The sequence below is a fragment of the Tetrao urogallus genome (assembly GCF_951394365.1).
Source record: "Tetrao urogallus genome assembly, chromosome: Z".
In the NCBI taxonomy this organism is placed as follows: Eukaryota; Metazoa; Chordata; class Aves; order Galliformes; family Phasianidae; genus Tetrao; species Tetrao urogallus.
In genome coordinates this window covers 18,491,341-18,634,303 of record NC_136816.1, presented here as the reverse complement: position 1 = coordinate 18,634,303, position 142,963 = coordinate 18,491,341, and the positions used below count along the sequence as shown (strand labels likewise).

Sequence of the window (142,963 nt, the reverse complement as noted above, 5' to 3'; positions counted from 1 at the left end):
GGTCAAATGGGACATGATTCCCTGATCCTAGGGTGAATCAGAACTCAAGTTGTAGATATGGCTGAAATCAAGCCAAATCAAGCTACGTTCAGAGCCTGACAAACGCTCAGGACTAGTGTGGTAAATCACTGTTTTAAAGCTCAGGGCCTGTTAAAAGTGTGGGTGAGCCCTGGTGCAGGTGTGAGGCAGAGGAGGGTTTGAGGGTCTCTAAGGCGTTAGCAGTGGGCTCTCCTCCTGGGAGACAAGTCAGAATTTTGTGTTTTACACTTCTCCTTTCTGCTGAAGAGCAGAATAAATATTGTACGTCTACAAAGATACAGCTGAGCTGCCCAAATAATCCTCTAATAAATTATGTAACAAGAAAATGAATTCAGTAGATCAGCTGTTTACACTGCACTATAACTGATCCCTAGCAAATAACATTCATTTAAGCATCTTTCCTGTTCTCATATTTGCTGAAATGGACTTTTCATCCCTCCAGGCATTGAGGATAAGGTAGCATGAGCTCTTCCTTCTCCTCTCCTTGCAACATCTGCAGAGTCACCAGGACTAGGTGCATACTGATGGCTGGTTAAACCACGGGGCTTTGCATAAGCCTGAGGGGCTGCATCTGTGCAGAGTGGTGCTGGAAGTGCAGAAATGCCTTTGTGCAGAACTGACACCTCTACTGCTGCTTTGGGCACACTCACATCTGGCACAGAGTTAGCTCAGCAACTTGCAGGGAGTACTGCTTGCAGCAGTGTGTTCCAGGACTTGCTGGTACTGCAGCAGAGGTGGGGCAGCGTGCAGAAGCTGGGTACCACTCGCCAAGTGGGCTCCCAGAGCCCTGAACCTGAGGCATGCATTGCAGATGCGCAGTGTGTGGCCCTGGTAGCCTGCACTCTGTTCACCTAGCCCTAGCTCCATTTGCCTGGCAGAGCTCAGAGCATTTGCTCCGGTGGCACCAGCACAGAGCAGATGTTGATGTTCTTGGAAAATTCGCTAGTATAATCTGTGACAACAGCAGCATTGGCACAGGAGCAACTAACCTTGCAAACACTGTTTCAGTAGGTCAGCACCAGGGAAGTGTCTCCAGAGATCAATGTGGTGGCAGCATGATCTTTTACTCGATGAGGCAAGAGCCTAAGTGGAATCAGATGCCTTCATCCAGCCCTCTGCAGGCAGCTGCCCTCCTGCTTCCGGTGCTTCCCTCTGTGCTTGACAGAGCAGAAGAATGAGTCCATTTTTGCTGAAGTCCTGAAAATCCTGGCTGAACACACTGGGGAGGGAGGTGATCAGCACCCCTGCTGCTCCTCCTCTCACAACAGCTGCAAGTGGATGACATCATTCTACACATGGCCATAAGCTGCACTTCTTGTGTTAAATTTTCTGCATGCTATTCTGCAAGATGCACCTCTGCCTCCTACAGTTAGGCAGTCTGGTCCCTTCTCTCCTGCTCCCCTGAGTGTGAGGGTTGCTCAGAGCCATCTGGCCACAGAGTAGCTTTGTGTATTGGTGTGGTGCTTGTTCAGCTACTAATATCACAGAGACCTTGGGTGATGTGTCCTGCAGGGTCTGGGCGGTGGGATCTGGCTGGCAGCATCTCCACTTGACATTTGCATACAGAATCATGTGTCTCCCCACACTCTCTGACTGCCCCTCAGAGTATACAGAGACTGAATTTGTTAACAGGATGGTTGAAACATACAGGGCATGTTGCCTGCTGCATTACCTATTACACTGCAAGGAGGGCTTTGGTGGCTGCAAAATAAGATAAACCAAGCAGACTTACATTGCTGTGAGTGGACAAATGAAGGGAGAGTAAGGTTTCTGCATAACAAAAACCAGGAGTATCAAGTATGATGCTAGATGGCTCATAAAATAATTAGCGTCTCCAAGTGTGCTCTCATTTCAGACAAAACTGAGAAACACAAGATGGACAGAAAATGATAGGTTCTTCGTCTGCAACAAAGCACTTTAACCGAACCAGATAAATCCAGATGTTTACTCCCACTCCAAAAGAAATGATCACCTATCCAGAAAGAAATATTGTGGGAGAAACCACAACAGAGATGCAAGAAAAAACTTCCCACAAGCAGTGATTACATGAAGGGGACTTCAGGCAGCTCTTGCTGCCCTAGTGGGGCTAACTGTATGAAAATAGGAATGTTTGAAGGCAACTTATAGAGGCACTCATGGCTGCTAACACTTCAGTTTTCATTTTGATCCACTTTGGTCTCCCCTCTCAGAAAATGCCTTTGACTTCAGGTTTCCTTTTGGTTTCCTGCACCTTCTGGCTAATGCAAGGAAAACTCAGTCTATCTTCTTTGTGTTTAAACTTTCCCGCTGAGTTTGACAAAGGTGAGTGTTTTTCTTCTTATCCAATTTTAGAGCTTCAGTTTGAAGTTTCACATGAGAGGAATGGTTTTCTATCATGGAAATGTTCAATACATTCAACCTAACCAGAGAACTTTGAGGAGCATCTCACACAGTGAAGGTCTCCCTGCCTCCCTGTATGTGTATTTGAAGCTGACATGGGACTACGCATTCATATGGAGGTGAAAAGCATACTTTCCCTCATATGCAGATGTGCCTACAGTAAAAAGTGGAGACTTAGGGCTATAACACTAGGAACCTGGAGGAAGTTGAGGCTGCTGCATCTCCGCTGCCTGCTCTGCTCCTCATGTTCCTGGCTGCAGTCAGTTACATGTGATGTGAACAAAATTTGTTTTATTTCTCTGCACAAGACTGCAGTGGTCAGGTGCGGAGATGCATGGCGGTTGTCCCTGTATGTATGATCACATACAATAGCACTCCTTTTTCAGGATCTTACTTTTTGCTGCCCTCATCCTCCCCTTTCCTAGCTTCATACACTCCCACATAAAGCAACTCACTCCTAACTCCTCCTTTTCCACTGATTGCAGTTCTGCTAACCCTATATGCACACTTAGTCTTTCTGATACTCTGACCCATACAGTCACTGTCCTCTCTGCTATTACTTACACTGTTCCAATTTTTCCACTCTGTAACTTTGGTTGTTGGGGAATCTTTTAACTGAAAAGGACTTGAAAAAGACTCAGCAGCTCCCAAGGAGGATGTTACACTACTTCCTTCCCATACCAGACATAAGACATGCTGCCTGCACATCTCTTGGCTAATGCTCAGTTTGGGCCTGACTATAACTCACTTCTCTGCAAAGCACTCAACCACCAGCATCAGCATTGGAGGTTGTGGCTCTGCAGGTCCCACCCTACTCAAAGCAAGAGCTGAGGTTCTCTGCCTCTTCAGAGAGGTTCAGCTGTGCACTGTTCCTCTAAGACTCACATCTCAATGCAACTCAGCTGAGGAGGAGGGCAGATAATCAACAGTGAAGCTGTTGGAGCTTCCCTTAAGGGAGCTGTTGGAGAGGGTCCAGAGGAGAGCCATGAAGATGATCAGGGGACTGGAGCACTTCCCTATGAAGACAGGCTGAGGGAGCTGGGCTTGTTCAGCCTGGAGAAAAGAAGGCTGTGGGGTGACCTCATTGCAGCCTTTCAGTACCTAAAGGGAGCCTGCAGAGGGGATGGGAATCAACTGTCTAAAAGGGTTGATAACTGCAGGACAAGGGGAAATTGTTTTAAGTTGAGGGAGGGAAGATTGAGGTTGGATATCAGGGGAAGTTCTTTACTGTGAGAATGGTGAGGTGCTGGAGCAAGCTGCCCAGACGGGTTGTGGATGCCCCGTCGCTAAGGGTGTTCAAGGCCAGATTGGATGTGGCCTTGGGCAGCCTGGTCTGGTATTAAATGTGGAGGTTGGTGGCCCTGCAAGTGGCAGGGGAGTTGGAGATTCATGATCCTTGAGGTCCCTTCCAACCCTGGCTATTCTGTGATCCTGTGAACCTGATACTACTGAGTGCTGCACAGCAGTATTTCTGAGATTCGCAGCCCTGCTCCTCCACCACTGGGAACTGGTTCCTGCTAGAAGGCTTTTCTTCAGGCTGGTGGAGCAAAAGCCCCAGGGAAAACCCAGAGCTTCCTCTTCCTCCCTGCTTGATGAGATGTGTTTGACAGACAGATTTGGATATCTTTGTAACAACCAGGCAACAGCAGGTTTTATTTTGGCCTACACAAGGCAGCATGTTTCTCACCACATGCCTAAAACACTGTTTGAATTACAGAACCATAAAATACCCTGAGTCCCACAGTGATTCTGATTTCAACTCCCAGTTCCACACAGGATTGCCCCAAATTCAAATCCTATGCTTGAGAGCATTGTCCACATGCTCCTTGAACTCCAGTGGGCTAAGGGCCATCATCATTGCATTAATCAGACACAGACAGCTTCTTCTCAGGAAAGGACTCTCTCTGCACCATAGAGGAGAAGAGCTGAACGATACAGACCAATCAGTCCTCCTGCAGAGACCCCACTGGGCAGCTTTTCCCTTGAGCACTGTAGACTATTCATGACCTGAAGATTTCTATGAGGGCCAGTGCACAGCTCACTAGTAGTCTAGTACTATGCTGCTAGCACAATAGCCCATAAGACAAAATTCCTTTTAGTTCCTACTCATTTTGTAGGAAAAGCCTAAAGCTGTTTGACAAGTCTTTAGGTCTGTTCTTGATCCTGGTATGTGGATTGGTCATGGGAGGCCTCAGGGAGCAGAGATGACACTTATGTTCAGTTGTTGCTAGCAGGCACTACAAGCCAAGCAGCCCCTAAAAACAATTCTATGAACTCACTAACTCCTCACCACCCCCTCACACCTGTCACCTAGTAGCTCACAAAATTTCCTTTCTGCTAGTGGGAATAAATGTGCTTTTTTCCCTCTCTTTTAAATAGGTTTCTAGGTGGAGTAAGTTGCATAGAAACCAAAATCCCAGTGGTTCTTGTACTGATTTTGATGTAACACAGCAACTTACACAACACACTGCCATCCCAGGTGCACCTGCATGGCATGTTGATCAGCAAGATGCTGGTGGGTGGGAGAAAGATGCAAAGGCTTTTGGTGCAGTACAGCTGGATAGAAATGCAAATGTGCCTTAAAATATGCCTTATTTGCTGGCTACCTGTAGCTATCATTACCATAGGAGTGCTTGAAATTTATTTTAAAAATTGATCTCAAGCATAACCAGGCCTTTCATACAAGCCCCTGTTATGATGAACAGAAGGGAGATAAATAACATCTGCAGAGGAGGGAATATTCACTGAATGCACCTTGGAATATGGGAACACAGTTCCCACTACTTTGGCAGCCCAAGTGCAACATCTCTGATGAACTGGACAATTTGCAAAGTTGTTTAGAATCATAGAATATCCTGAGCTGGAAGGAACCCACAAGGACCACCAAGTCAAACCCCTGGCTCTGCACAGTGCCACTCAAAACTAAAACCCTATGTCTGTGCTCTCTGAGCTCCAGTAGCTCAGGGCTGTGCCCACTGCCCTGTGCAGCCCGTTCCGTGCCCACTGCCCTGTGGTGCAGCCCCTTTCCCTGACCCCCAGCTGCCCTCCCGTGACGCAGCTCCATGCCGTCCCCTCGGCCCTGTCGCTGTCACACACAGCAGAGCTCAGCGCTGCCCTCCGCTCCCTGTGAGGAGCTGTAGCTGCCATGAGGGCTCCCCTCAGCTCCTCTGCCCTGCTCTGAGCACACCAAGGGATGTCAGCCGCTCTCCACTGTGCCCTCAGACCCTTCCCCACCATTATAGCTCTCCTTTGGACTCTCTAATAGCTTCATGTCCTTAAATAGTGGCACTCAAACCTGCACCCAGTGCACAAGGCGAGGCCACAGCACACAGAGCTTCCTTCGCCCAGCAGTGCTGGGTCTGCTGTACCCCAGGGTACAGTTGGCCCTCCTTGCTGCCAGGGCACACTGCCAGTTCAGGTTCAATTTGCCACCAACCAGAACGCCCTGATCCCTTTCTGCACGGCTGTTCTCCAACCCCTCGCCCCCCACACTGTACACAGAGGCAGGGCTGCCCCATCCCAGCTGCGCAGCCCAGCACTTGCTCTTCTTCACACAGATGGTGCCCACCCTTGAATTTGTCCGGATCTTGCTGCAAGGTCTTTCTACCCTCAAGAGAGTCAACGCTCCTCCCACTTTAGCATCATCCACAAATTTACTTCAAACAACTTCCAGATCTTTATTGGAATCAACAGTGAAAACACAGAAGAGAACGGGCCCTAAAATGGAGCCCTGTAGAACCTCACTGGGGGCAAGTAGGGCAACCCTCAGGCCATAGCCTTTATATACTTTATATACTTTATATATATTTATATATATATAAAATAGAAGTCAGTCATAATCTAAGACCTCACTATTGATGGTCATCACCATGACACACAGTTACTAATTCTAGGACACCTGCAGTTTGTTCCACAGGAACAGCGTATCTTCACTGGAAACGTAGAAAGGAGGGGATCAAGAAGATGTCAGCAAGCAACGCTCTTCCCCTGCACAGAATCGATAAGGTTGGAAAAGACCTCTGAGATCACCAAGGCCAACTACCAGAGAGAAACATGAGCTTTTATTGAATAAACCTTCTTGCTGCACATGCCTGGGGCTGTGTGCCATGGCCACAGCGACCTGATGGGGCCCATGGGAAGACGTGGCCAAGGCCCTGGTGACTGGTGAGAAACACTGATGCCAAGCACACCAGATGTGGGGAACGGAGTGGGCAGCGGCACCGGGAAAAGCCCAGAAACTTGTGAAACTTGTGCCGGCGCTGAAGCCCGTGCTGCAGGTGAGGACGGCTCATTGGGATGGCCCAGCCATGGACTGTGGCATCGCTGTGGGATGGGCAGGGACGTCCCCAAGAGAAGGTCGAATAAAGGTGACGCCCAGCAGCTTGGCCAAGGCACGCCTAGCGACGTCTCCAGGCAACGGACTGTGACTCCATAGCCCGCGGATGCTTCACCGTGGGCGCAGCGGCTCAGCCCGGCAGTTCGTGCCTGGCCTCCGACCGAGCGTGTGTGCGAGGACCGGAGTGTGGACAGCGCGAGCTTTGGTGCTGGAACGTGCCCTGGGTGCTGCTAGCGCAGCTCTCTGTGGCCGTCTCAGAGCCATTTGTTCTTTACCCCGAACCCTGCTGGGAGCAGGCAGACGGGACATCCCAGAAAGACGCGTGCAGCAGCTCAGGTAGGCGGCACGGGGACTGGCAGTGGGGGGGAGGAGGAGCGGGGCATCTTGAGGGAGCCTTCCCAGGCCGGTGTGTGACTAGTGTCTCTTGTCCTCTTCCAGCGTGACTGACACCTGCTGCTGTAGCGTCAGTGCTGCGGAGCGAGTTGCCATCTCCCGCTCCCCCTAGCCCACCACAACCGGTGGAAGCATGGAGGCAGCAGTAGACACCCGCTGCCCCGTGTGCCTGGACAACTGGGACAGCGCAGCGTACACCATGCCGTGCTGCCACCAGTTCTGCTTCCCCTGCATCCAGCGGTGGACGAGCACCAGGCCACAATGTCCGCTTTGCAAACGGGCTGTGGAGTCCATCATCCACGCCGTGCAAGCGGACAACGACTACGAGGAGCTGGTCCTCCGACCAGCTGCCGTGGCATCCATCGCCACACACGGCCCTGCAGGCCTCCGCGCAGCCCGGCCGTGGCCTGCAATGCCCAGGAGTCCCGTGGGTGGCCTCTCCTCTGCCACCTGGGCTGCCCTTTTCCGGGAGCACCCGGCCCTGCTGCAGCCCCTGCGCTCCTGGCTGCAGCGGAAACTGCGCCAAATCCTGGGCACTGAGGAGCCCCATGCAAACACGCTGGCCAACGCTGTCATCTCAGCCCTGCGCCACGTTGGCCTGGAGGAGGAGACCCTGAGAGAGAGGCTGGATCTCGAGCTGCAGGGCCAAACCAGGAGCTTCGTAAGGCAGTTCATCGCCTTCACTGTGCAGAGGTGCGGCAGGGAGGCTCACCGCTTGCTGGGCCTCAACGTCGCCCCTGCTGCTGGGGCACGGGAGGCCACTGCAGCACAGCCCAGAGCTGCCCCACAAGAAGAGGCTCCTGTCCCTGGCCCAGCACCCTCCTCCAGCCATCAGGAGCCAGGACAGGCTGCGACAGGGCCCTCCGGCACCAGCCTACCTCAGCGGCCCCGGCGAGCCCCAAAGAGGAAGGCCAGCGACTGCCAGGCCTCGGCATCACCGAAGAAGAGGCCACCCCGCCGGCAGGAATAGACCAGGGGCAGAGCTGACGACACCGGCGCCGGGCAGCAGCTGCGACGCACACCGGCCCCAACGGACCCTTGCCATCAGTGTCCAATTCCACCACGGAAATAAAGTAAAAAGAAAGACCGCAAAAATACGTGTTGGTGTTGCTAACAGCACAGGGCCTGTTGCTTCCCCGTCCTTGACGCTTTCTCTCCTTTCTCCTGCTGCCACGCCACTGCTGCCGCTGCTGCGTTCCAGACAGGAACCGCACGGGCTTCGGAGAGGGGAAGGGCAAATTTCTGCACCTACGGGGGGAACACCCCCAGAGCGCGCTACGGCTGGCGTCAGCCCAGGATGCCCTGGCAAATGGTGTCCGGGGCTGCACGGGGCCGGGTGCTACCGGCGCCTTGAAGGGTGCTTCTCCTGCCCCTCTGCTCAGCTCAGAGGAGGCCACAGCTGGAGCTCTGGGCCCTGAGCTGGGCTCCCCAGCGCAAGGGAGACCAGGTGGTGCTGTTCCATCTGCACGTCCGTAGCCCTGGGACTGCAAACTCTTTCTGTCCCACCTGCCCCGTGATAGCTGGGCTTGGTGGGATGTGGTGCATTTGGAGGGCTCGGTATGAGGAGCAGGGTTTGTCCCCAGCCTTGTGGAGGAGCCCGTCCTCCACCCACGTGGGACATGCCCTCCAGTGTCTGCACCACGAGCTGCGCACGGCCTCTACATTATTATGCGGGTGGCTTTTTTTTAATTAAAACGTGACACTTCCCCTGTGACACGTGCCTCCAGCAGCCCTGCCAGCTCCAATAGGGATGAAATTCGGGGCTTGACAGGAGAAGTGCTCCATGGGAGTCCCAGACGCCCACGTTCCAACCCTGTGACTGTTGGAAGCCTCTTTAAATATCACACGTTCTGTCCAATCAGCAGCGCCCGCTGGGATGGACTTCTCAATGTCCATGCCACCTTCTATACAGACACCAGATAGGTATTTCCATCAGTGTTTTTAATTTATCGTATATACGCACAGCTCCAGAGAGCAGAGCGGCAAACTTCATAAGGGCCCAGAACGTACTGAGCATTAGAAAACCTCATTTCCTAAGTACGATATCGGAGTGCAAGATAACACAATACTACGCAATACAGTTGGAATTGAAGCTAGTACATCCCATGAGGCGAGAGAGGGAGCGTCCAGAACCAAAGAAGGCCTTACTCTATCGCTGAAGGCGACACCGCTAGGGAGCACACACCCACCGCAGAGATGAGCTGCAAAAGAAAAGGGGCTGTCTCTTCCTTTCCGTCTGAGCGGAAAACAGGAAGGAAACAGTGAAGGTCTTCTGGGAGACGCAGTTCTTCTTCTCTCCTGAGAACCACGGACCCACAAATAGCAACAATCCATGGAACTGCACCACCAGCTCTCTACCTCCCAGTGCACTCTTCCCCCACCACGTAAATGAAAAAGTTTGGATGCTTTGTGCAAACACCTGGAACCTGTGACTTAAACAGAAAGCTGCATCAAGACAAGTATGGGCTGAGCTTTCAGAGTTACACCCCTAATCATTCACATAAGTAGGAGCTGCGAAGTGTACGTAACAACCCACGAACGGCTTCTTTGGAAGTCTTTCATCTGTGCTACTCTTGAGATTTACCGCAAGGCTTAATGCCGATTTGTGAGTAGAATGGGAACCCGCACTGCCTTGAAAAGAGAGTCTTTCTAACACAGACCTGTGGGTTACATCTTTTTCAGATTAGGTGTTCAAAACTGCATCGAAATCCCCGAGTGTTTTTCTGTTGTTCAGGTGACATGGATCCCAAATGTACAGTTCAAGTATGGTCAATCAAGTGCCATTAACAGATGACTGACAGGAAAGCGTGTGCCACGTATAGCAATTAAACCCTTCAATCCTGCTTGTAAGCAACACAAACTGAACAGTTTTCCCTTGCAACAACTGGTTTGTACCCTGAAAGGAAAGAGAGATATAAAACACACATAAAAACACTTAGTGAAGAAGTATGCTTTGTTGGTTGCCAGGCTTTCGATTTTTCCTTACAGTTTTGCCATGGCTTTATGATTTGTTGTCGGTATTCCACATCCCAACATCATGTAGCGCACTGGGAGTGAAAGGGTCAATGCTGCAGTTCCGTGGACGGTTGATAGTCCCGGTGTCCTGGTCTCAGGGGACAAGAATGAACTACAGCTCCTGGAAGACTTCACTGTTCTGTTTCCATTGTTTTGTTCAGAGGGAAAGACAGGACTGACTGGCAGTCAAGAGACTGTGCCTTTCTCTTTTCACCCGCTAACTCCGTGTGCTCCACTGCAACCCCAGCCACTTCAATACTGGTAGTCCATGTAGCCACAAAATTTGAGGAAAGAAAGCCAGAAAAGACACTGACATCTGTGCCAGCAATGGATCTCGTGCCCACACCATAAAGATCTGCTTCCCTTCCATCTCTCTCCCACTCTACAACCATGGCTATTGATCAGACCAGAGGTGGTAAACGAATGATTAGCTGTACCAAGGCAGGCTGGTCACAGGTCAATACGGAAGCTGACAATTTGATAGGCTTCTCTTGCAGAAACAGCCCAGTGGTACTTCCTCAATGCTCGTCTTCTTTTTGAGAATAATTCTTCTTCTGGAATACAAGCCTTTTCTAAGTCGGTCATAATCTAAGACCTCACTATTGATGGTCATCACCATGACACACAGTTACTAATTCTAGGACACCTGCAGTTTGTTCCACAGGAACAGCGTATCTTCACTGGAAACGTAGAAAGGAGGGGATCAAGAAGATGTCAGCAAGCAACGCTCTTCCCCTGCACAGAATCGATAAGGTTGGAAAAGACCTCTGAGATCACCAAGGCCAACTACCAGAGAGAAACATGAGCTTTTATTGAATAAACCTTCTTGCTGCACATGCCTGGGGCTGTGTGCCATGGCCACAGCGACCTGATGGGGCCCATGGGAAGACGTGGCCAAGGCCCTGGTGACTGGTGAGAAACACTGATGCCAAGCACACCAGATGTGGGGAACGGAGTGGGCAGCGGCACCGGGAAAAGCCCAGAAACTTGTGAAACTTGTGCCGGCGCTGAAGCCCGTGCTGCAGGTGAGGACGGCTCATTGGGATGGCCCAGCCATGGACTGTGGCATCGCTGTGGGATGGGCAGGGACGTCCCCAAGAGAAGGTCGAATAAAGGTGACGCCCAGCAGCTTGGCCAAGGCACGCCTAGCGACGTCTCCAGGCAACGGACTGTGACTCCATAGCCCGCGGATGCTTCACCGTGGGCGCAGCGGCTCAGCCCGGCAGTTCGTGCCTGGCCTCCGACCGAGCGTGTGTGCGAGGACCGGAGTGTGGACAGCGCGAGCTTTGGTGCTGGAACGTGCCCTGGGTGCTGCTAGCGCAGCTCTCTGTGGCCGTCTCAGAGCCATTTGTTCTTTACCCCGAACCCTGCTGGGAGCAGGCAGACGGGACATCCCAGAAAGACGCGTGCAGCAGCTCAGGTAGGCGGCACGGGGACTGGCAGTGGGGGGGAGGAGGAGCGGGGCATCTTGAGGGAGCCTTCCCAGGCCGGTGTGTGACTAGTGTCTCTTGTCCTCTTCCAGCGTGACTGACACCTGCTGCTGTAGCGTCAGTGCTGCGGAGCGAGTTGCCATCTCCCGCTCCCCCTAGCCCACCACAACCGGTGGAAGCATGGAGGCAGCAGTAGACACCCGCTGCCCCGTGTGCCTGGACAACTGGGACAGCGCAGCGTACACCATGCCGTGCTGCCACCAGTTCTGCTTCCCCTGCATCCAGCGGTGGACGAGCACCAGGCCACAATGTCCGCTTTGCAAACGGGCTGTGGAGTCCATCATCCACGCCGTGCAAGCGGACAACGACTACGAGGAGCTGGTCCTCCGACCAGCTGCCGTGGCATCCATCGCCACACACGGCCCTGCAGGCCTCCGCGCAGCCCGGCCGTGGCCTGCAATGCCCAGGAGTCCCGTGGGTGGCCTCTCCTCTGCCACCTGGGCTGCCCTTTTCCGGGAGCACCCGGCCCTGCTGCAGCCCCTGCGCTCCTGGCTGCAGCGGAAACTGCGCCAAATCCTGGGCACTGAGGAGCCCCATGCAAACACGCTGGCCAACGCTGTCATCTCAGCCCTGCGCCACGTTGGCCTGGAGGAGGAGACCCTGAGAGAGAGGCTGGATCTCGAGCTGCAGGGCCAAACCAGGAGCTTCGTAAGGCAGTTCATCGCCTTCACTGTGCAGAGGTGCGGCAGGGAGGCTCACCGCTTGCTGGGCCTCAACGTCGCCCCTGCTGCTGGGGCACGGGAGGCCACTGCAGCACAGCCCAGAGCTGCCCCACAAGAAGAGGCTCCTGTCCCTGGCCCAGCACCCTCCTCCAGCCATCAGGAGCCAGGACAGGCTGCGACAGGGCCCTCCGGCACCAGCCTACCTCAGCGGCCCCGGCGAGCCCCAAAGAGGAAGGCCAGCGACTGCCAGGCCTCGGCATCACCGAAGAAGAGGCCACCCCGCCGGCAGGAATAGACCAGGGGCAGAGCTGACGACACCGGCGCCGGGCAGCAGCTGCGACGCACACCGGCCCCAACGGACCCTTGCCATCAGTGTCCAATTCCACCACGGAAATAAAGTAAAAAGAAAGACCGCAAAAATACGTGTTGGTGTTGCTAACAGCACAGGGCCTGTTGCTTCCCCGTCCTTGACGCTTTCTCTCCTTTCTCCTGCTGCCACGCCACTGCTGCCGCTGCTGCGTTCCAGACAGGAACCGCACGGGCTTCGGAGAGGGGAAGGGCAAATTTCTGCACCTACGGGGGGAACACCCCCAGAGCGCGCTACGGCTGGCGTCAGCCCAGGATGCCCTGGCAAATGGTGTCCGGGGCTGCACGGGGCCGGGTGCTACCGGCGCCTTGAAGGGTGCTTCTCCTGCCCCTCTGCTCAGCTCAGAGGAGGCCACAGCTGGAGCTCTGGGCCCTGAGCTGGGCTCCCCAGCGCAAGGGAGACCAGGTGGTGCTGTTCCATCTGCACGTCCGTAGCCCTGGGACTGCAAACTCTTTCTGTCCCACCTGCCCCGTGATAGCTGGGCTTGGTGGGATGTGGTGCATTTGGAGGGCTCGGTATGAGGAGCAGGGTTTGTCCCCAGCCTTGTGGAGGAGCCCGTCCTCCACCCACGTGGGACATGCCCTCCAGTGTCTGCACCACGAGCTGCGCACGGCCTCTACATTATTATGCGGGTGGCTTTTTTTTAATTAAAACGTGACACTTCCCCTGTGACACGTGCCTCCAGCAGCCCTGCCAGCTCCAATAGGGATGAAATTCGGGGCTTGACAGGAGAAGTGCTCCATGGGAGTCCCAGACGCCCACGTTCCAACCCTGTGACTGTTGCCATCGAGCAGGCAGCGTCCCACGAGGGACTTCATCTGCCTTCTTTGCCTCAGTCTTTATCAGCAAGACTGACCATCAGGAACCCTCAGTCCCAGAGGCCCGTCTGAAGGGCCATAGAGAGGAAGAGAATCATGTTAAGGAACACTTGAGCAAACTGTACCGTGGGCTCTGATGGGATGTACTTACAAGTGCTCAAGAAGCTGCAGGATGTGACTGCAAGGCCATGCTAGATAACATTTGCTCACTGCAGCACCTGGAAGAAGTGTCCAAAGAAGAGAGGAAAGCAAATGTCATTGCCATCTTGAGCAAGGAGGACCTGGGGAACTACAGATTGTTCAGCCTCAGCTTGGTGCCTAGAAAGGTGATGCAGGATCTAATCTGGAAACAATTTCCCAACACAAAAAGACAAGAAAATCATCAAAGTAGTCAGCATAGATTCCCTGAGGGGAAATAATGCCTGACAGGCGTGGTAAGCTTCTACAGTGACACAATCAGCCTGACGGTCTGATGGTGGGCCAAGGGGAGAGAAGTGAATATTGTTTTCTTGGTCTTCTGAAAGGCTTTGACACTACCTTGCATAAGATCTTCCAACAGGAGCTGCTGGAGGGATGAGCTAGATAAGCAGACAGCAAGCAGAGTGAAAACTTACAGAATGGTTGGGTCCAGAGAATAGCAGTCAGCAGCACATAGACTAGCTGGAGGCTGCTGAGAGGCAGCATTGACCACAGGGGGTCAATACTGGGTCCAGTCCTGTTGAACATCTTCATTAATAATTTGGATGAATGTATAGAGTGAATTCAGTAAATGTGAAGATGACACAAAACAGGTAGATGGGCCCAATGTACTAGTGAGCCGTGCTGCCATCCAGAGGGATGTCATCAGACTGGAGAAATGTGCTGGCAAGTACCTCATGGAGTTCAGCAATGGGACACCCAGCTGGAAAGCAGCTCTGCAGGAAAGGGCCTGGGTGTTCCTAGTGGACACCAAGTTGAACAGGAGCCAGAAACATGCCTTTGATGCAAAGAAGACTAATGGCATTTTTTGCTACATTAGGCAAAGCAAGACCAGTAGGTAGAGAGGCAATCGTTTTCCTGAGTGCTTTGTAACCAAAGTTGCTTGGACACAGGTCTGGGCAGCCTGCTCTGGGTACCCCTGCCATCATCTCAAACATTCTGTGAGATTGTTATTGCTGTTTGCTCAATTCCCATTCACTTCGGGAAAAATTCCAAGAGCCAATACAAAAATAAAAAATACTTTCCATCCATCCTTTTCATCAGTCGTTATTGCTCTGCCGCATTTATTTTGACAGTTTAAAAACTGAAATGAAAACAGGATCTTTTACCACCATCAAGTTTAGAACAAATTGCTACAGAGCATGTTGGCAGTGATAGTGATACAGCTCTATCTAACTCCTCCATCTTGCAGGGATGCAACAAGGGAGGCTAAAGACCACTTGGAGTTGAAGCTGGCAAAGGAAATAAGGGATAATAAGATGTTTTTTTTTTAAGTATGTCAACATTAAGAGGAAGACTAGTGACAGTGTGGGTCCCCTCCTGAATAAGGGAGGGGGTAACAGGTAACAGCGGATGCTGAGACAGCGGAGGTGTTGAGCACCTTCTTTGCTTCGGCCATTACTTCTAAGACTGCCCCTCGGTACTCCTGGAGCCTTCAGAGAAGAGAGACAATCTGGGAAATGGAGAGCTTCCTTCTGGTTGAGGAGGGAGTGGTCCAGGAGCATCTGCGTGGGATCACTGTGCACAAATCCATGGGTCCTGATGGGGTGCATGCATGCATGTTGAGGGAGGGGGCAGAAGTGATTGCTGGACTGCTCTCTGTCATCTTTGACAGGTCTTGGAGAACAGGAGAGGTGCCTGAAGAGCATAGCCAATGTCACTCTGGTCTTCAAAAAGGGCAAGAAAGAGGACGTGGGAAACCACAGGCCAGTCAGTCTCACTTCTGTCCCTGGAAAGGTGATGGAACAACTTGTTCTGGATGCTGTCTCCGAGCGATTGGAAGAGAAGAAGGCTATCAGGAGTAGTCAGCATGGATTCATCAAGAGGAGATGGTGCTCGACCATCTCTGCAGCCTTCTCTGATGACATCAGTGGCTGGGTAGATGGGGGGAAAGCAGTGGATGTCATCAATCTTGACTTTAGCAAGGCTTTTGATACTGTCTCCCACAGCATCCTGATACTGAAGCAGAGAAACTGTGGGACAGATGAGTGGACAGTGAGGTGGGTTGAGAACTGGCTGGCTGGCCAAACTCAGAGGGTGGTGATCAGTGGTGCAGAGTCTGGTTGGAGACCTGTGACTAGCAGTGCTCCGCAGGGTTCAGTGCTGGACCTGGTCTTGTGCAAAATCCTCATTGACAACCTTGGCGAGGGGATAGTGTGCACCCTCAGCAAGTATGCCCACGATACAAAGCTGGGAGAAGTGGCCTGTAGGCCACAGAAGGCTGTACTATCATTCAGCAGGAGCTGGAGAGGCTGGAGAGCTGGGCAGTGAGAAACCAGATGAGGTTTAACAAGAGCAAGTGTAGAGTCTACAGAGATGCGAGATACAGCAGTTTCTCAGCAGATTCATACACACTGTCTTAAAGCAGTGCTCATATCCAGAACACAAATTCTCACATGTGACAGGTGACAGGTAAGGGCAAAAATAACATTTTTAAAGCGAAATTGCTTTAATAGATGTCATCTCATCACCAGCAGAACAGCTCTGAGCAAGGGAAGCCATATATACTTAAATAATAGCTTGTCCTCAACTTACAAAAAAAAATGTCTGCCTTATTGATGTAGGTGGAATATCTCCCCAAAATTGTTTCATTTAGCCCTGGGAGACCACTTACTCTCTGCATGTGTGATGCTCACTGATTGGAAACACAGGTCCTTATATCTGCTGGCAGGGAAGGCATGCTGGTCCTAGCAAGCGAGCTGCTGAGGGCACAGGTGGGCTCAGACATGGACTGCGAAAGGCCCGTAGCTCAGCCTCAGCAAGGATGCAGTGTGAAAAACTCTCCCCACAGACTGAGGGGGCTCTGACTGCAACTGTTTCAATGCACTGCATTGTGGGAGGAGCCCTGAGAAGTGGAGTTTGGAGAGGTATGTGCAGGAAAACCTAAGTCAGAAATAAGGATGCAGCAAAGCATTCTTAAAAGCAGGGCTCACTCCAGCAGCAAAGTTAGGATGTTGTATTCTGCTCCTTCTGCATAGGTAAGAGGGAAATAATTTGGTGCCTTTTGCTTCCCTCCAGACCCAGCAACATAACACCAGCTCTGTGGTTGAGGAAGGGACAGACAGTGTAGTGTTGTTCAAGCAAATTTCTCAGTTCCTGGTCTTTAGATGTCTTCCAGGTTTTAGCTCACTAGAAGGCAGGTGAAAGGAATTGAAATTAGAAATTACTTATGCAAAACAAACTGTAGTGTAGCAGTTGAATTTAAATGAACACGATATAGACATCAAACAAATAATATCATGTGATATAAATTATATAAAAATTACAGAAGGGAATAGTTTTATTGAACATTTGAAAGCCAGAAGATGTTAAAATACCACAGATGGGTAGTCAGGCATTGCACAAACTTCTGATGCAGCCTCATTTTGTCACTGTTTCTACGTGGTCTAGCCTGGTTCTACATCTTACAGTCAGTCTGAAGTACTGTACAATAAATCAAACACATAAAAAGCCTGCCTTACTTCCACAGCTTCTTGCTGAAGACCAAGTCCTCTGGTTCCTCTTCCCTCTTTGATCTGTGTTAGGCTGAAAGTCTTAACAGAATACTTACACTCTTTCAAAGAAATCAAAGGCCCTTAAAGGATTGTTTTCACTGCTTTTCCACTTCTTCTCGAAATTTCCTCCAGGACAAGAATAACCACTCTGTGTTGTATTTGCACATCAGATCAGCAAAGCTGGATGAACTCCAGGGTCTCCACATTCTGCTGAGCAGCCTACAAGCTTCCCCAGGGTTTCCTGGGCTGCAGTCAGGCTGTTCTTTTGCCTCCAGCAATGCGGGCTGGCCCGCAGTACTGCCAGGTGGTTTACTTCTGCACCATCCTTCGCTCCTGTGCCAGGTCTAAAATCACAACTGTTCTTCCAGGAGATCCCTGCTCCCACTCACATCAGCTGTGCTAGCCTGAAAAACAAACATACCCTGCAAGATGTTGGTACATTGTGCAAGAAGTAGACCCCATTTACTGCAGCTTCTCCCAGGTAAAAGAGTGCAGTATTTCTAAGAGAATCTGTCTTTCAGCAGATACTTACTTTTCTTTTCAGTAAGTGCAGGTACCTGTTTTAAAATATTTGGTTTAAGTGTAGGAACATTGATTCTTGGAGGCTTTGTAAAATAAAATGCTAAGTAAAGCAGTAAAAAGGAAATGTGTGAAAGTTTCTTCCTTGATTGTATGACGTGTTGTCTTTTGCTTGACTTCTCTTTCCTACAAACTTCAAATGAAAAGAATTATTTGCACTGAGAATACACAATAGACCTGCTGCTGACTACTGTTCTGCATCTAGAGGCATGCTGGTGTGGACTTCCTGCAGCAGTCTTGACTGTCAGTCAGACCCAACTCCAAGACTGGCTCCATGCAAATCAACTGAAACCTCCCACAGAACAAAGTTCTGCCCATTGTGAGCGGGAAAAACCAGTCTTGGTTAACTTTGTCTTTTTCTCATCCTATTCTACAACAGCAGTCCCCAGATGGCACTGTTTGGCCATTTTATAGGAGTCTTGTTTCTTTTTTTTTTTTTTCTTTCTAAGTTTATAGGCAGCATACAATCTGCTGTGTTCTTTCATATATAAGGAAGAGTTGCTTCCTAGGAACTAGGCCTTGTTGACTGACCTGATAATTTCTTGATGCTTTTGGAATCTCAGGACAGAAATGGTTCCATTCCTTTTCAATATCAATGTTTACTTATGTTCTGCCCTCCTCAAACCTCCTTTTCCCATAACAAAAAATCCCCTCTCTCACATTGAATGCTCCTCAGTTTTTGCAGGCAACAAGAAGCTAATAGCAAGAAGTAACTGTATCTGTACTAGTGGTATATTCTGGAGCATAATGCAGCCTGATATCTTTCTTTGTAATGTAATTTTCATACTTTTTCCCTCATCTAGTAAGGGAAGTGGTGAAGTTTGAATTGAAAGTCATGTTAAAGCAAAAAATGAGGAAGACGTTAATTGGTTTAGATTCTGAAGAATACCTGCTTCTAGAGCAGAGAAGGAAGAGGTGATGGGCACTGACTGTGATAGCATATTCAGTTGCCTTCTTATTAGTTATTTTGGCACAAGAATTAGAACTGGATTACTTGAAAAGATGAGAGTGATGATACAGCGTGAGTTTCAGTAACAAAGTGGCAAGATTATGCCCTTGAGAACCAGCAGCAGAAATCCTTGCAATCACGTGGAAGTGCATTAGAGATGATGCAGGAGTAACAGAAATGAGTGAGACCATGCCAATTACACGTGATCAGACTACTGGTGGGATACAGGTGAGAAGAAGCTTTTCATTTATGTCACAGCCATTTCCAGCAGAGAGAAAAGAATCATTTACTGAGCCCTCCTTCGAAACACGATGCGCAATGCAGGGTCACTTGTAGTGTCAGAAAGTGGCCCAGCATGACAAATCATGATCATGGCAGGTGCAGCATAATGTGCAGTGGCAGTGTCCTCCATAAAGGAATCCATGCAGAGGGAAGGAAAAACAGCTGGGAGTGAGATGAGCTAAGCTGGATGACATGCAGTGCTGGCACATGAACAAGAGATCACCAATATGCTGAGGGTGGAAATTGTTGCTTTTTAGCAACTGCAAGTCATCTTCAAATAGTTTAAGTAGCCCCAATAATGAGAAGTAATGTGACAAGTAATGTGCATGATGGGAAAGGGACAGTTTCAGTGATTGAGGGATTGCCCTTTCCGTATGCTATTCTGTGCTTGAAAAAAAAAGATGTAAGCTGCCATAAGCAGTTCTTTGTTGTGATGAGATTTAGAGTCAAATCAGACTGAAACAGTTGAATCAGCCTTGTTCTGTATGTTAAGGGATGTTTTGATCCTGTACAGCTCAACACTGGTCAAATTTTTGTGGGTAAGGGTTGGAGGGAGGCCAACAAAGCTGACATCCTGGTGAGTGTGTTATAGACCACACAGCAAGGACGAAGAGGCAGATGAAGCAGTCTACAAGCAGCTAGCAGAAGTCATGCAATCACTATCCCTTGTCCTGGTGGAAGACTTCAACTTACCTGACATCTGCTGCAAATGCAGTACAGCCCAGAGGAATTCTAGGAGGTGCCTGGACTGTGTGGAAGACAACTTCACTGGCACAGCTGGTAAGAGAGTCTACCAGTGAAAGTGCCCTGTTAGACCTGCTGTTTACAAACACAAAGGACTCATGAGAGATGTGGTAGTTGGAAGCAGTCTTAGGCATAGTGAAAATGATAGAGTTCTAGACTGATTCTTTGTGAAGGTGCTCAGCAATACCAATACTTTGGGCTTCCAGAGGGCAGACTTTTGGCTGTTTAGGACATTGGTTGGGAGAGTCCCTTGGGTTGCAACAGTCCCAAAAGGCAAAGGGGTCCAGAAAGGCTGGACATTCCTCAAGAAGGAACTCTCAAAGGCACAGGAGCAGGCTGTCCCTGTGTACCATAAGACGAGCTGGTGGGAAAGAACACCAACTTGGCTGAAAGGGGAATAAAAGGGAGTTCACCACCTTTGGATGAAGGAGCAGGCAACTAGGAAGAGTACAAGGATGTTGCTAGGATATGCAGAAGGAAAACTATACAGACAGAAACTCAGCTAGAACTTAATCTGTCTGCACTGCAAAAGATAAAAAAAATGCTTTTACAAATACATTAAGAGGAAAAGGAGGGTAAAGAATAATGCCTGTCCTTTATTGGATGTGGTGGGGAACACTACGATCAAGGAAAAGGCTGAGGTACTCAATGCCTTCTTTACTTCTATCTTTAAAAGTCAGATCAGTTATTTTCAGGGTTCCTCTTGAGCTGGAAAACAGGGATGGGCAGCAGAATAAAACCCCATAATTCAGGGTGAGACAATTAACAACATGCTACTCCACCTGGACTACCACAAGTCTGTGGGACTGGATGCATCCACCCAAGGGTACCGAGGAAGCTGGTAGAAGTGCTCAGCAGCACTTTCCATCATTTATCAGCACTGGTCAACTTGGGAAGTAACAGATGAGTGCAGATTTTTTAATGTGATTCCCATCTACAAGAAAGGTCAGAAGGAGGACCCAGGAACTATAGGCATGTCAGACTGAACTCAATGTAATGACTGAACATTAACCTGAACATCAAGTGATGACTGGAGTTAAATCCAGCTGCTGATCGGTCGTGATTGGTGCTCCACACGGGTGAGTACTGGGATCAGTCCTGTTTTAACATCCTTATTGATGATCTGGATGATCACAGAATCACAGAGTTGTAGGGGTTGGAAGAGACCTCCAGAGATCATCGAGTCCAACCCCCCTGCCAAAGCAGGTTCCCTACAGCAGGTCGCACAGGTAGGCATCCAGGCAGGTCTTGAACATCTCCAGAGAAGGAGACTCCACCACCTCCCTGGGCAGCCTGTTCCAGTGCTCCGTCACCTCACTGTAAAGAAGTTCTTGCACACATTTGTACGGAACTTCCTATGCTGCAGTTTCCAGCCGTTTCCCCTTGTCCTGTCTCCACTCACCACTGAAAAGAGCCCGGCCTCGCCATTCTGCCCCCCACACCTTAGATATTTGTAGACCTGGATCAGGTCCCCTCTCAGTCTTCCTTTCTCAAGGCTGAACAGACCCAGTTCACTCAGCCTTTCTTCATAGGAGAGATGCTCCAGGCCCTTCACCATCTTTGTGGCCCTCCGCTGGACTCTTTCCAAGAGATCCTTGTCTTTTTTGTACTGGGGAGCCCAGAACTGGACACAGTAGTCCAGATGAGGCCTTACCAGGGCAGAGCAGAGGGGGAGGATCACCTCCCTCGACCTGCTGGCCATGCTCTTTTTAATGCACCCCAGGATGCCATTGGCCCTCTTGGCCACAAGGGTACACTGCTGGCTCATGGCCAACCTGTTGTCCACCAGGACACCCAGGTCCCTCTCTGCAGAGCTCCTCTCCAGCAGCTCATCCCCCAACCTGTACCAGTGCATGCAATTATTCCTCCCCAGATGCAAGACTTGCTTCTCTTAAACCTCATCCGTTTTTTTTTTTGCCCAGCTCTCCAGCCTGTCCAGGTCTTGCTGAATGGCAACACAGCCTTCAGGCGTGTCAGCCAATCCTCCCAACTTCGTATCATCAGCAAACTTGCTGAGGGTGGCCACTATCCCCTCATCAAGGTCATTGATGAAGATGTTGAACAAGACCGGACCCAGCACCGACCCCTGAGGAACACCGCTGGTTACAGGTCTCCAACCAGACTCTGCACTGCCAACGACGACCCTCTGTGCTCTGCCAGTCAGCCAGTTCTCAACCCACCTCACTGTCCACTCATCTATCCCACACTTCCTCAGTTTTGTTATGAGGATGTCGCGGGGGACAGTATCAAATGCCTTGCTGAAATCAAGGTAGACTACATCCACTGCTCTCCCCCCATCCACCCAGCCAGAGACAACATCATAGAAGGCTACCAGGTTGGTCAAGCACGACCTCCCCCTGGTGAACCCATGCTGACTACTCTTGATAACCTCCTTTTCTTCCAGTTTTCTGGAGATGACATCCAGCACAAGCTGTTCCATCACCTTTCCAGGGACAGAGCTGAGGCTGTCTGGCCTATAACTGCCTGGGTCTTCCTTCTTGCCCTTTTTGAAGACCTGAGTGACAATGGCTATCCTCCAGTCTTCAGGCACCTCCCCCGTCCTCCAAGACCTCTCAAAGATGACAGAAAGCAGTTCAGCAATCACTTCTGCCAGCTCCCTCAGCACCCGTGGATGAATCCCATCGGGTCCCATGGATTTGTGAACATTGGTGTCGCCTAGGTGCTCTCAGACCACCTCTTCCCTGACTGAAGGGAGGTTTTCCATTCCCTAGACCCTCTCACTAACCTCCAGGGTCTCGGATTCCTGAGGGGGAGCTCTTTCACTGAAGACAGAAGCAAAGAAGGCATTCAGTATCTCTGCCTTCTCAGCATCCCCCATTACCAGAACACCTCCATCATTTAGCAGGGGAGCCACATTCTCCCTAGTCTTCCTTTTACTGTTAACGTACTTAAAAAAGCCTTTTATTATCCTTTATCCCCTTTGCCAGATTGAATTCCAGGCGGGCTTTAGCTTTCCTCGTCGCATCCCTGCAGGCCCTGACAACATTCCTGTATTCTTCCCAAGTAGTCAGACCCTTTTTCCACATTTCATGGGCCTTCTTCTTTCCTTTGAGTTTGTGCACGAGCTCCTTGCTCATCCACACAGGTCTCCTGCCACCCTTTCCCGATTTCTTCCTCACAGGGACACACCGATCCTGAGCTTGGAAGAAGAGCTGCTTAAATGCCCACCAGCTCTCACAGGCCCTCTTACCTTCCAACACCCTAGCCCATGGGATAGCTCCAAGTAGGTCCCGGAAGAGATCAAGGTTGGCTCTCCTAAAGTCCAGGGTAGCAATTCTACTTTGTGCTTTACTTCTTCCACTCAGGATCTTGAACTCCACCATCTCGTGGTCACTACAATCCAAGCTGCCCCCGATCTTTACTTCCCTGACAAGCCCTTCTCTATTAGTGAGAATAAGGTCCAGCAGTACCCCTCTCCTCGTCAATTCCTCAACCACCTGCATCAGGAAGTTGTCTTCAACACATTGCAGGAACTGCCTGGACCGCGCGTGCCTGGCCACATTGCTTTTCCAGCAAATATCTGGATAGTTGAAGTCCCCCACAAGCACCAGCGCCTGGGAACGTGACGCTGCTTCCAGTTGCTTGTGGAAGGCCTCATCAACCTCCTCTTCCTGATCAGAGGGACTGTAGCAGACTCCCACAACAGTGTCAGCCATACCAGCCCGCCCCTTGATTCTCACCCACAAGCTCTCCACTGCTACACTGCTCTCCCCCAGGTGGAGTTCAATACATTCTAGCTGCTCTCTCACATAAAGAGCAACTCCACCACCCCGCCTCGCTGGCCGATCTTTCCTAAAAAGCACATAGCCCTCCATGACAACATTCCAGTCATGCGAGCTGTCCCACCATGTCTCCGTGGTCGCAATGAGATCATAGCCATGTGACCGCACGCAGATCTCCAACTCTTCCTGTTTATTTCCCATACTGCGCGCATTGGTGTATAGACACTTCAGGGAAGCAGCATTCCCCTGCCACACTCCATCCCTTCAAACTCCACCCTCATCACCCCTCAAGTTCACTTTTGAACCTCGAACTACCCGCACAGCCTCAGCAGTCCTCATTTTGTCCCCTTCCCCCCTTCTTACCTAGTTTAAAGACCTTTCGATGAGGCCCGCCAGCTCCTGGGCTAGGATCCTTTTACCCCTTGCAGACAGGTGAGCTCCATCTGCAGCCATCATGCCAGGAGCCGAGTAAATTGCCCCATGGTCAAAAAAAACCAAAGTTCTCATGCCTGCACCAGCCTCTAAGCCATTTATTGATGAGGAGGGCTTTTTTGATCCTCTCAGTGTCCTTCCCCGCCACTGAAGGGATAGAAGAGAAGACCACCCGCACTCCCGCACCATCCAGTACCCTCCCCAGACCCTTGAAGTCATTCTTCGTAGTCCTTAGGCTTCTCTTGGCAGCATCATCACTGCCAACCTGAACTACCAATAAGGGGTAGTAGTCAGATGGGCGAATAAGCTCAGGTAGCTTTCTAGAGATGCCCACTACCGTGCCCTAGGGAGGCAACACACTTCCCTCTGGGTGGGGTCAGGTCGACATATCGGGCCCTCAGTTTCTTGTAGAAGGGAATCACCTACAACTATCACCCTCCTTTCGTTACCGGAAGAGGCGGTCTTAAAGCATGGAGCCGACCGCCTCTCCTTAGGCAATCTCGGAGGCTGTTCCACCACCTCATTCTCAGCCTCCTCACCCTCCAGTTCAAGGGTTTCAAACCAATTACTCAGAGACACCCGAGGAACCGAGGTAAGGTCGGGAAGGGCACTGCGTGCGTCGCTGAGGTGGGACCTGCTGCCATTCCTCCTCTCCTCTCAAGTCAGCTCTCTCAGTTTGACTACGGCAAGGGAGAGAGTCCACTACAGGCTGGGGGTTGCAATCTCTGCTCGTTTCTTGCAGAGAGTTACACCACCCGTCTGTCTCCCTCTCGTAGTCTCTAATGGATCTTAAACTCTCCACCTCCTCCCTAAGCTCCACCACAAGGCTGAGCAGCTCATCCACCTGCTCGCACCTCACGCAGGTGCCATCCCTCCCATCGTCCCCTGGCAGCAGCAGACTCAGGCACTCCCTGCAGCCAGAGACTTGAGCTGCCACAGTTCTGGGCAGTCCCTCCGTCTGGGTCGCCACAGTCTTCTTGGAGCAAGCCCGCCGTCTGCTAGAGACCATGTTTGATCTTATTTGATCTTACAGTCTCCGGGTCAGCGAGTGGCAGAGCGGTCACCTGAGCAAGGACAAGAACGCTGATGTGTTCTGTTAAAAGATCCACCTCCCACACCAGTTAGCAGTGGGCAGCAACACCCTTTTTTCACCAGGCATGTTAGGAGCTCCCTCCCACCCTCCCGGGGGCTGCTTATACCCTCACAGGGAAAGGGTCAAGGTTAATCACAGAGATAAGAGTGAGCGGTGCCTGCTCCACCCCTGCTGTCTCAGCAGCCCGCCCACCAGCTGCCAGCTGCTGCTACCCCCAGCACCGGCACTGTGCTTTTGCTGGTTCAAAACAGCCCTAAAAAGAGCTTTTAGATGGTCTTTCTTGCTTTCTCTTTCCTTGCTACCCTGCCCTGAAGCTGGTTTCTGCAGCAATGATGGAATTGAATGCACCAGTTGGGTGAAGTGCTGATCTGTTTGAGGGAATGAAGGCTACACAGCAATCTGGACAAGACTGGATCAATGGGCTGAGGCCTATTGCATGAAGTTCAAGAAGACCAAATGCTGGTCCTGCAATTTGGTCACAGCAACTCCATGCAACACTACAGGCTTGGGGCAGAGTGGATGGAAAACTTCACAGAGAAAAAGGGTCTGTGAGTGTTTGTCAACAGCTGGCTGAACATGAGACAGCTGTGTGCTCAGTTAGCCAAGAAGGCTAATGACATCCTGGCTTGTATCAGAAGCAGTGTCTCCAGCAGAACTAGAGGAGTGATCACCCCCTCACACTCAGCACTGATGAGGCTGCACCTTGAATACTGTATTCAGTTTTGGGCCCCTCAATGTAAGAAAGACATCGAGGCCCTGGAGTGTGTCCAGGTAAGGGCAACAAAGCTGGTGAAAGGTCTGGAGCAGAAGTCTTACAAGGAGCAGCTGAGGGAGCTGGGATTGTTCAGTCCTCTGGGAGAATAGAAGGCTCACAGGAGACCTCATCGCTCTATACAATTACCTGAAATGAGGTTGTGGTGAGCTGGGGGTCTTCCTCCATATAACTAGAGATAGGATGAGAAGGAATGGGTTCAGGTTGGGCCAGGGGAGGTTCAGTTAGTATATTAGGAAAATGTCTTCTTAGGAGTGACAGTGTATTGGAACAATCTGCCTAGGGAGATGGTGGAGTCAGTGTTCCTGGAGGAGCTCAGGATACTTGCAGTGGTGGAACTTAGGGTGTGGTGGGCAGGAGATGATGGGTTGACTGCTGGACTTGACTTAGAAGTTTTTTCCAACTTTTATAATTCTATGATTCTATGAATCAGATAGTTCTGGGGGGCTTAGTTTAATCATTACAACATGTAAAAAACACGCAAAAAAAAAAAAGAGTGTGGGTAAAGAGAAATATCTTGCCTCCTTGCAACAACAGCTATCTGGATGTGCTGACAAGTAAACTCACAGTTGTTTGCTGCAGTATTAAGTGGAGTGGGTAATGGAAGACTTCAGTTTCAATAGAAGGAAACACTCAGATGTCTGTCCTATTAGTAGAGGCTTTCAGGAAATGAAGAACAATTTTTATTAAGGACTGTATAGAAACTTCAACTTCCTTGACAATTCCCAATTCTTAGTTAGAGTAATTCTTGTGCTTATTGAAAAGTTTCAAAAGTAATTGAAATACACAATTGAAAATTGAAAACACAAATAGTGCTAGCTTTTTTTCTCTGATTTTTCTGATATCAAAAATGGAGAAATTGGTGACCTTAAAAAATCTTCTAAAAGCTCAGCCAATTTCCATGTTGCTGTGATCCAAGTCTAGTTCTCCAACTACAGGTGGAAAAAATTAGTCATTATGAATAGCTAAAATAAGAGAGAGATGTAGTTTAAATGTTGTTTCACTTGATGGCAATTCTAGAAGCTGACTTAGAAATGAAAGGAAAAAACTCTGACAAGGAAACTGTCAGTTTACAAAAGCAGGTAAGCTTAACAGCCTGCAATCGGATGTAAGGACTCTTTGACTGTTATCCTCTAGAAATAAGACACAGGTTCACAGCATCTGCATGTGTCCACATCAATTCACTTTAGTGTTTTAATCCACTTGTCTTGAGGAAACTGGTGGCTAGTAAAATGGAGAGAAGCTCATTAAGACTGGAAGCAGTAGGACAAACTTCTGTCTCATTAGACTTGGGAATTCATGAGACTCCATAAATATCTCACCTCTTACAGCAGAGAAAGCAAGAGCTCCAGATATCTTATTAATCTCATGTGGTTGCTGAGCCGCTTTCCATCATATCTGAAAAATCATGGCTGACTGGCGAAGTCCCCAGTGAGTGGGAAAAGGGAACATTACTCCCATTTTTAAGAAAGGGAGAAAAGAAGACCTGGGAAACTACAGGCAGGTGAGCCTCACCTCTGTGCCTGGGAAGATCACAAAGCAGATTCTCCTAGAAGATTTGTTAAGGCACATATGAGATAGAGAGGTGATCCGAGACTGCCAGCATGGCTTCATCAAGGGCAGATTGTGCCTGACCAATTCTCGTGGCCTTCTATGATGGAGTGATGGCTTCGGTGGACGGGGGAAAGGCAGTGGATGTCATCTACCTGGACTTGTGCAGGGCCTTTGACATGGTCACTCACCACATCCTTCTCTCTAAATCGGAGAGATGTGGATTTGAAGGATGGACTGTTTGATGGATTAAGAACTGGTTGGCTGGATGTGTTCAATGGTTCTGTGATATAAGCGATATCCCTCAGGGGTTGGTCTTGGGATCATTGCTCCTAAACATCTTCATCAATGACACAGATGATGGCATCAAGTGCAGCCTCAGCAAGTTTGCAGATGACACCAAGCTGAGCGGCACAGTCAAAACATTGCAGGGAAGGGAAGCCATCCAGAGGGACCTGGACAGGCTGGAGAAGTGGGCCCATGAAAACCTAATGAGGTTCAACAAAGACAAGTGCAGGGTGCTGCACTTGGGCTGGGGCAATCCCAGGTATTTATACAAAGTGGGAGAAGAACCCCTTGAGAGCAGCCCTGTGGAGAAGGACTTGGGGGTTCTGGTAGATGAGAAGCTGGACATGAGCCAGCAGTGTGCGCTTGCAGCCCCGGAGGCCAACTGTGTTCTGGGCTGCATTAAAAAAGGGTGGCCAGCAGGGAGAGGGAGGTGATTGTCCCCCTCTACTCGGCTCTTGTGAGGCCCCATCTGCAGTACTGTATTCAGGGCTGGGGCCCCCAATACAGGAAGGATGTGGAGCTCTTGGAGCAGGTCCAGAGGAGGGCACTAAGATGATCAGAGGGCTGGAGCACCTCTGCTATGAGGAAAGGCTGAGGGAACTGGGATTGTTTAGCTTGGAGACCTTCTCTTCTCCAACCTGTGGCCTTCCAGTACTTGAAGGGAGTGTATGAACAGGAGGGGCAATGGCTTTTTTACAAGAGTGGACAGTGATAGGGCAAGGGAGAATGGTTTTAAACTGAGACAGGAGAGATTTAGACTACATATTTGGAGGAAGTTTTTCCCACAGAGGGTGGTGGCACACTGGAACAGGTTGCCCAAAGAAGTTATGGATGCCCTGGAGGCATTCGAGGCCAGGCTGAATGTGATTCTGGGCAGCCTGGTCTGGTGGTTGGTGACCCTGCACATAGCAGGAGAGTTGAAACTAGGTGATCATTGTGGTCCTTTTCAACTCAGGGCATTCTGTGATTCTACGATTCTATGATTAAGTGAAACTGTAGAAAAATTGGATGGTTTCATTATTCTGCTTGGCAATTTACTATCTTCTTGGCAGGACAGTGATGGGGAGGTATGAATGGAGGGACAGAGGCTGGGGCACTCCTTACCCAGGCACCATATTCAGGAATATCTGCACTGATCAAAACCCAGCTCCCATATCTTGGTGCTAGATGGTCTGAATTTGCACATATTTGATTTGCTCCAATGTTCTCCTCCAGAAAAGAACTGGGTAACTCATATGAGGTGCTACTTGTATGAGTCTGTTTTGGAGGCTGGTTTCTATGAACCCACAACATGCCAGTCTCTCTGCAACCATCTGACACATGCCAAGTTACCTTGTTCAGCCTGTCTTCCTCTCAGGGCACCTGCTAGCCTTCAGCTTCACCCCATGGAAGACACACCACCCTGCCACGGCAGAGGCAAGCTGGGAATCATAGAATCATAGAATCACCAAGGTTGGAAGAGACCTCCAAGACTATCAAGATTAAATGTCCACTTTTATCAATATTTTACACTAAACCATGTCCTTCAGTACAGCATCTAAAAGTTTCTTGAACACAAGCAGCACTCACAGCAATGCCCTTGGGGTCTTGGCTGTGTTAGAGCATGGACAGGAGTAGGCCCAGGCCCAACACAATGCCTTTTGCTCACTGGCTGGTACATGGGCAACCATCTCTTCTTTACCAAGAAAGAAGCAGGGACGCTGGCCTGGCAGACTGCTAGCAAGATAACAACTTGTAGCTACAGGGTATTGGAAGAGATTTATCCTAGAAGTATAGTGCTTGCTGTCTTCTCTGAGAATGTATTGATGCCACAATACTCATTACATATCCTGACCTCTGACAGATGTGAGCAAGGACCCTTCTTTTGGCTTCTCCTTTGGTGACAGTTTGGCTATTCTGTGTCAGACTTGATAAACAAAGCACAGACAGGCAAAGAGCCTGCTCTGCTCATGTCTGCTAGCCTTCCTTACTTTAGTCATTTTAATCTAAATGGCTCAAACGTGTCTATGTGTTAAGATGAGTAGCTTTCTGATGCCAGCTTAGTTCAGCAAGCTACCTGCCAGCAGTGAAAAGCAATGCATAAAGACTTCCCTCCTGGAAATACGTATTTGTGGTAAGTGGTGTAAGAGAAGAGTCTTGCTTCTAAAACAAGATATGTTACATTACACGTTGGTATTTTTTAACATAAGGAGTGTGGTGTTTAACTGTTAATAAATATCCAGGCTTAAAGTTAATCAAAGGCAGTTACTAAACACCAGGCATCTGCAGCTGGTTTCCTTTTTAAACAAAGACATGGGCTCAGAGAGGGGAATTACATGGGGCAAAAAAAGACGAAAGAGAAAAAAAAAGGCTTAGGTTTTTTTTTGTTTGTTTGATTGTCTTTTAAACCTAGTAATGTTATTTCAGTTAATTCCTATTTCATGGAAGAATTTTATTATATTTAATACTTTAGATTTGTAATTGCCTATCAATTTTGGTCATTTTTTTTACTTTGGTACCACAGTAAAGAGGATTTCTGACTGTGAGGGATTTTCCCAGTAGGAAAAGGACAAAATAACTGAAAATTTCACCTAATCCTAGGCACATTAGACAAACAGTGAGTGTTGGAGGGTGTTAAAATCAACACCTGCACGCTGGAGATAAATACACTAGTGTCATGGAGAGTGTCTTACTGAGCTAGCAGGAGCAATGCTCTTCCCTGGGGGCAGTGGTGCAGTCCTCGGGTTCCCTGGAAATGATATGCAAGCAGTGTTGCTGTTTCTGCTTTGCCTGTGTTGTTCATATCATGCTCTGTTACTCCTACCTCTTAGTGGGGTCTCTTGCACCTACTAAGGCACTGGCTTACACCACAGAGGTTTTTTTTGGTGGGAGTATAAGCTTTTACTACAGAAAGCGGAGCAGGAAAGGATTGAGATTTAAGAAAGAAGCAGTAAAATGAGGGGACAAAATAGTCGAAGGAAGATGTTAATCAGTTTTCACACAAAAAGTGAAATTATGTCTTCAGCGCTTCTCTGATTTGGATCCTTCTGCCAGAGCCTGTCCTAAAGGTGAGATGTCTGGCATTACTCTGTAGCCAGAGGAGTCTGCTAATGTTTGGTTTTGGGGGGGCTCAGGCACTTATACCACCAGAATCATTCAAGTCACCCAAGAAGCCTTGGAAATTTCCTCAAGGGGCTTCTTCCTTTCCATTTCTGTTTTATGTGAAGTCCATTTACACTCAGTGGAAAACTAAAACTGACTCAGAGCACCCTGAGATCAGTTCTAACCAGCAGCACATGTGGGAATCAGGCAGAGCAATCCTATCTTGTGCTTGGATCTCTCAGAGGAACTCCCTTGTGGGAGCACAAATGCAATTCTAAGGTTGGGGCTTTCTTAGGCAGGGAGGACTGCTACTTATCTGTACAACCCTGTGTAGATAAAGAGGGATAGAAATACTGCTACTAAGCAATGTAAGCTTTGAGTGCAGGGCTCTGGGGGCAACTAATGAGCACCTTCTTTCTTCAATTAGTCCTTTCTCTGCAGCTTTACTTCCCCTTTGAAAGCAGATAATTTCATTTTGCAGTAGAGAGTAAGTCTGCAGCCTTGCAGAAATAAAACAGGCTTTGACTTCCTATAGCTTACCACCTCAGGGGTGTTCTGGAGTTATCTTCTTCGTTTGTGCTTTTTATGTGTGTGTGTGTAAAGATGGACAATCAATTACTCAGTACAATTAAAGCTATGAATTATTTTTGAATAATTATTTACTGTCCAATTCTCTTGTGTGTGCAGAAATTTTCCATTCCGTCTGATCTAAGAAACAAGGTTTAAAATGACATTGCTTCTGCATTGTCTTTCACCTCAGCATCTGCATACCTCTGGAGACTTTCTAGAGCACCAGCATGGAGGAGGAAGATTCACACTTCAGTGGACAGTCTTTGATAACTTCTTCTGATGTTTTGCCACAGCTTAAACCAGCAGAGACCTGACATACATTCAAATTGCCAGGTACTGACAAATAGAGAAATAAGATAGGAGAAAAAATTACTGTGTGTCCTTCTGGATTTCTAAGTGCATGGCAGCACTCTCACAGCATCAGCTCATCTTTAAAAATCCTGGGTCTTTATAGAGCTTCACTTAACTGAAACTTGACACTCATTCTGTACGTTAAAAAGGTGGATTTTATTTACACTGACCTCGTTTCTGGTCCTCCTATTTGCTCCCAATGCAGTATTGAATACATTAGGGACAAGATTAAGAATGATCACTCTGTTTAGAAAAAAAAAAAGGAGTGTTTGTTTAAACCACTGGCATGAGTAGCTGACACATCTGACCTTGTCAAGTTTGGTAAAAAGATACAGGTTTTACACAAATACACTTATAAGCACAGATACATACATACACATGTGGGATCCAGTTAAATTAAGGCCAGAGTGGGGGTACTCCTGAGGCAGTTCAAAGAACTGATAAACTGCAGATCTCCGGAAGTCGTTAACACAGCAGCAGGTGAAGAAATCTGAGATTAGTACTGCATGGGAATAATTCAGAATAATGCTACATTAGACAAGGGGAAAGAAGAAACTGTGTAAATTGTGGCTGTGTTTTGAAACTAGAATAAAATAAATAATTGGGCTTTATTGATTTTCCTTATGCAAAAGGTGATACACAGGAAGGGAAAGAATTAGCAGCAAAAGAAATAAGGAAATAGACATACTTCCATTGTCTATTTCAATTAGTCAGGACACTTCAGGAAAATTGAAGAACACAATGCTGTTCCTGTGCTTACAAGTTGGGGAGCACCCAAGCATTTTATCTATGGTTGCACAAGATGACCAACTGACACAGGATATAAACCAGTTATGCATGACAGAAGAGGTGATGCCCAAAGGTTTGTAATGAACAAACTTGAAATGCACAGCAGTGAATGTGAGTACATCAAACTACAATAGACTCATAACTCACAGACAATTACTCAGCCACACCTGAAGTCCTGTGCTGCACTCAGATTTCTTTCTAGATATTTTGTGACTGCAGTAGAACACAATAACAATGAACTTAAAAAGACGTTGCTGTAAGAGAAGACCAAAAGGTTCTAGGGAAAAAAGCGGTGAGATTTCAACATGCTTAGAGGTAGGTGCTGGTGATTGTAACATATGCCAGTTAGTGCATCCTTATCTGTGGAGAAAGGCCTTTGAATGAACAAACCGCATGTTGTATGAATGAACATACATCTTATGTAAGAATCAGAAGGTATGAACCACGGAAATATTCAGTGTTTGTGGAATTCCTGCTTTCCTCTTAAAAGGGAAAAAGCTGAAGTATTGCTAAGGAAATAAAAATAATGACATTTCTTAGCTGCTGCTCTGTGTTATAAACACAGCCTACATTGGTGTGCCTTTTATTTGCTAGAGAATTAACCTTTCTAATTTTCTGCTTGAACAGTCCCACTCGGGTTCAAGATTTAGAAGACAGCAGGAAATATTCACTGAAAGTAAAAAATACACCTTTTTTAGACATGCAAATAATGTGACTTTGGAAGTGAGATCTATAGACTCTTGATGCATACTTGAAGCATACACACACTAGCCTGGAGTAAAACCCATGTTTTGTTTTGCCCCTTCCTACTTGCTGAAAGCCTTGCAGATCCTCTCTAGATTTTCAATCTTTCTAGCAAAAACGTGCAGTACACAGAAACTCCACAGGCAGAGAAGCAGTAATATCTTTTTAAGTATTTAAGTATCTGTGGCTGCCCCTCTGAATCAAGGAGCACGGTGAGCGTACCATCAGCTCATCTTTGCACAACAGCTTCACTTCCAGTTCCAGAAAATTAACTTTTAGAGCTTTTTTTCCTTCTCATTTATCTTCCTTCATTTGCCATGATATGCTTCCCTCCCAATGGGTTTTGCTAGAAAACGATCCTACACGATGGTATTAAGACGACAAAAGAAAATTCCACTCGTCCAACGCATTCAAACTGACTTCAAAGTTCCCTTCCTGCTCTGCCTGATGCCTTTTGGTGCAGCTTAGTGCAAAATCTCCCTGCGATGCTCTAAACCACAGCTTTCAGACCAGCCCCGTCACAGCCAGAACACCGCACCGCCTCCCGGGCCCGCGGCGCGGAGGCTGCTGGGACATTCCGCCTTCTCCCGTGCGGGGCTCCACTTCCGGCTGGGGGCTGGAGAGCCGCTGGCTGCTGGCCAATAGGAGGGCCGGGCGGGCAGGTGCGGTAGCTGCTGATTGGCCGAAGGGGGGGCGAGGCGGAGGACGCCGGGAGCGGACGGGGCGCAGGCCGGAGAGCGGGCAGGATGCGGTTGCGGCTGCGCTCGGGGGCCTTGGCCGCCGGCTGCCTGTTGGCCGAGGCGCTGGGGGTCGCGCTGTTCCTCCGCGGCTTCTTCCCGCTGCCCGTCCGGTCCCTGCCGCGCGGGGAGGCACGCGCAGCGCCTCCCGCCGAGCCGGCCCCGCCCGGCCCAGGTAGGAGGCTGGGTTGGTCCGCGGTTTCACGGTGCTCTCCGGTGTGCGAGGGCTTCTGTGCTTTGCAGTGCCGTTCCGAGGCGCTGTCGTGTTTCAGAGCCTGCTTCCGAAGTAGCTTAGAACAGAGGTAGTTCTGTAGGTGTAGGGTTGGTCGCTGTCTGCAGTTTCTGCTTGCGAGGAGCCTTAATCATCGACTGTGGATGGTGATGGTGAACCCCTGACCTCCAGAGAACGGCTGCACTGAGCTGTGTTTCAGCCAGGCAAGGTGGCCGGTAGGGCATGTGTCTGCTGCTTGGTAGGACATCTGTCTGCTGGAGCAAGGTTGTGGCGGCCCTAATGAGACCCACTGCTTTTTGCCTCCTGTCATTGCTATTTCTGAGTTATACAAAGGCAGAGCCTTGGAACAGGCTCACTGACTTTGTAGAGGCAATGGTTGGAAGAGACGTTTGCCTAATTCAGATCGTGGCATCACAACATTAGTGAAGCAGAAGCGCTGTAAAGCTCTAATCTTACAGGCTTAAGCTGAGGCTGCTAAACTGCAGTTAAGTATTTAGCTGGAGATTACCAAAAGTGTCAGGGATGTCTGATAGGTTGTGCTATAGAGATCTCAATATCGGGTTTAAGTATGAGTGAAACTTTGTATTCCCATGTGAACGTTAGCAGTAGATGCTGGGGGGGGAAGAGGGACCAGACAATTGGGCTTTGAAAAGTCTGGTTTGACCTGGAGAGTATAAATGTGTGCAGACATCTCTACAAACTCTTAGGTTAAATTTAGATGTGTTTATAATCCTAGGAAAAAATACAGTGATGGGAATGGTTATTTCCTCTCTGGAGTTCTTGTGTTAGAGCTTGAGTGCAGAGTGATCTCTTGGTCTCACTAATAAGCACTTAAAGCCATTGCATTGCTTTCCTAACCTGTGTTAGACAATCATCGAATCAAAGAATGGCGTAGATTGAAAAGAATCTTAAAGATCCTTTAATTCTGATCCCCCTGCCATAGGCAGGGCTGCCCCCCACCAGACCAAGCTGCCCAAGGCCCTGCTCAACCTGGCCTTGAATGCCTGCCAGTTTTGAGCACTCACAGCTCCTCTAGGCAGCTGTGCCAGTGCTTCACTGCCCTCTGAGTAAAGAATTTCCTCCTAATGTGTAACCCAGATCTCCCCTCTTTTTGTTTAAAGTCACTCCCCCATATCCTATCCCCATCAGACCATGTAAAAAGTCCATCCCGCTCCTGCTTATAAGCTCTCTGTAAGTACCAGAAAGGCCACACTGAGGTCTCTACACAACCTTCTCTTCTCCATGCTAAACAATCTCAACTGCCTCAACCTCTCGTTATAAGACAGATGCCTTAGCATCAGCCTCATGGCCTCACCTGTACCTGCTCCAGCAACTCCATCAATGTAATTAGTGAAAGATGTTGAAGAGTGACAGACCCCTGGAAGACAACACCTCCTGTGATCAACCTACACGTGGACATAGAGCCGTTTACAACAACCATCTGACTGCAACCATCCAATTCTTTATCCACTGAATAGTTGTTCCTTCAAATCCATAGCTTTACAATACAGAGTTAACAATGTGATGGGGGAGTATGTAAAAGGCCTTATGCAGGTCTGAGTAAATTATGTCAGTTGTTTTTGTATTGTCCACTGATGCTGTCATTCCATTGTAGAAGGCCACTAGATTGGTCAGGTATGATCTGCCCTTGTTGAAGTGGTGTTGGGTGTCTCATAACCTCCTGGTCTCACGTGTGCCTTAACATCTCTCCCAAGAGGACCTGCTCCATGATCTTCCCAGGCACAGAGGTGAGGCTCGCCAGCCTGTATTTCCCCAGATCTTCCTTTCTCCCTTTCTTAAAAATGGGAGTGATGTTTCTCTTTTTCTAGTCACTGAGGGCTTCACCTGACAGTCATGGCTTTTCTATTAGGACGGTGAGTGACTTGGCAACTTCACTATGCACTTCTTTCAGTACTCTGAGATGCATGTCATCAGGCCCCATAGACTTGTTGCATTCAAGCTCATCAGGTTGTCACAGACTTGCTCTTTTCTTACAGTGGGAGGGATTTTGCTCCCTCAGTCTCTTCTTAGAGGCTCAGGCACGTGAGAGTAATGGGAAGCCTGTCTGCCAGTGAAGACTGAGGTTAAGAGCTAGTTGAGTACCTCAGCCTTTTCCATGTCTTGTTGAAATTTCTCCCTTCTCATTTATTGGAGAGGGGAGGTCTGTCTCTTCTGACCAATATACCTATAGAATCCTTTTGTTATTTTTCACATCCTTCCCCATGTTCATTTCCACTTGCACTTCGGCTTTCCTGATCTCATCTCTGCATGTCTGGATGGCCCTGATCTTTTCTTCTCAGGCCACCCATTCCAGCTTCCACTGTCTGTACATATCCTTTTTTATCTTCAATTTGACCAGCAGTCCTTGCTCAGCCATGCCAATTTCCTGCTTCCTCTGCCTTATTTTCTCTGCTGAGACATGGATAGCTCTTGTGCTGTTGGAAAGGTGTCCTCAAAGAACTGCCTGCTCTGTTCCATTCCTATGTCCCTAAGGAGAGTTTCCCAGCAGATCCCATCTGGTAATTCCTTAACCAGTCTGAGGCTTGTTTTCCTGAAGTTTAGAAGCCTGACTCTGATCTTTGCTAGCTCCTTATTCCTTGAAATCTGACTGCTTCCAGTCTTAATCTCTTTTTAAAAAGCTTGTGGTAGAACCTTCTGTTTTGTTCACTGCTTACAAACATTCCCTTTCACATAAAGTAACTTTTATAAAGAACTGTAGCAGACATAAATAAGCATGCCACATCCTAAGAGGTGCACATGGTATTCAGCAAGTTTTCCTTCCCTAGATAAGTGGGGGAAAGTCAATTGTGAGAGAAACTTAAAGGCACAGTGCATCCAGTTCTGCCTTCTTGTTTTTACCTATGTGAAATGCATGAATGCCAGAGCAAGCCTGCCAATTTAGTAATTCAAGTCATTCAGAAACGACATTTTATTTTTTGTCAAAGTGACTGGGATTTACTTTTTTGTTGTTGAAGTTTCCCTCTCTCCTCTGCTGTGCCCGTCTTTAATTTCTTTACCTGGAAAAATCAGTACCGCTAGTGAGTTCGTGAATGTCAATGTAGTGATGCTTAGGCATGCACCTAAAATACAGTTTCTGAGCTTATTTTTAAATTCTTAGACACAGAACTATCTGTGGTCTTCCCAGCTTATCAACCACTTAATCAGAAACGCATTTTACTCTAAAAGAACACGGAAGCTGTAACTTTATATAATGCATATTACTGATCAACTGCTGTGTTGTCTAGGAAGTCATCTGTGAATGGGATCCACTCTGCTTTTATCTCTGTACTCCTCCTTTGTCTCTTGGTAGAGACATGAGGCCTGTAGAGGTTTGGCCCAAGCCTTCTGCTGTAAAAAGGAAATGTTGCTGTATGACTAAGCTGAATGCAAACGAAGAAAAGAGGTGGGCTTGAAGGCGTGTCATGGGCCATTGCTGGAGGCATGGCTGTGCTGTGCTCTCTGAGCACAAACTAGTTTTTTCAGGGTATTCTGGAATTGGATTTTGGCCCAACAGCTGCTGTTACCTAACTATCCTAGCATGCAAACTTCAACTCAGAAGGATGTGTGTACAAATCTTTTCACTTCCAATGTCAATGAAGTTCTGTTTATTTCTTTGTTACTCCTGCTCTCTGATGGTGAGATTTGATTGAGAGGCACTGCTTGAATTATGTTCTGTTATGCAGGCCTGGATATTAGCACAGGTCAGTGCAGTATTTTTTTTCTTACAGTAACTGTAAATTGGATATATATAGTTCAGTCTAGTTAACTTAACCAGAGAAATTAGAAACTGTTCCTTTCTATCCCTTTGAACTTTCTGTTATGGAGTTTTTTCTCAATTCTTACCGTTTCTTATAGTGCATTGCATTCATTCTTTTATGTTTTTCTTCCTAACTACTGAATTTGTGTCATTCTTGTGGTGGATGACCTGAAAAGTCAACTTCCTCAAATTAGGTCTAATATTTGCCATTCTTTGCAACTTCTTGCTTTGGAATGTAAAGTTAATAAAATAACTTTGAGGCACACATTTCTGTGGTGCAGCTGTCCTTTAACTTATGTCTAGCAAATGTTAAAATTTTTGATGACTTAAAATACATTCTTGTTGTTGTACTTTAGGAATAGTTTCCAACTGGACCAAAATTCCACCACCACTTTTCAAAAAAGTTGTCATTGTCCTGATAGATGCTTTGAGAGATGATTTTGTCTTTGGATCCAAAGGTAAACAGTTCATGCCTTACACTACACAAGTTATTGAAAAAGGGACATCCTACAGTTTCATTGCTGAAGCAAAGCCACCCACTGTGACTATGCCTCGAATTAAGGTAAGTTTCCCTTTAGGGTTGCCTCATTGAAGAAAACTGGAAAGATTGGTTTGTTTCATTTGCTGAGAATTGGTGTAAAAAGGTTTTGTGATATTACTGTTAATCTGTAGCTGGAACTTACTTTGTTGCAGTAATGCATGTGATATGATTGTTATTTGCCTTGACCCAAATGTGCTTCCTGCAGAAAAGGTGGGGCTGCAAAGAAAGTAGAGAGGATAAGTGAGTGGTGGTAGCTTTCACTTACGGCACTTTGCCTTGTTTTGTTCCTTTATTTTATAGCTCAGTGGTAGAAAGCTCTATGAGAATCAGTTGAGGACAGTTATGGCCCTGGTGCCAGCTTAGATGGTGGGCACTGTCTTTTCATTTGTAATCTTGGGAAGGCGGCCACATGGCTAGCAAATTTTCCTATTGTCTTCTTTGCAAGAGCATTTTTGTTAGTGTTTCTCACTCTGTTCTGATGGGAACTTCTGTTGGGAAGTCTAGTTGTATGTAAATTTATGTTGTTCCAACCTCAACATAATTAAAATTTGAGTTTTGTCTGTAAATATTTAGTCATCTTGTTAGTAATGGATCTGAATAGCAAGGCCAGAAAGAGAAGGAGGAGAACACAGTCTGGTAGCTTTTCATAGGTGGACTTCATTTTTTTCCAGAAGTTTCTTATTTCTGTTACGAGCATTCTACCATTGTTAGTTTTGTGTTAGTTTAATTTACTTAAGCCATCTACACAGTCTTACTGGTAATTTACTGAGCCATTAAATGAAGGAAATTTCAACTGGGATACAGAGTGGTTTTGCTTCCCACTGATTAGAAAATGTAATTTTTAATTTCCTCCTAAGCAGGTAGTATTCCTGATGCCATTTGCCAATTCTTGGCATCGTATTGTGACAGTTGGTATGATGTGGCATGGTCGCTCATATGTTCTTTTGCCCTATAGTTTCAATGACTACATACAGTAATCTCTTTCCTCTCTGCTTCATTATTTTCTCTAACACTAATATTTTATTTTGGGTACTGTAAACTTTTCAGTTTCTGTTAATACATCTCTTGTTTTATATAGGCTTTGATGACGGGTAGCATTCCTGGTTTCATTGATGTTGTTGTGAACCTCAACTCTCCAGCTCTAATGAGTGACAATCTAATATGGCAGGCAAAAGCAGCTGGGAAAAGAATAATCTTTTATGGTGATGATACTTGGGTAAAATTGTTTCCAAAGCATTTTGTGGAATATGATGGAACAACGTCCTTTTTTGTGTCAGATTTTACAGAGGTGAGAGGCTTTTTATAATCTCAAGTTAAATAATGTGTGTACAAACACGTAGTGACGACTTTGGAAAATGGAAGAATGAGACTATCCTTGTTTTGAAACACTAACCTGGCAAATAAATAGAAATTGAATTGTGTCTTTTCGGTATTGACAGTCTTGAGCTAAAGACTTCAATTCTTCATGCACAGGGCATTGGAAGTGTTTGGGTCATACAGTAATGGGTGATGCATTACCTACCACGTTTAAAAATGTCACTATCCATGGTTCTGGTTTCCTAGTGCATTTGTAGAACAGGCCATCTTTAAAAGGCCTGCTAATAGATTGTCTTCTTCTCCTGGAGGCATATTTTCTACAGTATTGCTTTTTTAGGTTTAAGATGAGCAGTGTTTCAATGCTTTGGAAAAGATGGAACATAAACAGTAAACAAAACAAATTGTGAAAATTCTTTTTCTGAGAATACTCAAAGAGTAAATGGGCTAGCAGTTCTAACTCATGTTTTGAAACTGATTTGTGAAATCTTGTGCCACTAACCCAATGCTACTGCCATATATACTTTTTCATGTTTAAGGAAGTTAGATAGGCCTATTGTGAATGAAAAATACTTCTAATTGGTTGTCTTAATAAGCCTTGTGGAAGATTCAAAGCTTGCAGAGTGAAATGAAGCAAATGTGTTGCTAGATCTGATGTTGCAGATGCAATGTTTAAGTGTTTTTAATACTCAGGGGAATTGCATGTAACTAAAATGAATTTTTAACTTAGACAGGAGAACTTGGGATAGACACCAAACAGAATTTTTTTTAATATTTAATTATTGCTATGCAGACAGTTTGTTTTTTTTTTTTTTTGCCAGCACTGTTTTTCTCTTCTGTATTTCCTAGCTCCAAAGAAAGGCTGTTCCCTGTACCTGCTTCTCAGAAGCGATGAATAAGAGGTGTGAAAGGTGAAAGTGATTAAAAATGTTTTGAAAGAGTTTTCAGAAGTGTCTGTGAAAGCTTGTCAGTTCTGTATTCTCTGCTTTATGTAATCTGGTCTTTGACAAACAAGAGGGATTGAAATGGGGTGAAGAATCTTTTTTTTTTTTTTTTTTTAAGGTAGTCTTTAACTCTGCCTAGCAATGAAGTGATCAATCTGATTTTTTTTTTTCTTTTAACTTTGTGAATGACTAACCCTCGTTATCTTTTAGAGAACTTTCATGAGCAGTACAAAATAATCTTTTTATGCTTTATACAGAAGGGAAATATTCTATGCTTTTTACAAAAGGGAAATTATTATTTGTTTTCCTTTTGTTTCTGAGGTTGATGATAATGTTACTAGACATTTGGATAGAGTGTTGAAGAGAGAAGACTGGGATCTCTTAATATTACATTACCTCGGATTGGACCATATTGGACATATGACTGGGCCAAACAGCCCACTAGTGGGACCAAAACTTCGTGAAATGGACAATGTCTTGAAGAAGATTCATATTTCTCTTCTGTCAAAGGTAATATATCTTGTTTTTGGATGAAAATCTGGCTTTTATAGAATTGTATTGCATTAATAGTATTCAATGCCATTGCCTGTTCATGAGTAGTAGTTTATTCTTATATGGAGGTGAGTGTCTTTCTATTCTTTTTCCTTTCCTGCCTGTTCTCCAGTTAACAATGATTGCATTGTTAATAGCATTTTAAAGGATTTACTATCTGACATAAGTAACATCTATTAACTGCAACTACTGAATAGTTGTGGGAAATAATTTCTGCTCGATCTGCAGGAAGAGAAGTGGAATATGAGCAAAAATTCTTATTGCTCATGAATTAAAATGGTAGTTGATGTCCTTTTTAGTAATTTAATGTAGCAGAGCAGTAATGGGTTTATGTAGCTATGTGTCTTGTTTTTATAATTAGGAAGGTATTCCTAATTTTCAGATATTGAAAAGTATCAAATAGAAGTGGAGTTTGTAGATGTTTTTTCTCAACATAGAACATCAAATTAGCAAATCTGAGTCTGTTTTTAGAGTTGGAGGTAGAAACTTATCTAAATTGTCTGGATGTTGAAATGTACAATCCTAATTCCAAGTGGCCTTAAGCTTATTTATTTTTTTAGACAGCTGCAGTTCAGATAGCTCCTCATAAAACTTCAGTAGTGTATCTGTACAAATGGATAGCGTAAAATTAAAGGAAAAGTTATAATGCTGTTTGTGAAGGTTATAATCACATGTATCTCGGTGCACTTTTTATGCAATGATTTTGCTGACAATCTGCAAATCTTTCTTGCAGTTTTAGAATAAGGAAATAAGGAAAGCAATTTTCTTCTGAATGTAGCAGGTACTGGAGATGACAAAAAACTGTTTTGTTATGAAATGACAACATTTGTTGTCTTTTATTTGACAGCTCAGAAGTGCTGGACAGGCCTTGCTTATGCTTCTGTTTCTCTGCTTTCAAAAATAGACATAATTTGATATCAGTCATGTCAAATTTCTACCCCAAAAACACTTGAAAGATTAGAGAATTTGAATTTAACCATCTAAGATTTCTCTTTATCGTTTAAAACTTTAAATGTTATAACTTAAAATCTAAAATGGAAGTGTAGAATTAATTTTGTTCATTTTACTAGTTAACTAATTTCCTTTGACCCTGCTCAAATCTTTTTTAGCACATTGCTTACAGTAAGATTTATAAAATAGAGTTATTATTACACTTACTGATATTTTTAGTATTAATATTTTTCTAATTAAAGTCTCACTGAAGCTGAAGATGGAGTTCAGCTGGTGGGAACAGACTTCTTTCTGTGTTACTGTTCCTGTACTGCTGATTTTCTTCAAAAAGTCAGACTCTTCTGACTTTGTAAATCGGTTATATTCATTATTTCAGAGTCTTTTTCATGGTAGTGTTATAATGATACATACTTCTGCCTTAACTTAAAAATAAATAAATATTTGCTGCTCAATGCTTAGATGTTTCCTGGTGATCTGCTCTGGCTGTTGACAGCCAGTTTTGAAATCTGAATTCATTTCAGTAAATATTCATGCTTGAAGGTGTTAGAGGTGATGGAGCATATATAGATAGACATATACACATATGCACACACACAAACAGGTCCGGCAAAAGTGTAATGTCTCCTGTTCATTCCCATGGAAAATAAAATGGGTACAAACACCACAGTAACACTGTTTCATAGAGCAAATTCTCCTCTACAGAAACTTTTTCCACATAGTCATTGTCAGTAGCTGCATAGTTCCACCAGGGATGAGCAAAAGTGTGCATACCACACTTGTAACAATCTGCACTAGCAGAGGTGACCCACTGCTGCAGTTGCCACTGCTGAAATGCACCTCCCACTGCCTTAGTGTGCTCACATCCACTCTTGGGTCTCCATGAAGTTCAGCAAGCGTCGGTGAATGTCAGTGGATTGCCTTTTTCCACAAGTTGGAATTCAGTGACTCACCTTTGCTTCATCTACACTTCCACGTTGGATGCCATTGTGTCAGTGTCCCTCTGCTGCCATCTGTCACATGGCAACAACATGTAACGGGGTATTGGCGGGAAGGTTCAACCTCTACTGCCGTCCTGTTAACATCCACCTCTTGAGGGCATGGGCCAACGTAATGAAATAGGAAACATTGCTTTCAGAGCAACAAACATGTATTGTTCGTGTATTAAACTTTATTACTGTGGCTTGCAGGAAGGAGAGGCTTCTCTGCCCAGTTTGCTGGTTGTTTGTGGGGATCACGGGATGTCTGAAACAGGCAGTCACGGTGGTTCTTCAGAAGGTGAAGTGCACACACCGCTGCTATTTATCAGCTCTGCTTTTGAAAAGAGAAGTGGTAAGGATCAAAAGAACCTCGGTTTTCTAGGATATCATTGTTAGAACATTTCTGATTTATCTTCAATTTATGTTATTCCTGGAAAATAATGTGTTTTTATCATGTTATCATCCTGGTGGTGGAATTTAGCTCACTATTAGTTCTACACATCTGTCAAGATAACATGTTCTTTGTGATCTGTTTTTTAGAGTTTTCGTCTGTGGCATGTTGAATGTGTGGCTTAAGCTGTGTAACCACAGGCAGAATTAGGTATTTCTCAGGTTAAAGCAGGATAGAGCTGCAGAAGTTTTTAATGTTCAGTACTAGTGAGATCACTTGTCTGGATCACAGAGTACTGGTAAATAGATATGATTAGAACCTAAGTCCTGCTTGAAGTGAGTTTTAACTTTTGTCAGTCTTGGCATTAGAATCATCGCTTTTGTCATCTGGTTGTCAACATATATCTGTAACATTTATAATGGAAGAACTTCCCTGAGAGCTTTGGTCAGCTCCATGACCAAACATTTGAAGATTTCAAGAACTCTTCTGGCAATCTTTTTTCTGGCCTCCGTTCTTCCATTTCAAACAGCTGAGACAGAAGAATAAATGCCATTTTTGTGTGATGGGAATAACAGGAAAGAAGAAGAATTGTTCTTGTTAAAAGGAGGGAGATGACAGCAAAGAAAACAGAACCACTGATTGCGAAGTATCTAAGGAAGGAATATGAAACATGAGTGTATTTCCTGTATTGGACAGGCAGTTCATTTTTTATTGTTACGTTGAGCTTGTCTGCTTCTGAAGCTCACTCTCTAGTTGTATTATACGGTTTAAGATAAGAGGAATGAAGGGAATGGTGTGGTAGTTTGTGTAGCTTAAAATATCTTTCTGAAATAAACACACTGAGTTAATAAGTGAAGCATAGCTAGGAATGAACATTTTCTTCAAAATAATACTTCCCTTCTGCCTTTCATTACGCCTCTTGTCCATTTTCATCTCTTTTCCTGCTTGCCAAACCTTGCCTTATTTATTTTTCTGGAGGTTCCTGCAGCACAATTAAAGTACATTTATCTGTCTATCACTTGTAAAGATCATATCCAGCAGTAGTAGAAAAGATTGCCTGAAATGTCCTTGGACTCTTCAGATAGAAAAGCAAAATACATTGAGAAGCTGACTAAGCAAGGTAAGTTTTTGGTTTATAAGTGACACTGATATATGTTGACAACCAAGCCACAGGTGTTGATCCTGTAAATGCAATTTCTTATTCGTTTGGATTAGTTTGTTACATTTAAACTGAACATGCAGTTTTTACAATATGATAAAATATAGCTAGTCAACTGTCTTTTCAGAGCAAGTCACATTAAAGTGTGATTTTTATCATATTTTTAATATCCAACAGTTTACTTCTTATTGCTGTAGTAGGCAAAATTCTATTGATTGCTGCTTATAATTCTACTGAAAATGAAATGTATTGTGGTTGAAACTACAGACCTCAAAATAGTAATCCTTCAGGCTTTCACTTTTAACGTGTGATCTGAATATTAATTTTTGTAGTCTTCTGCACAGTTATGCCACCCATGACTGACTAGAGGTAGCTGGTCTTTCTTTTACTTTTTATATAACTATTTAAAAACTTGCCTTAAAGATGAAATCTGAAATATGCTGACATACAAACACTCATGCAAAGAGGATTTAGGGATTATAGATGACATTCTAAACAAGTATGAGATTAATCACAGATTGATGAGAAACGAGAGATGAAACACTAATTCTCTTAAAGGGAGCCTTGAGAGTAATAAGCACTGTATATCATTTATTTTCATGTATAAGTCAAAATACTCACTGCCAGGATTTGCAAAGAGAACTAAGAGCATGGTTAAAGACTCTGTTATGTAACTAATAAAGCATAGGAAGAAACACTTGGTGTTGCAATTTTAAATAATTACATACATTGAATGAAATCTCTCATCTGCAAAGAAGACTGAGAACTGCAGTCAGATAATGGCATCTTTATACTTTAAATTCTCAGCCTTTGCTTGCATGGAGCTCCAGGACTTAGGACTCAATGTTCCTTTACCTGACCTCCAGTTCTGTTTGTCCAGCGAGCTAATATGACAACAGCAATTTGATATTAATTAATATCAAGAGGAATTTAGAATACTGTCAGCATTACATTAGATTCTCATTCTTCATTTATGCATTAATCAGTCTACTGTAATGTTCTCTGTTCTTTCTAATCTGAACGTCATCAAACTCTCTCAGGATTTAACTGAGACTTGATACCATTAAGTAGTCTCCTGGACAATCTTTATACATACTTGTGTAACATTCATGTTCTGTTTCTAGTAATTGCACACATTGAAGAATTATTTTTTTCTGAGAATTTAATAAATTCTGATTTTACAACAAAAAAGATCACTCTGTAGCTCTCTTGAAATAGTTGTAACAGCAGAGAAAATACTTTTTAACTAAGATGTCCAGCTTTTGCCGTTTTTTGAACTAATCATTGAAGTAATTGAAGGGGTTTTTTTTGTTTGTTTGTTTTTTTGTTGATTGTAGGTCCTCTAACCCAACTTGAACTTGTGCAACAAACCGATTTGGCTAGTACACTGGCAGTAGGTCTTGGTCTACCAATTTCAAGAAACAATGTTGGGAACATTATATTACCAGTTGTGGGAAGCAAGACCATGAGAGAACAACTACGCTTCTTGCACATGAATGGGTTCCAGCTCAGCACACTGTTGCAAGAGAATACACCTGCCTATGAAAAAGGTAAATAATCTGAAAAAACAATAAATGAAAAGAAGGATATTTACCTAATAATGTGATATTCTTTCTAACAGAGTTTGGGGTTTTTACGTTAAATAATTTAAGTGTGACACTGCAAATCAGCCATTTAATTGAGAGCAATATTTAGAGTAATAATGTGGAATTTGCTCTTCACTGTTATTTATTCCAGCACACTGCTTCTGAATGAACATTGTTTAATAAAAATGTTCAGTACCCCTACTAGTAGATGAAAGAGCAGAAATAATGATGGAGGGGTAAGATTAAAGTAAAAACTACCTGTGTAGTTAAATCTCAGTGTTTTCATGCATACTTTTGTGTACATGTGTATTTTTGAGGTACAGGGCACTGATTCTGAGCACTATTTGAAGGAATAGCACAACGGAATTTATTTTCTGGCTTAGAAAGTCTATGTCCAATAATGTTGGGAAATAATTTACGATGAGTTTCTTTCCTTTTTTCCTTTTTTTTTCTTTTGTGTGAGTTTACATGGGAGTGAGAACTCAAAGAAATGCAAAATTGCCAGTTAAAAGTACATCTAGATGTACAATTAGATGTTTGTATATGTTAGGTGGAGAGAACAAAAAACGAGGTTGGAAAAATAACCAAAACATCATGTGTCTACCCTAGCAAAGCATAATACTCGTTTAAGAAGCTTGTTAGAGACAAGCAGCATAAGTAAGCAAGTTAATATAAATATGTGAATAAAACTTAAAATAGAGGTTGCAGGTGGATATTTTACCCTAGACATTAGAAAGCATTGATTTTAAAGTGATTGTGAAGCCTGAAGTCCTTGTCGCTTGACTGTGTCTGAATCGCATAAATAGCTGCACAGGAATGTGAAGTTGTAATACAAGTATGAATAGTTAAAATGGAAGACCATGTGAAGTTCAGCAAAATGATCACTGTAGATCAAGAAATAATTATCTTTCAACATCATGGCTTCTAATCATAATTAAACCCTGTCCAGTAGCCTGTTAAAACAAATGTTGCCCATGGTAGTGAAATGTTAGTGTAGATAATGCTATGATAATAAAGTCCTATACTGATATTTTTTCCTCCAGCAAATGGGTCAAATAAAGGAACTCACTATGTTGGTATAGTTTGGAATATGGCTTTTTTTTAATTGAAAATTCCAACACAAAACTCCATTTGACTGTTTCTTCAAGCACTGGTGAAGCAGGCTGAAGTTTCTTCCAGATTCTGTTTTTACTTCATTTTTTCCAGGGACAGCATTATTTCAACTTGTAGCTTTCCTTTGAGAAAAGAAATAAAAATTACTCAAGTTGGAGGAAATGTAAAGTTTTTTATGCTACTTGCTTGTGACTGTGAACTGCTATGAGGAGTGCTATACTACTGGAGATAGGACAGTAGTGGGCAGCTGAGCCTCTGTGATTAGGTTCTCTCTTTTCAGTAACATAGCCTCTGTAAGATGGAATCAGACCTAAGTCCCTGTAGTTTTTTGTTCAGTTTCTTAAGATGAATTTTCTATGTTGCTGTACATGTATTAAGGAGTCTTGCTGTTCTCACAGGTTCCTAGATAAGTAAGGCTTTATCTTAATACACAACTGTAGGAAACTTTGAGTACCACTGAGACTGGCAGGGGAATAAAAGATGTCTGGCTGTTTATTTAGTGGTAAGGTTCATTAATGTGGATACTTGAGTCCATAGAAATACTGAAAAGTCACTAAATTGGTGACTAATGCTGCCTGTAGTTCCAAAGTCTGGATGGATGGTGCTTAGCTTTGGGTTGTTTGGTAACTGAGGGTAAATACTATTCCATATTTCACGCCACCTTACAAAATGTCTGACTTGGCAGATAAATGGAGAGAATTGGATGTCGTTTGTGTCGTCACAATAGCCTTGGTAGCATGTTTGTCTCCCATAATATACTTTGAGATGAATATGCATTACAGGTTAGATAAATGAACGGTCAATGCAGAAAAGTGGCTAAACTGCCAGGCTCAGAGGGCTGTGATCAGTTGTGATCAGTCACAAAGCCAAGCTGAGGTCCAGCCACTAGTGCAGATCCCAACAGTACTGAGGCCAGTACTGTTGAACATCTTCAGCAATACTGCAGATGGTGCAGAACTTGAAGAAAGATACAGCAGATGAGTTTGGTGCTATTAATACAAACTGGAGAAATGGCCTGACCTCATGAAGTTCAGCAAAGAGAAATGCATCCAGGGAGAAGAAAATGCAGGTTTGATGCTGAGTGCCTGAAGAGCAGCTTGATGGAAAAAGACAAGGGGTCTTGTGGATATGATGTTGAACGTAAACCAGCAATACATCATTGTGAAAAGAAGGCCAACAGTATACAGGGCTTTTTTTTTTCTCTTTCCTCAGTTATAGTCATATCACGTGTGGGGTCACTGACCCAACTCTGGCTTCCCCAGTGTAAGGAGGATGTGGACATTGTAATCTAATGAGTGAGAGAACTGGAACATCTGTCATATACTAGGAGAGGGGCAGAGGATGCTTGGGCTGTTCAGCTTGGAGAAAAGAAGACATGGGAAAGACTATAGCAATGTATATAATGCCTGAAGGAAGGAAATAAAAAAGACTAAACCAAACTAAATTTGGTGCTTGGTGAGTGAATAAGAGGCATTAAACTTAAATGAAAGGAAACATTTTTCTGTAAGGGTAGTAGTACACTAGAGTAAGTTGCATGTAGAATTCGTGTAGTTTCTGTATTTGCAGCCATTCAAGATGTGACTGGGCATAGTTCTAAACAGTGTTCTAGTTCTGTTCTGGGCCTTCTGGTTCTTTTTTGTGAACCACCTGCACACTCATTTGAGGTGTGCTGACAAATCTTGGGCCATACTATTTCGGAGTTCTGTGGGTGGAGTGTGCTATCAAGTTTTTTGAGGATAAGAATCCTCAGTAATTACCCAATTAAACATCTCACTCATTTGCAAACTAAAAGTTGAAAATTTCTATTTCATATTCTTGGTTAGTGACAACTGGCAGATGATGAAATTTCAGTTGAATTCTGAGCAGAATTTTTTTTTTTTTTTTAATATAATTGTTATTCATAGAATTTTAGAACAGTCCATGCAGTCCACTGCATCTAGAAGAGCACTCTTGAGTGTGTGACAGTGTTCTTACCTCAGTGTGGTGGGCAGTGGTAGGAGATAGTACTACTTCCTTCCTGTTCTAAACTGCAGATCATTCATCTGAATTATCTTACACAACTAGGGCTGTTTCTGTACAAGGCAGACTGTGGTAGAACAAAAAGCCATACTTGAGTACAAGCTGGATATTAATAAAATGAATGTCCACTCTTTAGTTTGGTCCCAATCTTAAGCTTGTGTTATGTGTTTATATTGAACAAAATAATTTGCTGATTTCTGAGATTTATGTACTGAAACTGGAGAAGTTGCCTCTACATCATAAATTCATTTCATTAAGAACTTTGATAAATATACGATTGCTGCCTGTGACTATAATTAAATAAAACTATCAACCAGGTGCTTGGGAAGCGTAACCAAGAGAGATGCAGAAGAGTGAAATAAATATGCTAAAAGGAATACAGAAGGAGACTGGGGGGGGTTGAAAAAAAAAAAGAAATGGAATTGGATCAGGAACAGAAGTTGCAGACAGAAATTACTTAGATTTCAAAATATAACTTGGGCAAATTTTAGTGTTCTGTATAATATAATGGTGCTGTGCCAAATCTTGGTTTGATTGAAGCTCATTTTAGATAATCCATTCTGGATTTCTGGATTTCCTCAAAAGTATGAATGTTTAACTCTCATTTCAAGTAAGAGTTACTTGAATTTACATACCAGAAGAAAAACTTTCTAGGGAATTCGCTGTTTAAGAGTTATGTTGTGAAAGTCTTAGTGCACACTGGCAGCTCTCTTGATATGCAGGTGTTTGCTGCTGATTGAACTGTACTCACCAGCAGATACCTGTAAGCCTCCAGTGTAGTATAACCAGTATATTTTTTTAATATAATTCATTTGGAAAAGATCATTAATTCCAACTGTCTGACTATTTCAAGGCTAAACAGAGTTAAAGGACATTAATGAGGGCACTGTCCAATTGTCTCTTGCAGACTGTCAGCCATGGGGCTCCAACCATTTCTCTAGCAAGTCTGTTCCATTGTTTGACCTTGTAAATTTTTCATAATGCTGAGCCTGAACCTCACCTGGTACAGCTTTGTGCCATTGCCTACTACTCGGCTCTTGTGAGGCCCCATCTGGAGTACTGTGTCCAGGTGTGGAGCCCTCAGTACAAGAAAGACATGGAGATTTTGGAAAGGGTCCAGAGGAGGGCGACTAAGATGATCAGGGGGCTGGAGCACCTCCCCTATGAGGACAGGCTGAGGGAGTTGGGCTTGTTCAGCCTGGAGAAGAGAAGGCTGCGGGGCGACCTCATTGCAGCCTATCAATACCTGAAGGGAACCTACACCCAGGAGGGGAGTAAACTCTTCAAAAGGGCTGACAATAGCAGGACTAGGGGAAATGGATCCAAGTTGAAGGAGGGAAGATTTAGGTTGGATGTTAGGGGGAAGTTCTTTACAAGGAGAGTGGTTAGGCCCTGGAACGGGCTGCCCAGGGAGGTTGTGGATGCCCCGTCCTTGGACGTGTTCAAGGCCAGGTTGGACGGGGTCCTGAGCAACCTGATCTAAATGTGTCTGTTTGGTGGCCCTGCTAGGCAGGGGGGTTGGAACTACATGATCCTTGAGGTCCCTTCCAACCCGGGTGATTCTGTGATTCTGTGATTGCCTTGCATCCTATCATGAGTCACTGGAGAGAAGAGGAGAAGAGAGCTCTGGTACCTCCCAGTCCCCTTCCCCTCCTCAAAAATTGCACAGAGCAATGATGAGATCTCTCGGCCTCCTTTTCTTTAAACCAGATAGCTCAAGTGTCCTCAAGGTCACTTCATAGAACATGTCATCCAGCCTGTGTCCTCTGGATACTTTAAAGGACTTCAACATGCTTGTCATACGGTAGAGACCAGAACTGCACACAGTCTTCAGAAAGGTGCTAAAAATATGGGGACATTCACGTCTTTTAATTGGATAGCTGTGCTGTGTTTACTGCACCCCAAAATGCGGTTTGTCCTTTGGCTGCCAGGCACGGTGCTGGCTTGCGCTGAGCTGATGTTACTGGCATTGCCAGGTCCCTTCCTGCTGTACTGCTCTTGAGGCACTCATCTCCCATCTGTGCCTATGTCTGGCATTGCCTTGTCCTAGGTGCAGAACACGGCATTTTTCTTTACTGAATTTTGTGGTGCTGATGATTGTCCAGTGCTCCAGTGTATCTAGATCCATCTGCAAGGACTCTTGTCCCTCCAGGAAGTCAACAGTGCCTTTCAGTTTAGTGACCTTGCCAAGGCACTCCACTCATGCATCATTCATCATAATAACGTTGAACAGAACTGGCCTTAGGACTGAGCTCTGCGAAACACCAACTACTGGTTACTTTAACCCTTGCTTTTTGAAACACCACAGTAAATGTTTAGCTTACTTTTTAAGTAGGAAGTTAAGAAATTAAAGTTAGGAGGACAGTGTTAGGCTTGTTAAATAACCATTTCCAGATTGTTCTTTTTGCCCTTGTTATTAATTTCATAGTGTGAAATAGCATGGAAGTAGCAAGGGTTCTTTGTAGAGCCACAAGTTGGACTCACTGATCCACATGGTTCCTTCCTGACTTGGGATGTTCTCTTGTTCTCTGATAATTATTGAAGTGAAGCAAAAGAAACGTTTCTTGTAAACAGTGCAGATTGGTATATATGTTCACACAGCATAGTGCCTACTGAAATACATTTTCTTCTGTTCTAAATTGAGATTGTGTTGTGGGTGCACATTATTCCCAATGGCCAATTTTTAAATATTGTAGGGCATGTTGGAGTATGGGGCAAAGCACCTATAAAATGATAAAGAAAAGGATATCTTAAGTGCTTTAAGATACAATACCACTGTCAACATTTACAGTAAAACACAGCAGCTAATCTAATTTGCTGTGTTGTGAATACATGTTCTTGAAATTAAACTTACAAGTGAGTATAATGCTGAAGTGTATATAAGTCTCAAACTATTAATTTTTTGCAGATTTCTTTTTAAATTTCATGTTTATGATTATGAATTGTTCTAATTTTCTTCTATGTGTGAACAAAATTGTGTCTCTTTTATGCCTGCCTGCAGTATCTACTTATTGTCATTGCTGAATACATCTTTTGGGGAAGTAAAAATGCTGTCAAGACTGGTCAGGAATTACTGTGCTGCAGCTTTTTCTGTGAATTTTTAACAGTGGGAAAGCTGGCAGTGGGAAAACAGCATTAGTTGTGGGAGAGTAAAGTAGTGGAGCTCTCTTGCATCTTTTGAATTGTCTTGTAACATTCATTGCCTATCCACATAATGTGGACACTCTGTGTCATATATCAACTCTAACTTAGTGTAAAGTAAGGATTCTGTGGAATAACCAGTACTTCTGGGAGGGAAAATACATGCAGGATGAAAGCCACTGCTGCTGTAATTGCAAAGGACTTCTAAAATAGGATTTGGATATTTGTTTCTTCCCTATTTCGCCTGTTGTCATCACTCAAGGTTAGTGTTCACGCCTGCCACAAGTTTTACTTCTGGACAGAATGCTTTTAAATGTGGCTAGGCCATCATGAAATCACCTTCTGTTACAAGCCTTTTACTTCTGTGGATTAGTGGCAGTAGCAGGTTTTCTTTTTTTTTTAAATCTAGTTTGGACAGTGGTCAGCCCTTATACAATAGCAAGAATATCTAGCTTCGTGGAAGGAGGATTGTTTTGCACCAGCTTGTTAATCCAAATGACTGAAGCCAAACCATGCACTTCAGTTGTTAACTTTTCTATGCCTGCATCAAAATACAGCTTATTTTGTGTTTCACTTTGTGTTACCAGCTGATTCTCATCACTTGCAGCAAAATCAGGGCCTTTAATCTGCTTTGTGTAGGTCCTTCAGTGGTTTCTTCAAAAAATAAAGTTTCTTCAGCAATCTGATGATTCCCTACTTGTGAAATAACGGCCTGGAGAGTAAGTAGCTCCAGTGGAAAAAAAAAAAAGATAGATTGTTTTAAGGATTTAAAGCATTTGGGTATGTTTATCTTGGAAACCTTCTGTAAAAGTAAATGGCTGTTTTAATGTGTTTGTCACTTTTAGAGTCTTTGACGTTTTATTTGTTTGGGGATTAATTGCTTTTAATCAGCGTAACATTATGGTCTTGATGGAAGGTAATGCTACTTCCTGTGTGCAAAATAAATTTCAACTGCTGTAGCAGTTTTTCTGTAGATTACACAAGCAAATATAAAAAAAATATATAAGTATGTTTAGATCTCTAATTATCCTCCTTGTCCATGGATCCTCTAACCTGTTGTTTTTTTCCCCCCCAATAGATCTTGGATACGAGCAGTTTAAGATAGCAGAAAAATCCCATGGTAATTGGATCAAACTGTACCTAGAGGGGAATAATTCAGAAATACTCTTAAATCTTGGCAAAAAGGTCCTGAAACAATACTTGGAAGCCTTGAGGACGTTGAGTTCTTCGCTAAGCAAACAAGTGGCACAATATGATATGTATTCAATGATGGTGGGGACTGTGATCATTATGGAGGTAAACAAAAAATATGTCTTTTTATGGAAAAAGCTAAATGCAAGGCATAAAATTTCCTGTTGTTTGACTATTTAGTGTATGTTCTTCAGAATTAAGTATTTTAGGGTTTGTCTGTATTTGAAAAATTAACGTAGTACTCTTTTTTTAAAATTATTACCCTTTGAAATGATTCAAGAGAACATATGATGCCTGCATCTTGGTGTAACTTGGTATATATGCACGTCACAAGTCAAAGAATAGCTTGGATTTGAAGGCACTTTGAAGATCTAGTTGTAACTCCCCGTGTTTAAAAAAAAAAAAAAAAAATCTGCAGTGAAGTTCCTACTTTTTTCACCTTTATCTAACAACAAACACAGCTGCTCAGAACAAGCTAAACCCTATATGCCCAATTTTTTCTCCACCATTCTGAGAATTCTTGGTACTGATAAGTCAGTAGTCATGAAACAAGTGCTTGCTGGAAGAGGCAGAGTTGCCATTCCATATCTCTTGTAGGAGTAAAGATAAGATATCACATTTCTGGAATTTTAAGTGATTCTTTGCAATTGATAGTTTGGGGAGGTCTCATGTGCTGGAAATTGCCTCTGTGGTAATGCTTTGAAGAAGTGAGTTTGCTGGTGAGTTACCCTGCACTCACATATACAAAAACGTGCACTTACAGTTTAGGTGGCATTTTTGTCAACTTCTATGAGAATTAGCTCTCTGTGACAGATATACCTGGCCTGCATACAGCGTCATATACACCTACAAGGCTGTATAATAGCTATGCATCTAGTTGTGTTCTGTGGCTGGAATGGGTAACAGGTGATAAGTAGCTGTTTTGTATTTGAGTCTTCTCAGCCCTTGCAGGCTGTATTCCTCGTGTTGTGCACAGAGCACATTTGAGATGGCTTTCTCAATGGGCTTTATCACTGCTTACCTCTTGACAGGAGCTAGTTCCACAGTCCCCACAGGGCATAAGATGGTAGGTTCTGTGCCTCCTCTAGGACAGCAAATCTAGAGATGGCCAATGCCACTCTGAAGCTGAAGTGCGTATAGTCCTTTCATGTTCCTTTGTTTTGTGAGCGTAAGGATTCAAGCCTTTACAGTCACTTTGTACCTGAAGCACTGGATTTCTTTTTTTGCGGTTGTTGATCCTTAGTTTTTCAACAAAACAGATTTCAGTATTTTAGTTAATGGCTCTTTATCAATGGAAACCTTCACCTAATAGTGAACAGTCTAACAAGTCTAACAAGTGAAAAGTCTGCCTGATGAGAGCCTGCTTGGTGTCACTGGAAAACTAGACAGTACAGCGTGGTTTTTTGTGTGGTTATTTTTTTTCCAATTCAAAACTCAAGAAATTGGCCTGTTTTCCAAGATCATTTTGTTTTATGTCGCAGTTCAACAACCAGAGGCCTCTGTCATAGGAAAGTCCTTTATTATACTGTGCATCCCCACGGGGATGGACCCCCAGCAACCTCCACATAGTCCCCTTCAGTTCTATATGTATTTTCCATCCTTGATGTAGAAATAAAGGCAGGAAATGTTACAAGTGACTTCAAACTACACGAATCTACAAGTGCTATTAATCCTATATTTTAAATGAGGAGAATACATCTAGTACATTAATAACCATGCATTTACTCAAAAAAGCTAAATATAGATTTGTAGATAACTACAATTTGGGTGTTTTAGTATACTGAGTGCTTTGTTGTAATTTTAAGTCCTGTATTAAAAAGTAAAACCTGAGCCAATATGATACTGTGAAACCTCATGCTTCCAAATGTAAGTGAATTGTGGAAGGTATAATGTAAGTGAATAGACTACTGCAGTGTAACAAAATTTTTTAAAGTGTTAATTTTTACTATATGTAGCTGTAATGATGGGTGAGTTTTAGGTAGAGGTCTTCATAAGTGAGTGATTACAGATTGGCTGTCCTCTGATAGAATAGTTTTTTATTTAAATTTATTTTAAACTTGCCCTATCACAAGCGATTGAGCCTAGTTTATTACTAGGTATGTGTTTGCCTCTTGCAGAGCATCCTTACAGCATGTGGCTGGACTTTCTCTTTACATGCACATAGGTAGCAGAAATTGCTAATGATGGTATTCATCTTCACTGGTACAGTTACTTGGGAAAAAAACTGGAGTTCTAAGTGATTGGTGTGCAGGCTATAGCAAAGTGAAATCAGTAAATCAAATTAAGATAAGGAGGGGGGCAAAAATAAACACCAGGAGAATTCTTAAGCTCTGAAAACAGCATACACTTACGTGATAAGATGAGCACTTTCCCTGGTCTGGGAAGCTACTTGGCTCAGCAAGAAATCTGAGATAAATGACCATTGTTAGAGTGTGCATGTCACTTCAGGCCTTTGTAGGCTATAAATAGTAAGTCAGATTTGTTTATTCAAGAGCTATTTTGGCATTGAGACTTAAAACACTTAATTCTGTGGAGCGTTGAAACTCTTTAAGTGAAAGCAGATCATGCACATCGTCAGTCACAGCAGGTCAGGAGGCACTTGTTTATTTATTAAAACCTGATAAATTGTGAGTCCAACCCCTTAAACTGATAAAGAAAAGCACTATTTTTGCTTTGCCCCTTTATATGGTGAAGTCTTGCTTTGGTTGGACCACCCAGCGTAGTGTTTCATGGCTTTTTTAAGATGAAGTATATATATTAGAGTTACACGGATGGCACAGCATGAGTTTTGTGTGTGTGAATTCTGGCTGTATGCCTTAGCTAATTCTGATTCTTTACCTGTCGGTTCTCTGTTTTTGTTTTTTTCCCCCCTGTAGGTTTTGCTCCTACTCTTTCTCAGTGTACCAAAAGCTCTGAGCAGTCGGGCAGAATTTGAAGTGCCCCTCTCCCCTCCGTTCTTCTCTCTGCTGTTTTACTTGATGTGTCTGATGCTGTGTGCAGTTCACGTCATTGTATGCACATCAGCAGAAAGTTTATGCTATTTCTGCAGTATGTCCTGGTTAACTGCAGTTGGAGTGATGATGCTGATTTCTGCACTCATGTGCGGTATTCTATCTGCTGTTGGAAAGACTCTTGAGAATTCCAGACCTCCACTGAAGGTGAGAGCATGCATTAATTATGGTTCACAGAGTTTTGCTCCTTGTGGCATACTTCCAAGTAAAGTTTTGTGGAAGATTTTTGTGCATGTTTACATAGAGGAATTGTTTGTAACGTAATTAGAATCATTCAAAATTAGTGTTGAAATGTGGCATGTTCACTGTGACATGATAAAAGATTGTTGTAAAGAAGATGACAGAAGTGCTTATTTTCACTTTACTTTGAGAAACATTCCAATCAGGTTGCATTATTCTACAGATGACTTTAGTGATGTCAGAAGCAGTTTAACTGTTACAAAAAACAGTTTAACTAGTTATAAACTTGTACACAGAGATGTTTCACAACTGCAGTTGATGCAAGATATATGATATTTTGTAAGAACATTTTTTTCAAGCAAAAAGTAGATTTGTGAATTACATAAGTATGCAATTGCTGTATTCAGAGTAACTGAAAAAAGACAATACTTAGCAGAATTAGTACTGCAGTATTTATAAATATATGCTGGAATTCCTGAACTTAACTATACATTTAAAGTCTTTGAGTGAGGCTGCTGATTTTTATGATTCGAGCTATGCAAGTTGGAATTTATCATTTTGTGTCTGTGACTTCTGAATTTGCCATTCTCTCTCAGATATCTGATTTTTCTGAGAGAGAAGCCTTGTGCTAAAAGTAGTTCCATCCTCCTCTCTTGAAGGCAGCATTTTTTTTTTCCTTCTCAGTTTTATTTCGTGCCATTTAGTGTATTAAAAGTGATCAAGGAAGAGAGTTGTAGTCGTGGTGTTTCATTCTTATGCTCGTATTTACTGGTAACGTAAAGTTTGTGTGTGTGTTGAACATCTAGGCTGAAATAGTGTAAAATGCCACTAATGATATCTTTCATCACTAATGATGAAAGAAGTTTCATTTGAAGCATAACTCCTAGCATGAGTCTTTCTGACTGAGTAATTTCCTTGTAGTTCTGCAGTAATTTTCATTATCATGTCAAACTAGCTGTAATGTTTTGATACCAAGCCTAGTGATGCTTCTGTGGATTATTTTTAAAGGCAAATAAAAGAACACAAAATTAATCAGTGTGAATAGAAAAATCTGCTGGAGAAGATGTCTTGTCTTATGGTTTGTTAGCACTGTTAGTACCTAGGAGTGTGTTTGTCTTTAAATGGATTCAGTTTAGCCTTTTCTGGGTTACATAATGAGATGGAAGTTTTCTTTTGTAGGAAGGAAAAGCGTATGACCTTGAAATAATTGTTAATGATTACTGGAATGCATAGAATCTTAATGTTTATTTGCTGTGCAACAGTAAGGAAAAGCAACTGCAGGAAACAAGCTCATTTGTCATCCTGGGTGTTAATTTTTTTCCTAATTTTAGTCAACAGTAAGAACCTTACAGTGATGATGGCCTATACCGACATAAAATTTACACACAATCCTCTTTAACTTGATCAAGAACAGTGATGGTAGTCTCAGAACAACTCAGTCTGTTTTTGACTTGAAGTCTTCCTTATATACCTAGAAAAGAGTTAATTCTCTGTGACACCCACCGCTATAGGAGTAGTGGGCTTTAATGGTCTCTTGTCTTTTGTCTCATTAAAGATAAAAGGAGAACTAGTCTTCACACAGCAGTATTGCGCTTCAAACTGCATTCTGCCTGTCTCTGAAGTTTGTTGAGAAAATGAGCACAATACTTTTCTTACAGGCTTAAGATAAAGCTTGAAGCCTCTGTAGGAGAGGATGTGGTGCAAATATTCTTCACATAAAAGTGCTTATCTCAGTAGAGGCTAGTCCTCTGCATTTGGCTTCAGATGCCTGAAGACCTGTTTTCTGTACTGTTCTTTTGTTTGTATTTCTTCCTTCATACTCAAGGAATAACAAGTAAGCTTGAAGTACTTTGCAAAATTGTTATGAAAGAGATTCTGCTTAAGTTGTGTTTCAAAATTTTTGTTTGTTGGGGACTTCCTTAGAGAAACTTTAAACTCTGTAATAGGGCAGCTTCTGTGCCTTTGTTATTCCTTCATTCTGCTTAATTTTGTCACACCTTTTGCTGTGTGGCTTTTTCTTTTTTCTTTTTCCTCTTTTTTTTTCTTTTGAGATGAGACTGACCTGGAGAGCTGCTAGCGCAGTATTGTTTGTCTGTAATTTTGATGATTCTCGTCTAAGTTTTCTGCCTTTTAGCAGTCTGATCTGATCTTCCTTCTGTTTATTATTTACTTTCTTTTCCCCAAAATTATGGGGAATTATGAATTCTTCATATGAGATAATGTTCTGTGTGGTAGGGATTGAATCGTGTGACAGTTCTCTTGTGACAGTTAATGGCTTGTAATTTCTTACAGAGTTTTGTTTCTCTGGCCACTACATGTATACTTGAAATGGACAGGTAGTGTCCATCTCAGCTTCAGATTTTGAAGATGGCATTGTCTTAGTATTGCTGTGTAACATTTTCCATTCCTGCATTTCTCTCCTTTGGGGAACTGTCAGGGAGTAACAGGATCTTACTAGGGCTCCTTACCAAAAAGAAACACTTGTGAACTGTAAATCATGAGGTCTCTTGGATGCCAAAGGCATTCAGCTTTATGAACCCCAGCAGTGGTGCCAGAACCAACAACACATTGAGTTGATCAAAGAGTATGTGAACACAGTGTAGGTCTTTCACCACTGTTAGCCTTTGGGTATCTGGGGTGACCCAGGAAACTTCAGAGAAGTCATTGAGTCCTCCTTTGAGTGGCTTTGACCCAGATGTTTTGGGGCTTCCCAAACTGTGGTAGCTTTTCAGGGTATCTGAAGCAAAGGATCAAGGCACACTCTTTTCTCCTTCCGTAGCTTTTCTTGGGTGAGCTTTTCTTTCAGTGATAAATTTAGAACCGGTTCTTACCACATACTGCTATACAGATATGAGTTCTCTGTTTCTAGTTTGGCGTGAGTCTTAGGGTATCATCCCCATCTGTTTTTGGCACATTTACATCCTTGCTGGTGAGAGGCAGCTGCTGGTGAACTTCCTGCAGATGGCTTATATACTGCTAATGAAACTGCTCTGTCAGTGATGACAGCAGAAATTGCAAAATGCCTCCTAGTATTCAAAATTGGATGGAATGGTTTTCCTTAGGAAGCAAACTAATTGTTATTACACTAATGGACACAAATAATTTTGTCAAGGAACACATCAAGTATGTGTGAAAAGCTTTTTGTTCTGTCTGTTTCAGTTGTCTTCTTTTCCTACCCTGTTTTCCCCTTACATCTGTCTTTGAGAACTAATTGAGCAAAAATAGACTGATGGGATGCAATATGCTAAATATGGTTTCTAGGTTTGTGTCCTTGCCTCCTGCACCCTGCGTTCTGCTTGTAAGAGAGCTCATCAGCTGAAGCTTTGTCCCTGGATGATGTAGGACTGTAAGCCCAGTACTTTTTTACTTGAAGATGGAGGATTTAGCAGCAGCTTGCCTTCTTTTCCTGTTTGGTACCAGTTGTTCAGGCCCATCTGGAACTTAGGAAGTGGGAAAAACTTTATTCACATGTGAAAACTGGTGTTACTGGCAGTAACACTTCTGTCATTTTAGGAAAGTGATTGTATAGTGTCTCTTGGACACGAAGGTGCTTATTTGCCTCTCACCTTGGAAAATATGTGCATTTGTAATAGAACATCTATCAACTCAAATGTTTCTTTCTTAGACTGGAAAGGTTAGGGAATTTGTGAATTTGGTGCATCATGAATCATACACATTTTCTACTGTTTTAACTAAATGGAAGATCAGCACATACCAGCAAAAGATTAGCTGCTTCTAACTGGTAATAAATGAACGAGGACATTTTCAGCAATATTTTCAGGATTACCTCACTCCCAGATGAGGGCAGGTACAGATTTAAAAAAAAAAAAAAGTACTGGGTTCTCCATTCTAGGCTGTATTTATATTTCATACGTAGGGCATATTTGAGGATGTGAGAAGCTGAAATACGTCTTATGAAGGCAGACCTCTAGAAATTGATTTTCATCAACCCATCTTCATCCCACTCCGTAAATGACTGGATTAGTGGGTGCATATCTCATCTCATTGTCAACTAAGCTTTTCTATCCCTGTTTGTGTTCCAGAGCCACTTAGAATGCCCTGCATGTTTAGTTAGTAATTGCTTCTATTCCTGATCTGTAAAAGCAGTGACCCTTTATTTGATTTACATTTTTCCAGTTTCAGGGCCGTTGCAGGAAAGAAACCGGTGGCTTCTTGCAGGTAGCTGTTTATACAAAGGTAGAGCCTGGAGAATGTGAAAGGGAGCAGAAAATAATCCAGTACTGCCTTTGTTGTGGGCGTGAGAGATTACTGACAAGTATTTGGAGGGCAATCAGTAAAATACATACACAATTGCGTCTCATTTTCCATCCTTTTTTTCCAGCAGAATACTGAGACTTAAGGGAAGAAACTGTCTGTTTATACTCTCTGTCTGTCTTGAAGTGTCTTCTATTAGAATTAGGAGTACTGTTATGCTAAACTGTCTGAATCCAAGTGGCCGTGACCTGTGAATCTGCATGGTGCTCTCCACATTTGAAACAGTTATGAAATCCTGCTTTTCAGATGTCAGAAGAATGCTAAATCAAGGTCTTGCCATTTAAAAACGCTAAAAGCATTTCCTAAGCTCATGCTGTATGGTAAACTGCAGGTATTTTAAAAGCAATTAAGATAAATTCTACTGTTAATGACTTCAGAGCTTTTTTTTTTTTCTTTAAATTGTTTCCGTTCACATCTAAAGATTTTTTTCAAGTGCTTCTCATTTGTAATGCTCTTTTTTTTCCACTGTGACTGAATATAGAAACTGATTACCAAGTTCATGAATTTTCTGAAGCCCAGTGCAGGCAGTGTTAGCATCTGCTTCCTGACTGTTATTTATAGGTTCTGATTACTATGTTTCTAGCAGTGCTAGTCCCTTCTTTTAATGACACTTACGGCTTTAAATAATTCCTCAGCCCTTTACCAGCAGCAGCAGATCTTTAAAAAATGTTAACTACTTCTTCATAGGATTACTCTAATGGCAGTTTTTAAATACAGTATTTACTACTACTTAAAAATGCTTTTTTTCCCCCCGTATTTCTGATATAAATCAGAATCAGTAGCTCTATGAAAATAGAACCTAAAGCTTAAGCTTGTCAAATACAATTTTGAGAAGCTGTATTGTGCAGTATTGTAATGTTTTTTCATTACTTAGACAAAATGTCCCTTTTTTTTTTATTTTAAAATACTCTGTTCATTTAAAAAATTTTTTTTTTCCTCTGTGCAGTATTGCCCACTGACTTGAAAAGTAAAACATTTTATACAATTGTACCTAAACATATGTTTGCATTTCTTTTATTTGAGGGGGGTGGAAATGAGTGATTAGATGATGCCATGACTGAGTCGCTCTTAAAAATGACCTCAGCCTGCTGTGATAGAGCATCAGGGGCAGATGTGGTCTGTAGAGTTTTGCTATAGGGAAATAGTCATCATTAGAAAACAAGACTGGATGCAAGTAGCTCAAGTATCCAAAGAGAATTAAATGATGAGTATTTAAATTTTGGGTGATGGTGGACATAAAAATAAAATGTTTCGTGTCTAGAAAGTGACCTTAGGATTTCCCAGCCATTAAATATGGAAAGTCAATTATTGTGAAAAAGATCTTTACTCTGAGCTGAACAGAAAGTATGTAACTGGAATTGGACCTGGGAGATTATTTACTGGATGTTTTATTTAAAAGTAAAAAAAATTAATTTGCATGGACAGGGTGCATATATTGCATCATTTATTGGCACCTATGTAGGCTAGCAAAAGATTTTTCAGGCATCTCTTTTTGTGTTATTTAGTTACCGATGCCTGTACATCGAATATTAAGTCTATCCTGGGTTGGCAAATGAGAGGTTTAAATTGAAAGCCCGGCGTTTAGAAATCTCATAAACTGAAGATTTCATACTACGTTTGTGTATCAGGATAGTGGTGCGAGTCATCTTTATTTACTATTTACTTATTAAATAAAAATTAACTAAATAATTAGTTATTTACTATCTGGAGTGCCTACGGGGTTCCTCAGAGCTGGAGGTATTAAGCAACTAGGAGCTCAGACCAGTGTATGTTGAAGTCAGACCTACTTTTCTGTGCCTGTAAAAACAGATCCAGAAAGTAAGCACAATCCAAGTAATCTGTTGTTAGTCTACATTATAAACAACAACAAAAGCCTTAATGATAACGTTCCTAACATGTCACAGGAGGGATTACCAGTAAATTTAGAAAACCTCAATAAAGGTGTTTTCATTATTTCTTAGACCGGTAAGGCTCAGGAGATAATCATTTGCAGAATAGTTTTTCAACTTGCATACATTTGCTCAGGTCCCTAACTCTGGCCTGAAATGTGGCTTATCAATAAATACTGTTGGATTTAACCTTTTGATATCAATGCAGGAGTATTTTTTTTTTCTTCATTTTTCACTGCAATTATTAGTCGGACATAAAATGTAGACTTCTGACACTGGGACATTTCTCACTAATACAGTAATTTTTATGAGGTTGCTGTGTTCTCCTGTTGATAATACATCATTTTCTCTTCAGCTTATGAACCTACTGTTCTGCCAGAAGAACTTGTTTTCCTGTCTGTGCTGACAACCATCCAATATAATACAGCAATCCTTCTGTAGATTTTATTTTATGTCTTATAAAAGGGACGAATAGTATTGAAGACTGGTTCGTTCTCATTAGTTGAGGATCTTGTATTGCTTTGTCTCTGCAAGCAGATGGTTCGTACATTCTCACTCATCATTCAGATAGTCAAGGCTTCTAAGGTCAGCACAGTGAGGTTACTGGAGTTTAAGCTTTCTATAATTCAGTGATGCACCCATCATATGTCAGTCTTTGTGAACTTCGTGGTCCGAGCAGACAACAGCTCTACCTGGACCTTTTGTTCCAAGATGTAGTTTATGGTTTCTGATTTTCACAGTAGAACACTGAATAGAAGGGAGTGATCTGCACCAAAGAAATTTCAAGCACTAATGAATTCAGATTGTGGGTATGTACAGTTTTTGAGATAATGATGATGTTTTCTTTGATAATTTTTTAAGTTACCCATTTTTTTTTCTTGTTGTTTTGTTTTATTTCTTAAGGAGTTTTGAATAGTAGATCTCTGTAACAGCACAGTAAATGGAGATTATATGAATAGGTGATTAGTTTAATTGTACCTCCTGCAATCATTTTCATAAATCTTATTCAGTCTTGATTTTACAGGAGTTCATAGAATCACAGAATCATTAAGGTTGGAAAAAATCAGTAAGATCCATCCCCACCATGCCTACCAACCATGTCCCTCAGTGCCGTATCTTCAATGCCTCCAGAGGCAGTAACTCCACCACCTCCCTGTTCAAAATGCCTCACAATTCTTTCTGAAAAGAAAGTTTTTCTTAATATCCAGCCTGAAGTTGTTTTCCTCAAAGCAAAATCAAGGCAGCATTAATGAGCTTCTTGGGTCAAGTGTGTTTGTTGTCCTCTCCATATTCTCGATTACTGAACAAAAACCTAAGTTACTGTCTATGATAAGATGTCTTAAGCGTAAGTGAGACTTCAGAATTGCATGTAGATGTTCAGCATTTTTAATGTGTTTATATCCTCATTCTGGTTACCTGCTCCCTGCTTACTGAGTTTCTATATTATTTTAGTGTAAATGATTTAAACTGTGGTATTCTGGGTTCATCTATGTGTTATATGTGCAATTTATTTCTATGAATATTCAAGGCTGTTTTTTAAGCTTATTCACAAAGTCAATGAAGCATGGTTGAAGTATGTACTTGAGGTTAATGTGAAAGTGATGGCAGATTTTTGTTCTGGAGTGAGTAGGACTTGGGGTGGTTTGGATTTGTCTATTTATTTATAACATCAGCGTAAGACACACTGCTTGATATTCACTCATAGAGGAGAGATTAATGAGAACATAAAATGACAAATGATGCTTTTTGATTTTGATGATTTTGGCATTTGTCAGAATGCCTCACAGATATATGGCTTTATTAACAAAGATGTGTTTGGAAGCCCGTGCTGCCTTTGGGCTTGGGCATGTCTTCTTCCTTTCTGCTGGAACTGTGCTCAGGTTCTCCTGCCAACCTTCAGGTCAGACTTCAAGTCTTCTGAGAGACAGGTTTTCCTCTTGCTCGAACCCTGGCCTGGGTTTTTCTGTCAAATTAAATATAGTCTCATAATGCAGAGGATTATATTTAGCAGAAGGAAAGATAAACGCACTGATGCCTCTCCAGCCACCTGCCTTTGACCTCTCGCATAGCCATACACAATGCCAGTCTCTCCAGTTGCTGACACAAGGCTCATGAATTGTGTGGCTCAAGGCCTTGCTGGCCGTGGGGCCTTGCAGTGCTCATATGTGGGCTGAGGGTGAAGTTACACAGGAAGGCAGATACAAGCTCTGGCAAGATGTAACAGACTGCAGCAGTCAGGCGTAGGGTTCTCAGAGGGATGGATGGCTGGCTTGTATTCTTATATGACTGGCCCTTCTCTATCTTTCCCCCTTCCTCTACCCTGCCTCTCTGCATCCCATCTCTGCCAACTTTGACATGTTCCTGAAGCATTCCTTACTAGTAAGTATGCATATCTCCACAGGCCCCCTCAGATACCCATCCTACTGGTATTAGCTTATTTCCCCCTTATCAGTTGCAAAGGCCAGATTGATGCTCTTCAGACTCTGCCTGTGTTTTCTTAATGGCCCATCAATTAATGGCTGAAGAGTTCTGGTCCCACTTACTGTCTCCCTTAGTGCTTACTTATCAGGTTTTTGTCTCTGTGTGTTTTGTTAATGGCTTTCTCTTTTATTTCCCCTTCCCTATGAGGTGAGAAGGCCTTTAATCTGATGACTCTAGTGAACCAGATGCTCCCACATTCCCCATTCCCTTACACTCTCTTTTTAGCAATATCATTGAAGGCAGTGATGATGGAGCACTTTGAAGGAGCTGCTGCGCAAGAAATCGAACTAATGGAGGCATTAGACAAAGAATTCTCTTGTTGGTTTTTTGTTTTTTTTTTTTTGAGATAACCACAGGATAACCACAGTGTGTGAAGTAAATAATAGCTTGATAGCATATTTTATGATGATGGACATGTTTCAAGATAAACAGGAATAAGACATACATCAGACTGTGTCTGCAAGTAACTTTTGTTAATTAGAGTAGTGAAAGCTGTCACTGTGGTGAATTGAGAACATCACAGACTTAACCAATTAGAAAACTGCTGGTTATTTGCATCTCAAGTTTGATTTCTGCAAGACTTCTGTTTTCACTTTGACAGCGAAATAACTTTTTTTTTTTTTTTTTTTTTTTGTCACAGGGTGGTAAGGAATTTTAATCTGTTTAGTTGTAATTATGAATGTTTTATTTATTTATTTATTTATGTACCTTAAACAGAATGCTATCTTAAACAATGTTCTGCTGTAATGCTAACTAAATAGGCAACAATAAAATGAACCTCTCATAAATTTGTAGGATTTGTCAAGGTAAAAATAATTCGTCTCATTGTTTATTTGGTTTATTTGTAGGATATTGCAGTAAGCACACTATGAATGCTTAAACAGCTTTTAATGCATTTTTACTCTGTTGCATTTTTTCATTTGCAGAATCTTGGTGCACCCAGTTCCAGCTGGTCTGAAGTAGATGTGCTGATCCTGGCTGGAACAATTGGTCATGTTTTGAGTTTGGGAGCAAGCAGTTTTATTGAAGAAGAACATCAAACTTGGTATTTTCTTATCAATACCCTATGTTTGGCTCTGTGTCAGGAACTCTGTAGAAATCATTTTCTCCTGAAAGAATGTGACCTTCAGCTTGGCACCTCTATGAAACAAAACTTTGACAGTATTGGAGAAGCCTCAGAATGCAAGAATATAGATGTACAAGCAGCAAGTAATTCAAAACTAGGCAAGGCTGCATCTTCAGCTGAATCTGTAAAAGGATCAGATAAGTGGATAAGCTTAGCAAGTCCATGGATCATTCTTATTTGCTGTCGACTCCTTCGATCCTTGAATCAGACAGGGGTCCAGTGGGCTCATCGGCCAGACTTTGGGCACTGGTTGACAAGGTGGGTGTTTTCATACTTTCTGTGTTATTTAGAAGTTAATGTGTGTGTGTTGTTTTTTTTTTTAAAGTATGCGAACATTTCTTTACAATCTCTGTATTAGGAAGTGTTTTAAATATGAAGGGAGTAAATAGTGAAGCAGCATGAGGAATTTTTCAGCACAGGAGTTATTCCTCAGGTACTATCAATGGATTGTAGTCTTAGCCCTGCACCATGACTTATCTAATTAATGTCAGTTATACACGATAGGTTTATCAGAGGCAAAAATAAACTTTTTCTGTGCCTATGTCAACAGAGGCTGGTTTGTGAAATTAAAAAACACGTAATAGAATTAAAATCAATTTAAAAGCAGAAGGTTCTGCTCAGTTCCAGATTTCATTAAGTTGTAGAAAAAGGTACTGCACAAAAGAGTTTTTCCTCATCTGTTACAGTCATTTAATGTGTGGGTGGAAAACTGAAGGAATTTTTCGAATGTAGTATGGGAAATAGGGAATTTCTTAAAACTTGAAGTTTTTATTTCTTCAACTGCCTATTAGTATTGTGAAGAACTATGGCCACTATTCGGTGACAGAAAGTACTTAATATTTGAACTGTTTTCTGGATGTTGTTCGGTAGATGGAATTGCAGCACCTTCCAACTGACTAGTCAGTGTTTTGCAGACAGCAGATGGGGAGGCTTTTTGTAAGGTAGAGATTTCTTTCCAGTATCTTACAGTGTGTTGATGAAATGTCATTCATCATTCATTAATAGAGATATGAGTAAATCAACCAGTATGAAACTCGTTACATATTGGCAGCCCCACAGATAAAATGCCAATTGCTATGACAGGCATGAGTGCTGAAAGACATGACTTATGAGGAAGTTTATTGCATTACCAGAGCTTTCACTGTACTTCCTCTTGCAATGCAGTGAGGGATTGAGGAAGGAGTGTTATATACAGTGCTAGTCACAGGAGAATCCTTCATTGTAAGGTAAGTCACTATGTGACCAGCCCTATGGTAAATACATGATTAAGTGTGATTCAGTGTGACTGGGAAGATTATTATCATTATTATTATTATTGCTATTATTGTTATTGGCTATTATTTTTAAAGATTAACCCCGGTATCTTCCAAAGATTTAGTTGTTGAATAACTTTCTGGTCCAGATGTCTTCTTCAAGGTGTCAACTCTTTTCTTTGGAGTATACTATTATAATGCCATGGAAGAAGACTTGATATTCTTGCAGCTAAAAAAAAATTGCGTTTTTTCCAAAGATGTGCTATTGCTGGTATCATCCCCCAGGAATGTTTACTGACACTTGGAAATATTACCGACCTTCTAAACATTGTGGACTTATCACCAAAGATACTGTACCAGTTAGGTGCACCTTCACCTCGCCACTTCTGATTTCATGGTGCAAGGTGTGCCTATGTAGAGCAGCAAACCCTACTGTAGAGGGGACTTGGGGACATCACAGGTGGAATGCAGTCTGCAGCTAGATGAGATGCTTCTAGGGCATCCTGAATAATAATGAAAGCTGGAGAATCCTTTAAGTTCAGCTCTCATGCTCTTAATAGATTGATGATTGTCTATACCTCTTTTGGCTTAATCTTTTTGTATCTTTTGAGTAGAAAGGTGGGAGAAGGAGTTTATTGTATTGTTTCATTTTTTTCTTCTGTGAATTTAAGTTGGCATTTCTACTTGTTGAGATTTCTATTGGCCTACTTATTCATTCTGTTGAGGTCTCTCTAAATGGCACACAGCCATCTGTTATACCAGCTGTTCTTTCAGTTTTTGCGTTATTTGCATTTGCAAGCTTGCCCTCTGGGCCATTAAAGAAGATGGCCCTAGGTTGAATGCTGGTGAGTAGTCTCCAGGTGGAGCAGTCTCCAGTTGTGCTGCTGATGAGAATGCTGGGCAGCTGAGCCAGTTTGCAATCCACCTCTCTGTCCACTTACCTGATCTGGGGACTGCATCGATTTGCCTGTAAGGATCTTGTAGAAGTAAAAGCCTTGTTAATATTCCAATAAACAACCTTGCCTGCACTGCACCCTTCAGTGAACTAGTCATCACAAAATTCTATCAGATTGATTGACAGTAACCTTCCCCTTCATAAATCCATAACAATCATGTAATTAAAGCTATGTGACTCCTTGGTGAGAAGAGCTGAAGTACTGGCAGCTAGATATCAAAACTGAAACTTACTGGTGACTGCTTCTTGTGTTTCTCTCCTAATTATAGCATCATATTTGGGTGTATTTGCTTTGATCCTGTAGCAAGTATATATATTATATATATTATATATATATATATATATATATATAAAAATATATAATATATATACTTGCATATATATATATGTATATGTATATGTATATATATATGAAAAGAGCTTTTCATATATATATATATATATATATGAATATATATATATGTTACCTTACCTGGCAATGTACCTGTTGTCATGTGTTTCCTATCACAAGCCCTGTGTTTTACCATCAAAGCTGTTGCTTTGTCTGTATGGTGAAATAACTGAACTGGTATGGCTAGTAAAATATCCCATTGTGGTGCAGAAAACTAATCTTTTAGATGAGATGGATCATGTCCCATTCTGGTTTACCATGCAGCTTAACTGGCAAATGTTCTGCCGCAATGTATGGACTGGATTAGTAAAGGAAAGAATGAATTTGCAAGCCAGGACTGTGGCTGTCCAAATTCATTTGAAAAAATACAAAAACAAAAAACAAACAAACAAAAAACCCCCAAAAAAGCAGCAGTATCTGCATCTTCTGAAATGCAGCATATATAAACTTTTTTTTCTTTCTGTTATTGTCAAGCATTGTTTATAAAACCCAACTTGCCTGTCAAATGAAAAAGAATTAATGATTCTCAAGCTTCTTTTTCAGCCTTTAAAAAAAAAAAAAAAAAAAAAAAAAAAAAAAAAAAAGACAAACAAAAACCTAAGTCCAGAGTGCAGTACCATGGGGATGAAGACAATGTGTAATTGGGGCTGCCACCTTTCTGCCTTCTTCCTTTCACTACTGTAACAGCTTTACAGCTTTACACAGGCTGCTGGCATATCCTGACACGAATCACAGGAGCAGTTTTTGCCTAACAAGAGGATATAATATGTGTCATCATTCTGACATATGCTTATGTTGCTTTATATGGTTAAAAGTTAACCCTAATAGCAGCATTTAAAGTGCACAGTTTTTGACATAAGTGATAAATGCAGGTGGGATAAGTCCTGTCTTGGGCCTGAAAGGCCTCACGGAATGAGTTTCCAAATTATTAGTGAATGAGTCAACTAAATCTCTGCACATCGTCTGGTTTGTGAGGATCCTAACTCCTATTAGGTGAACATGCTTGAATTTTCTTTGGTTAGAGATTTCAATGTCTTTGTTACTTCTCTTTCACAAGAGAACAGTGTGGTAGAGGTGTCTGTTTCCCTAGTATTTTGATCAGGATTTAGATGATGGATTTTCTTTATGGCCTCAATTAAAAGATAGTGATAGGTTGAGTTGCATAAACCACTCATTCCTCTTCCCGAAATGCACTGTGATCCTGTAAGATTGATTGTTGATCTATTCTTAGTATGTGTTTAATTTGCATCATTGTGTCTTAATAGCATATTTCCTAGTAATATCAGAACCTTTCTCAGATCATTTGTATCTTGCTAGTTTGAGTTACAGCTGCTCAGACTTCTTGTTTTTCAGATAAATTGATAAACAGTCTTTTCAGTCTTTTCTCTTTTTTTTTTTCTTTTCTTCTTTTCTTCCTGCATTGACCCTGTGGTTATCTGTTGTCATGCTCAAACTAATATTTTGCTTATCTGGACAATGCATAATGGGCTGACCATTCATTTAAGGCAAAAAAGATTATTGTACAGATTTGTGCATGGACATATATCAGAAGCAAAACAGGAAAATCAGTTTACCAGGAACATGTTGAATTTAGCTGTTCAGCACACGTTGAATAATGCAGGAGTTAGGGAAGCATTTTTTGATATTTGCAGAGAGATTCTGCAAGCCTGCTGGAAAGAAGAAATGCACTTTAATGAGAATAAGTGCATCAGAAAAATAGACCGTAGGTGAAGTAAAGAGAACATGCAGATTTTGAATTTGATAGTAAAAAGGTTTTCTTTTCAATTAGGTAGCATTCAGATAACTTTGGTCATATGTTTAATCCTGGTCAGACCTCATACTCAAAAGGTGTCAGAGCTGCTACAGGGCTCACTATGGAGGGGGTGAAGTAGTCAGTGGCAGCATCAGCTTGTGGAGAACTGACGAGAAGCAGCAGCATGTAAAGATGATGATAATTCCTTCAAATAACGTACTAAATTCCCCAAGTGCTCTCCTCCAGAACACTAGCATGCAATGAAACATGTTCGTATTTTGTTCTATGCTAGCAGTATGGAAGTGAACAGTTAAAAAGGGTTTAAAATGAGATTCATCTGAGTATTTACAACTCCCTTCACTCCATTAGTTTGCAGGAATTAAGTGAGGTTGAAGCAAGTCAAAGAAAATGTGTCTGACACCAGAAGTATGAAAGTGTAGACCACCGGCTGTGATCGTAAGAGCATACGAACAAAGCTGCTTTTTTAATTTGGGCTCTCTATTATGAAACTCTTGGTACTTTGATTTCCATTGTGTGGCTTAGGCAAGCACCACTAAATTTCAGCTGAGCTGGAGCAGCATGTTTCTGCATGGGTTTCTTGGATTGATATTGAGAAGTTTGCTAAATGGCTGAATTCTGTGTTGAGCAACTACAGTTCTCTTTCAGAATACATGCTAATTTAATGTGTGCTTAGCAGCCTGATTAGAAGAACCTTGATTGGTAAATGTGGAAACTGTAGGTGGTCTATAGTGACTCAACATAGCTTGTTATAAATCCTGTTTTATTTGTTTCTTCAGCAGACTCTATGAAACATTTAGACACAGGCTGGATATAAACCCCTGTGCTAGCAATAAGGAATGTGCCATTAGTGACTGATGTGCTCATGTATTTAAAAATACCTTTCCTTTTCACTGGGCCTTTCCTAAGGATTTTATTTTATTTTATTTTATTTTTCCCTTTTTTCTTTTTTTTTAATTTCCCCGGTAGACTATGATTTGCAGTGTTCAGTGTAGGGAATGGCAGATGTTATTGAAAGTCTTGCTGGATATAGCATGCTTATTACATCTTTCAGGTAGGAATATTCTTAATAATTTGCCTGATTTGATTTATCTCACTGTCATGCAGTAAATAAGGAGGATATGTCCTGAAGGCTTTTTTTTAAATGAATGTTTGTGGTGAATTTTAAAAGGTGTACTGGTTACTGAATTAGTTCTTTATGTACTGATGATAAGAAATTATGCATACGCTATCTTCACAGGATGCTGCAAGAATCCATTCACTCCTTGTTCAGTCGCTTCCTGTAGGAGAAAAATACTATTGAGGAGAAACACCAAGGGCGCATAACATATCCTGTAATGCTCTGGTTCATGTCACTTCCCTCTACTGTTCTGCAGAGAGCAGTGCAGCTCCTGGGAGTCGTCCATGAAGCGCTTCTGTGGACTGGGTCCTGCAGGGCCGGCTAACAGGGCAGTTTTTCTGCCCTGTTTCCTTTCATCTGTGACATTTCAAAGCACAATAGCTGTCACAATTATTGGTTAAAATCCTGATAAAGCATGTACCATCAAATAGGAGGGTAGACCTATTGGAAGTACTGTAATTCCAATTATATCAAAGGTAAAACTGGTGTTTTATAAGTGTGATCGGAGTTAATGCAGCCCTGGCTTAGTGTCATTTTACTGAAGTTGATGATTTCTTATTGTGACATTTTGAAGTGTGGAAGACAGAGATGGAACACATGGTTATCATGCTCTGAATAATATTCTTAAAAAAAGATAATAAGATTAATGTTTCTGAGTTGTTTGAGATGTTGAGAATACTTGCAGCGGGCAAATTTTAGCAACTCCTGGTTTATAAAGGCTTTCCTAAAATTTTGTATCTAGCTGTAGGAGGCATGAAGAGCAGATCTTTATCTTACCCCCTTAGATTTTGCAGTACCAAGTAATATCACTATAGATTTAAACATACAGCTTTTAGCAGCATGCTTAATGAAATGCTTTTAGGTCTGTAATGACTGATAGATATTTAGGATAAAGAGGACTGTATCAGTACTCTTGGCAAGAGTGATGCAAGTTCTATCTGTATTCTTTGTATGTATCGATCCACTACAAGGGGGTGTAGTTGTGTAAGAGAGTCATATTGTGTTGTTTGTATATATTTTTAAAAGTAAGTAGGTATGTTTCTGGTCATTACAGTTAGGTAGTACTTCATATGACTAGAATTAAACAAAACAAATGCATGTGCAGTTATTTAGAAATGGAAAGTAATACTAATTTCATAATGTAAGAATTTTTTATGCCTTATCTCAGGAAATGAAATGCTGTAGTGTAATCAAAATGTACTGTTTCAAAATGCATAAATAAGAAAATTCAAGTTTAAAAGCTTCTACTCTATTAAGCAGCTTAGTCTTTATATAATTAAGAGAATCGCTAGCATATGGTGGAACACAATCCCTCCTGAAGCATGCATTCTTGAATAGGAAGCCTCATTAGTAAAATCAGTTTTTTGAAACTACTAACATATTTTACAATACCTTTTGAAAAATTTATAACATATCTCAGTGCAATAATTAATTTGGCAATAGACTACTGTAGCTAAGGCTCTGTCAAATGCGCTTCACAGTAATTACAGTAGTTTGAAGGTTTTTTGTTTGTATGTTTGTATGTTTCTTTTTCTGCAGTTCTGAGCATAAGTCTGAACTCTCCGTCTTGGCTGCAATTTCCCTACTTATGATCTTTGTTCTGGTTCAAAGAAGATGCTCACTGGTTTCAAAAATTGCTATGGCACTTGGGCTCCTGGGAGTCTACAGTTACCGGGCAGCCATTGGAAATGTCGTATTTCCATGGCAACATGACAGCAAAGATATTTCAAAGTAAGTTAATCAACAGATATGCAAATCTATTTCTAGAAAGGTATTAACACTTTCGGTACCGGGATGAGGTGGAGATGGATGTTATGTTTAGACTGTAATCAAATTCTTACGAATAGAACTGCATTTTGTATGTGGCTGACACACAGTTCTTGTGATGTGTAATCTCAAGCCTTGTGAAGTGTCCTGCAACTAATCAGAGGAAAATCCAGTAGTCATTCCCTGTATTTTTGCTAGAAAGAAGCCCCGAATACACCATCTCCTCTTGTTTTAGATGGATTTGCCACATTTAGCAGAGAACATGTCAAGTTCGTTTAGCTGTTTGTTAGTTTTGAAGAATGATTATACAATAATTGAGAGTGTTGCTTTTCTATATATTTCTTTCTCAGTTGAATATTTTTGTAATGTATGACTGTAACAGAATTGTTCTGCACAGTGCGTACTGAGGACTTTTATGTGGATGTAAATTTCTTAAAGAACTAGTCACTTTATTGTAAGGAATTTATTGGCGTTTTTACCAGTGATTACTTATGGAATGTAGCTAAGTGACTTCAGTTTTCTTGTGGAGCTTTTTATCATTGGATTGTACCTGGCTTGTAAATATCAGAGCTGTGGAAAACTTGCAGAGTTAGTAAGAGCATTAAAAGAGGAGGAGAGGATCGTGGAAGACAAGTATAACTACTGTCTTACAAATGCAGTAAACTTTCACACTCATTTTTAATTTGATATAAGTGGTTTCTTTTGGGGCTTTTTAATTAGAGGACAGAAATTCACAAGATATGCAGATGGGAAAAAGTCCTGCAGGAAAAGATTTTAGGACACATACATCAGATTTGCTAATAAGGCGTCTTTATAAACTGAATTTGTGTCTATATATATACACACACACATTTATTTTTTTTTTTATATATATATATACATATACATACAGATGCATTTACATACACTCCATCTTTCCAAATATTGAAGATAGTTCTAATGTTAGATCTTGATTGACAAACCTGATTTCATTCTGTGACAAGGTTACCTGCTTAGTGGATGAAGGTAAGGCTGTCGATGTGGTCTACCTGGACAAAGCCTTTGACACTGTCCCCCTCAGATCCTCATGGAGAAGCTAGCTGCCCAGGTTTGGATGGGTGTACACTCTGCTGGGTTAAACACTGGCTGGATGGCCGGACCCAAAGAGTTGTAGTCAATGGAGTTAAATTCTGTTGGCAGCCAGTCATGAGCGGTGTCCTCCAGACCTTGGTACTGGGACCACTTCTATTTAACATTTTTATTAATGATCTTGATGAGGGGATTGAGTGCACCCTCAGTAAGTTTGCAGATGGCACCAAGTTGGGAGGGAGTGTTGATCTGCCTGAGGGGAGGAAGGCTCTACAGAGGGGTCTGGATAGACTGGATCAACAGGCCAAGGTATGAGTTTCAGTAGGGCCAAATGTTGGGTCTTGCATTTCGGTCACGACATCCCCAGGCAACCCTACAGGCTTGGGGAAAAGTGGCTGGAAATCTGTCTGGCAGAAGGGGACCTTGGTGTAATGATGGACAGTCGGCTGCATATGAGCCAGCAGTGTGCCCAGGTGGCCTAGAAGGCCAATGGCATCCTGGCTTGTATCAGGAGTGGTGTGGTGAGCGGGACTATGGAAGTAACCCTGCCCCTGTACTCGGCATTGGTGAGGCCCCATCTTGAGTACTCTGTTGAGTTTTGGGCACCTCAGTACAGAAAGGACATTGAGGTGCTGGAGCAGGTCCAAAGAAAGGCAACAAGGCTTGTGAAGGGCTTGGAGAATATGGCCTATGAGGAGAGACTGAAGGAACTGGGAATGTTTAGTCTGGGGAAGAGAGGCTGACAGGAGACATTATTGATCTCTTCAAATATCTGAAAGGTGCTTACAGCGAGAGCAGGGTTGATCTCTTCTTACTGGTGACAGATGACAGGATGAGGGGAAATGGCCTCAAGTTGTGCCAGGATAAGTTTGGGTTGGATAACAGGAAACACTTCTTTATAGAAGAGATTGTTAAGCACTGGAATGGGCTCCCCAGGGAAGTGATTGAGTCACCGTCCCTGGATGTGTTTAAAAACCGTTTGGATGTGGTGCTCAGGGACATGATTTAGCAGAGGGTTGTTAGTTGGGTTGTATGGTTAGGTTGTGGTTGGACTCGATGATTTTTAAGGTCTTTTCCAACTGAATTATTCTAGGATTCTGTGAATTCTGTACCAGCGTTGACATTGTATGTTATTTCTGCTAAGTGTGAAAGTAATGGCAGAATCACAGAATTGTAGTGGTTGGAAGAGATCTCTGAGTATCATCTAGCATAAAACCTCCTGCTAAAACGGGTTCCCTACAGTGGGTTACACAAGAAGGTGTCCAGGTAGGTTTTGATCATCTGAAGAAAAGGAAACTGCATAGTCTCTCTGTGCATTTTGTTCCAGTGCTCTGTGATCTGTAGCTAGAGGAGAACACCGCTGTTTACAGGCTTCCAGCTAGACTCTGCACCACTGATCACAACGCTCTGAGCTCTACCAGTCAGTTCTCTTGACCACACTTCCTGTCCTTACTTATGAGGATGTTATGGGAGACAGTGTCAAAAGTCGTGTTGAAGTCAAGGTATATGACATTCCCCCGTCGCTTACTTACTTAGTCATAGAAGTCTACAGGGTTGATCTAACATGATTTCCCCTTGTTGACTACTGCTGACAACCTTCTCCACTGGCTCAGAGATGACATAAGTTATTACATCTCCTTCCCAGAAGCAGAGGTGAGGTTGACTGGACTGTGGTTTCCTGAGTCCTCCTTGCCCTTTTTGAAAACTGGGGTGATACTGGCTTTCCTCCAGTCTACAGACACCTCTCCCATTCTCTGGAAGCTTTCATAGATGATAAAGAGTAGTTTGGTAAACAATTCTGCTGGGTCCTTCAGCACTCATGGGTGCGATGGTAAACTATTCTGCAGAATTTTGCTCTGTGATTGAAAGTATTTTTGAAAGCATTTGTGATTTCTGGGTTTAACCTCATTTGTGTGCTTGAGTAAGGTCCTTGGAGTTGCAGTGAAAAAAAAACTGCAATATGGGACAGAACATTAAATACAGCAATTGAGCTACAAATGGAATGCAATTAGAGAAATAAGTGGAGTACTTAAGAAAAAAGCCTTTTCTGAGAATTTTCTCATTCTGTACTCACTGTAGTGATTTTAATTACAAGAAGAAAGATAAAGGACTTTTATATTGTTTCACCTTAAATAGTGAATATGATAATGTGCTTAAATCATGTCAAATGTTTATATATCTCTAATTATATAGTGATTTAAAAGATGCTCTCAAGATTAATGAAACAAAGCTTTAGAAAATAAAGCTTTATTGGCAGGTATGGTGGTATTGTACTTAAAGCACAGCTTGAAATGAAGTGGCAGTTTATCTGGGAGCAAATAACAAGATGTTTTTTTTATTATTATCTTAACTGAAATATCTTTGTGCTTTCTGAGTGCAAATACCCTACCAGACTCCAGACACTCATTTTATACATCTTGGGACAGGTGTACGCTGTAGTCTGTATTTTCTATGATTCTTATTTAAACAAGATGCTTTCAGGGTGGTCCTTACGAATTGATGGTCCTTACGAATTCTTTTACCATGTACATTTAATGAAATAGTAGTATCTCTGATTGGAATGGTCATTGCAATTATGAAATGTGCCCCAAACCATTCCTACTGAAGGAAGCAGAACTTTTTACCTGTGAGCTAGTTATGCTAGGATATGGGCTTCTTAAGCCTGTAATACAGGGCCTAACAGAGGAAGCATTGTTTGTCCAGCATCACTGACTCTTCAAACATAGTGGCTCTTGCAAAACTTCCTGAACAGCATGCCAATTAAGATAGCAGACATGTTAGCACATTTCAAATGTTAGCTGATATGTTAGCATAGCAATTTAAACTCACCTTGATTAGATGGCTGATATGATAAATGACCAGGAATGTCCTTCAGATTTGTCTGGAGGTATCTTTATCATGCGTGTGACATAAAGTGGAGACAGATCCAGACAGAAGGATAGCTTCGTGTAAGATTCTTTTTCATCTGTATGTAGCCACTGCATCTTTAATTCATGTTTACTTAAGACAGAATCAGTGCTCTGATGTCCCATCTGTTTCCCTTTTACCTAAAACAAGAGTTTTCTCTTGCTGTGACACTTGCTGGAAGATGGATTAGACAATTGAAGAATATTCCTTCTTCTATGGCCTGAGCTTAGATAACCTCTAAATTAAAAAATGTAAGGAAATAATGTGGCCTTCAATTTTTTGGAGTTTTTTTATGATGATGATTTGTACAATAAAAAAAGATGTGTATATGCCATACTGATGTGGAGGGCAGTGCTCTTGCTAAAAAACTTTTTTAGTTTTAATTCCGTGAACCAGTTAATCTCATTTTTTCACTTAACTCCTTTCAATGTTGACTAGTATTCAAAAATTACCTAAAATTTTGCTTCTGAGTTTATAGAATCATGGAGTAGTTTGGGTTGGAGAGGACCATAAAGCCCACCGAGTTCCAACGCCCTGCCACGAGCAGCGCTGCCTCCCATCAGCTCAGCTGCCCAGGGCCCCATGCAACCTGGCCTTGAGCACCAGGGATGGGGCACCACAGCTTCCCTGGGTGGCCTATGCAACTGCCTCACCACTGTTACTGTAAATAATTTATTCTAATGTCTCATCTAAACCTACCCTCTTTTAGTTTAAAGCCCTTACATCTTGTCCTCTCGCTACACCCTCTGATAAAGGTCAGTCCATAAAGCTGCATGAATGCATTTGAACACTTTTTGGTAATGATTACATCAGAATTAACGGAAATACTGAAATAGGGCGATTAATTTCTGCGTGAGCCAGAAACACAAGAACTCTGTGAACTTTACTATTCTGTTCCATGAAGAAACAATTCTTTATGCTTTACAAGATAATGTATTTTTAAGTTCAGATGACTCAAGAATTCTCACTTCTGAGTGAACTGTATTACCTTTGTAGAAGACTGTGTTCATTCACCACTCATATACAAAGATCTTAATAATTCCTGGGAATAACGAATTCTAAATTTTGGATGTGTACATTATATGTATTATTTTTTCTAAAATTTAAAAAAAAAAAAAAAAAAAATCATGGTATTTTATTCCAGTTTTTAAACCTACTGGCCCTTACCTTTGGCAGATTTTTTTTGAATGAGGTACCTGTTCTCCAGAAGCTGACTTTCATTGGAAGTTGTTGTCATTTAAATGGGAACGAGTTTTAGAATTCTGCATATTTGACAAAGCCAACTAATTAAACAAAAACAAAAGGGCCCATTCTATTACTAGCATTAGGACTTGGTCTGTTTGGCAGAACTGAACAGACTTTGTGCATCTCTCTTGAAAAAGACTTTTTTTGACCTATGAAATTGATACTAGTGAGTAACTTATGCTTCTAGTTTGCTTTTTCAGATACATATATTATTTTCTTTTCTTTTTAGGGGGATTACTGAAGCTCGTTTTGTTTATGTCTTTGTTCTTGGAATAGTCTTCACTGGCACTAAGGATTTGCTGAAGTCGCAGGTTATTTCTGCAGACTCCCGTATGAAGAGTACAGGACTATGGGAAGTGTATAGTGGATTAGTTCTACTGTCAGCCCTTCTATTCAGACCACACAATTTACCAGTCTTGGTATTTTGTCTGTTGATACAGACAATGATGACAAAATACATCTGGAGACCTTTGAAATTTGATGCAGCACAGATCACCATAATGCACTACTGGTTTGGCCAGGCTTTCTTCTATTTTCAGGTAAGCTGAATGTTCTCCCTGCTATGGGGCGGGGAGGGGAATATTTTTCAAAAGAAATGTTTATGGAATGTGAAGTGGCAACTAAGTCATGGAGTGGGAGAGTTCACTGAGTTCTCAGAATTATTATGCTTCTAACAATGTTTCTGATTAACGTTTCTGTCTCAGAATCAGGGAACAGTATGTGCTTGATAACGTGATACCCTCAGTGCAGAGCTGCACAATTGTCAAAAATATCAGCTATGTATAGTGTGGGGCTTTGGTCTGTTTGTAGCTACTACTGTGGTGATTGTAAACTGAAATATATAAGCTGAGTTGATTAATAACAGTAACAGAAAGATGCTTTTTTTTGTACCTGGATCTTTAGACTTCCAAAACCTTTGGTAGCTCGCAGTATATTTATATGAAGTTCACAATTGAAGGGAATCTCTTTGTCGATGTAAGGCATCTTAGGAGGGTCAAAACTAACTGCTGTTCTTATTATAATGAATCATATTTCCTGGAGGATCTAATGATTTCAGCAACATTGTCGTCCCCATTGTTGCAATTACACAAAAACTTTTTTTTTTTAGCATCAAAGTAAGAGAGGCTCTTTGCTCTTCTGCTAGTGCTAGGAACTTAATGTAACAGTGTCCTAAGAGAACATTAGTTAAGCTGGAAATCATGTTGTTAGATTCTGGTTTAGGAAGAGAGGCTTTCTGAATTGCTGCAAACTTCAAGGTAAGGAGTGTGGTGGATATAACTTCCAGGCATGGCTAAGAATGTTAAATTGTAGTCAAGCTTAGTGTACTTGTGATACTTTCTAATTCTTTTGGTACAGTTTGAGTATTGGCTTAACTTTCGTCTGAGAGAGCACTTCAGGACAGAGGATCATTGGTGGGCATACCACCATCGTGTTTCATCTCTTCCTAACCAGTTTTGCTTCTACCTCCTGCTCCGAGGAGGTAACGTTTTTTGATTGAATGTCTTTTGCATGTATAGAGCATTACAATTCAGAGCCAACTCCAGTGATTGCCTTCTGAGAGGGACTGGAAAGAGGCTGAAAGCCTCTGCATACTGCATACTTAACAAAACCACCTGTCAGAAATGGTGGGTAGGCTGACAAGAAAGTCCTAATTATGGAAAAGAGACTAACAAAGAAAAATTTTAATGTTGTTGTAAAGCATCTATTTTCCAGTACCTGAAGGAGCCTACAGTAACGTTGGGGAAGAACTTATCATAAGGGCATATAGCAACAGGATGAGAGGAAATGGCTTTAAACTGGAAGAGGGTAGATTTAGACTAGATATTAGGAAGAAATTCTTTGCTGTGAAGGTGGTGAAACACTAGAACAAGTTGCACAGTGAGGTTGTGGATGCCCCCTCCCTGAAAGTATGCAAGGCCAGACTGGGGGGGGCTTTGAGCAACCTGCTCTAGTGGGAAATATCCTTGTCTGTAGCAGGGAGGTTGGAACTAGATGATCTTAAAGGTCCTTCCAACCCAGGCGCTTCTATGATTCTGTTTTCAGTGATGATGAATTATTGGAGTTGGCTGAGAATTTCACAGAACCATTGAATCAGGAAGTAGTTGAGGCTAAGGAGCACTTCTGGAGATTTTTCAGTCCAACGTCCACCAATCAACAAGTGGGTCAAGTTCAGGTTACTCAGGGACATATTCAGACTTTTACTGGGGAGCCTAGAACTGAAGCCAGGACCATGAGTGTGATCTCACTACTGCTAAAGAGAGGGAATGGAATGTCAATCTGAGACAGCTAGCAGTGCTCTCCCCACTGCAGTCCCAGTTGTTATTGGTTGTCTGTGACCCAATGGTAAATGGCTGGCTAATAGACAAGATTGTGTCCATCAGGACAACTTACGTCCTTCTTTCCCAGTGGTCATCCCCCAGCCCATCCTGGCACATGAGTTGATTCTTCCCCACATGCAGGATTTTGCATTTCCTGCTGTTGAACTTCCTGAGTTTGTTGTCAGCCCATTTTACTGGCCTGCTCCGGTCCCTTTGAATGGCACTGCATGTAGACTTGGTGAGGATGTTGTCTGTGCCATGCTTCTTTAAGGAAGATGGCCCCAGGGTGTGAAGCCCTGTGGTTGGATGCTAGTGAGTGGCCTCCAGGTGGAATTTGTGCTGCTGATCAGAACCCTGCGTGTTGAGCAGCTGGGCCAGTTTTCAGTCCACCTCTCTGTCCGCTTATCTGATCAGTTTTCCAGTTAGGATGTTACAAGGAAAATAAGAACTTCTTGAGATGTTATATTTGCTGTGGAAGTACTTTTTTATTTTCTCCAATCTGAGGGTTGTAAAAAAAATTGTGAAAAAACACTTGTGCAAGAAGTTCCAAAAAGTTTGAAAAATGTGTCTTTCCATGTGTCTCTGTTGTGCCAAGCATCCTTTTTCCTATCAATGTAATTATACTATACCAATGAAATGTATTTCCTATACCAATGTAAGATAACAGATTTTACAGCACATGTGGATTTTTTTTAGTGGTTTTATACTGGTGTTAGTGAGAAGATATTTGTTTTAAGATTTCTCTTCTTACATTATTGACTATTTTTTTGCACTTTTTAGTATTTTTATAATCAAGGAGCTTTTTGATTTCAAGAAGATAAGTGACTTCCATTCGAATTAGCTGCACATTGTACTGTTGGATATCGTGCGTTTGCCTACCATCCTCTTGGCAGTTTTGACATATCTTCTAGTTGTCTTTCCTTTGAGAGTAATTACATTTAGCATGATACGGATTTCAGCAAACCTGAGGGTATTTTAAAAATTAGCTCTTATGATACAGCAAGCCTCAATGTATGTAGGCATGCTGCTGAATCACAGCATTCAAAGCTCAGAAGGGTATTGCATGCATTGTAGTTACATGATTTCTTGACCATTCTTTATGCCTCCTGTATTGGTTCAACAAAGAATGAAGAATGGAGAGTGATTGTTAATTCCTAAAGCTTCTACTAGAAGCAGTCCAAAGCTTCCCACTCTCCCCCTGCCATTTTCTTTCTGAGCCTGGTTTATTATTAAGTTCCATGTATGAAACAGAACAGACCCAGATAGGGATCTCTCATGTTGTGTCTGATAATTTGTCTGTAAACTCCAGCTCTGAAGAAATTCTTCTGAATTTAACATAATTTTGATAAGTAATTGCTTAATTTGTAATCTTTCTAGCATGGTATCCTTAAAATAATGTATCCATTCTGGAAGATGTTGACAGCAGTCTCTAGCAGATTTTTCTTTTGCTATCTACTCTGAAAACCAAGGCATGTACTTAACTCTGCTGTATGTCCTAGGCAGAGTGAAATGTCAAATGGATTGCAGTGGAATAGGAAAGGTTTTAGAAATACCAGTTTTGATTGTGGCCTTCATATTCCTAGAGATGATTTGAAAATAGAGCAATCAGTTATGCTAAGTAAAAAAAGTTTTCAAGGTAGGTGGAATTCTCCGCTGTTCCTCACTCTTAAAAAGTTTTCAGTAATCATTTCAAATTGCTTTAATGGCATTTAAAGTAGATTCTCTTTATAGGATGGAGATGAAAAGTTGGACCAAAATGCTTCTGTTCAGGATAATAGCTTGTTTCATTTATTCTCTGATGAAGGAACTGTTCTGTAGCTATGAGAGAGAACAAACTGAATCATACAAGCCTAACAGGTGGTGTTTTTTTTATTTTCATTCCAACTTCACAATTAAAGGCAGCTATCTGATGTGCAAGCTATTACTGCAGAAAAGCAGAGCAGAAGTGTTGGTAGCTCATGAAATTACATAGGCTACAAACATAACTCAGAATCTAGTCAGAGGCGACTCTTCAGTTGGAAGGTAGCTCTCAGTCTGTATTGAGAATAAGACTTCCTGTTTGGAACTATAGCTTCAGGGATGGAAAAAACTTCTGGCAGTTTTGCTGAAGAAACTTCACTTAATACGTAGTATTCTGATCTAAAGCAGTTTGGACTGGTTCTATGATGGGATGAATGGACCCGCAGTCCTATACTCTAAGAAAAGAGGAAAGGGGGAAGGGAAAAGGTGGGGAGGTGGGCCTAGATGGGGAATAAAGCATTGGCAGTGAGAAAAGAAAAGAAGCTAATTTACTAAACATGATAGCAGAATGAGAGATAATACAGTGGAATCCAATATAAATGAAAATGAAGCTAATAAATCAAAAGAGAAAGTGTCCAAAACTTAAGGTCTTATTCTAATGCGGTAGGCGAGATGGCTATGAGTAAAAGAGTAAGCAAGTAAAAAGGAAAAGGCACAGTCTCAAGACACCCTACTTGTTCAGCATGATGTATAGCAGGACTCCCAGGTCTGCTCCAGCTGTCTAACCCCAGTTAGACTTAGAAAAGGCTTGTATTCCAGGAGAAGAATTATTCTCAAAAAGAAGACGAGCATTGAGGAAGTACCACTGGGCTGTTTCTGCAAGAGAAGCCTATCAAATTGTCAGCTTCCGTATTGACCTGTGACCAGCCTGCCTTGGTACAGCTAATCATTCGTTTACCACCTCTGGTCTGATCAATAGCCATGGTTGTAGAGTGGGAGAGAGATGGAAGGGAAGCAGATCTTTATGGTGTGGGCACGAGATCCATTGCTGGCACAGATGTCAGTGTCTTTTCTGGCTTTCTTTCCTCAAATTTTGTGGCTACATGGACTACCAGTATTGAAGTGGCTGGGGTTGCAGTGGAGCACACGGAGTTAGCGGGTGAAAAGAGAAAGGCACAGTCTCTTGACTGCCAGTCAGTCCTGTCTTTCCCTCTGAACAAAACAATGGAAACAGAACAGTGAAGTCTTCCAGGAGCTGTAGTTCATTCTTGTCCCCTGAGACCAGGACACACACCGGGACTATCAACCGTCCACGGAACTGCAGCATTGACCCTTTCACTCCCAGTGCGCTACATGATGTTGGGATGTGGAATACCGACAACAAATCATAAAGCCATGGCAAAACTGTAAGGAAAAATCGAAAGCCTGGCAACCAACAAAGCATACTTCTTCACTAAGTGTTTTTATGTGTGTTTTATATCTCTCTTTCCTTTCAGGGTACAAACCAGTTGTTGCAAGGGAAAACTGTTCAGTTTGTGTTGCTTACAAGCAGGATTGAAGGGTTTAATTGCTATACGTGGCACACGCTTTCCTGTCAGTCATCTGTTAATGGCACTTGATTGACCATACTTGAACTGTACATTTGGGATCCATGTCACCTGAACAACAGAAAAACACTCGGGGATTTCGATGCAGTTTTGAACACCTAATCTGAAAAAGATGTAACCCACAGGTCTGTGTTAGAAAGACTCTCTTTTCAAGGCAGTGCGGGTTCCCATTCTACTCACAAATCGGCATTAAGCCTTGCGGTAAATCTCAAGAGTAGCACAGATGAAAGACTTCCAAAGAAGCCGTTCGTGGGTTGTTACGTACACTTCGCAGCTCCTACTTATGTGAATGATTAGGGGTGTAACTCTGAAAGCTCAGCCCATACTTGTCTTGATGCAGCTTTCTGTTTAAGTCACAGGTTCCAGGTGTTTGCACAAAGCATCCAAACTTTTTCATTTACGTGGTGGGGGAAGAGTGCACTGGGAGGTAGAGAGCTGGTGGTGCAGTTCCATGGATTGTTGCTATTTGTGGGTCCGTGGTTCTCAGGAGAGAAGAAGAACTGCGTCTCCCAGAAGACCTTCACTGTTTCCTTCCTGTTTTCCGCTCAGACGGAAAGGAAGAGACAGCCCCTTTTCTTTTGCAGCTCATCTCTGCGGTGGGTGTGTGCTCCCTAGCGGTGTCGCCTTCAGCGATAGAGTAAGGCCTTCTTTGGTTCTGGACGCTCCCTCTCTCGCCTCATGGGATGTACTAGCTTCAATTCCAACTGTATTGCGTAGTATTGTGTTATCTTGCACTCCGATATCGTACTTAGGAAATGAGGTTTTCTAATGCTCAGTACGTTCTGGGCCCTTATGAAGTTTGCCGCTCTGCTCTCTGGAGCTGTGCGTATATACGATAAATTAAAAACACTGATGGAAATACCTATCTGGTGTCTGTATAGAAGGTGGCATGGACATTGAGAAGTCCATCCCAGCGGGCGCTGCTGATTGGACAGAACGTGTGATATTTAAAGAGGCTTCCAACAGTCACAGGGTTGGAACGTGGGCGTCTGGGACTCCCATGGAGCACTTCTCCTGTCAAGCCCCGAATTTCATCCCTATTGGAGCTGGCAGGGCTGCTGGAGGCACGTGTCACAGGGGAAGTGTCACGTTTTAATTAAAAAAAAGCCACCCGCATAATAATGTAGAGGCCGTGCGCAGCTCGTGGTGCAGACACTGGAGGGCATGTCCCACGTGGGTGGAGGACGGGCTCCTCCACAAGGCTGGGGACAAACCCTGCTCCTCATACCGAGCCCTCCAAATGCACCACATCCCACCAAGCCCAGCTATCACGGGGCAGGTGGGACAGAAAGAGTTTGCAGTCCCAGGGCTACGGACGTGCAGATGGAACAGCACCACCTGGTCTCCCTTGCGCTGGGGAGCCCAGCTCAGGGCCCAGAGCTCCAGCTGTGGCCTCCTCTGAGCTGAGCAGAGGGGCAGGAGAAGCACCCTTCAAGGCGCCGGTAGCACCCGGCCCCGTGCAGCCCCGGACACCATTTGCCAGGGCATCCTGGGCTGACGCCAGCCGTAGCGCGCTCTGGGGGTGTTCCCCCCGTAGGTGCAGAAATTTGCCCTTCCCCTCTCCGAAGCCCGTGCGGTTCCTGTCTGGAACGCAGCAGCGGCAGCAGTGGCGTGGCAGCAGGAGAAAGGAGAGAAAGCGTCAAGGACGGGGAAGCAACAGGCCCTGTGCTGTTAGCAACACCAACACGTATTTTTGCGGTCTTTCTTTTTACTTTATTTCCGTGGTGGAATTGGACACTGATGGCAAGGGTCCGTTGGGGCCGGTGTGCGTCGCAGCTGCTGCCCGGCGCCGGTGTCGTCAGCTCTGCCCCTGGTCTATTCCTGCCGGCGGGGTGGCCTCTTCTTCGGTGATGCCGAGGCCTGGCAGTCGCTGGCCTTCCTCTTTGGGGCTCGCCGGGGCCGCTGAGGTAGGCTGGTGCCGGAGGGCCCTGTCGCAGCCTGTCCTGGCTCCTGATGGCTGGAGGAGGGTGCTGGGCCAGGGACAGGAGCCTCTTCTTGTGGGGCAGCTCTGGGCTGTGCTGCAGTGGCCTCCCGTGCCCCAGCAGCAGGGGCGACGTTGAGGCCCAGCAAGCGGTGAGCCTCCCTGCCGCACCTCTGCACAGTGAAGGCGATGAACTGCCTTACGAAGCTCCTGGTTTGGCCCTGCAGCTCGAGATCCAGCCTCTCTCTCAGGGTCTCCTCCTCCAGGCCAACGTGGCGCAGGGCTGAGATGACAGCGTTGGCCAGCGTGTTTGCATGGGGCTCCTCAGTGCCCAGGATTTGGCGCAGTTTCCGCTGCAGCCAGGAGCGCAGGGGCTGCAGCAGGGCCGGGTGCTCCCGGAAAAGGGCAGCCCAGGTGGCAGAGGAGAGGCCACCCACGGGACTCCTGGGCATTGCAGGCCACGGCCGGGCTGCGCGGAGGCCTGCAGGGCCGTGTGTGGCGATGGATGCCACGGCAGCTGGTCGGAGGACCAGCTCCTCGTAGTCGTTGTCCGCTTGCACGGCGTGGATGATGGACTCCACAGCCCGTTTGCAAAGCGGACATTGTGGCCTGGTGCTCGTCCACCGCTGGATGCAGGGGAAGCAGAACTGGTGGCAGCACGGCATGGTGTACGCTGCGCTGTCCCAGTTGTCCAGGCACACGGGGCAGCGGGTGTCTACTGCTGCCTCCATGCTTCCACCGGTTGTGGTGGGCTAGGGGGAGCGGGAGATGGCAACTCGCTCCGCAGCACTGACGCTACAGCAGCAGGTGTCAGTCACGCTGGAAGAGGACAAGAGACACTAGTCACACACCGGCCTGGGAAGGCTCCCTCAAGATGCCCCGCTCCTCCTCCCCCCCACTGCCAGTCCCCGTGCCGCCTACCTGAGCTGCTGCACGCGTCTTTCTGGGATGTCCCGTCTGCCTGCTCCCAGCAGGGTTCGGGGTAAAGAACAAATGGCTCTGAGACGGCCACAGAGAGCTGCGCTAGCAGCACCCAGGGCACGTTCCAGCACCAAAGCTCGCGCTGTCCACACTCCGGTCCTCGCACACACGCTCGGTCGGAGGCCAGGCACGAACTGCCGGGCTGAGCCGCTGCGCCCACGGTGAAGCATCCGCGGGCTATGGAGTCACAGTCCGTTGCCTGGAGACGTCGCTAGGCGTGCCTTGGCCAAGCTGCTGGGCGTCACCTTTATTCGACCTTCTCTTGGGGACGTCCCTGCCCATCCCACAGCGATGCCACAGTCCATGGCTGGGCCATCCCAATGAGCCGTCCTCACCTGCAGCACGGGCTTCAGCGCCGGCACAAGTTTCACAAGTTTCTGGGCTTTTCCCGGTGCCGCTGCCCACTCCGTTCCCCACATCTGGTGTGCTTGGCATCAGTGTTTCTCACCAGTCACCAGGGCCTTGGCCACGTCTTCCCATGGGCCCCATCAGGTCGCTGTGGCCATGGCACACAGCCCCAGGCATGTGCAGCAAGAAGGTTTATTCAATAAAAGCTCATGTTTCTCTCTGGTAGTTGGCCTTGGTGATCTCAGAGGTCTTTTCCAACCTTATCGATTCTGTGCAGGGGAAGAGCGTTGCTTGCTGACATCTTCTTGATCCCCTCCTTTCTACGTTTCCAGTGAAGATACGCTGTTCCTGTGGAACAAACTGCAGGTGTCCTAGAATTAGTAACTGTGTGTCATGGTGATGACCATCAATAGTGAGGTCTTAGATTATGACCGACTTAGAAAAGGCTTGTATTCCAGAAGAAGAATTATTCTCAAAAAGAAGACGAGCATTGAGGAAGTACCACTGGGCTGTTTCTGCAAGAGAAGCCTATCAAATTGTCAGCTTCCGTATTGACCTGTGACCAGCCTGCCTTGGTACAGCTAATCATTCGTTTACCACCTCTGGTCTGATCAATAGCCATGGTTGTAGAGTGGGAGAGAGATGGAAGGGAAGCAGATCTTTATGGTGTGGGCACGAGATCCATTGCTGGCACAGATGTCAGTGTCTTTTCTGGCTTTCTTTCCTCAAATTTTGTGGCTACATGGACTACCAGTATTGAAGTGGCTGCATTCCGTGCACACTGGATGTTTTATTTTCAGGCCAGCATTAATTTCTTATGTAGCATACCAAAATATTCATGCATCTGTGTTTGACATATAGAAATTTATAAACACTTTAACTAGTTTTTCTTGTATATCAGATTGTATACTAAATTTAAACTGTGCTAGCTAAATGAGGCAGGAGAAGAGAAATATGAAGTAAGTATAAAATTCTTCCATCTGGCAATAGGAGAGAGATTTTGAAAACTTCTTTTTTCATATGTACTAGTATGACTATGTCAAGAATGAGATTTCTTCCCTATGTTTCTGAGTTTTTATTAAATCTCGTCTAAATGATATGTAATGACAAAAGCGGGAACTCATTCTCACTATGTTTGGAATGTAAGTGATAGTGAGTAAAAATAGCTTTATTCAGGGTTGCATATTTAACAAATGAGGCAGGATTCTTTTGAAAAGTATTATAGGATCCTTGAAGTCTTTATGAAGCAATAGCATTAAAAATCCTGGGTGTGCACAAAGGCAAGTTTGGTAGGAATAGATATTTTTTTATTGCTGTTATTAATCAGTCATTTCAAGAATGGGGGGAGAAGATAAAGTTGTCGTTTGTGTAAGCTAATATTTTAATTTTGAGTAGAGGTTTAAAAAAAATTATGGAATGCATATGTTTTGATTTTATGATTGTGTTTGTTTTCTACGTGTTATTTGTGGTGGGGCCCTAAATGCATCCCTCATCTAGGAATTCTTTAGTGGATTTCAAAGTCATCTCCTACACCAAGAGGAACTGTTGTGAGAAAAAGCAGAAGCAGTGGCTTTGCCCTTTGTTCTGGGAGCTGTTTTTAATCTGATACTTTACTGCTGGCTCCTGTGACGTGTCCCGTCTCAGACCATCTCAGTCCTGATCTGGACCCGAACCACCTGCTCGTTGGTTTTCTTAACCTTCACTTGCACCTTCCTCATCACTGTGGATTTTACTAAGTGATCACTGGAGTGCATCTGACTCTGATCGCTGTCTCCAGATGCAGTTCTGATCCACATGTGGTGCTTGGCCTCTCAATTCCTTGTTGATGAATCCATCACTGCCATCAGCCCGGTATTCATGCTCGTTTCCCAGCTTACATTCTTTTGCAGAGCGGCTGGCCCTTGCAGATCTCTGACAATTGGAACCTAAAAAGGCTAATTTATTAAACTACTTATGTGACTCACAAATTTCTTTTAACTTCTTTTTGTTGTCCTTTACTAAAGATTTTTATGACTGCTAAATATGGGCAGAGGTTGCTTACACGGGTTTTACAGACTTTCCCATTCTGGCTGTATAACGTCGTGAGCAACCTGTGAAGTCCTTTGTGTCTGAACTTGCTTTCAGCAGAAGGTAGTACTTGAAGACTTCTGAGTTCCCTTCCAAACTGGATTATCTTTAGTTCTATTGATACTGTTTTATTTGTGTGAAATTGGCTAAGACTTAACCTCGTCTTTCAGTCTTGTTTTAGTAGTTAGGATAATTGCTTTATTCATTACTTTGTGTAACTCAATGAAAAAAAACCCAAAGTTAAAAAGAATTCAGTATTGACAGATGTGGAACTGATGTATATTGTCAGCGCCATACTTATTTGCCTGTGTCATACTATTGCAAGTTTCTGAACCTCGTGATGAATTTGTCCACAGGTTCGAACAATAGATTTGATTGCTTATTTTTAAGCCCTGAGTTGTCCATATCTTTTAACTCATCAGTTATTTCCCAGAAGTATTGTATGTCTTTGTTGTTGCTACTTATTTTTCAACATGCGGTGACAATATAAATAATTACATTAATCTTCCTTAGCTGTAGCAGCTCTTAAAAAGTACAAATGTTGCTATAAGTATTTCTTAAGCTATTTTAGTTGCGTTGGGCAGGAGCTCATAAAGGAAGAAAAGAAAATGGTGTGTTTCTTTACTGGTTTTATTTTTGTTTTTTTTTGCATCCTTAAAGCAAATGTATATATAGTAGAAGGGAAAGGAAGTACGGTCTCAAAACTTCTAAGACTTGTTTATACTCATTTTTTATTTCTGGAGGAGAACAGCATAGGCTTGTATGTTTTCACAATAGTTTGTATGTAGTTGATATTACCTTTTGGTGGAAAGATGGACTAAGAGACTTTGAATTAGCTTGTCAAACTCTATCCTCAGAGCAGGGGCAGCTGTGAGGTCAGAAAAGGTTGCTCAGTGCCTTGTCTGAACGCATTTTGAAACTTCTGAAGATAAAGGCTGCAGAACCTTTCTGGGCAACCTTCTCCAGTTACCTCATTTTTTCACCTTAAATTATTTGATTCAGGTAATGAAAGTTCTCTCATTTTGTTTGTGTACAGAATTCCAGTTACTATAAAATTACTGGAAGGGCTCAGTGGAAATACAGCAATGTGTCAATTCAGTGTTTAAGCAAGCCAGGAGCATGCCAATTTTGTATTTCACCTCTGTACTTTTCAGTTCAGTGAGAGTCATTTGAGATACTGTTGTTAATCACTTCTGTATGATGAATGATATAACTGAAATTTTTTCAGAAAAATCATTGCAGCTTTGAGGAGAGTTTTTGATTACTTCCATTACTGTCTATGGAGACCTTCTTCACTGTTACGCAGCAGATACCCTGGTTAGTTTTCCCAAGCTAGTGTTTTTATATCTGTTCTTCATTGATCTAGATCATTAGGAACTGCCATGGAATGCTTTTATGCAAAATTGAATTGTCTCCTGTCACTTTCTGCCATTACGACAATAAGCTATTGCTTATTGTCTGTTTTTTATTTTTTTATTGTTTTTTTTATTACTGTTTGAAATATTTCAGTGGTACTTTAAATAGAGATTCTCTAAATTGTCAGTTATTTATGTGTCATCTGAGTATTAGAAGTTGTAAGCTACAGAAACGCAATTCAGATATATGAGCTAGTCTTGGAGAAGGGTATCTGCCACAAGGAACAAATGTTTCAGCAGAGCTCTTCCAATAGTAGCTGACGAGCCACCCATGAGACTCAGTGGATTCCTGAAAGTTATGAAGATTAACAAGGTGAAGTCCACCACCAGTACCTGCTGGGTGCCAGCCAGACGAGAAGCAGCTTTGCAGAAGAGGACCTTGAGGTCCTGATGAGCACCTACTTGTACATAAACCATCAGTGTTGCTAAGGAAGGTAATGCTGTCCTATGCTACATTAGCCAAAATATTGCCATCTCATCAAAGGAGGGGATGCTTCATGTCTATTCAGCATCGGTGAGGCCATATCTGGACAACTGTGCTTAGCCCTGATCTCCTCAGTACAAAAGAGATGTGGAGCTAATGAAGATAGTCCTAACTAAGGACCAGCAAGGTGACTGAGAGACTGGAGCATCTCACATATAGCAGGGACTGAGAGCTGGAGCTGTTGAGTGTGGAAGAGAGCTCAGAGGCATCTCATCAATATTTAGAAATACCTGAAGAAGGTGGAAAGAGAAAAGAGCCTGGCTTTTTTCAGTGAACAGGAGGCAACAAGCACAAAGTTGCACACAGAAGGTTCTCTCTGTGTATCGGGAAGCACTTATTTAATGTGCAGATGATGGCATACAAGCACAGGTTGCCCAGAGAGGTTGTGGAAACTCTCAGAGATCTTCAGAAGTTACATGGACGTGGTGTTGAGTGAGGCCTCTGAGTGGCCCTGTGGATGCAGTCTGGTTGGAGTACATGGCCTCCAGAGACCCCTTGTACCCTCAGCTGTTGTATGAGGTGTTACCTGTTTCTCCCAGTACTCTCCTGGTACTACATCACTTCAAACAAATTCATAGATGCTGGGATGAGCTACACAGTGAATGTTGTATGGTTTTTTATGTTTCTTAAAAATGCCTTTTACTGATGATTTAAGCTGTCTAGGCAGTTTGTCCATTTCAGTACCAGCTGTTGTGGTGTAGAGAGTTGGGAATCAGAAACATCTCTGCCTTTGTGAGTCTTAATTCAGTTACATGCAACTTATGTTGTGGATGAAGGGGAGGTTTCTGTTCTACTGCAGGCTCCAAACAGGAGCCCTGCTGTCTCCAGGAGCAAAAAATATTTATATCCTGGTGTAATTTTAAGCCACAAACCTAAAATCTTGGTTTTGAGCCATGAGTGGTAAAAAATGTATATTGTCATCACTATGACTGAAATCAGATAACGTAGCTGTTTGTTTTAATATATTTTCATAACATAATTTATTAAACATCAGGCATATGTATTTGCAGCCAAAAAAAAGACAAGCAGAAGATGTTGTTCATGCCTGAAGTAATCATTGAATCTTAAACTGAAGCTGTTGTTTGGTAAGGTTCTGTATTGAAATTCCAGTGTAAAGATTGTAAATAATATGACTGTACTGTAAAGTGGCTCGAAGTGTTGATGCAAGAATTGGTACAAATAGTTGATGTAATAATTAATTCCTTTTTAATTGAATGTATCCTAGATGTTTCTTTGGAGATAACTGAATCTTTTGATTTTATTCCTATTTTCAGGGAAATTCAAATGGCATTGCTACTGTGGATGTTTCAGCAGGGTTTGTGGGACTAGAAAGCTACGTGGAGATACCAGCAATCTTCCTTACAGCATTTGCAACATATGCAGGACCTTTGCTTTGGGCCATTCATCTTCTGTGCTACTTGAGTTCTGAAGTCAGCAGGTAATCATGTTTTGAACTAAAATAATGCTTCCTTATGTATTGCAGATACCATCCTTATAAATACACCTTTTCAAACAAGTATTTTTCTTTACACCATTCTTTCAGTTAGTTTTCCATTAAGAAAATGCATGTTATTTTGTTTTGTTTGTTTGTGTCACCTCACTCTCCTAGTTTCATTTTATCTGCAGTTTTCATTTTATTTGCACTGTTTTAGTAATTTTGTTTCTTAATGAGTTCTCAGTTTCCCTGCTAAATTATTTAAAATTTTATTATATTTTGTTGTAACAAGGTGTGCTGCCTGAAAACATACTTTTTAGAATCTGTTAAGAAGGGGGCTTGAGAAGGCCTTTTCAAAATAATGACATGGAATTCAGACTTAATATACTGTTCTTTCAACAGCTCTCCTTGCTTGGCATAGTGGCATGCAACTCTATACAGATCAAGCAATTTTATTTATTGTATGTAACTGATTATTGCTGTCACTTGTAGCTGAAATATTTGTACTTTTGGATATTTTGTATAGCAGAGGCATTAAGGAATGCAAAATAAATTAATGCATTTGGAATTTCAAGAAGATGTACTTGGAAATTGTTATGCATCTTAGTATGCATGAAATAGCCAACTGGACTCTCTACTATTACATTTAACTCATCCTCTTGGTCACTCAAGAGGTGCAGTATGTTAACAGGAGTGGCTGTAAGTTCAGTACCCTATCACATTATTCTACAAATACAAAAACATGATGTATTTTCACTGGAATACCGTTTGACAGAGACCAAGTTCTTACCATTCTGGAACTTTCATCAGCTACATATCTTTTCTTTATTAATCTTTGGAATTTAAATTTATGCTTTTTTTCTTTCTAATTTAGAAACCAAACATTGGAGCAGGACTAGCAAATGGGATTTTAGACAGTATTTGTTTATCACAACTCTTTGCCTTATGCATAGTCATTCTGTAAACATATCTGACTTCCGTTCATCTGCATTGCTGTCCAGTCTCATCTTGTTTGTGCTTTTTATTATCTGGCTTCTCTTCTCCTTTTACTTGTTTGCTTTGGCTATATGTACACTGTGAACTCTCATGTTGGCACACATGCCTTCATTATATGTGTAATGAAATGGGATCCTCAACTCACACAGCTGCATACAGCCGTGCAGGCCTTTGTGCCAGAAATGACCTATTCTTGTGGCCTAAATTCCTGCACTGTGTGTGTTGTTGTGTATTAACAAACACCTTTTATGGACAGGGATACACCTTACTCACTGGTCTGCCTATGTACCATACTGCTCTTCAAAGACACAGCTCTCTGTACTTTGTCTTGGTGGAACTGCACATGCCAGTGCTGGATCTGTATTGTGCCAGTAATGCACTTGCTTAGTAGAAACTTAATGACCTCTTAGATTGAGGCTTATTTCCCTGAAGTCATCTTTGATCTTATGTTGGCTGATATTGTCTGAATACTGGTGTTTATGTATAGTACATCTGAAATCCAGTCTTTTCTCTGATATTTTTTTGGCTTAAGTACATGTGGATACAGTATCCAGTGATGCCTGGGTTTGTGTAACCACCATACTCCCCTCTTGACTTCTCCCCACCATCTGATGTCTTGATACGAAACCCAACATTAACTCCCTGTTTCTAACACTCTTTTTTTTGTACTGAGTTTTATTCTAGCACTCTTTTGTTATTGCTGTGATCTATCAGTATATCTTCCCCTTACTCAGGCTCTTCAAGCATTCAACTTCCATTCAACTTCCATTCTTTATACTCTCTTTAAAAACAGAGTTGCCATGTACATACAAAAATCCCTGCCTCTTGTCTTCTAGTAAATATGTGACTGATGACCTTGACTATTACTTATGCTCTATTAATCTACTGGTTGGGTTTTTTTTTTTCTCTAATTCCTTACATCTCTGTTCAGCTATACTGTGCTGTGTTGAAAGTGATTCGTCTGTTCATGTCCACGTTGCACTGTTTTTTGGATTTTTTTGTTCCATTTTCTGTTCTTCATTACTACACTGTAGCACCTACTGTAGCTTTGGAGCTAGAAATTTTCTCTGAGTATAGAGGAGCAAGCAGCCTCATAGCTGTTGCGTGAGGAGGGAGAATAAAAGAATAAAAGCTACTGTAATGTGTTCAAAGAGTTGAAGTTTTAATGTTGTTTAGACTCCAGATGGCAGACTGATCAGCACTAACATAAAATTAAGAAAAAAATGATATCACATGGCATGCTGTTTGAAAGCACTTCTAACAAATTAATGAAAAACTTTCTGTAACAAAATCTTTGAAGATCTTTACACGGTTAGTATTTTTTCAAATAATGTACCTCCATAGTAGTGTGGATTGTTCTCATATTTTCTTGGTTGAATTTTTGCAGATTAAAAGCTCAACTAGTAGTGTTGCCAGGTACAGTGATGGTTTAAACTGATATCACGTGGGTAGCTGTGACCTGTAATACCCACATCACTTACGTAAGTAGATTCCATCAAGCAGCTTTCTAGCGTAGAAATTTTAAGGTTCGTTTGTGTCAACTGGTAAGGTTGTTTGCTCTCCTGAACAGTGAATAACTCTGGATTGAAATCTCTCAAGCCCCTGGGACTTGTTTCTGTTGGTATCTTATCGTGATCAAAACTTTGGTCAACATGCTCTTTATTTTGTTTTTGTGTTTTGTAGCTGGCTGAATGGTTTCCATATTTCTTTGTTGTTATTCCTTGGAGCAAAATCTCAAACAGGCCAGCTGCTTCATGTTGTTTCTTAAATACACAGATGATTGAGTTTCTTAAAAAAAAAGCAAAATTTGAGATGTTTTTCTTAAAGACTTCTTATTAAATGCTTTATATGCAGTGCCTCAGTCAGTATAATTCAAAGTCTTTCCCTGAAAGATCCTGAATGAAGATTTTTTCCCCACTCCAGATAGGAAAATCTAAAAAAATTCATCTGCTTTACTTTTGTGGAATATGCTGAGGTTGCCATCAGGACTGCTGACCCACCCTGAAACAGTCACAGTTGACTGGATGTGTTCAGAACAGCACAGCAATGCTGTCCTTTCTGCAGTTTCTAGCATCCTGTAATCTGTTTTGGAGCTGCTTGCATCTGGGGAAATCTACTTGTACAGAGAAGCCTGACCTCAGTTCTAGCTGTCTTCGTTAATTCCAGACACTTAGTGGCGCCCTATATAACTGATAAGGTGCACCAGATGCCTTTGCTTAGTCTTTTTGAAATTCTTAGAAGCTGAACTCTATTGTGGCTATAACTTCTAAGGTACAAGTACACACGCATACTTTTCCTCCTTCTGCACTTTGCACTCATAAAATGCTTGAGTATGGAGGCTCTTAATATCATCTGTGCCAAACCTTCTGTTCAAAGGACAGTACTATCCAAACAGAACAAGTTCCTCAGGGCCACGTCCAGTCAGACTTTAATTATCTCTAAGGCTGGACACTCAACAGTCTACTTGGAAAAACTGTAGATGACAACCATGACAGAAAAATGGTTTTCTGATGCTTAAGTGTCATTTGTTCTATTTCAGTTTGTATCCATTGCCCTTCATCCTTACTTGGGACCCAGCTGGTAAGAGTCTGTGTCTTCTTTACTGTTGCTTATGAGATATTTTTGTATATTGAGAGCAGCCTTCTCTTATCAAAACTAAATATTTCCAGTTTTCCTGGTTTCTTCTCTTCTGTCAGATGCTCTATTCCCAGTATCGTATTTGTGGTCCATCAGTAGACTCACTCTAGTATACTCATGTCTTTCTTACAATGGGGAGCCCAACTGGAGCCAGGACTGCAGGTGTAATCTCACTACTGCTAAAGAGAGGTAATGAAGCATCAACTGGGACAGCTAGCAATCCACTGCAGTCCCAGGTGTCACTGGTCTTTGACCCAGGACAACATGTCCTTCTCACCAAGCTGCTTTCCCAGTGGTCATCCCCCAGCCCATCCTGGCACATGAGTTGATTCTTCCCCACATGCAGGATTTTGCATTTCCTGCTGTTGAACTTCCTGAGTTTGTTGTCAGCCCATTTTACTGGCCTGCTCCGGTCCCTTTGAATGGCACTGCATGTAGACTTGGTGAGGATGTTGTCTGTGCCATGCTTCTTTAAGGAAGATGGCCCCAGGGTGTGAAGCCCTGTGGTTGGATGCTAGTGAGTGGCCTCCAGGTGGAATTTGTGCTGCTGATCAGAACCCTGCGTGTTGAGCAGCTGGGCCAGTTTTCAGTCCACCTCTCTGTCCACTTATCTGATCTGCACTGCATCACTTTTTCTGTTAGGATTTTACAGTGGCACGAGCCTCCTTGTGAATTGCAAGTGCGTTGGATATATGAAGTCAGGGCTCTCTTGTAAAAAAAATAAGAATATAAGGACTTGAAATAATATGTTGGAAATCTGGTTGTAAGTTGTTAAACAATTTGCATCCCCTTAATCAGGCACATGGAAGAATAAGATTTCCTTCTCATGTGCAAAGGTAAATATGCTTCTAAAATAACTACTGGCATGTGATAGACAGGAATGTGGATACTAGTGCCACTTTTTGTCCTTCATGCTCTCATAAAAAGCTTGGCAGCTGGAATGTGATGGGATTTTCACAGACAGAAATAGTAAGAACTCTTCTGCTTTAGTCTCCATGGAAACTGCAATAACTCTTGACTATGCTTCTGAGGCAGTGAGCACTGATGAAACAGATGCCTAAACTTAAACAAGCATTCTCTTTGTGATCGGCATAAATTCCAGAGAGCACATGAGTCATGTAAAGAGTAGTTTTTAGAGTGTATTGCTGTACTTTAAATTAGAACTTAGCATTTGGGGATTCTTATGATTGGAAGGGCCATGTTATTGTATAACCAGACCTGTGTTACATGGCCTCACTGTACTCATCTCACTCCAGATGGATTCAGTTTTTGCATTCCTACCCAAACAAAGTTGTCTTGTGGGTGACAGTCACGGTGTTATGTAATTAGCTCTCTTTAAATAGACAGCATTGTAGTTTTCAGGTTACTTGTTCGTTAGAATCTCTGTTTTAATTGGTTTAATGAGTCAGGTTTCAGTGTCAATGCTGGATGTCTCCTAACATTAGAAGAAAGTTGCAAGCCTGTTGGCTTCTCTTCCCTACTGATCAAATGTTTTAGTAATGCTTTCGTTTCAGGATTAGCAACCTTTCAGGCTTTCAGGTGTTGAAAATCTAAGTTATGCCCAATGAGGGGATGTTTGTTGCAAAACGCTTAATGTTATCCTGGAACTTTGTTAATATAGAATGTTTGCACACTAAGCTCAAGATTTGCTGTGACTTTTTTTATGATGCTCATTTAAAAAGCATGCTTGTTATAAGAATATCTAACGTTAAAGTTTCAGCTTTTGCCATCTTCAGTCCATTTCATTTATGGAGTCCTCCATTTACAGTTCATGCTAACATATTAATCCTTTTTTCTTTCTTATATAAATTGAACACGCAGAGAGTGTTTTAATATTATTTCTTTCTTGAGTTCTAGGTAGAAATTGCAGTCCTCCCAAAAGACAAAGAAACAATCCAACCCTTTTTTTTCTGAACCCTTCAGTATTGTGTGTAAATAGTATTTAATTCCTCTGGTTTCACTCCATTCTCTCTCCCTTAGGTTAATTAAAGATGAATAAGTGTTTACAGCTATGAATATGTTGCAACTACATTCTCTAGAATGGTAATACCTGCTCTATGCTGTGTTTGCCAGCAATCCAGCTCTCTGACTAAAATAAAAAATGTAGAAGAAGGTATCTTATTCCTTCCTGGGCATATAGAGAAATCTGAAAATCATTTCAAAGCAGAAATGTGGCTTTATTGCCGCAGGCTGGAAGACTATTGTACTCACTTTGGCATCTCCTGACATGTTGTCATTGTGAGTATGAGCTGGAGATTTCTCTTAGTCATCATTAAAGTTCTGTGATGGAGACCTCTTCATCAGTTGCCTCAGTGTTAGAGACAAATGACAAGTTACTTGAAAGCCTTCTGCAAAATAAATGTCATCCTCTTCCTCTATGGACCAGTTGTGCAGCTGTGTTTTAGGAGATGAAATACTTTCTACGTAAATGTTAAAGGAAGTTGTGAGCACAGAATTATAAACACACAGATTTGGAGTGGGTTGGGTTTTTTTTGTTGGTTTTTTTTTTTTTGCTTTAAGTGATGAAAGTAAGTATCTGAGCAGATTTGGAAGCTAAAAACTTATCTAATTTTTGGTAGAGTTCATATATTAAGCGTGAGGTTTTCTAATAATGACTACTGACCTTAATTGAGAACACATGCTTCATTGTGTTAGGTGTTGCCCAAGTACATTATAGAGTTGACCACACAGCTTTTAGATAGTCTTACTGATGCTGTGTAGTGCCATTATTGCTATGAGACTGTAATTATTGACAGAATTACTGGCTTAGCGTCTACTTTAAATCAGTGTAACAAGCATGTTCTTTGATTTTTTGCATAGCCTATCGCTTTTTCTTTGTGGGTAATCTTGAATGGAAAGGAAAGAGTTCTAAGTTTACGGATTTTTGTTTCTGTCAAAGCTCCAATTGTTTTAAGAGTTGTATTGTCTTCCTCCTCTTTTGATCTTCTGGTGTCTGTCTGACCTATAGAAGTAGGTTCAAAAGCGCTTGGCTGTAGAGCCTTCTGGTTTCAGTGTATCTGCAGAGCTACTAGCTGTTTCTTGCTCTGCAGAGAGTGCAGATGTGCAGTATTGTTTTGTTGTGCAGTATTTTACCTTCGTTGTTGTTTGGAATCACTGCACAATGAGACCATATTTTCCTGACATCCTTTATAGAAGCCTGTTTATTATGTTTAATATACACCTAAGGTTACTGGCTTTTAGGAGAATCAACAGTTAAAATACTGGGCATGAATAGCCTCAGAACATCAGTTTCAGGCAGAAATTTTTGAATCATGTGATAAGAAAAACAGAATTTCTTCAAAGAGTACAGATAGTCTAGATTGGATCTTTCAGCTTGACTTTAGAGAGACTTGAAAAACTTGAAAAGAACTTTCTGAAAACATGAAAAGATTATGAAAAGAATGCTAATTAATTTCTGTGACTGTAAAAGAAACTTCTGGTAATCCCTCCTATTGCTGATGAACTGTGGCTGTTTAAGAGTGACAAAGCTAAGCTAGCTTGCCTTGGAGTTCCAAGCAAGCATTAATGGAGCATGCTTCTTTAAAAAAAAATATAAGCATGTAAATATAAGAGGTGCAATAAAAACTATTGTTGTAAATCTAATGGAAGGGATTAGGTGTTTCTATATTCACATCTAAGATGTTTTCTTTGATTAGCCCATGCAGCCATTTTCAGTGGAGGATGAGCCCTGAGGTTTGGTGTGGCTACAGAATGAAGTTATGCTTGCACTTCCGCTCTTTTCTCTCACTGTCCCTTGTACTCTTGCTGGGTATGCCCCCTCACCTGCATGCTCATACTTTCCCTCTTCTATTCTGCTGTCCTCTTATGTTGCGCTGTCATTCTATACATACGCACCCCTTCCACAGCTTATTTCTCTTCTCTCCTGTTTTCCCACCCTCTCACAGGTGCTTATCCACAGTCCGTGCTTTTCCCATCTCTCGTATGGTTTGTCTCCATTTATCCTGTGCACGGGCTTCACCCACTCCCCACCTCTTGTACATTCCTCTTGCCTGTCACACCCCTGCTTCCCACTGTCACACATTTTCTCTGGGCACTTGTCCACTCGCACATGTGCTCTGCTCCCTTTCCTTGTGTATAATTTCCTTTTCTCATAGTCAACCTCCTGCATGTGCTCCATTTCTCTATTTCATTCCTTCTCACTTGCAGCACTTTTTCTCCTTTGTATGTCTTCGCTGTATGTTCTGATTGTCCCTTGCTTTTCCCTTCTGTCTTCCTTTTCCTTTTCTCCATTTTCTCCTTTCTCACATGGTTTCCAATCTCTCTCACATTCTCAAATTCCCCATTTCTTGCTCTGCTCTTCCCCACCCCTCACACTTTCAGTCTGTAACCTGAGCCTTCCTCTTCTATCTCCCGCTCTCCTCCTCTCTCCTGCTTCTCTGGCTGGCATTTCCCCTGCCTCACTCTTGCTTTGCTTCTCTCTCTCACTTTGCCTCTTCCTTGCACTTCTCCCTTTACACTCTCCTCCCCTTTCTCCTGCTTCTCTTTTTTCCATCCTCCTGTTCCCTCTCTCTGTTCTTCCCTGCATCTCTCCTTATAATGCCCCCAGCTTTGCTGTTCTTTTGCACGTTCTTTTCCCTATTATGCTTGCTTTTTTTCCGTTCTCTCTTTCTTTCAGTCTGTCATCATTTCACCATTGCTTGCATACTTTTCCATCTCGGAAGCATTCTTGAATGCACTTTCCCTCTTGGTCATGCTGTCAGTCTGCTTCTTATGCTCTGTGCCACCTTTCTTTGGGACTTTTATACTACTCTATCTGCTTTTGTCTCTTTCATACTCCTGCTCCACTCATCCTCCCTCCCTCCACTTCTCTCACTTTCCTCACACATTGCCCACCATATTTTCCTTCTTTCCCTCCCTCTTATACTCCTCTCTCATGCTTTCCTTATTTCAGTTGCACACTTCTGCTCTCACATGTTCCTTCATTCTTTTGCACTTCCCTGTCCCAGAGCTCCTCGCTTTCCCCTTTGCTGTTTTTCAGCATTGTTTCTTGCTTGCCCCCTTTCACACCTGCTTGCGCTTTCCCTCCCATGTCTTTGGCAGTGTACCTTTGCTGTTTCTCTCGCTCTTTACTGCTCCCTCCACCAGATGACACTTTCTCTCTCTTTCTCTGCTCCTTCTATACCTTCTCTTATTCCCCATCCCTTCCTCTCTCTTCCTCTCGCATGCCATTTCCCTCTTGGCTCTTGTTTTCTCTCTCTCTGAAATACTTACCCTCTGTGTTAATCTCCTTACACGCTTTTCCTCTCTGACCTGTGCTCTCTTGAAGTGCTTGCTCTATTGCCTGTGTTTTCTGATACGCCTTCCATGTGTCACTTATGTGTTTTTCTCTTGCGTTTTCCTGTCACACTCTCATTTTCCCATTTTCTGTTCCTCTGTGCCCTTATTCCTCTTGCTTTTCAGTCTTGCATTCTCTCTCTCTTTTGCATTTTTCTTTTCTTGCTTGTATTTCTTCATCTACTTGTGTTTTCTTCTAGTTGCATGTTTCTGCCTTTGTCCGTGTGCTCCTACTCTGGTATACTTTTCCTGCTGCAAGTGCTTTTCCTCTCTTTGCTTTCCTCGTCTGCCTTGGGTGCTCACACTCTAGCATGTGTTCACAGAATCATCACAGAACAGCTTGGGTTGGAAACGATCTCAAGGATCATCAGGTCTTCTCTCTCATGGTCTCTCACTTCCCTCACCTCTTCCATGCTTCTCCTCTTGCTCGTAAATGGAGACTCTTGCATGGAGACTCTCCCTCTTGCTTGCACTTTTCCTAGTGTTTCCTCCTTTCTTATTGAGTCCTTCCATGGCTCTTGCAATTTCTCCCTTTCTTTGCTTCTCTTTTGCAGACATACTTTTTGTAAGTACAGGTAGCGACAGGACTAGAGGAAATGGCATTAAACTGGAAGAGGATAGATTTAGACTAGATATTAGGAAGAAATTCTTTGCTGTGAAGGTGGTGAGACACTAGAAGTGGCCACCCCTCCCTGGAAGTATTCAAGGCCAGACTGGATGGGTCTTTGAGCAATCTGCTTTAGTGGGAAATGTCCCTGCCTGTAGCAGGGGAGTTGGAACTAGATGATCTTAAAGGTCCCTTGCACCCCATACCTTTTCTATGATTCTGTCTATATCTGAGTTCCCTCTGTCTCTGTGGTCTTTCCTACTTTAGAATCTCTGATGCCTGTTTCTTCTATTTAGTGATCACAGTCATGGGTTGATCGTTGGACTAGGTGATCTTATTGGTCTTTCCAACCCTTATGATTCTGTGATTCTCTCACTTGGTAAAGGTGGTCACCTAGTAAGTAATGTGATGACATTTAATGCCTTTTTTTTTTTTTTTTTTCTCTTGGTTCTTAACAGAACAGATCAGACAGATCTTTGGCTGCATTGCCCTCTCTCATCTCTCTCATCCTTTTCTTCTCAACCTCACTATTGCATGTGATCTGGCTTGTCCACTTTCCCTCTTATGTGCTTCACCTCTCATTTGTGCAATCCATCTCATGCCATTGCTTCTTCTTGTGCCTTTTCTCCAGTGCTTTTTTTCTTGTTCTTTAACTCTCCTGGGTTTGCTTTCTTAGTCTTGTATGTGTGTGCTTTCCTTTCCTCTTGCCTGCGTACACTTTCCCTTTCTTGCACATGCTTCTTTTCCCATGGGAAGGGGCTGTTTATCACGGAGCATAGGTATGGGATAAGGAATAAAAACGGCTTTAAACTAAACAAGAAGAGATATAAAATAGAAATACAGAATAAATTTTTGCTGTGTTGAATGTGTGTGTGATTTAGCTCAACTGCATATGCCACTTGCACGTCCCATTTGCTCATGTTCCCTGTCTGTAAGTGTTCTTCTATGATGCTGTACTTTTCTTTTGTTCTTTATGCATGAATCACATTCTTTTCTGTTTGTGTTTTTTTCTCTGTACCTCTCTCTTATTTTCCTTCACTCACTATTGTACATATCTTGGGCTTCCCTCACTTTGGAGTTCTTGGCACACTTCCCCCTCTTCTCTCATGCTTATGTTCGCTCTCTTTGTTTGGCGTTCCCTCTGTCACCACATTTCCCCTCTCTCATTTTTTGCACACTCCACCATTCTTTCCTAACATGGCCTCCCTTTTCCCTCAGGAAAGTATCGTGCTTTCCTTCTTATGTATTCTTTCCCTTTTTTCATGTGCTAACTACAATCTCTGCTGCATCCCATCCTTCTCTAACATGCCTTTTCCCACTCAAGCGTTTCCCTTTTCTTGTGCACTCTCTCGCACATTTTGCTTCTCACAGAAGTTAACTCCTGCTTTCACTTTTCCTCCTCCATGAAAACTCGCTCATTTTCTCTTTCTTGCACGTTTTCTCACTTCTCATTTTCTCATGTTTTCCTTTTCATGCAAGCTCCCCACTTCTAGCATGCTTTTTCTCTCATGCATGCTTTTATTTTTTGCATGTGCTTTTCTCCATCTGTCAAATGGTTTCCCTTGCTCTTTCTTGCACACTTTTTTCTTATTCACAGATGCAGCCTCCCTCTTTCTTCTCTCTCATGTTCCTTTCCTTCTCACAGCCTCAAGTTTTCCTCTCTCTTGCACACACACTTTCCATCTCTTTGTACTGTATGCTTCCTCTCTCTCACATCAGCAGGTTTCCATCCTTCATGCAAACCCCTCACTCCTTCACTTTCCTTCCGTTTATGTGTTCTGACTATTGAACACTTTTTTTCTCATGCAGCCCCTTCCCTTTCTTGCTTGTGTTGTCCTGCGTATGGTCCCTCTCTCTTGCACTCATTCCCTTACACTTTCCCTTCTTCCTTAGTGAGCTTTCCCTTGCCCCAAGACTTGCATGATAACCCTTCTTATATATGCTTTTCCTCTCTTGCTACAGTTTATTACCCTTAAGCTTCCATGTCCTCTTCCATGTCCTTCCACTCTTTCTCTCACATACTTTTCCCCTTTGTTCTGCTTGGTTTCCCTCTGTCATACGCATCCCCTTTCTCCTATGGGTTCTCCCATTTCACTTTTGCTCTTATGCGCCTTTTCATCCTCATGCTTTTCTCTTCCCTCTTGTGCATGTTCCCCCACCTTCACTGCATTCCTTCAGCCACATGCTTTCCCTCTGTAGTGCAGCTTCCCTCTCCATGATGGAAGGAGAGGATGCTCTTCCTCTTCAAATGCCTCATACCATTTTTCTCTGGTGCTTGCTCTTCCCACTCCCTCATGGATTTCTCCCTTCCTCTTTCTTAGTCTTTTCCTCCCCCCTACATGCTCAGTCTTTGCTGTCTCTTGCATACTTGCCATCTCTTGCATACTAGCCCTATCTTGCATGCTTGCTCTCTCTTCTGTGCAATTTTCTGCCCGATCTGTCACAATTTTTCTCTTTTGTGTCTGCATACCATCTTCTTCTTTCATACATTCTCTCTCATGGCTTATATCTTTTTCCTGTGCCTTCTCTCTTTCTTGCATGACTTTCCTTGCACTGACGCTTTTCCTTTTGCTCATTTCTCATGCACTCATTCTCTGTCACATGGACGTTCCCACATGTCCTCCTCTCTTACTCTCCCATACGTGTACTTCCCTGTTCTTTCTGTGCCTTGCTCTTCCTCTTTCTCTCATGTGCCATCACCCAGTTAATTTTGCTCTGTATGTGCATATGCCGCAAGTCCATCTCATGTTCTCACATATGCAGGCTTCCTTTCCCGTTCTTGTGACACTGTCCCTGTCTGTTACCCTTTACCTTTCTCCCTCTGGCAGTTTTACCCTCTGCCTTCTGTTTCTTTGTGCATTCTGTTTATCCCTTGCCTGTTTTCTTGCCTCTCCATTTTCCCTGTTTCTCACATGCATTTTTCTCTCTCCTTTTGCTTTGACTGCCTTGGACTTTCCTTTCTGTGCACTCTTACTTATCACCCATTTTACACACTTTCTCTGTCTCAGGCTTTGTCTGCATATTGTTTTTGCCCTCTTGCATGCACTTTTTTGCATGCTTTCCTTCTCTCTTGCATGTGCTGTTGTCACCTCTCTCTCATGTCTGCTTGCCTTCTAGACTGCATGCAGTTTCCCTCACTTTCATGCTTCTCCTCCTTATCTTGGAAGGAATAAGGAGGAAATTTTTTTTCTCTCTGTCATGCAAACACAGTCCCTTTCTCTTTCAGTCGTCTTTCCTTTCTCTCTGTCATGTTCTTTCCATTTGTCTTGCTTTGGGGCCCTCCCCTTTTCTCATGTGCTTACATGCTATTCCTCGCTCTCTAGAGCTTTCCCTAAATAGAACCACTTCTTACCTCTCAGCTTTTATTGCTGAGTGTGTCATATAGCATGGAATGTTCCTTTGGTCAGTCTGGGCTGGCTGTTCTGGCTTTGCCTACCCCAACTTCTTGTGCACTCATGCATCCCTGGCTGAGGGGCAGCATGTGAAACATAGAAATACTGACATAATGTCAACACTTTTTTAGTCATAAATTCAAAACAGCATACGAGCTATGAAGAGTTGACTCCACCCCAGCCAGAGCCAGTATACCCTCACTGTTAAGCTTTTTCTCTCTGGATCTTGCATATACATTTCCTTTCTCTTGCATGCTTTTTCACACCACCTTGTTCTCTCCCTCTTACTCTCTTACAATTTTCTCAGTTGTCCCTTTTTCTCTCTACTTTTTTCTTGAGTTCTGGAGCTTCTCTTTTACTTGCATGCACTTCTTTCTCCCTCTCCCTCCCTCTACTAGCTGTTTCCCTCTTTCCCTTACTAGCTCTTTCCCTCTGTTGCATGTTTTTGCTTATGCATTTGCTTTTCCTTTGCCTCACACTCTTTGCCATTCATTCATTCTTTCTGCCATGATCCACTGCTCACTTGTGCTCTTTCCCATTCACTGCTTTTTCCTTTGTCTTGCTGTTATTCCTCCTATTTACCCCTCGTTGTGTTTCCCTCCCTGTTACTGTCTCTCCTAATCATCCTTTCCTGGACTCACTTCCCTTCTTTCCTGTTCTTTCTCAGACTCTCATCCCCTTCCTCACTGTCCCTACCACTGCCTTCTGCCCCCTGTTCTTTTCACTCTTCTTTTCCCCTCTGTTTCTACCATTGTTTGCTTGCTGTCTTACCTTTGCTTTTATTTCCGTGTGCCTGACGCTATTTGCTTTTTCCCCCTATTAGCCACACATTGCTTTCTTTAGTCTGCTTCTATTTCTGTCTTTGCCTCAATGGTCTGTCTGTGCTCTTTTCCAAACCTCTCTTCTTGCTTACTCTTCGCTATTTTTTACCTTGCTCATTCATTCTTTCTGCATCTTTTTTCCTTTTCCTCATATTTTCCTATGTCCTCATATCCTCTTGTTTGCCTTCTGTCTCTTTTCTCCTTCCCTGCACTTCTTTCTTCATGCCTGCCTTCCCCTTTCCTTCTTTGCTCCTTGTTTGCCTTTCCCTCGCTTCTTTCTGCGCTCCACCTTTGTCTCTTCACTCCCTCCCAATCATTTCTCTCCCTTCCCACTCACTCTGCCAGTCCATCCCTCCTTCATGCTCTTCCCTTTGTTCCTCTTCACACTTCTATGCCCAGTGTGCTTCTTTCCTTTTTCTTCCTCTTTCCTTTCTCTTTCCTCTTTCTCTTTTCTCTCTCACCAACTCTCCATATTGCCTCTCCCCCTCCTGCCATTGCACAAGTTTCTCCCTCCTCTCTCTCACTTCCACAGCCCTCCTCCCTTGTACATGCAGTTCTCGCCATGCACATTCTCTATTCCTCCCCTTTCCCTCCTCTCCTCCTGTCTGGTCTCTGTTATTCCCTCTGAAAGCTGTTCAGATAGCTGTTTCTTGTTCCCCTCACTCTTCCCAACTCCATTTCCCCGCTATCACTCTTATTCCTTCTGTTCCCATTTCTTTTTTTCCTTCTGTCCATCAGATGATGTTCGGATCTCTTCAGAGCTGTTTCTTCATGTTCCTTCATCACTGAGCATATTCACATTTCAAAGAGTCGTGTCCTCTGTACTCCGCATTTTTTTATTGGACCCCAAGGTGAGAGCTTTACAGTATCACCAAAGCTACGGTGTGAAAAATCCCTTGCTATTTTCCTGCATTCTGCTCAGTTTGAGTCTGTTGAAGAACAATGTCTGTAATGAGTATAGCATCTTCCTCCAAAATCAGAGAGCTCTGGCACCTAATTTCTTGCCTAATTGAATAAATTTCTGTTTACTCTTGCTTTTGTGCTCCGTGGTATTAAAACTGTCTCATCATTTTCAGAAATGCTAGAGTGTGGGTTTACAGATCCTGCAGTACTCCGTTCTGCTTGCAGGAGAGAGTGTGTGGCCCTACAATCTTTATGTTACTGTTGAGCATTGTTTTTAATTATTCAACTTCATGCAAATTATTCATAACTCCAACACTCCTGTAAACTTGCCAAAGGAAAAGAACGTGTGATACTCAGGCTTAATAGTGACATAGTTGCATAATCCCAGGAGTATGTCTCCTTGCTCTACAAGGAATAATGAGGCTATGCAGAGGAGTCTACTGCATGTTGCACCAAAGAGAAAGCTGAAGAAAGTTGGAAGCTGTATTCATCTCTCTTTTCAGTACTTTGGACATTTCTTCCTCATAATTCAGAAATAGAAATATTCTGCTGAAGCATAGTACCAATTTTATTTCTTCCCTACGATTAGCAGGGGCTGTGTGATGCTGCTGGATTCTCGGTGGTTTATATTACTGCTGAGGCAGAAATGTTGTCATCCAGAAGGGTGCTTCCTGAAGTAGGGGGCCATATTTGTACATTTCCTCTTACATAGAAATGTTTTCAGATGTAAGCTGTACATTAGCTGTTGTTCATGGTCTTGCCTTGCTATTTTTCCTGAGTTTGTATATTCGCACATTGCTGGAGATTTGCTGAAATTTTAAATCATATTGCAAGAATTCAGACAGCAGCCTACGCTTACAATCGTGTTGAGGTTTTAAGCTACATGTGTGTCAGGTTATTGTTGTTAGGTATTGTGAAAAGAGAAATCAACCTTATGAATAACACTGTCAGGTCTTTGCTTTAAGTAATGTGATGAGGTTCTTTAAGAAAATACAATTTATGCTTGCTGCCATTTACATGAAGCCATATGGCAGAAAGGCTTTGAGTTCTTTTCTTCTTCTCTGACCAGTTTTACTTGGCACATATGTGTGACAGGTCAGCATGGTTGTTTCCTTCTGGTCCAGTGTTCTTTGCTAGCTGATATGATTTTGCTTGTCAAATGCATGGGATATGAGCAGCCAAAATTCTATCACAGTACTCTGTGATACTTAGGGATTTGAGCTCAGAGCATGTCCTTATAGTCCTTAACAAAGCTTAATGTTACGAAGCATGGTCAGTCTGGCAGGATTCAAGAAACTTGTAAACAGACTGCACATAGCATCTTACTGCATTTCCCTCATTTTTCTTGAGTTTCTTCCATGAGATAATCTCGAGTTGTTACTGCGTCTGATAGTTGTTCTGAAGAATTATTTGTTCTTCTAATAAGACAAGTATTAAAATTTTGTTCTTATTAATTCTCAGGTGGATAGGATGAGTGAAACAATGTTCAGAACAAAGCAAAAAGGAAAGAACATTTTTCATGTCTTTCTTTAAGTAGATCATGTTTGGAAAGTGCCTTGAAATCCAAGTTCAAAACAGATTTCAGCTTTTATATTGAAATATTAGAATTAACTGTGGCAGATCTAAGATAAAACTACAAGTGGATAAACTTCCTTTGTAGTCACTGGAGAACAAGGATGTATACTACTCATTTGTGGGTAGAATTAAAATGAATTATTTTGGAAATGCTTATGCTTTTGTCTTCAGTGTGCTAGTTACTTATCCACATTGTCTAATGATCCAGTCATACGTGCTGTAGAAGTAATACATGAAAGAATATGGCAAATGAAAATGATATGATTTGGAATTTAGAAAATCCTCAGTCCATTGTTGTTCATGGTTCTAGCTGCCAACACTTAGTGCTCCATTTCTCTTTTAGAGGTTTAGAGGCTTTCAGATGTGTCTATCAGTAGCATGCAGGAGGTGTGGGAATGCATGGATGTTGACCGTGGTAAGCCAAGACGGCTAATTGCAGCTTCTGCTTCTGGACCACATCTGCTGACGTATGCAGTGGTCCGCTCTATTCCGTGTTATTGAAGGTTTCTCCTTTGTTGTGCTGGCTGCTGATGGTTAGAAGTCTTGGCTGAATTTCCTTTCACCGACGATACAAATTCCAGAGTACAGTGACAACCTGCAAAGAATTATACTGGCTTCCATATCTGCATAACATCAGCTGAGCACTGCTTGCTGAAGCAGTTGTACTTGTAGAGCTTCTCAGAAGTGACATTCCCTTCTGGTCTGATGCACAGCGTTTGGTCAGCAGGAAACATTAACTATAAAAAGTAAGAGAATTTTTGCTTATATTTGAGCAGAATTTTTTTCTATTCTGGCTGCAGGTTTTTTTTTTTTGGTTGGTTTTTTTTGGTTGTTTTTTTTTTTTACCATTAGTTTTCAGTCTTTGTGCTGTGGCCAACAAAAATGGACTTCTTGGCTCAGGCAGCTGTGGATAGGACTGTACGTGGGATGCTCTCCTTCTGCTTTCATCCAGGATTTTCCTATCTACTTTTCTCATACTGCTTCTTAAAGTACATAAGTTCTTCTCAAATGTGTTTGTTGTTATTGGGGCAGCAGGAGTAATTTAAGGAGGGAGCTGTTATATTAGTTAAGCCACAAGATTAAAAATAGCTACTGTAATGGAAAAATACAAGAAAGAGCTGACTCTGTCCTCTGTGCGAAAGAGTGAGTATTAAATAATTTGTGCCTCCTCTCCCTAGAAATGCCTTGTGCCACTGTTCATTTACCCTGTTGGACAGTATATTCTAAACTGGTCAGTCTGAATTCAATTAAGTAACACGGTAACAAACTATTTTAAGTCTCTGCATAGCCTGCCTGTCTGGAACAGTCTTTGGATGGAATGCTTGTTTACACGTTCAGCTGAGATGATAAAGAGCTGTTTGTTTACAAAGGGGACAGGAAAGCCTGAAGGTGCACCTTAACAGAAAATCAAGCTAAAAATTTCCTTCTTGTTCCCTGCTTGTGTGATGCTGATGTAAAATGCTTCAGGCTCTTTTCTACTGGGAGTCTTCAGAAATGCTAAGTGGATTTTGGGAGGATACTTGCAGAAAATTGACTAATGTTGAGCTTCAAAATAATCAGGAGTTTTGTTTTGCTTGTTAGGAATTTTAATTATTTGCTTATACCTTATTGCTTTAAAGTCTGAACCTGTGACAACAAGAGCAGTCTGATTTAACTTTGTTGGTTTTCTTGAAGCTGAACATGTTAACACTTCCTAAGGATTGACCTGAGTAGAGGTTGATGGGGAAATTTGAGGCATGGCAACAGGCACATACAGTCACTAGATGCACACACACCACAGAAGTACTGTGACAGAGAAGACATATCAAGCAGAGCACTCAGTTTCATGTGACTCCCTCTTAAAGGAGGGATGGGATTCATCATTGGCTGTCACAGCTTAAATGGAGAAAGGGGGATTGGAGAGCCGAAGATAACTGTTGGAAAGGAGTGGCTTTTTTGTGTTGTAGAAATGAGGATTGTGTTGCAGTGCTGTCTAGAGTACTGGTTAGCTATCTCTTTGACTGCAACCCTGAAACTGACATGGATATTTGTGCTAGTGAAGTGCTTTCTCTTTCCTCTAAGGGAAGGTAGAGTCTGAGCCAGTGAAGTTCAAAAGAAGTCCATTCCTTTATGAAGAATCAGTATGTGGGGAAATGAGCACATGCAAGGCATGAACGGGGAAAGTGGGCATCTTTCAAGACTGTTTGGTCAATTTTTAGAAGGAATTTGTAGGCTTTATTAAGGGACACTTGGTGTCTTGCCCTAAGAGTTGCTATTCAGTCCTGGCCCAGAATCATACTAGATGAGAGTAGGGCATATGGGAGAAACATGGCACATTTGTTCTTGCTTGCAAAACTAATGGGTATTTGGTTAGAACTTGGAACTCTTAGGGATTATAGATACTCTGTATTCAAATGACAGGTGGAGTGCTGTGGAGTTTATTTCTGGCTCAAACCTTTAACTAATATGTAGAAGACAGGTTAACAGAGTTCCAACTGTTTCTCAGAGAGCACTGAGCAGAGATCTTGTAATGTGAAACTGCAGGAAGACCAGAAAATAACACTAGTATAATAAAAAATCCAATACAGTAAAAATTACCTACAAATATGCATATTCAGTATCCCCAGTGAGAGGTAATCGACGCAGTGAAGTGCAGCCAGAACACAGGAGATGGAAGGACAGAAATGCTGGGGTTTGACTTCTGCTGAAAGTATTCTTAGTGAACCCTCCCGACATACATTCTCCATCTCAGTGATAACACTGTGGTATTCCTCACTGATATGTGTGCATTTTCCTAAAATGTCTATTTAATTTTGTGGTCAAATATGAAAACAGTGTAGAGTAATGCGTTTCTGAATTCCTGTGGAAGCATTCATAGGGCTGCCTGTGGAGCTTTTTAGCTTTATTTAAAACTATGTGGTTCCATCTGCCAGATATTCTGTATAAATGGGAAACGTGCTTTTCTAAGAGGAGTGCTTTTTCTTTCGTGATTTTGACACCATATTTTTTCATTTTACAGACCTTATATAACCCATTTTAATAGTATGTTAGACACAGGGATTGAGAGGTGAAAGATTTGTTGGCAGTACATTGGCAATCATTATTTAGGAGATACAAAGAAGCAGGAAAAACGTTAGTATAATTCCTTGGCGATCTTTTTCTGTTTAATAAATGTTCAATTAAAAGAAAGGGATTTTGTTGGAAGCCATTACATGCTCTAGACTATATTTACTGTTTGCAGTCAATATACAGAAAGATTGATAATGTCAATCTGTATTGTTATGTGAGCTAAGTCTCTGAAAGCATTTGTTTTTATAGATCTAACAGTTTCGAGCATCAATCTTATATGAAATTTGGGTACGCATTGTCAGCCTCTTCAATTAAGCTTGCTAAATGAGCTCTGTATTAGTGGTTGGGCTTGCAACAGAGCAACAAACCTCCTGCACTATGTATGTCTAGACGTTGAACTGGTTCTATTAGAACATGGGATTAGTATATCTAATTTATATCCCTCTCTTTCTGCTCTTCTTCAAATATGAAAAGGAACTAACTGCTGCAGAGACATTTCAGTATGGAGAAATTACAGGTTGATGCTTTAGATGCGTCCTGCTTCCTGCTTTTATTTTCACTCTGGAAGCACAGAGGAATTACCAGAGTATTCATTACTGGCTAATCTAGCTGCCAAATGGTAGGGCAGGTGCATGCCCTTCTGCAGCCATCCTTCTCTGCTCTCCTAGTGGCTCTTCTGGAGTAACAGAATCCAGCTGAAATAACTGGATTGCCTTGGTCACATTAGTAGCCACAGCCTGGTTCCTGGGCACTGATTTCCTTGTAGCCTTGCTAAGCCCTCTACATACCCTGCTGCCACTCTGTGTGTGTGTAAAGAGGAGAAGGAGCTGATAAAGCCGTGACACTTAGATGTTCAGCAAAGTGGGTGCCCAGCAGAAGCACCAGGTGCAGTCCTAAGAAGAACTAAAGTGTTGCTTTAGCAGCAGGGTAGCAGAGTAGTACTAACTGCTTGTGCTCAGAAATTCCAGTGTGACATCGGGCCTGTGACTTGCCATGCCAGCTGCTACCTAATTATCTCGCTCTTGAACCTCACTAACAGTTTAACTTGGAAACAGTTTGCTTCTGTTGCCTTCTCTAAATAGCTCTGCTGCATGGTACTGTGAAACCATCCTGAGATTTCCCTCTGCAGGTAGGTGACTGTGTTTTGTTCAGAGATTAATTGAGTGCTGAGACCTTTTGCAAGTAAATGTATTATCCAAGCAGTAAGTGGTTCATTATTTTTACTGCATCAAACTAGAGAAAGAACAGTAGCATTCACTTACTGACTTGGGGATTGCTTGCTAGTAATCATAATCCAAAATTAGAGAATTTAAATGTTAATGATCAAGATTATTTGTGAGCTCTTGTTCCAGTATGAAATGTGAGTATCTGAAATATTTTATCTGCCTAATTTTTGAGTCAAAAAAGTAAATTCCATTCAAAATAACCTTAGAACCAATTTCTTTATGATTTTAAAAGGAGCCACTAAAAATGCCACAAAGTCATAATTGATTTGTAATTAGGAGCTTTCTCTCAGTGGAGTACTAACAGTGTTATTAGGTAAGCATGAATTGGGAAAAATATATGAATTGAAAATTACATTTAAGAAGCAGGGTTCTGATAAGACCTAGATGTATAACTTCTCTCTTTTACAATTCCATTGAAAATCCTATTGTGGAACTTAATAAATGGAAAAGCCACAACCACCAATAGCCTTCATCTAGGTTTGATCAAATGCTTTTTTTTTTTTTAATTCTAAGAAATGGATTTTAAAATTTCCTGTTTGCATATCTCACTCAAAAAAACATTTCCTTTGTTTATTTAGTTGTATTATCTAACTACTAAATAGTGCTTTTACTCATAGCGACATGAAAACAGCTAAGACTGAGTGAAATGCAGCTTATTTACTCTTTGTCAGCAAAGTCACTTATTAATCATAAAGCTAGTTATCTGTACAAGCTCACTGAAGACTAAAGTAGTTATGCAGAAGAAGGAAGGAGCCATATTCACTCCCCAGTCCCTTTGGCTAAGCAGCAAGGAAAATGGTTATCTGTGAAATGAATGCATGCTTTGCAGTCATTTGCTCCTGCTGTTCTGAGTTCATTTTTCAGCTCTGCTTTCATGATCTGTTCAGTTCTTCCTTCCACTGAAAGCCTTGGGAATTTTACTCTTGATTTCACTGGAAAACAGGACTGTATCTTAATTATTTTGATTTAAGGAATAATAAGTTCAGTGGTTCATGTAAAATACTGCATTCTGTTGCTTGCTTAGTTATAAGTGACTAATTTGCATCTCACAGAAGTGCTAGTCATCTCAAATTTTTATTATTTGGAACAAGATCGTAATTAGAAACGGGGAGGAGCAGAAAGATTCTCAGACAAGAATTTCAGTGTAAATCATTTCCACTTTTTGCCAATGTGTTCTTTTGTGGACTGATGAAGTAAAATACTTTGCTGGGGGAAGAAAAATGTTGTGTGCATTAATCCTGTGAAAAAGCTTTGTTCCTTCCCTTTGTCTGAACAGGTAAGCATCTGAACTTGCTGTGAGTTAGTCACAGCAGATGTGGTTTGGAGAAAGGGGACACATGCCAACCTGGTACCATTGCCAAGATGTTGGCACCTTAGAAGAGGGAGAACGGTTGAAGTGCAGAAAACCATTTCACTTCCATTTCTACCTGACTCCCATCAACCACAAGAATACCTCAGTGTGGCATATTTGGCCCATGTAGGTTGATGTGGGATGGCCATCCCTTGTAATGATGTGGCCCTAGCTAATCTCCTTTGACAGGAACATAGTATATTGGTCATGTGAGCCGAAGAACACAGTGTTCTCTGGAGGGTGGTTAAGCTGGTCTTGCAAAGGTTTTTGATAGCACAATTTTTATATTGCTCTATATGTTTCTGGTTGTGGGCAGCAGTGCGCTCTGACACTTTTTGTGCTCTTTATGAGGAGAGCTGGCTCCATCTGATCATCTACTGTACGGGTAGGCAGCTTTGTGGAGGGGTGCTTAAGTCTTTCTTTTCTGCCTTGACAGGCAGACCTTGTGGAAGGGCACTGGAAGGCCAACAAGAGATGAAGCTGTCTTGAAACTACTTAATGGAGTCTTAAACAATTAGAACAAAGTGTGTTAAAACAAAGAAACTTCTACATCTGAGGTGAACTACTGCAAACACTAAACATCATTAACACACAGCAGGATATATAGAGGTGGTAAAGAAAAGCATTCCTAGTTTCATCACTGCACCAGTAATCAGTTTTCTAACACAAAGTGGAGATTTGTGAATATAAAGAGTGAATGAATCAGGATGTGTTTTGCCTGAGAATGAGCTCCTCTGCTTTTTCTTGCAGGAATTCTGCAGCAGTGGGTCATGGGTGTTTCTGCTATGCGCTGATGCGTTCCATCCCAGTTGCCATCTACATCGTTTTGGTAACAGGCCTGCGGTACCACCTGTTCATATGGAGCGTCTTCTCGCCAAAGCTGCTTTACGAGGGAGTGCATGTGTTCATCACAGCCGCTGTCTGCTTGTTCTTTACAGCCATGGACCAGAACCACTCTCAGAAGGTGCAAGACTGAAAATAAGTGTGTAGTACACAGTTCTGTACTGCAATGCCTTGTGTGTCTCTGGAATGGAAGAAGGACGACAGTGGTTTCAAATTGTTGTGCAGAGTGTGAAGAACAGTGTTGTGTATTTTAGCCAGTTCCACACAGGGCTTGAAGGGCTTGTCCCGTGTTACAGTTTGCTTTAAAAATGCTGAACTGAAATAAACTGTTTTATCTTATCATAGATAATTCTGTTCTTTAGCTGTCATTACGACGATGCCTGAATAACTGATTTGCAATTATCACATGACAGTCAGTTTTGCTATATGCCAAATATCGAGTTGTATTTTTAATATGTAACTTGGAAAGATATCTAACACTGATTTTTTTTTCCCAATTCTTTAATGAATTTGGAGGCTAGATTTAAATGAACTTTCTTGAGTTTTAAAGAAAGATACTCTCTTTGGTAAAAAGATGAACACTATGTCTCATATTAAGTCATTCTTGAGCTTCTGGCTTTTTTTCATCAGTTTTTTATGTCTGGCTCTTTTCATTGACTTGGAAGATGAAGAAGCAAAAGTTCATTAAATGCTGCCCCCCCCCCAAATCTTGTAGCCTTATATAAGGGTTACGCTAACCCTAAATCAGAAATTTGTATCTATTTGTAAATGTGAATGTGGTTTCTTTTATTCCAAGACACTGACAATGAGAGATTTTTGTTTCACATATCTATATAATAAACATGTAGGAAGAAGGCACTAGTAAAGGCAGTGAGTGTAGACAAAAAAAAAACCCCAAACACTAAGTGATTTGATCATAGAAACTCGAAAAAAGGCCTAACTGTTCAATGTTTTTGGTTTAATTAAAATAATTGCATACACATAAATGCAATTTGAATTTCAAAAGGTGGTTCTTGATGTAGGTATGAAGCAGCTGATCACAGGCACTGAAAAAATATTTTGCACATGTGATTTCTTTTTTAGCTTCTTAGACTATGGCATCTTAAAAATATGCAAGATGTCTTGTTGCTGTTCAGCAGAGCTCGTTAGCCATAAGTTTTGTTTTGTTCCTTGTGTATCAAACATATAATTAAATAATTCATACAGATATCTCAGGTAAGAGACTTTTTTGCTTTTTTGTTGGCTTTTTTTTTTGTTTTGCTTTGTTACCTAGACAGCATTTTTATCAAAGGCAATATTTTCTTCTTGAGTGCAGTCATTAACTGTGATAGATTTCCATCTGCATTTCTGTACTTCAGGCACTGGATGAGAAACAGTAATGGACTGACAAAGTAATAAATCTTCTACAGAGTTCATTTACTGCTAAAATATTGCATTTCTTTTTATTAACATTTAATTGGTAAACCAGGTTGGTGGCTGCTGCACTGAAGGTTTGGTCATGTTTTGTAGTTCGGAGAGTTGTAAACCATGAGCAGGGGCAAAGCTCAGTGGGCTAAGGTACCAGAGGGATACCAGGTATGTCTACATCACCTTCCTCTTAGTGTCATATGTAGCCACCACACACTCCTGACCGCATTTTCCTTGCTCCTGTCAGGAAGATAGACACTGATAGGTATCCTTATCATCAGGATAAAGGAAAGACTGATCATCAGTCTTTACTTTTATTTTTTCCCTCATGTTTTTGTCCATGTTAGCAACCATTAGGATTTGATTTAAATATGTTAGAGGTATAGCAAAAGAGGAGCTCATGGAGAGATTCACTGTTTGCTGAAAATCTGAAATTAAAATGCTTTTAAGCCCTAGGTCAGTGACAGCACATTTATAAGGATTACTTAGATGGTTTTCATATTGTATTTCAGCAAGTCTCTAAAAAACAATTTTCTGGTATTTATACATGGCACCTATATTAATAATAGGCCATCCTGATGACTAGTGAAATTTTGTTTTGGACTGTATGACAGTAAAAATTCAAGAGTTCTCGCTGTGCTGTGCTGTTCACCTGTCTGCTGGGTCTGGAGCATCATTCACTGTGACCTCTTATGAGCTTGAAAATTCAGTGTTTTAGATAAATTGTTTTTCATTTAACTTGTGGACATGATGGATGGAAATCACACTGCAGCTGCAGGGAAAGCCAGAGGAGGACATTGGGGTAGGAAGCACACCATCACAATGGAATATTGAAAATAGTTTGTGTTTGGCATGTCCTACGCTTATACCATGGTCATCACTCTCAGTAATTGTCTGGTAACTTGTTGCCTAGCAACAGGATGGAGATTATTAAAGCCTCTGTTTACTTAGTTAAATCCTAAGCAATTCCTAATGCTACTATAGAAGGTGTATCTAGGTGGTTTGCCTCAAAGGCAAAGGTGTTAATGATGAGATGAGAGGGGTTAGGGAGAAGGTGCTTCTGGGGTGCAGAATCTTAAAGCAATCGGGGATTTATTGGTTACATTCACAGTATCCTTCATTCCTTACTAATTTTGTTTGCTGTTCCTAGTCTATCTATGGGACAGTATCTAACATTTGGGTCTAAATTGGTCTGTGTATTAATTCTGAATTTCTTTGGATTGCTTAATTAATCATACTGTCTCCTTTCTCTGAAACTGAAAAATATTCATAACATAATCCAAGAGGAAACAAATGGCTTGGAAAAACTGTTATCTCAGTCTTCAGGATAGGAATGAGAAATTTTGACCACAATTCTATGAGGTGTTAACACGAGTACAGATAATACCTCCAGAAAACGGTGCTTTTGGCTTCAAAATCATCAGTTTTCTTCTCCCTGACCTTTGTGTTCGACTCTCTCGACTCGAGTGAATTAAATTCTGTTTTGACTCTTTACCAGCTCTTGGGCTGCATACAAAGCTGAGGCAGGGAAGAAATGAGTAGGTTCTCACCTCAGGCAGATGAACTGAAAAATCACCTAAAAAATGATCTTATTTTTAACAAAGTTTTGTCAATTCATCTAAGATTGCAGATGTTTTCACACAGGTTCTCATTGTACAGTAGTTAGCTTCTCCCCTCCCCTCCTAATTCCTGCTGCCCTTGTCATGATCATTATGCCAAGATTGCTAAGATCATCATGCTGATCTTCTCCAAAGCACTCAGATGAAGAGAAATGAGTGAAGCAGCAGTGGAACATGAACAGTTTCTGCTGTCCTGAGTGTTCTGGTCTCTGCAGCCCAAGTTCTCAGCGAGTCTCTGCTCCAGTGTGATATCAGCCCTAGCCTGCAGCTTCCTCAGGAGTGCTCTATGCACAAGGACAGACTTTTCTGCTGCAATGAAGTTTTGGCACACAGTAGCTTTTTCCACTCAGCATCTTTACTGGTCAGAGCAGCGTTCACCCAGTTAATGGAGACCAGTATGTTCCTCAGTTTTGGTCAGTCGACCAAAAAAGTAATTCCTCTTACTTGTATTTCACATAGTATACCTCCATATTTCTTCTCTGTGGAGAAAGCCACGTTCTCCACATAAGCCAGCAGAACACTGAAACTGTGTCCCAGCCCTTGGAGCAGGCAGTGGGCATGCCACTACGCCACTCTCCCGTGTGGTGCTACCAGTAGAATTCGGGGCACTTCTTTTGGAATTTTCCTTAAAACATATGTCTCCACAACTGCACTGTCATAGAATAAGAGGATGCAGCAGATGCAGCCCTTTGGAGGAACCTGGGGAGACTTCTTCTCGGAGAGCCTGGAGCTTGAGCGAGTGGCAGCCCTGCTCCAGGCTGATTGTGCTGCAAGATGGGGCCCACAGGCAGAGAACAGCTCTAGGATCCTGGTGAGCAGCAAGGGATCCCGACGTCTATTAGTGAGAGGCCCTGCAGTTTTGGGGGTCCATTATGGCTTGGGCCGCTCTTGCAGAGCATGGGCAGCCGGTGTGTCAGAGAGGTCCTTCCCGCCCAAATAGTAAACACAGTTACTAGAGGGAGCCCTACACCCAGACTGGGCTCCCCAGGGTAGCACTGACTAGTGAACACAGTGGAGGCCACAGGGATGAGGAGGCAGGGAGGTTAGATCTAGATGATCTTTGAGGTCTCTTCCAACCCAAGCCATTTTATGATTTATTGTATGAGGAAGCACTGGAGCGTGACTTTCCAGTGGGGAGACAGTGTGTTTCTGGTAGGCACACACCAGCACAGTGCCGTGCTGCACACAACTGCATAGACTAATAAAGAAAGCAGAGATTTTCTGGCACCCACATAAACACACAGCACGTGCGAAACGGTGGGCAACTCTGGCAGCCCAGTCCTGTTCTTCATCCAGCTGTTCAGAGCACTAGGAACACACGGACACAAACCTCTGTCTAGATGCCAGCAGTAAGGCAAACATAACATACATTTACATTCAGCTGGCCTTATTATCCACTTTTTCCTCTGTTTTCCCACATTCGTTCCTTTCCAAGCAATCTTGATGGTTCTTTTTCCCCGCTTTGAGTTCTTCCCCTAAGCATCACACAGTAACTCTTGTATGTTCTCTCAATCCCCTAAAAGTATCCCATAATATGTTTTAAGGAGTCCCCACATACTCCTCCCATCATGTCCCATTGTGAGCCTCCCATTATGAGCCCTTCAGGCAGCAGCCTCCTTCAGTATGCCAGGGGCATGTCATACTGATGGGCTCCACACCAGGGGCAAATGTCTAAGGTCTTAGTGAGAGATTAAATTAATAGTCAAATTAATGATTAAGCACTGAGGTTAGAAGAGATCCTCACCGTGTCTTTGTTCATCAGACCCCTCCAGTCCTTGTGTTAAGTGTGAACAGTCTTTAAAACCACTTGAGTTCACAGAGATCTGTGCTTTGTTTGGCAAGGGACCCTTTGGGCTGCCACCAGTTTGCAGGGCAAATGAGACTCTTCTAAGTGGATAGGGACAGCCCCAAAGGCAACAGCATGGATGGCAGGGTGAAGCACTGCAGGGGAGCCAGAGAGACCTGCTTGCATAGAAAGGGGTTTACTGACAGGAACAGGCCCTTGCTTCCACCCTTGGATATCACAGATTCATTAGGGTTGTAAAACACCTCTCAGATCACCAAGTCTAACCATCAGCCCCTCTCCACCGTGCCCACTGACAGTATTACTCAGTGCCACATCCACACGGTTCTTGAACACCTGCAGGGACGGTGACTGCACCACCTTCCTGGGCAGCCTGTGCCACTGCAGCACCCCTCTTTCTGAACAGAAATTCTTCTCAATATCCAAACTGAAGCACTGCTGGTGCAACTTGAGGCCATCCCCTCTCCTCCTGTTACTGTTACCTGGGAGAAGAGGCCAACCCCCATGCTGCCAGGGGAGGTTCAGGTTGGATATTAGGATAAATTCTACTCTGAAAGAATGCTTGCTTGTTCTTCTTTACTTTCCACGTGTTATGTACAAAATGACCCAAGATAAATTCTGAGATGTTTGAGCCATAGTGTGGAGGCCTGTGCTAAGATGAGACATCCTAGAAAGACCAAGGAGCCATTTCAAGTTATGCAGCTTTCAGATCAATTCCTTGAATCCCGGACTGATTCAGCTTTTTAAGCCTCATGGAGTAGGGAAGAATGGCTTGTAAATACTGAAATTATGATTTCAGGTATTTTCCTATTTGCAGTGATTTAGTATAGTCATAAGTGATGCGACTTCCAGAATACTCTCTCATTTAATTATTTATTCTCATTCTTTCTCTCTCACACTCTTTTTTCTTCCTTTTTTCTCCACTTTCTTCATTCTTTCTCTTCTTTCATTCTATCTGCTTTATTCAGATCATCTTGAAGTGTTTGAGACCTATCTCTCTCTTCTTTCTTTTTCTCTCTTGCAGTTGCTGAGTAATGCATGACTTACTTATATGTCTTGTAAAATCATGTTGTTTAGCCTCACAGCATAGACAGAACTGTAAGAGTGCCAATATTTTAATGTAATTGTAGCATAGAGATTCTTATTAAAACTAAGATTGTGTTTGGAACTTGAGTGTTAATTTTTCCTTAATCTAACCAGGAGGATTTGCAAGTATGGTCATCACTCCCTCTCTTCCCAGCTGAGACATGACACTCCACAACACTCAGCCAGCTCCTTACTGCATCCTGACAGGCCTTGGTATGACCCCAGCATGGTCTCCGAGCCTCAGGAAAGGAACATATCATCCACAGTGGTGTGACAGGAGTTACTGCTTCAGCTCTCCCTGGCCAACATGGTGCCACAGTCACAGAACGTGCTGCCCTTGGGGTTCCTCATTGCTACACAGGCTCAGAGAGCTGCAACAAGGCAGAGAGCTGTGAGGAGACAAACTTTTGCTGGGCGGCTCCTGGGTTCAAGCCCACTTGGCCCCAGCTGCCAACAGGAGGAGTCTCACTTCCTGCGCCTCCGATGCTTTTTCCAGGATGTTGGCTAAGGCAGAGGAAAAAGAGGAAAACATTGGAGCTCATTTCCTCAGCCGTTGCTTCCAGCCCTGACCTACAGCTGGAACTTGCTTGGGGAGCTTCCGGGAGGGGATTTATGCATCAAAGCTTGACAGATTTGTTTTTAAAACTTCGTAAGGAACTCGATGACAGGTTGCAATTAAAAGCTCTCTGCCCCCATCTGCTGCTTTTAGCCCATGGAATGTGGCATCATGGTGGTGTGGCTCAGTTGCTGGAGCCAGCCCCAGCAGGGATGAACCTGAAAGCTGAGTGCCTGGCAGGCTGTGGGGTGCAGGCTGGACTTACCATCCACTTCATCCTGCCTGCATCTCCCTGGGACGCGGCAGTGAGCTGAGCTGAACATTGCTCCATGTGGGCCCAAGACACTCCAGTAGAACCAGTCCCATAGTCCATCTACACACAGGCTGAGGGCCAACTAAAAACAGTCTGCTGCCCTCCTGCATTGCTGACCCACACTAGACAGCCTGGAAAGAGCTGGGGCAGCAAGCTTTGTACTGCTTACTGAGAATGCACTCAATCATAGAACCATAGAATCATAGGATCATAGGATCATAGAATCATAGAATCATAGAATCATAGAATGGCCTGTGTTGAAAAGGACCATAATGATCATCTAGTTTCAACCCTGCACTTGGCCTTGTTGAACCTCATTCGGTTTTCATGAGCCCATTTCTTCAGGTCCCTTCTGGATGGCTTCCCTTCCTTCCAGCGTATTGACTGCACCACTCAGCTTGGTGTCATCTGCGAATTTGTTGGGACACCACTTGTGACTGGTCACCAGCTGGATTTAACTTCATTCACCACCATTCTCTGGGATCAGCCCTCCAGTCTGTTCTTCACACAGCAAAGAGTGTACTTGCCCAAGCCATAAGCCTGCCCTCCAAAAGTCCAAGATACTGGTTTTGCTGAACCCGTTTTCTGACTTCTGCAAGAATCGATCTATCATTTCGTGGTCACTCTGCCCAAGACAGCTTATGACCACCTTACGTCCCACCAGTCCTTCTCTGTGAATAGCAGGTCTAGCATGCCACCTCCCTTAGTAGGCTCTTTTACCAGCTGTGTCAGGAAGTTTATCTTCTACACATTCCTGGAACCTCTCAGATTGTTTTTTCTGGGCTGTATTGTGTTTCCAGTGTATATCAGGGAAGTTGAAGTCACCCACAAAAACAACGGATAGCAACTGCATGACTTCTGCCTGCTGCTTGAAGAATGCTTCATCTGCCTGTTTGTCCTAGCTAGGCAGTTTATAGAAGATCCCACCAGGATGTCAGCCTTGTTGGCCTCCCCCTGATCTTTAACCGTATGGACTTGACCTTATTAGTTCCAACATTGAGCTCTATTGAAACACTCCCTAACTTAGAGACCTTCAACAGCTTCATTTAATTGGACCTGTTGTGGGCAAGTGTTTGTACTGAGTTGAGCTGAATTGCAGAGGCTGTTCCAGACAACATCTTCAAGGATTCTGGGGTTTTATTATGTTTAAGGTTGACTCTCATATTTTCAATGGAGTCTTTTACAGGGTATTCCTGATGTCAGAGATTTCTATCATTGATTTTGTGGCCAAAAATAATTGTACTTTTGCCATTGCCCTTCCTCCCAGAGAGGTTTCATCCTCTTGGCTTGTTTGATGATGGCACGTGTTTCACAGTTATGAATAACCTGTGCAATGGCATCCATAGTTAAGTCCACCCCTCAGTCTCTAGCCCATTTGTATGTTGCATCTCTCCCTTGACGACCTGAGGTCTCATGGGCCCACCGAGCTAGAAATAATTCACCCTTGTTCTGCCAGTCCAGGTCTATTTGAGCCACCTCAATTTTGGCAGCTTGGTCTACCTGATGGTTGTTTTGCTGTTCTTCAGTAGCCCAACTCTTGGGCACATGAGCATCTACATGGCGCACCTTTACAACCATATTCTTTGTTCGGGCAGCAATGTCTTTCCACAGTTCAGCAGCCCAAATAGGTTTACCCCTTCTTTGCCAGTTATTCTGCTCCCACTGCTGTAGCCACCCCCATAAGGCATTTTCCACCATCCATGAGTCAGTGTAAAGAGAGCATTGGCCACCTCTCCCATCCAGCAACATCTAAGGCCAGTTGGACAGCTTTCACCTCTGCAAATTGGCTTGATTCTCCTTTCCCTTCAGTGGCCTCTGCAACTCTGCAACTTATATATATATAATTATATTAATTTTTAAATTAATATTAATTAAAATATTAAATATAAATTAATATATTAATGTTTTTAATATATTAATATATATATAAAATAAGGGGCCAACATTGCAGCTTAAACATGGTGTTTCATGCTTGGCTTTGATTTTATTTTATCTAGCTTTGCACTTTTACCTTATATGCAAGAAGCAAGAGTCCCCGGAAGAAGGAAAGATCCTATGCCCTCTGCTCTTAAAACATGCCATTTTCCCTCTGGTCCTGCTGTTGTGAAACAGACAATCCCCCAAAATGTTCAACTCTCCCACCAAGCCTGAGATGGGAGCTCTGGCTCAGCTGTGATCTCTATAGGCCCAATTCAGTGTTCATGGAGTAGTGCACATTCAGGTGATTTACATTCTGAAGATGTTTTTCCATCTGAGAACTAGGCCTGTGGACACTAATTCCTGCATTTTGCCTGAGGGGGAATGTACATAAGGTCATCCCGAAGGACCTATTAACACCTAGTATTTGGTAAAACCCTTGAGTTGCTATCAGGGCAACCGTGTTTTTCAGCAGGTGTCTCCTCCACTCTGTAACACTGCTGTCCTTCCCAGCCCCTCTCAATGAGGAGGACACATGTTCAGCATCGCATTAGCTTAAACTGAAGATTAAATTTGATCCATAGCTCAAAACAACACACTTTTTGCACAAGGCTGTTGTCATGTCAAGAATGAGGCTTCCAGGCAGACGGGCTTCACTAAGGATAGCATTTAGTCTCTAAATTGGCTATAAATGATAAAGCTTTCATCTGTTATGTTTTTTTTTATTCCTCTGATTTTTTCATTGCAATGTATTTAGCAATATCTACTGCAAAACCACTGGTGATGCAGAACACATGCAGCAAATGTGCACCCAGGCTTACATGGTTCAGCATTGCCCTTTTATGAAAAATTGAAGCTGACTGCACAGCACTTTCTGGATGTAGAACTTCACAATGGGTCAAAATAACCCTACATCACCCCAAGCATCTGTGATGCTGCTAAAGCTGTTTGTGAAGAAGCTGGTCTCTGGTCCCAGAGGTGGTGCTGGAGAGTTTAGGCTTGTTGGTTTGTCTCACGTTAATTAGCCACCATTTATGCAAAGCAGTTGCTGAGTAAAGTTAGTGTGCAGGTCCTTTCTGTGGCAGGGCATAAGGACAAATTAAAGAAGACATGCAGCTGAAGCATGCCTTGGGGCACAGAAATCAACATCTTACTCCCCAGTGGTAGCAAGGACTGCCACAGCTGAAGGTGTATAGTGAGTTTCTTTGCTGTCTGTAGCCCTGCCAAGAATGTGTTTCTGTGGGAGTGCACACCTCCTTTCCGCTCTGAGTGTTAACCGAAAGAGCCCAGCATTGTCTGCTGGAACTCTCAGCTTCCCTCCTGCCCTCCCATAACTCACTGAGATAGCCTGTGGTTCTGTACCACTGAAGGGAGACATGCATATTGCCAAGAAGGCTGCAACACAGCACGCTTTGTAGGCACTTGCACTGAGATGCCTGTGTGTGATAAAACCTTTGGGGAATAGCAGCATGGGACACAGCCTTGGTTTACAAAGCGCAGGCAGGCTGATGCATGAAACACACTGACAAACAAAAGCATGGGGAACTGTTCTCCTCCTCTCACATATTTGGCTCCTGGAGGCAGCTTTCAGAAGGTGTCCTTGTTTCACATCCTTCAGGTCTGGCAGGAAGCTGGGGAAGTGCTGTGACAGCTGAGATGAAAACCAGGTGGGACAGAAAGAGCACTGCCAGGAAGGTGCAGGGACAAAACAAGTAAGAGACTGTAGGCAGCAGGGAGGGTGCAGCAAATCGCATCTGCCCTTGTCACATACATAGCATCTCTGAGTGAGCCAAATGAAGCCATTTTATGAGAACCCCAGGGGAAAAAAACTGACTGGGAGCAGTACTTCATATATACATAAACTTACAATCGCTGCCTTCCAGTTGCTTCTGTCCTAGCATCAGAGAAATAGTCTTACCAGTGTGTGTGAAGGGAGAGGGGACATAGGAACAAACTGCTGACCTGTTTCAGTCAAACCTGAAGAAAAGCAGAGGTCTTAGGATCACTCTGAGTTCCTGTACCTCTGAAGAATCTCAGGGCAGGGCCTTGCTAAGGACATTTTGCTAGCATCCACTCAGCGCAAAAGCAGCTGTCTGTCCAGACCATGCAAGTATACCTTGGGCAAAGCACAGTTGCTGAAAACCAATTTTGCTGGTTCCCCAGGCCCTAGAACAGCTTGCTTTAAATACATACTGAAAAAGTTTCTGCACGCATTCACTCCAGACAGAAAAAAAGCAGCAAGAATTCTTTGGCAAATGTGCCTCAGTAACAGGGCTTGTGATGTAGGCTTAGCTCAGAGTGAGGGCAGTGTCCATAGCTTAGTCTTGTGGTGAAGTCTGGATAGCCAATACCTGTTTTGCCTCCTGAATACAGGTGTAGGGTAAGAGCTGAGATACCTTTTCCATCCTTTTCTGCTTTGCTGCACCTGCTGGTATCTGAGTAAACATCTGCGTTACACTTTCATCTCAAAAAGTGCCACACTACCTGCCGGGACTTGAATGTGAGTCGCAGTGAAAGCCTCTTCCCCTCTACAGAGTGTTGTGAGGATGCTCCTGGGGGATGTCTGCTACCAACAGGGACTCTCCTACCTTATAGTTATAATACAGGGCTCTCCTACCTTAAAGTTAAGCACAAAGATCATAGAATCATAGAATCATCAAGGTTGGAAAACCTCCAAGATCATCCAGTCCTACTGTCCACCTATAATCAATACTTCCAGTACTGGTCAATCATTCCTTCTGCCTACCTTGGAAAATTCTCGTGTAGAGTCTGCTTGCTTGCCCTGGGTGAATTTGGAAGAACCAATGTTAGATACCAAAACAGAGCATGCCTAGCAGACAGGTACAGCACAAACAAGCTATTTAAAGCCCAAAATTCTGATGATAAAATACTAGATGATTAGCAAAGTAATTTTACTCCATCTGCAACAAATGCACTCATTTGCATGAAGAGTGCTGTGAACGTAGATGAGCTGGAACAAAAGCACAGAGATTGGGCAGTTTTCCTCTTTGAAGCAGAGATTATAATTAGTTCGTATTTCTGTATGTGATGGTTTTTAAATGCCTTTACTGAATACTGAGCAAGTGTAACTTCTCTGGTAGGGTTTCACCTATTGTGTGATACTTAACTCAAATTGTTGGGTCCTCTTCTTTAGACCAACAAGATTTTCTTTCTGTCTTTATACCTGCGTCATCCCCCCTCCCCCGCCCAAGCCTTCTAAAGATATAATTTGCCCAGGATGGGTTTTTTAATATTATTGTTCAATGGCCTTGCTCCATTCCCACAGAAACCAGGAGAGCTGCGTTCACGCTGCCAAGAGAGCCCTAACATGCAAATCGTTTCTAGTTCCTCTCATTGAAATCTTTTGCTTGTCTGATGCTGTATTGTTTAAAATGTCTTAAGTACTCTTAGAAAATAAAGACCAAATCAGTTTAATTTTGCATTTGAAATGTCAGTGTCATGCTGCTTTTATGTAGGCATATGCATACTTAGTATTATTTTCTGAGTGTAATTGCCTTAAGTGCTGTTGATCATGCAAAGAGAATGATGCATCCTCTGACTCAAGGGTTTGAGAATCAAAGATCCAAATCCTGCAAATGCTTAAGCATGTGGAGAAAGCCCTCTCAAGGGAAGATGCAGGCATCCAGCTATTCTTGTATTCAAGGCTGTGGTCCATATTTAGCAGATTGAATCCAGCAGAAGCATACAGCATGTCCTCCCTGAGCAATACTGCTGGTTGTAGGGAGAAGTTTTGCAGGGGGAAGGAGAAGGACCGTTGAGGACAACTGCAGGAAGAAGAGAAAAGGGGATGAAGTATTTGAAATCAAACAGAAATAGCCAGATAGGACAGAGAAAACAACACAAAGCCAAATGGACAGAGAACATTTAAGGGAGGACTAGGGCATGTGTGAATCAAGAGTCAGAGCAGATCCTTCAGCCTTCTGAAGGCAACATGAAAATGTTAGGTTAAATTGTTTTTCAAGACATTTGGGAAAGATTTGTTGTGACTAGCTTCAGCAGAGTATCTTACTCAATTGAAATACCTAGAAAAGAAGGGTGGGCCTGGAAAATGGGACCAGTCTGAAGAGCAGTAGCATTAATAAGAGCCAACAATTCAGATTCCCTACTTTTACTGTACACCCTATTCTCCATCCCTATTTTGAGAAATACTCATTCATTTCTACATTGCATGATTTCTCATGAGCATTCTCTCACAATTACACTCTTACCATGATGATCCATTTGTCTTGCCTTTTAATCTTCAGCTTGGTTTGATGACGAGCCATAGCATCATGGGATCCTGCCATAGTCACCCTCTCAGCTACAGATGTATTCAGTAGAAAAACAGGAAGGGATTGGAAAAACTGTAAATGCAGTACACAATATCCAAGGAAATTATATCCTGAGTGTTACGAGAGTTAATAGTATGGAACAATTTCCTTTTTTTTCATGTATGAATGTTTTACAAAAGAGCAATTTTATGGATCTCATTTCACTGAGTTGCTCGCTCTTTAAAGGTAACGTTTGAGGAAAGGCCCTCCCATGCGAATAGAGGAGATAGGCCTGTTTTAAGAAAGACCAAACCCAAGGTCTTGACAGCAGCTGGGAATTTTTTGTTTTAAAGTGAGAGGGTTTTGCTGGTGAAAGAAAACAACAGCTTTTTGGACTTGTTCTCTTATAGGAACATGCAGGATGACTGCAAGTGGAACTCAGTGTATGCAATGGCTCGCATTTTATACTTCTTTGACAGCTCTCCTACTTCTCGTCTATCTTCTGCTCTCTCTTGCTGTCACTGCTGCAGCTACTGAGTTTTGTGCTACTCAGGTACACATAAGCCAGCCTGAGGGAATATCAATGTCTTGTACTTCTTCCAGCGTCCATCTCACAGCTTTGTCCCTGCCTTTCAGTGCAGTGCATGCGTTTGTTCACCTCTCGTACTTCACATATCTGTGTTGAAAGAAGCCCAGCTTGGATTCAAGAGCAGGGAAGGTTTTTTAGATAGCGCATGTCTTTTTCTTCACGTGGTAGTTACTGCCTTTGGGTATGTACATACTCAGGCTGCTGGGATCCTATTCCAGTAAATTAAATGACAGTGATCCATCTCAGCATTTTCTGCAGGCTTCCTCATAACTGCTGTATGTCATTTGAGACAAGACTTATGAAAACATGAGTATTTGAGGCTAGTAACTGATGAGGCAGAAGGAACATTGCTACCTGGCAAGCACAGCTTTCCAGTGTCCAGCTTCAATCCTGCAGGAGGAGAGATGAGGGCTGTAAGTGAAGAGCTAGGCATCTGGAACTGAGAACTTTTTCCACCAGGTAGGGCTCTGACAGAGAGCTGTCTTCTGCAAGCTGAAAGTCTTTGTGGGAACCAAGGAGATCCACCCTTAGCACAGATTGCATTGTGACCTGCAGGGATCTGGGTAAGATGTCTTTGTGCACGGGGACAGGTTTGGCAGGTCTGAGTGAGGAAGGGCGAGACTTGTGGCAGTGTTGCTGAGAGAGATAAGGACTGGCTCAAAGGGAGAGATAATGAGTTTTATGTGGTGAAAATCAGCCAAGTTCTTGCTGTACGCATGTGTACGCAAAGGATTATATGTACCTATGAAGGATATACCAGTGGGAAAAGGGACAGGAACCTGCTTGGAGCTGCCTTGTTTTCTGGTACAGGTCTGTGGGGAACTGCAGATATGCAGTTTCAGCTTTTATCATTTCATCCCATTTGATCACCATCAGTGAATTTGTGGATTCAGAGATCCACGGGTGTGTCAGCAGAAGACTTAATGAAGGAAACCTGCAGGTGACTGGCAGTGATGTTACCCCTGGAAAACAAAAAGCAAAGCTCACAGCTCTATGAATGGAACTGCTGGGAAGAGAGTTAAGCACTGGGCAGGAAATAAAGCATTTACTCCTCCACTGTGATATCCATAGGTGCATTTTAATAAAGGCTCTTTCCCTAAAAGCAAAGAGATTTACTGATTCCAAAAGGTCTGCTCTAAAATACACCACAGTGAGAAGCTGCAGATCTATCTCCAGTGGCACAATGGCATACACAGCCAAACAAGACATTTCCCAGTGTGTGGCCTTCTGCAAGGACTTGCAGTGGAGGCCACCAAGCTTCAGCACAGATGGGCTAGAGGAAGTCTTGGTAAGGGAAGGTCTCTGTGATCCCTTCAGGGGCTTTAGATGAGTGACATTTGGGGCAGGGCTTAGGTCCATCTTGACTTGTGAATGTCTGACAATCACAAGTGTGTCTAGGCATGCGTAATGTCTCTTGCCTAATAAGGCAAGGTGATGATGAATTCTTCCAGCTGCTGAAGTCTTTCCTGATAGCAAGACCAAGTGTTCTCACCATCTTACACACGATTTGTGAGGAAAAGGCAAGAGTTTTCATACAACTGTGTTGAATGAGCAAAAGTATGACATGATGCAAAGAGAAAGCCTGAAAGAAAAACTGCACGGTATTACAACAGGCATGTGGTCCGCTCAGAACAGACTAACCTGAAGGTGTGCATGGAACTTCACTGTCTAATCCAGCAGTGAGGGTGCTGGCAGGCATACTGCCCCGCAGAGCACAGCCGGTGCAAGCAGGAAGCTGGCTGACGAGGTGCTGGCAGGGGAGAGTGCAGTTCACTGGGAACTACTTGGAGGATGCCGGAGTGCCAATGGATGAGACTTGATAACTAAAATGGCAGGTGGAGAGCTCTTAATTTGTGCGGCTGGCTCCTTCTGTACAGAAAGATACGCTGTTTCTTCAGGCGTGTAAATGCTGGCTTGGGAGTCGTTATTTTTCAAGTGCAAATCCTTGGCATACGTGGAGCATGAGGGAAGACAGAAAGCCCTTCTGTACCATGCTGTGCACTGGCACTGCCTGGAGATCTCTGCTGCTTTGTCTCCCAGCAATCTGACCTGGGGGCCTCACATAGTGATGTGTAAGTTGGGTAATGTTGGCTTGAGCCCAGGGGGCTAAGATGCTGGGAACTTCTGAAGGTCCTTGGTAAGAAGGCCGGCCTCTGCAGACGCAGCCCTTTGGGTTTGGTTACTGTGCTTGTGCCAAGAGAGCTGCAGTGCGGTGGTCCCACAGCGAGCACAGTGTCAGGGAAGAAGCACAGCCTCGGGCCTGCTGTGGCCGCCCCGTCTCTGGTGGGACTGATCATAGTGGTTTCCAGCAGCAGGCTGTCAGCCTTCAGACCTCTCCAGTTGTGGGGACTCCTTCCCGACAGGCAGTGCTGCACTGGAGGCCTGTGGAGCTTGAGCCCACCCGGGATGGGAGTGCTCTGCCTGGCAGCTGCTTCTGTGGGGCTGACACAGGTGCTGTACCCTGCTTACTTTTTGGCAGGCAGCCGCATCTGGTGGGAGATGTCCTTCAGAGGAGAGCAGGGGAATATGCCAAGCAACACCCTCAAAGACACGGGATTTTGATGTTCCTCTGTATAAAAATCTCTTGGCCTTTGCATCTCAATTCGTGCCTGTCTGGGCACAGACAATACCTCGAATCTTGGGAAGGGATAGTTCACAGGAGGCTGTGAAACACCTGCTGAAGGGCAGATGCTTAAAAACACATGTATAAGCTGAGAAGTGCAGTGTGGCTTTCAAAAGGCCAGAGAATATGACATCTCCCACAGGCTTTAGCAGCAGCAACTTGGAAACAAACTACAAAGCTTCCTAACAGATGTGTCACCTGTGTGCCTGACATCAAGTTTTCACCTCCTTTTTAATGTCCTGGTCGAATTTCTCTCTCTCTTCCCCCCTACCCTGCGTGTCTCTTTACTACAAAGAAACTTTCAGTCACTTTACAGTGGGATAGGCAGCCAAGTAGATACGTTGGGCCTTCTGGTCTTGCTTCTGCAAATAAACTTGTCTAGGATGTGACAACATGATGTAAGGTCTGGTGAAGGCTGTGCTTGGCGGCTAGACATTGGTGGGAGCCTAAGCAACGAGCCTATGTTTGGAGACCATAGCTCTGCTTTCCCTGGTGGATGTGCAGCAGGGGTGTGCCAGCTCCTGAGCTAACTCCAGCATTCTACAACCTTCTCAGCAAGCTGTGGCTGAAAACATATCTTTTAAAAATATTTACACAAAAATCCAAGGCACAGCCCCCACCCTCCATTTTTCTAGTGGGGAATTTTTAACTGGACTGACCTGTAGCTCTGTGATAAGAAGAGATGGCAGCTAGAATTGTCCTGGTGACTGATTTTGCATTTACAAGTTACAATAGAAAACTTTCCAATCTAGAAATATTTTAGCTGGCACTTGTTTAAATTGGATTCTCTTAAAATAGCATGAGTTATTTTAAAAGTCTTTTCTGCCATGCGCTTCTGAGTACCTATTAGGAAATATTAAGGGTGCATTCACTATGCTAAAAAGAATAATGGAGATCTTGGAGCAATCATGTCTGTGTGGGATGCCTAAAGCTTTAACACAGTTTGAAGTGATCATTTCCAAATTAAGATACCTACAGTTGGAAGTGATCATAATGTGACTTTGGCAGTTAAAAGACATAGAGTAGGAAACAGAGGGAGCTGGCAGCATGTATGTGCTCTGAATTATTAGTATTAAGTGTTTATGTGTGCACTCCCTCAGCCCATCACTGTAATATTATTAATATCCATCCAGATATAATTGGTTTAAAAGCTACTCAGTCTAAAAGTCAGTTTCTGAGAAATGAGAACTTCATGCAGAGCTACTAATCTCAGCCAATTTACAGCAAATAATGTTGTTACTTGCTGTTGTATAGCAAGTTTTTTATTGTTTCCACTTATTGTACATAGCAAGAGTGTGAAAACAGTGACCACTATACATCAGAGAGAACATCCTTGTGCTTGAATCTTCATGTTGGATGGAGAGGTATGTGCCAAAGCCATGCGATGCAGAAGCAAGCTTCTGCCTGGTGTTGCTTTGGCTTTTCTGTTGTCCCTTGGGAGCCATGTGATTTTTGGGATCCTTCATATTTTCTTCTCCCCAGCAACATAACGGATTTTTGGGCTTTCCAATAGATCTAGAATGGGAACCCCTTTGGCACCTAAGATTACATCTTCAGGCTGTCACCCGCTTCTCCAGCCTATGGTTATGAGGAGGTGGTCACAGCACTGTGCTCTATGCGCAGAAGGGAAAGGACAATAGTGCTCTTTGGGAATATGCAGCCAGAGCAGCCACTCACCTCCTGCCCCCTGACTCTAAGGCCAGCTGTGGTGCAGAGAAAGAGGGAAACATACCTCAGGTGGTGTAGTGAGGAGCAGCAGTCCTTTGCAAGTGCATTTTTTGCAATCTTCTGGCAGACAATCTAAAAAGAAAGGAATACTGTAGTGTGTGAGTAACCTGTAAGGATGGTGAAACCAGTGTCCATTTACCAGTTAAGTCTTTGGGCAGACATCCCTGCAGCTCTACTTGCAGTGCATGATGGACCTTCCTCAGTTTGTGTGAGCACATCCCCATTTGTGGCACTCTGTCTGTAGTGTGTGTTCATGTGGGCAGTAATTTCCCCAAGCACAGAAGACGAAGAATGACAAAAGGTTGGGCTGAAGTCACAACATGGTAAAAATCTCAGGCTCTTTTTTGCTTGGCCTTTTGTTTGAAGCCTACTGGTTGGAGCCAGTAGTTGTGGCATATCTCCATAACTGTTCTCTACTGAGGGTCTTGTGCCCCTTCCTTGTGCTGCAGCAGCTCTCCCTAAGTCCACTTTCCTAAGTTACTGAAGTTGCTGCTACATAGCCAAGGAATTGAACACAAAGACATCACGCATACATACACGTGCACCTACAAAAATCTGATAGCTCTGCATAGTTCCTCATTAAAAACAAACCAAAAAAACACAAAATAAAATATGCCCAATCTCCATTTATTCTAAAAAAAAACGACCTTGAGTACATGAACTTAATGATTTGTTTTCCTTATGCACTGTACTAACAGCTATGCTGTTAGAACTGAAGGACAATGTCTGCACTTAGGGCTTTCTACTTACTGCCTCAGCCTTCAAGTTCCTTTGTTTTGTGTGCAGTGCCCTGTAACAACAACTCTATGTTAACCAAATGAAATATCAATTTTTGTTTTCAGAGTGTCTTGAGTAACAGTGAAGACAAACAGCTTCTGGGATGTTTTAAAATATTTTTCTAGTTTGACAGGTTCATACAGCAGAAATTTGTTAACAAACAAAAGCCCTGGCTATTGGCACCTCCTGGACATGCTGTAAAAATAATTCAAGCCGAATAGAAATCCACTGTGCTCTTGCTTTAGCTGGACCATAATAAACAGACCTTGAGAGGTTGTTTAAATAGAATTCAGTGGAACTCTTTATCAGAATGTCTTTAAATAAAAAGACTCCAAACAAATGTTTCCCTAAAAAGTGTTTCCCAGTGCTCTCTCTGCCTCAGTGCCTCACTGTATTTCGCACTCACACTTGTGCTAAGCAGTATCTTTAAATTTGCAGTAACTGCTCAAGGAGCACTTTGCATAAAACATCTAATGAGGATGAAAAGTGAGCACGATAACCAGAAGTCCCCTGCAGCCCCTCCAAAGCAGATAGTTGATGGGATGGGTGAATCTTGATGGCCTTGGATGAGAAGCAACCCATTACTGGACAGTTTTGCCCTTGTTGCTATGAAAACTGCTGCCCGAGGTCAGATTATTTGCTGGACAAGGACTGACTCTCCTAAGATATTTTTGAGAAAGGAAGTGGTTTTTCTTGTGGCTCTCAATGTCAGTGATCTTAAATGGTACTTCAGATAGCACTTAGTTTGCTTGAAGTCCCTGGAACAGCCACAGATAAGATTAAAGCCCTCTGAGGTGTGCTGATTTGGTTTGGGAAATGTTTTCTTGCATGTTTGGGGAAACACAGGTTTGGCAATAGAAAGATTCAGCCTCTTATTCTGTGAATCTGATGTTTGTTTACCCCGTGCTTGAAATGCCCCTGACACTACTCCAGTGATGGACTGCAGAGATGGGACCTGCAAGGGCTGTCTCCAGCTTCTGCTGTCTATAGTCTAAGCAGTCTGTGTAGGGTTGGTGTGGAAAAGGATGTGATCACTAACGGGACTGCTGCTGGAATGTACATTCAGGGGTGAAAAATAAGTAACAATGTACAGGAGGGAAAATAAATAATTAGAGAAATAGGTTGCTTCTATATGAAATGACATGACCCATTTGAGCTGTGTGCAAAACAGACAAACTGGAAAAGCAGAAGTCTTTCAGCTGTCAGCATGAGATCCTAGGCATCAGCATGGAAAAGAGTCCCAGCACCAGGGTGGGAGTCAAGGAACAGCATTAAGGTGCTATTCTCTAGGCTTGCTGCTGGAGGGACTGTTCAACCCCAGAGCCTGTCGGTGTTACAGGCTGTTGCCACTGCTCAAATGTGGTCTGCTGAATAAAAGCAGCATCTCAAGTCAGCTTGGATGGATGGACTTTTGTCTGTTCTGCATGGGACTAGCACATCCATACTTTGTGGCAGATAGCTCCTGTGTCCTTTGGATCCCATGCACTGTTGCTATTTCCCTCAAAACAGGAAAACTCAGCAGTGATATTCTGTGGGATGGTGACAGGGAGCAGTGCTGACCGTAAGGCTCCCAGCACTGCCTGTCTGTCTGGAGAAGACAGTGGAAAAAATCAACCTGCCAACTGTGCACAAGTTTCTACTGAGCAGGAGCTGGATGGCATGAAACATTACAACCAGCCTGGGATCAGAGACTGGGAGTGAAACAAACTGAGTACCGAGGCCTGGACTATCAACGTGGCTTTGCCTGCAGCTGCTTTGAAGCACTACTTCACTGCTATTGCTGCACCAGGCTGTACTAATGCTTTATAAAACCTCACACAAAAGCCCAGTAGGGTTTTCCTTTCTATCCAGATGGTCAAATTTTCTTGTTATCTCAAAGATTAACTCCAGTGCTCAGACATCTATGTAGTTTTCTTTCCCAGCAATGGGAGTAGTTGATGCCATATCTGAGACACTGTATGACTTCTTGAATGAAAAGGGAAAACACAGACATTTTCTGTGAGCTGCTCTGCTCCACTTCTCAGTAAAACATCGTATTTGTTCATAGCAAACCCCTGCTATGCCAAGGAGAGGATGTTCTGCTCTCCTTGGTGAAATATGTACTGTATTGCTGAAGTCCTGTAAAAAAGATATTTTCTGCTAGCAAGGGAGCTTTGAAAATCAGCTGGATTCAACCTTTCCTCTCTTGGTAGGAACTGAGAGGAATACTGAATGCATGATGCAAGTTGCTTTTATACTCAATTTTCTTCCCTTTTTAAACACATTTCACTTAGATAATGGAGGGACTATTTATTATCCAAAGCTGTAATGCTCCTCCAACCAGAACTGTGATGCTGGCTCTCTCTGGCATGCACATCTCAGACTGGAGGGTGTAGATTGGGGTGATGTGCACCACTAGCGAACTCATAGCCTCTTGGCAACAGAAAGCCACTCTCACAAATGTGATTCCCTACTTCCCAGGTTCCTCATGGGGCCTGGCCTCTGGGAAGCTTGTCTGCAGCTCTTTGATTTCCTTTGTCTTTACTCGTAGCATTTTCTGTGATGACAACCAGCTTTTCCCACAAGCCTGCTCTTAGTGCACTTCCATGCCAGGCAACAGCTGCAGAAGCAAGGTAAGACCTGGGAGACATGGGGACCTCGCTTTGGTTGACCCCGAGGCCTCTCTTGAGCTTTCAATCTAAATGGCTTTGGATTGAATAAAGGACAGTCCTCCCTTAACAAATTCTGCATGAGTGCTCAGGGCTTGAACTGGCAGAAGTTTTAGTGGCTCTACTGGCTTTGAATGTGGCATGGGTCTGTGGGGAAAGCCAGGAAAAACAGAGAGCATGTACATGAGCAGGAGAGGGGGAGAGAACATAAAGGCTGGATCATTCTGCTCCTTCAGATGAAATTCCTTAATAAAAGCCAGAAATGACTTGTTTTCGCTTGTAAGGAAAGCTGATTTTTTAATGAGTGAGTAGGAGATTTCAGTTTTGACAGGATGGGTTGGCTCAGGGCTCATAAAACAGTTATGCTTCCTGCTTTTCCAGATATGCCATCTTTGCTGGAAATTATGTTTGGCTGAAATTTGCAGTCATTGGGCATTTGCCAGTAATTCCAGATGTTCAGTGGCCTGGCCAGAACTGTTAGGCAGAAATTCAGAGTCCGCATGCTGCAGATGAAATGGTGTGTCCTGTGCAAGTGACTTACTTGCTTCATACTAAAATAGCTGTGCTGAACTTCTTCGTGATGCACAAAAGATCAGGTGCTCAGGATGCCATGAGGTTATTGCAGAAGCTTGTCTATGGTGGGGCTTGTGCTGTGCAGTGTGCTGGGCATGCATCCGAGTGATTATAAGACAACTCTCCGTGTTGAGAAACATGCTGGCCCTCTTTTGAGGTAAGATGTATGAAGCTGAATAACTGAAGTATCTTCATGGCTCATGGATTGCTGGAAACCTCCATGTGGCAAAGGGAGGCATGTTATCTTCTCGCTGACACTAAGAGCTCACATTCATAGATGAACCTTCATAATCATAAGCACAGAATCACAGAGTCACAGAATGTCAGGGATCAGAAAGGATGGGGATCATCCTGATCCAGTATCCAGTCTCTGACTGTGATCTGTGACAAATGCTTTACTAGACAAGCATAACATTGCAGAACTGCATGTGGTCACACTAAGGTCACTTAAAACTCTGTTCTTCACACCTTCACAAGCTAAGTTGGATGCTGTGAGGAGAAAAACTCTTTTGCCTGTTTTGGGGACAGGCCACTGTTCTGTACCCACTATTGATCCATTCCTGCCCTCAATTTCCCCATCTGTCCCTGCTGAGGACTCATCCCTTTGTCCATTCCCTGGTCTCACTGCCTGCCTTGAGCCCCTGTGCCTGGTGCAGCCACCACTGTGGCACCAAGTGGCCACCATCTCTCCCTCTTCCCTACTTCCTAAACTCCAGTCCCTATAGCATGGCACTTTCCAGCTACCTCCAGCCATGACTCTCTTTGCTGAACTCAGAGAAGTGAGATCGCAAAATCCCCCTGATACACTGTTAGCTGAAGATGAGAGAAAACTTTAATTATCCTCTGAAGTCAAGAGGCAGCAGCTACATGCATTATCAGGTGCTTTGTTAGGTTCACCGTAGCAGAAAATACAATCTAGAACTGAGTATAGACTTATTTTAGACACGGTAGTAACAGAATTAAGAAAGGAAGTATCTTTGACTTATGGGGGGAAGTCATTTAGAAAGAAATTGGAATGGTTAATTAGAGAAAATTATCTCAATCTAATACTTTAAGGCTAATTCAAATGCTCCAGTCTCTTTTATGTAAGGACAAATCTCTTATAATAGCTCAGATTATTATCAAGGAATATAAATTTTGCTGTAGCAACAAATTTTTATACATTTTCTACCTAGAAATATTGTTAAAGCGTCCCTCCAGCCACCCAAACCCTGTTCCCCAAAACACTGTGACTGTAGTTGGCTTCTCTTTAACCTTTTTTTCTTGCTGGGACGGTTAGGTGGATGGGATGACTGGGGCAAAAGGGTGAGAGATTTATGAAGCTTTTTAACTTTTATGTGCCAACATATGATTTAGAAAGTGAGATTAAAAGTTATACCTGTGTGATCCCAGAATCCCAAACCATCAAGATAAATTTCATCTTCTGACAAAATCACAAGATTTATGAGGCTGAATGTAAAAAATTATTCTTTTTTGCAGTAGGCATCATACTGGAAATTCCCAAGACAGTTTATTCTGCTTAAACTAAGAAATACAATTGCATCTTCTTCATTAATTTAATCTTTTTTTTTTTTTTTTTTTTTTAATAGGCCCTCTGTTGCTAAACCAAGAGCTGCTGTTTGACAGCTCTCCTAGATCAGAAATCTGGTTTTTATCTGCCAAGCACCTTACATTTTGCATCTTGTACTGTCCATGATCGCAGTGGCAAGTGGTAAGTTCACAACTGCATTTAGTTCAGATGCATGACCAAAACTGAAAGCCTGCTTGTCCTATTATCAGTATGTTTCAGCCTCCTTTTTCTTGGTGAACTGTCGGCCTTTTCCTCTGTATTGCTTTTGCTTCCCAATGCAGTAATTTTGTAGTTGGACAGACTCCTCTCCCTGTACATCTTTTACGTGGTTGCTTGTTAAGGCAGTTGCTTGATGTTCCAGAGAAGCCTTGGCTGGATTTGATCAATATTCCTGCTAGGAAAGGACTTTACTCTTTTTTCGTCTTGGTTATAGAAATGTGATCTGTTGGTCGCTGCACTGTTCCTGCAAGCAGGACCTGCACTGTCCACGTGGTCGCACCAAAGGGAGTGAGGAGGTGCTGGTAGAAGTCGAAGACATAGTAGGGCCTGGAGATGGACCGTGACTACCATTTTCTCTGTGACAGTGCCACACTGGGTTTGTGGCTATCAGTGCTGTCCTTTTTCTTCAGCATTGTGAAGCATTTGGATACTGAATGTTTAGTTCCTACTTTCATTTACCACAGTTTGTAGAAGAATTAAAAAGCAAGCCAACTGATGACTCCCCCTGCCTTCACAAAAGCCCCAGTCTCCACTTTTCCTTCCAAAATCAGCAGACGCCTGCTGCATAAGTTTTGCTCGAGCCCAGTGCATGGCCATTAGGACTGTGTAATGAGGGAAAGCTCTTGGATGACTCCAGAAAACTGCCTTAAGTTGGTGCTGAATGTCCTGCTGAGTACTGGCCTTTTATGCTCTCCTGAGAGATTAATATATTAAGTGGTGACTCTGCCCTCACACCTTAGGAAGGGATGAGTACCATTTAGTCACTGGGTAGATAACACATGTCTTATAACAGGATCCGCAATTACCTAATGAGAAGTTGTAGGATATTTTTTCCCTTTGGGAGATATATTTTCAACGTAATTATGCATCTCCTACACCAGGGATGCTTTGCTTCAGCTAGTGTAAATTCTGCTTTTCACTGCACTTTTTCTGAGAGAATGGGATAGATTCTGCTCTGTTTGTCTAGAATAAATATTCAGTGATTTGTATTTTCAGAAGAATAATTCCTGATCTATGCCAGTGTTACTATGATAAACTTGTCATTACTTTTTGTATAGCACAATTATGACAGGATTGAGTTTTCAAAAACATTAGAAGAGTGAATTAATATTGGTAAAAGTGGTCAGTGCTCCACTGCTTATATAAGCATGATGTGGCAGCTTCAGGACCAGACTACAAATGTTTCCTGAAGGTATCTCTCTACCTATGAATTTTCATGTGAAACACCACAATGATTTCTTTGTGCCACTCTGGTAGCTAGCAAGCAGGTCATACTGAACTAAGGGCTGCACCCTCGAATGTTGATTAGTGGGCTAAAGCCCATAGCTTTCATAAACAGTACCAAAACAGGTATTCACCTTTAACTGCAAAAAGAAGTTTTACAAAAGTAATCAGCAGTCAGTATGCTTTTAGGCACAGAACAAAGTTCAGCTGCAGCAGAGGCTGGAATGGAATATCCTACAAGCAGTTTGCTTGGAAATAACCCAAAACTGTAATGTCTTTCCATGGAGCAGCCGAACAAAGGATTTTAGCCTTTAGGATTTACACTGCTGGAATTGTCACAGATTCTGTGTTTACAAATGCAATTAAAGTCTTTTGTAAGGAGCCATGTACTAACACGTGGCAAAACCAGAACACAAAGCCAGAACACAAAACTTTGGATACATTTTAACACAGTACAAATACAAGAACTTGGGCAAAATTAGCCCATCTGCAGCTGCTGCAGACTGAGCCCTGGGTTTACTCCAAGCAGCCATGTGGCTCTCTTCACCCCTGGCCTGCCTTCCAGGCCCAGGCATCATGCTGCCTTGCAGTGACACTGGCTGTGGGGGACAGCTGCGGTCTGATTCCCCTTGGTGCCCTGTTTGCACCTTGGCTTTGCAGAGGCTGGGACCTGCAGCCCAGGTACTCACACCAGGCCTAGCTTCCTGCCAGCCACCCCCATCGGTGAGCATGGCAGAGCTACAAATGGGTATTCTGCACAATCACTACACACATTTGTGATGCTCCCAGCATCACAGTGGGGAAGAAGAGAAACTTTTGTGGGTAAGAAGCAGCTGGGGAAGCAAGGAGGGGCTGAAGGGGAGGGTGGGCAAAGGGCTGCAGGCCAGAGAGGAAGGAGCAGCTGGGAATGGCTGGGGAGGAAAATAGGCAGAAAGCCATTCAAGTGGCGTAAATCAGCACGGCGAGCACTCGCTGAGCAGGCTGAAGGGAGGCCTCTCCTATTTTTATCCCTGCAGCTGGAGTGCTGTACTCCCCTGCCCAGGAGCTGAAGGTAATGGTGGCCACCCTCCAAGCAGCTGTGGGGCAAGCCGTGCCCTCCCTGTGGGCATGGCTGGTTTCGGAGCCTCTGGCCTCCTTTGATGCTGCTTTGGTGCTCAGCAGCCTGGGGCCAGGGACAGCGCATGTGCTGCTGTCCCATGCCATACCTGGGGATTCTGAGCTGGGTCCTGCTCCCAGTGCTTGCAACATTCTGCACAACTGTGAGCTTGCACTTACATAATTTAGGGTCTCTATGGCAAATGCAATGATTATCCAAAAAGATGATCTTCCTAATCTAACTGTGAGCACTGGTGTGCTTCCCAGAGGGCAGTTCATTGCACTTTAAGTGATGTTACTGCCATGCCTTGTGCTCTGGAAGACCTTTCTCCAATGACTGTGGAGTACTTACTTAAGCTCACTCACTTAGTTTACATGATGCCAGATGTATGTGTTGCTGATATCCCCTGGTCCACATCTGTGAACTGATACCACATGTTACTGGCCCTGTGGGAGGCATCCTCTCTGAGACGCAAATTAGGGAGAGATGTGGATGGGAGAGCAGAGGACGTGTAATGCTGAGGGTGACAAAGGGAGAAAATCAGCACCAGGCTGACATGGGTGTTAGTCATGCATTCAAAGACCTGCCTGAGTTTTGTACTTTGCAGGGAAATCTCAGTGATGTATTTTAGGTGCTATTTTCATCAGCGGTGGTCTGTAGGAAGTTAACAAAAATCACATTAGCTTGTTGTTGTTGTTGTTGTTACTGTAACTTTTATTTCTGGCATTGC

The 142,963-nt window shown here is 42.8% G+C and overlaps 1 protein-coding gene across 2 annotated transcripts; it reads left to right on the top strand.

Moving 5' to 3' along the window:
• Positions 1-33,905: 33,905 nt before the first annotated feature.
• On the top strand, positions 33,906-116,346 carry PIGG (phosphatidylinositol glycan anchor biosynthesis class G (EMM blood group); the record flags this gene model as incomplete). Of its 2 annotated transcripts, none has more annotated exons than XM_079548350.1 (13): positions 33,906-34,071; positions 38,242-38,447; positions 39,505-39,714; positions 41,006-41,194; positions 43,375-43,516; positions 46,052-46,264; positions 53,652-53,869; positions 56,641-56,922; positions 66,527-66,984; positions 73,756-73,947; positions 79,433-79,742; positions 93,359-93,522; positions 116,121-116,346. In XM_079548350.1, 13 exons carry the CDS (start codon positions 33,906-33,908, stop codon positions 116,344-116,346), a joined length of 2,976 nt encoding a protein of 991 aa, XP_079404476.1. The 2 variants fall into 2 exon arrangements, with proteins under 2 accessions (XP_079404476.1, XP_079404477.1); XM_079548351.1 differs by having other exon boundaries at positions 33,921-34,071; positions 38,248-38,447.
• Positions 116,347-142,963: the final 26,617 nt, after the last annotated feature.